The following is a 142,563-nucleotide window of genomic DNA, read 5'->3' as shown; positions in this document are numbered from 1 at the left end:
ATGGAGACTACTAATGTTCATCTCTTAGAATAAAGGCATTTGTAATAAAAGCAGGTGATACATAATGAGGATAGGAGGGAACCCCCTGTCTAAAATCTCTCAGTAACAATTCCACCATCATAGGTTTATCAGGGCCCTCTCAGCAAAATTCTGTTAGATGCTGTAAACATATTTAATAACAATTCTGACAAATAACTCTACATGCTGTATAAACCATAAAAGCTGTCATATGTTTTCTATACAATTACTAGGAACCTTACATGTTAAGATGGTTAACAGTATGTACATAGGTAATACTAACTTATTACATTACCCTACATGTATAATTTGGCTTCAACATTCTCTTATTAAAATAATGCTGTACAATATCTCCATGGTGAAACAGTTGCCATCTTCATAACACTAGCCGTGCCCACTCAAAATAATCACAGCTGGCCTTCTTCAGTGTTAACATGCTTCAGGAAAGAAAGTTGGACAAATCATTGAACAATAACCTGAGTACACCATCATGCCTCCCACCTTGAGACACACAGTTGGCCCATAAATACATGAGGTCACCCACACATCCATAGGAGAGCACCCTGCAACCAGGTATTGAATCCAGGGGGCTCAGATGTCAGTGCAGGTGGGGCTCATCCTCTAAGCACCCAGGTGACCACATCCTTGGCCACCCTTGGACCTTCTGAGCCTGCTGGAGGCAGGTACTAAACTGCAGGTGCTGTCTACAGGCTGTGGTTAGAGGCACAGCCCCCGAGTGGCCTATGAGACTCTGGGTGCTGCAGTGGCCACTGGAACCTCACAAGTCAGCACCCCACACCCATTATGACATCACACTCCGGGAGCCAGGGCTCTAGTCTCTGCACTGTACCCACTGTTTCAGTCCTGGACTATGCTCAGGGAACCTCACACCTTACTATAGAGTTATTTTGTGCCCCATATTTATTTGCTTTTTTACTCATAATGGTAAAGAACCCGAGTTAACATAGGTGTTCATGAACATACTAATGGAGACTTTATTACATATAAGTGTACATATGTATTATATATGTGTGTGTACATATGTATTATATATACACACACACAAATGCTTTTTAGCACTAAAAAATATAATCACAAAATTTGCAGGAATATTGATGGCCTTGGAATATATATTGAGGTCACACAATCTCAGAAAAAATGTATTATTTCCCTCATACGTATAATCTAGACTATAATAAATGTACATATGGGAACAGATTTACATATGAGTATAATATGCCATGTAGAAAAGAGTTTACAGGCTAAATATTAGGAGGTGAGGAAGGATTGACAGCAGGTACTGAACATGGGTTGTTAAAGAGGATGTGAGATAACTGTTCTGTTTCTAACTCTGTTTTTTTGCTGGTGTGTAAGTGCATAAATATATTCAAAAGAGACAGCATGAAATCCAGTGTGAACTCCTCAGCTTTTGTTCTGAATGTCTGTCATAACTGTACAGAAAGAAGTCCATGAGTTATATAGTTTGGGGTTCTTGTTAATTTTGACACGTGATATCTTTTTCCTTGACACATTTTAAATAATAGGACTAAAACGAAAAAAATGAGAAATGCCACTTGAGCGTGTGTGTTTCTACTATACTATTTACTCCTGAGATTATGTGTCTCTGCTATGGTATTCACTTGAGCTTTTCATAAGAGATGCTTTACAGCCGGGCGGTGGTGGCGCACGCCTTTAATCCCAGCACTTGGGAGGCAGAGGCATGGCGGATCTTTGTGAGTTCGAGGCCATCCTGGGCTACCAAGTGAGTTCCAGGAAAGGCGCAAAGCTACACAGAGAAACCCTGTCTCGAAAAACCAAAAAATAAAAAATAAAAAAAATAAAAAAAATAAAAAAATAAAAAAAAAAGAGATGCTTTATACACAGGCTGTACCTTGGAAAAATCACTTCTTATAGAAAGATGTTAATCTATAAAAGATATTTCTATTTGTAAGGAAACATTCCTTTCTTAGGAATAATATGTTAACTGGATGTAGAAAGACTCCAAGCAGGAAAAAAACAATGACTCAAAAACACAGAGTAAATGATGTTTTTCAAAGTGACTTGCTAACCACAAACAGGACCTTTCTACATAGCAACCTTTCCTTGTTATTGACAAGAATGGGATTTATGCCTGAAGCTGAGAAACTTTCCCTGCAATCAACTTTAGAGGTTTCTTAATTTCTGTGTTATCTCTATTGTGTACATGAGATATACATATTTAAAAAACTATTTGTTTTATAAATAAATCAAATATAGAAGTTATGTCTTACAACCAAGTTCATTTGACTGGTATTCTGGTTCCTTAATTTTAATAATGATGAACAGCCAGTAACCAAAGCAGCTGTGATCACTATAGATATAGAAGGGAGGGGAGGTGGGGAGGCCACTGTTTGGCATTCCTCTGTTGTACTCATGGCAAAGCCAAGTGGAAAACACAATGTGAGTCTGGCTGTATCTCATATCTGGGGAGCAATCAAATTCTTTTCCCTTAGTCCTTAGCATCTGAGCCATTTTAGGAGTCCACTCACTTCATCTCTCATGATGCCTTCCTAGTAGGATACTGTCCCTCTGTAAACTTTATGATAGCCACACTCATGTGTTGTAAGTTGAAAACAGTGTTTTTTCTTTCAATATCATCTCCATTGTCATAGAAACAAGGACCTGTACTGTAAAAAGGACAAAAACCACATATACTCACTAGTAGACAGGAAGATTGGATATTGATTGTTATGTACGAAGAACTGGATATACAGTTCTTACCTTACTATTTATACATATCCCAAAAAGGCATCTCATTCTTGAGTTTACTAATTTACCATAAGGTGTTAAAACAGGACAATTAAAACATAACTTTAATGTCTCTGTTGTGTCCAAAATTGTATTTATAATATTCCTAAGTACAAATGAAATTTATTGACAGAGACAAGATTGGAAGGAGAGACCAATTTATATCTCTAATTCTATAGTCTTCTGATGTTATTAAAATACATCCTAAAACATGTACCTCTAAACAAGTTTAAAGTAAACTTAGTTCATTGTTGTGAGATATTTTTGTAGCTAGAGTTTTTCTGCCTTGCCCACAGTCAGGACAAATCTTTGTCACCCGCCAGTCCCACAGCCGCTCAGACCCAACCAAGTAAACACAGAGACTTATATTGCTTACAAACTGTATGGCCGTGGCAGGCTTCTTGCTAACTGTTCTTATAGCTTAAATTAACCATTTCCACAAATCTATACCTTGCCACGTGGCTGGTGGCTTACCTGCGTCTTCACATGCTGCTGGTCATGGCGGCGGCTGCAGTGTCTCTCCGCCTCAGCCTTCTGCTTCCCAGAATTCTCCTCTCTCCTTGTCCCACCTACTTCCTGCCTGGCCACTGGCCAACCAGTGTTTTATTTATTGACCAATCAGAGCAATTTGACATATAGACCGTCCCACAGCATATTTTGTGTTCTGACAAAGCTTGCCTGGGGATCAGAGTGTGGAGCTAGCCACTAGCTAACCATAGAGGCCAGGCAGTTGTGGCATACATCTTTAATCCTAGGACTTGGGAGACTCACACCTTTGATCCAAGCACTTGGGAGGTTCACCCCTTTAATCCCAGCACTTAGGAGGTGGAGATAGAAATATAAAGTGGGTAGAGACAGGATCCTAGCCCTTCCGTTTGGTCTGAGGACCTGGAGAGGTAAGAAGACACTAGTGGCTGCTCCTTTGCTTCTCTGATCTTCCAGTTGTAGCTGTGTGAGTTGCTACACGGTTGTGTGGGTTCACACGGGTCTGTGGAATGAAGACACAGAGGCATCTTAAGAAGGAATCTAGCCTTCATGGCTGCAGGGGGGTCCAGCCGTGAAGGACTGAAGCCCTTTCCCTTCACCTAGGGCATATTTTTTACTCTTTTTACAGTTTAGATAGTTAATTTCCATACCTTCAAAGCAACCTAAAAGGAACTCCCAGAGACCAAATGCCAGGTGCAAAGTACTTGAATTATCAGGTACCTCAGTTTTCCTGGACCAAGTTTTGCATAGGCCTTTGATCCTTGGGGGACTCTCTGATCCTTGACTCTCAGACAAGATTCACATAGGTTGATAAGAGAAACAAAAGGTAAGAGAAACAAAAGGTGTGATTAAACAAAGGGAGGATTAGGGCTGGGTGCTGCTCTCTGGAGCCAAGCCAGGAGCTCAGCAGGATGCCGCCACATTGTTATTACCCCAATATTTGAATCCTGGTATTTATTGATAAGACTAATTAGGATCACACTTCATCTCATTTGATATGAAATATTTTTCAGAATCATTTTTAAGTATTTTTTAAAAGCTGGCTTGGAAAACAAGAGTGCTAGAGGTAAATGTGTTAAATGTACATTACCCTTGCCAGGAAGGACATCCCCAAGCTCAAGTAGCACCATTTCCCTTGGATGGGACACAGATCCTATCAGAGTAAATTGCATACTGGCTACATTACAAGATAAGCATGCACAGGGAAAGAAGACCTGAAGAAAGTCCTGCTGCTCCTGTCTCCCACCATCATGAAAGCCAGATCAGAAGAACCTCCTCCTAATTTATAGGAAAGAGAATTACTCCTCTTGTCTCACATGACACCAGGATGGATTCACTTGCCCAGTGGAGGAGTCTTTACCCACATCCCAAATTTGCCAAACAACAGAGAGGAAAATGCCAATTATTCTGCCTTTAGTGGGATTCTGGAATTTTCAAAGCAGCCTGACTTCCTGTACTTATCCAGGTACAGACTCTGGTTTCGCTCTGGAAGCAGTTCTGCAAACACAGGGTTTGCTAAAACCCAGGAACAGTGCAAAAGACTTCCCTGTGTTCCTGAAACTACTTGCGCAGACCTCTGGGAAATAAAGTCCAAGCCACTGTGATATCACAAGGGAAGCCTATGGAAACCAATCAAAAGCATCACCTAAAAAAAACCATAGATAACAAAGAGACATACAGTCAGATGTGTTCCATGTATAGTACATGACCTCAAACTCTACTGAATAGCCCTAGTGAAAAGGACTGCACTGGACTCCCATAAAAACAAACATACAGACAAACACAATGTAATGTAACAACAAGAGATCAACAGTAATGAAATGGACATGTAATTGTTGTCAAGGTGTCCAAAGCTAGGAACTGGAATTGACAGCCTTTTCAACAAGTATTTGGCGAAACTAGAATCAGACCAAAGACCAACATCTTGGGTGGCAAACACCTAGTCATATAGCTCCAGTTTAGTATGAGAGGTCTCTGATGAAACACAGTTGACTCTAAGGGCTTAGGAAGCTCCACCCATCCTGCTCAGCCAGCAGGACACATACCCTCTCTCCTGGGCCAGCCCCTCTTATTGTTTGATGTCTTCTCAGCAGACCCTGTCCTTGCCCCATACTCCTGTCTCCAGTATCTTGGGCTATATACTAATATGGTTGTATAACAAATCAATATCTTTAGGTTTGAGTGATCTGAAGGATTCTAATGTTTGTAATAACATCTTTCAATCACATTAAACATTTCACATTAATTATAAGCAATGCCTGTTTGCATAAATTCTGTATTAAAAGCATGTGTCTACTATATGTTGTGGAATATGTTTTTGTCACTTGGATTGGCTTAACAAAAAGCTGAATTGCCAATAGCTAGGCAGGATTTTGGGGGCAGAGTGGACACTTGGGAAGGGTGGGGATGTGTAGTCACCAGCCAGCCAGAGGAGCAAGATATGCAGGACAGGGAAATGCCACGAGTCACGTGGCATGTGTAGATAAATAGAAGTGGGTTAATTTATAGGACAAGCCTAAGCTATTGGCCAAGCTTTCATAATTAATAAGAAGTCTCAGTGTGGTTACTTGGGAGCTGGCTGGCAGGACAGAAAATCCACCTCTAACTATACTTCAATAGATCCATTACTAAGCCATAAGGAAAGACATTGCTACAGTATTTCTATGTACACAGTGCTTTAAATGATAGCTGATATGCTACTATGAGGTGTAAACAGTGAGAAATGATTCTGCCAGAGTCATTATATATAGGATTCATTACAATATGAATTTATTCATGGGTAATGAGGATTGTTCATAAGGCTTTGTCACACTATTTATATCTGTAGGGCTTCTAAACCAAACAAACTCTCTGACACTAAGGTACGAAGAAAAATCAGTTCTCTTATCAACTGAGCATGTCAGTTTTCCTTCATGCCTAAATTTCTCATGTTGAGTTTGGAACAATTGTTCCACACATAGCTACTGTCTTCGATTTCACAGGTTTCTCTCTAGTCTGAAAATTTTGGTGTTGATTTGGGGAAAAATAAAAAAATAATTGGTCATATTCTTTACTTCTTTGGGCTTCTCTGCAGTGTGGATGCTCAGGTCTAGAGGCTGGACACATCTACAGGCTTTGGGACATTGTCTCTAGTATGTCATTGGATATTAATAGCAGAGTTACGAAAAAGACTGAAAAGCCTTCCATATTCATTGCTGTCCTAGATTGATTTCTGTTGGGCTGATAATAAATGGCTGGACCAAACACAATGTGGGGGGAATGATCAGTTTATTTCAAATTATGAGTTACTATTCCTCATCCAGGGAAGCCAGGACAGGCAGTGATGCAAAAACCATGGGGAATACTGCTTTTTGACTTGCTTCTTCTGGTTCATGTTCACCACAATTTTATGCAACAAAGGAATTCCTGTACAGGGTAGTGCTGGTTGTCCTGGCTGTCTTCTCTTATATCACTTAGAAACCAAGAAAATACCCTGAACACAAGCTTATAAGCTAATATGATAGAAGCAAATAGCTAACTGAGAGTCCTTCAGATAATGTTGGGTTGTGTGGTACGGACATCTGCAGCTAGCTAACAAAGACATCTGTACCTGCAGAGTCTCTCACCTATATCAACACTTTGTTGCTGATGAAGACTTGAATTACTATCCAAGGCTTAGGGACAGCTTTTGAGTGTGTAGAGTGTTTCTGCAGTATGAACTATCTGCAGATATATACAGTGTGAAGAAAAGGTAGAGAACTTGCTATGTTGATTGCTTTTGTTGGCTTCATCACAATGAATTCTCCAAATCTTATATAGACATGAGGAACAACTAAGTCCTGATCCTGTTCTGCATATGAGTAGGGTTTCTCTCAGGTGAGAATTACTGAGGTTCAATCAGGACCGAATGATAACTGAAACCTTCACTACATCCTTCACATTATAGCTTCGATTTTCAGGATGAAGATTGTTGTGTTATTTAAGATACAAGGAAACACTAAGTGTCAGTCACTCCATTCATGTTTGGACTGTTTGCTGCAGAATGAAATTTACTGATAGTAGAGGGTGTTGACTGAGAGTTAAAGCACTCACCATTCTTCACATGTGCATGGCTTCCCTACTCAATACATTCATTTGTGCTGCATAAAGTTTAAATCATCATCAAAGGCTTTGCCACATTCCACATGCTTGTGGAACTTCTATTCAGAATGAATTATTTGATGTCTTTGAAGGACTACAAACATGTAAACTTTTTATTACATCTGTAGGATTTCTCTCCAGTATGAACTGTCTTGTGTCGAGAAAGGGTATAATGATTAACAAAGGCTTTGCCACATTCCTCACACTTGTGGTTATTCTCTTCAGAATGAATTGTTTTGTGTACCTTAACATATGAAGAGCAGGAAAATCCTTTGCCACACTCTTCACACTTGAATGGTTTCTCTCTAGTATGAACAATCTTGTGCTGAGTAAGGGTATACAGCTTAATGAAGGCTTTCCCACATTCCCCACACTTGTAGGGATTGTCTTCAGAATGAATTATTTGATGTCTTTTAAGATCTGAAGAATAGGAAAAAACTTTGCCACACACCTCACACTTGTAGGGTTTCTCTCCAGTATGAGCTATCTTGTGCTCAGTAAGTACAGACAGCTTAATAAATCCTTTTCCACACAGTTCACACTTGTAGGGTTTCTCTCCAGAATGAACTGTCTTGTGTCTCTTGAGGGTTGTATGTGTGGTAAAGGCTTTGTGGCATTCTTCACACTTATATGGCTTTTCTCCAGTATGAATTTTTTGGTGCTTTTTAAGGTCTAAAGTAGAGTAAAACATTTTGCCACATTCTTCACATTTACACGATTTCTCCCCGGTATGATGTAATTTGTGCACAGTAAGGTATGAGAAAGTACAAAAAGTTTTTCCACATTCTTCACATTTATGTGGTTTCTCAATGGTGTGAGTTCTCTTGTGAACAGAAAGTTCTGGGCGAGTACGAAAGTCCTTACCACATACTTCACATTTGAAAGGTTTCTCTTGACAATGAGTTCTTTTGTGTCTCTTCAGTTTTGAGGTACAGGCAAACATTTTGCCACACTCTTCACACTTGTGGCATTTCTCTCTGGTATGAACTATTTTGTGCTGAACCAGGGAAGAATTACTAGAAAAGGCTTTTCCACAGACTTCACACTTGTACAGTTTCTCTTGACAATGAAGTCTTCTATGTTTCTTCAGTTTTGAAGTAGAGTAAAACATTTTTTTACATTCTTCACACTGATAAGATTTCACTCCAGTATGACTTAATTTGTGCTGGATCAAGGAAAAATTATAAGAAAAAGCTTTCCCGCATTCTTCACACTTGTATGGCTTCTCTCCAGAATGAACGAACTTGTGCTGAGTAAGGGTAGAAAGTGTAGAAAAGGCTCTGCCACATTCGCCACACTTGTAGGGATTGTCTTCAGAGTGAATTCTTTGATGCCTTTTAAGGGCTGAAGAAGAGGAAAAACATTTGCCACACTCCTCACACTTGTAGGGTTTCTCTCCAGTATGAGCTATCTTGTGCTCAGTGAGTACAGACGGCTTAGTGAATCCTTTTCCACACAGTTCACACTTGTAGGGTTTCTCTCCGGTATGAACTGCCTTGTGTTTCCTAAGGCCTGAGTGATTACGAAAGGCTTTGTGACATTCCTCACAGTTATATGGTTTCTCTCCAGTATGAACTCTTTGATGTTCCTGAAGGTGTGGAGAACAGTAAAATCTTTTTCCACAGTTTTCACACTTGTAGGGATTCTCTCCAGAATGAATTCTTTGATGTTGCTTAAGGAATGAAGGATAGCAAAAGGATTTGCCACATTCTTCACACTTGTACTTTTTCTGTCCAGAATGAATTCCTTTATGTTGGTTAAGGATTAAAGCAGAGGAAAATGTTTTCCCACATTCTTCACACTTGTATGGTTTCTCTCCACAATGAACTCTTTGATGTTGCTTCAGGAATGAAGGATCATAGAAAGCTTTGCCACATTCTTCACACTTGTAGGGTTTCTCTCCAGAATGAATTCTTTGATGTTGCTTCAGCATTGATGGATAGTAAAATAATTTGCCACATTCTCCACACTTATAGGTTTTTTCATCAGTATGATTTTTCTGGTGTATAAAAAGTGACGAGCGAGTACTGAAGGTCTTATGGCATTCTTTACACTTATAGGGTTTGTCTCCAGTATGAAGTCTCTGGTGTATAGAAAGTGTTGAGCGAGAACTAAGAGCCTTACCACATTCTTCACATTTGTAGGGTTTCTTCCCTGTATGAATTCTCTGGTGTTGAATAAGGAGTGAATTACAATCAGTGGTCTTGCTATAATTGTTACAATTATTGGGTGTTGTTCCTGTTGAGCAAAAGTTGAGATATGATCAAAAGCTAAGCAATATTCTCTATACTTAGAATGATTACTTTTAAAATGGAGAGATTTACTCAAACATATTTAACCATAAATCAGAAACAATAGTGTATTTTAACACCTATCATCACTGAGCATAATTCACAAAATATAGCAGTATGCAAAAACAAGCTACATTTCTACTAGAATAAGAGTACAACCAAATGAACAAAAATAATGGCATATATTTCAAAGTTAAATAGCAAAGTAAGTTGTAAGGGGATTTTACTAACAGAAATTAACTCACTGAAGTATGGCTGGACATCCATGAAATTACAACATAGCCAAGAAAAAGTTAATTGAGATTCATGAGATTGGACCAACATAGAAACACAAAATTTTTACCCAAATATAGACTTTCATTTTTATATGCTCCATAACAGGTAGACTGTCAATATCAATATCAAATAAAATATCTTGGGGCTTTAGGATGGTATTTTATTTTTTATTTTGTTGACAAGAAACTGTATACCTCAAATATATCAAATTATAAAAGAATTTTCAGGTACACTTATGAATAACAGAAACTATGCTGAAGGCAACACAGTTGTCAACGAATTGTTTCATTTTGTGCTTTTAATGAAAAGAGTTTCTCTGCATAGGCCTGGGTGTCCTGGGTGTCCTGGATCTGGCTCAGTCAACCATGCTAGCCTCAGACTCAGAGATCTTCCTGCCTTTGCCTCACAAGTGCTGTGATTAAGGCATGCACCACCAAGCCCAGTGATAAAATTACATATTTCTATGAACTATTCATTAATTAAATAACCATTGAGCAATGAATGGAGAGAAACAATGAATAAGACATGAAAATAGGAGACTTGTATTTAACCATGAGGTAAAACTTCACAGAAACAGTACTCATAGATACTATTTCTTATAGCATAGACACTCTTTTTATCTTGCACTGTCCTGATGGATGGACAACCCATCCACAGGCAGAACATGTATGACAAATGATTACAGATGATGCACACTTCCAAATAACAATGCAGAATATGAAATTGCAAAAAAAGAAAAAATACATTCTCCTAGAAGTGGATATATATATATATATAATGCATATTAAATCCTTAGTACTGCATGACACAAAAAAATTATAAAGACATTTTCATCATTCATAAATGAGACAAGTTTCATTAAATGAGTGTAAGTGACATGAAAGAAACTTATGTGTGAAGTTATTGTCTCACAATGGCTTCACACCCAGGGATTTTAGAAATGTGTGCAAACTTTCAGAGGTGTAGAAAACAATTTAAAGTCAGTAACTGAAGTGCCCAAAGTGTCTGCATTTTGCATGAGTTTTACCCAATGACTCCCCCAGCTAGCCAATCCTGCTGAGAAAATGCCCTCATGAAGCCTCACCCACAGCTTTTGAAAAATCCACTCTTTTACATCATAAAAGACATTCTTTGAATCAATGGAAATGAAACTTTTGAAGTTCCAGGGTATAGCAGCCTTTGGTATGAGGTAATTATGGGTTTAGCCTTATGACCCAATCATGCCTCATGTTGAGTGGCTAAAATTCTCCCTGGCATGAGCCTGTTCTCCAAAACAGCAAAAAAGACTCTACCTGAACTTCACTGAGTAGCCTTGAACTGTGTCTCCTGTAGATACAACACTTGGAGATACCAGCAAAATTTCTGACAATCAAGAGTTTCAGAACACTCTGGGTCTCCCAGCTGCTTCATTCACTATTACAGTGGTAGTGTCCCACTGAGACCTTCCTAGGCCCCATAAATGTCTCACCAGGGCCAGAGAATCAGAAATTTCCACTGTATTTCCTCACACCAAAACCAACTGATTCTTTCTGGTCCTCCAAGGAGCTAGGTGAAGGTATTTTTCTCTGGTCCAGATTCTGGTAAGTGGAAAAGTATTGATGTTGACTCCTTCCTGGGTCTCCTTCTAAGAGTAAAGATGTTGACGGAAGAACTAACAGATAAAAATTTTTGGTTAAGGGGCTGGAGAGATGGCTCAGTGGTTAAGAGCACTGACTGTTCTTCCAGAGCTCCTAAATTCAATTCCCAGCAACCTCATGGTGACCACAACCACCTGTAATGAGATCTGGTGCCCTCTTCTGGCATGCAGGAACACATGCAGATAGAACACTGTATACATAATAAATAAATATTAAAAAATTTTTTTTTGGTTAAATCCTTGTCTTATATCATTTCTGAAGATGCTGAATTAATAGTTGAATAGTTCATTTAATTCATGCTGTCTCAGCTACTGTCTTAGCCTTACTTTTTGTCCCTTTCCCTGACCTTCATCGTGGAACAGAGAGTCAGGCCACTGTTTGAGCTCACTTTGGCATCCAGGCAACTGGAAGCTACAGGGTTTTTCTGTCCTCTTGCCTATGGTTCATGAGCAGTGCCAACCTCCTTTTGGAGGCTGCACTCATGGGTCTGGAAAACTCCATGTCTGTTCCTCTTCAAACAGCTCATCACCGGCACCTAGCTCCCCACTGTGGTCTTATCAGGAGCGCAGACCTAGTCAACTCCCAGCCCTGTGCTCAGGAAGATCTTCCCTGGGCTAGTGGAGATCTACCCATCTATGAACTATAAGGTCTCAAACAGGGCAGGGTCCCTTTTACTGCAGAACACAAGGTGGCTGTGGGAGCCACTAGACCAGTGACTGCAGTGGGGGAAGAGCAGAGCCCTCGTGCATCAAAGGGGCTGCCCAGGCGTAGGTCCAGGACTCTAGCTTACCATGGGCAAAGAGTGGCAGTCAGTTTTTCTGTGGGGAGAGCACCTTAGCTGCACTGCTTCTGTGGAAGACTGGAGACAGAACATTCTTTCTGTTCTTGGGACTCCTTTGCCCTATGGCTGAGGTCAGCCCTTGTCTCTGCTCCAAGCCGGGATACTTTTGCTTTCATTTCTAGAACTTTCTGAGTTGCTTAGATGTCTAGTTTTATGGCTTTCTGTTTACATGTCTCTAGGCTACTGGTACCAATGTATTTAAAACTTACAGGTTTGACCCCACAAACTAGTATGTCCCTATCCCATAAAATCACTATATTATCCTAAAAATGTAAATCTGTATAAGAGGGAAAATACATAAAGTACTATTCAGGTTGTCTGCCCATATCTACAGATATACAATACATTTATGGGTATATAAATCACTGGCTTCAGTCTAATAGAGAAACAAATGCTTTTTGAATATAGATAATATCTTTTGGAATTGTCATATGTCGTTTTAGCTCAGTGAAAAGCTGGCTCCAGAGATAGAATATGCACCATCCACTTCACACCCAAGGATAATTGTCTCAGAACTTCTTCCAATGCCCGGTCCTGGGTCAGGCTGGCTCCCTGACTCTCTGATAGGCAGAAGGAGAACAACAGGAAAAGACACTTGAGAACAGCTAAGAGGTGAACTGTTTCCAAGAGAGGCTGTTATTTACCTCATGGTAGGAAGATGTGTAGAATTAAAAACAACTAATGGGTACCTCATTGTTAAGAAGGATAAAAGGGACACCCTGTCTAAAACCAATCAATAATAACTCTAAAATCATAATCAGCTAAATTCTGTTAGATGCTGTTAACATGACTTTAATGATGATCATGATAAGTACACATTCTATCTAAATCATAAAGGCTGTTTTATGTTTTCTGTAAGGTTTATCTCTAAACTTTCAAGGCACAATGGTTTAACATTATGTGCACAGGTAATATGAATGAATCACATTACCCTCGCTGTGTATTTTGGATTCAGCCTTCTTTTATTTAACTGATGTTGCACAGTATCGTCTAAGCTGAACAATGACCATCTTCATAACTCTAGCTGTGTTGATAAAAGTAATCACAGCTGGGCTTTTTAAATGCTAATATTCCTTTAAAAACAGGATAGAACCCTCACTTGAGTATCCACTCATTGCTCCCATAAATTCCTAGTTATGGAATTAGAACTCAATTTTATGAAGCTTCAAGGTTTTCTGGAGACACAAGGGTATACAGGCAAGAAAAACTAAAACTGGGTTGGAATTCCACTCTGCAGTCATGGGAAAGAAATGGCCCCCATGAAAATAGCTATTGCCTAACACCTTCCACTCTGGGAAATTTTCTTACATTGTATGGTAAATTTACTTGTTAATGTTATTATGTCTTATTTGAAATTGCTTAATCGAGCTGGGCGGTGGTGGCGCACGCCTTTAAACCCAGCACTCGGGAGGCAGAGGCAAGTGGATCTCTGTGAGTTCAAGGCGAGCCTGGGCTACCAAGTGAGTCCCAGGAAAGGTACAAAGCTACACAGAGAAACCCTGTCTCGAAAAATCAAAAAAAAAAAGAAAAAAAAGAAAAGAAATTGCTTAATCAAGGGGGCTATATACAAAGGTTCAGATGGCTTTTCAAAGGGAGTAAATCATCTCAATTGATTCTTTACAATCAGGTACCAACTGAACTCATGCTCTATACTCCCCTCTTCTGGATTCTTGATTACAAAAAATGCTCTCTCATCCAAGTTTATTCATATCACTAAAGCTCTTACTGAGATGTAACTCTTCTCTCAGGACCAGTGAACCATTTTAAAAAGTTATAAAAGTCGTAAATATGAAGTTATATTTCTAAAAAGGGTTAAATTGTTTTAGATAAGATAAATTATATAAGAAGAGACCAAAACCATAAAAGTTTTAAGAGAAGTCACAGTAGGTCTGAATACATTATATGGGACTTATGCAAGATGATACTTAAAGATAATATACCTGCTTGTTTCTTCACATCCCAAGGACCTTGTCTTTGCTCCAGAAATGTCACCAGGTATGGCTTAGAGACAGTAAGACCTGTTTGGAGGAAAGAGGAACAAGATGGTTTGGGTGTTCTTCCACTAGGAATTGACTTGCAACTTACAGTATGCTGCTTATGAGAAAAGAAATGATATAGTAAATGTTTGCAGGCAATTAGTTCCTGAAATGATTTCTGATAGGTATATTAGAATGTTGAAGAGGATTTACAATCTGCAGATTCTAAGCTTCAGTTAAAAGGGAAAACATTAAAAGTGAATTGTGAAACATTTCCATTAACATGAGTGCTCCATGCCTCATGCCATTGAATTTCCCCCAGTCCCACTAGAGTCAAGGATGCATGCTCCCAACACAGACAGGTTAAACATACAAAGAGAATAACAATGAAATGTTTCTTAGCTACACAGCAACATCCCTAATTTTTCTTAAAATAAAAAATATGAAATTCGCTGTTGAAAAGCACAAATTCCCATGACATACTCTACAAAGTAGGGAAGCTACATGTTGAGGTTGAAATAAGAATTCACTATGGATGAGACCCTTACCCAAGAAATCAAGGTGGCTGTAATTCTCCAATATCACATCCCTGTACAGATCCCACTGAGCAGGCTCCAGGCATTCCCACTCTTCTGGAGTAAAATCAATGGCCACATCCCAGAAGGACAGCATCTCCTGAAATACAGAACAATGAATATTATCATACTTTTCATTAATTAAAACCACTAAAAATTATATAAATACTAAGATGCATTGGGTCGGATAGTTTTCCTGTCAACTTGACATTGGCCATTTGAGAAAAGAGAAGCATAATTGAGAAAAGATCTCCATGTGATGTAACTTTCTTAATTGGTGATGGATATGGAACAACCCAGCCCACTGGGGGTGGTACCACCCTGGACAGGTGGTCCTCAAAGGTATAAAAAAGTAGGCTGAGCAAAGCATGGAGAACAAGCCAGGAAGCAGTGTTCCTCTAGGGCCTCTGCTCCAGTTCCTGCCTCTAGGCTCCTGCTTAGACTTCCCTCAGTGATGGAGTGTTGCCTGAATAATAATCAGCAAGTACAGAAATAGAAATACTTTGGGAATATTTAAAATACACTAGATATTGCTCTGATCTTATGTTCATTTCCCCTTCCCTCTTCTTTGACAGGCACTGATGGATTTGCAATATTCCATGCTTTGAATAGTTGACACCTGTACCTCAGTGTGCTGTAGCTGAGAATTATGATTGCTGGTGCAACTATTTTCTTATTTCAAAATACTCTATGAATCACATTTTTTCTGCTTTTCATATATTATTGAGTAAAGCCCCAACATAATCTGTATTAGTTAGGGTTTTCTATTGCTCTGAAAAGACACCACGACCACAGCAAGTCTTATAAATGAAATATTTAACTGGGTTGGCTCACTTACAGTTTCAGAGGTTCAGTCCATTATCATCAGGACGGGGAGCACGGGAGCATGCAGGCGTGCTGGAGGAATAGCTTAGAATCTTATATTTTGACTCAGAGGTAATCGGAACTCAACTGACTGTCACATTGAGGGAAGCTTGTGCAAAAGAGACCTCAAAGCCCACCTCCACAGTGACACACTTGCTTCAACAAGGTCACACCTCCAAATAGTGCCACTCCCATTGGGGGCCATTTTCTTTCAAACTACCACATAATCTATGATAGCAACAACATTATTTTTCCTTTTTTTTTTTTTACTGCGTGAAAAATACTGGGAATTTATATATTAAAGGGGTATTTGGTGTGAATTTTAAGGGTAAGTTTTGCATAGCCTTTCCATCAGTTTTCAGTTTTCAGTGTGTTCATCTCCCCAAACACTGTATTTCAGGCTTCTGAAGCAAAGCTTCAGAAAGCAGGCTTCTGAACACTAGATGAAGCTTACACATATCCAACTTTTGGAGCAACAGTACAGGGAGCATTGATCACTCTCTTATCACACGGTTCCAGAACATCCATTGTTTGAAAAGTCCCAAAGCCTCGGCTTCCTGATGTCCCTGGCTGATAGCAAACCATTCCATCTCCAACTCCTGTGAGTTACAACTCTGCATGTAGCATATCAATATGATGAAGTAGTACTTTTCAATGCCTGAAATAATTCTCAGTTTTATCCATATTGTCACAAACACCATGAATTTATCCTCTTTTTAAAAAATTGTTTAAAATATAATTACATAATTTCCCCTTTTCTTTCCTTATTCCAGCCCCTCCCATGCTCACGTGTTACTTCTTCTGAAGTACATTGTGTCTCCATCTTTAATTATTACTGTTACATGTGTAGGTACCTACATATGCATTCATAAATAAATATGAACTGCGGATTCTGTTCAGTGCTGTCTGCATGGATGTTTGGATGGCTGACTTCTTGGTGTTGGATAAACAGTGAGAGGACTCATCTATGGGGAAGACTGTAGATAACCCCCCGGCAGGAAATCATGTATATTAGCATTTTCAGGCAGTCACACTGTTGAGGTATCATGAGTGCAACTTCCCTTCACTTTGTAGGAGACACAACCTCACAGCATACACAACTGACTTCTGGTTCATATGATCTAACAGCTCCATCTCCAGAGATATTCCCTGAGCCTTATGTGCAGGAATTATGATGATGACTATGTAGATGTATCCACTGGGGCAGGGTACCACACCATCATTCTACTCTGCACTTTGGTCACTTTGGTTTTCTGTAATGCTTTCTGACTACTGGCGAGAGAGAAGCGGCTGAGAGCTGCACTTATCTACGGTTCTAAGGAAAAGTATTGGGAATGCAGTTAGGTATTATGATGGTTTGGTAAAGTAGTAGTAGGCAGGAACTCCTCGAAGATCCATGACCCAACTAACCATGAGTGGCAGCCATGATTCCAGGCAGGATTTGCCTACTCTTGAGCAGGACTTAAGTCCAATTAGACAGCTACTGTCCACAACAACAGTCACTGTTGCACCCTTCGTGATATCTTGCCATACTGGTCATTGTTGTGGTTCATAGGAACAACAGCTAAATAAAACTGTTTATCACTCCTCTCTCTCCCTTGGAAGCTTGCAAAGCGCTTCCCATCACTATGAAAACTTGGACTCAGGTAGGAGGATTTCAGGTCAGATCCAGTTCCAATCCTGAGTCTTGTGTCTGAAGTGCAATGTGTTTTCAGCATGAGGAGGAGGATGGTTATAGTCAAAAGATTTTTGGTACAGAGGAAAAGTATGCCTTGGAAAGAATGATTACACTGAAATAAACATCTCTTATCTCAAGGGCAGAGTGCAGAGGCACTGTGGAGGAAGATGGATCCCCAAATCACAGTACACTGAAGAAAGTTAGTGAATAGAAAAATCCAGTAATTTCTCAAGAAAAAGCAACTAAACTCTGTTGAAAGTTTCTCTGTAGGTAGTAGAACATGTCCCCACATTTCAAGTAAATGAAAACTACAGATTTCACTCTTCCATACTTAGCATATCACGACAACAGGTCAGCTTGGAGAACTGCAGGAATGCAGGGCAGAGTGAAGATGGAAACACTGTTCTCTCTGAGAACTGGAGCAGGTTCTCAATGGTGAACTGACTGCAAGGACCTCTCCCTAATGCTGCCCAGCACCCGTTATCACTGTTCTGGATGGGGAAGTGTGGCTGTGCTGAGGCCACTGTCCTCACCATGGGCTGCCTGGGGATGCGGGCAGAAGGCCTGCCACCATGGTCCCATTCAGCTGGTTTTCAGGTGATATAATTAAAAGCAAACATTTCAGGGGCAGTTGCAACTGGCAACATTCATTTTCCATGGAGAAAGAAGGCAAACAATATCAGGCCTGAGAAGGACAAACTGTGATTCATTCAAAATTGCTGCAAACTCAAACTAACTACCAGATGGGTCACTATAGACCAACTGTTCCTCCCTGAATGGAGGCTGGTCCTAGATACAAGCCTCCAACAACAGAACAGACAGAGCAGAACTCCTACAAATTCTCCCAAGCCCTCTCAGTGTCCCCAGGGAGATATTTCTCGTACCCTCCAGACAAACCTGACTACCTGGAGACTGTGGGGGAAATCAAAGTTCCTTGTAAAGAGAGGGCTGTGTTGTTGCCCGGCTCCAAATCCCAGTGACCCTCCATTCAGACCTGTCCTGTCTCTCAATTCCAGAACATAGTGCTTTAAAAACTCACCACAAAGAACATGAAGAAGGAACTCACAGGTCTTTGTCCCCAGCTTTTGACTCACAAGAGTATGGCGCACAATAATGTTTGCCTTAAGTTGTCACATCTGGCTACACTACAACTTAACATATGGAAATGACCCATGGAAGACCATATGTAATGCTTTTATTGGAAACATGGAATGTATAATTAGAATATTAGTTTCAAAATATATATTCCATGTTTTGCTTTGTATGTTAGATGTCTAGATGTACCTGTAGATTTTAAAGAGTCAGTTCCTGAGTCTTCTTTTTTTTAGTTTAGCTTTTTTTTTTCTATTGTGAGTGTTCTTAATGAAATAGTAAGTGGAGTGTGTCCAGTCAAAGTCGGGACTCAATTCTCAACTGACTTTAGCACATCTATACACTATGTTTAAATGTTTTCTGATGGGATTGGAGAGATGGCTCAGCAGTTATGAGCACTGGCTGCTCTCCCAGAGGACCCACGTTCAATTTCTAGAACCCACATGGCAGCTCACAATTGTCTATAATTCCAGTTGCAGGGCATCTGACACCCTCACACAGACATATGTGCAGGCAAAACACCAATGCACATGAAATAAAAATAAATAATTTAAAATAAATAAATAAAGTTTTCTGACACAGACTCAGGTAGCATAGGTTGGCCTTGATTTGCTAGAGGATGACCTTGTGCTCCTGCCTCCTCCTCACAAATGCAGAGACAGCAGGGATGTGCCACAGAGTAAGCTGAAGTTTCTTTTCTTTCTAGTCTGTTTACTACAAATTAAATGAATACACACAGGTCTGTACGTCATAAGTAAGCATGCTGCTGCATCGGCATGCTGTACAGAGAAAAAAATCAGTTTTGATGGAAAAGGCAGCATACTTTTTCTGTCTTAAAAACGTAAAACACACTACCATTTTCTTGCAATTTATTAACATTAATGATCAAGTGCCTATTATTTTAATTATAGTCACAAAAGACACAGAAAACACTGGTATTTAAGATGAGGTGGTTTGAAGCCCATGTTTCCTAAGAGTAGACTTCAATGTCCAAAGTCAGTCTCCAGCTCACAAACACCTGGTCTGACTGAAAAGTGAAAAGCACAAAGGACAGGATGAAGAGCGAACACCATGCTAATCACAGGACCCTGGGCGAACCAGAGCTCTTCAGATTCATCTCTTAGTGTTTATGACATAGTATAAGTTCTTGGAGAAACGCTTCCATAAGCACTCTACAGGGACATCGCGGAAGCTGAATGCCACACTCAGTGACGGTTGAGCAGAAATGTCAGAGTACACAGATGCACGGGGGAGGTTGTGAATGGAGAACAATGCACACAGGCTGTCGGGTGTGCAGGGCTGTGGTTCCTCCACAGAGTCTCTCAAGCCCCCCTCCAATCACTAAAAATCCCGAGGCTCAAGTCTGTCCTCACACGGACTCATGTCTCCAGCCTGAAAAGTGTCCACACTTCCAACATCACACGGTCTCTGGCGGAACAGAGTGGGTGTGGGGCGTTTACCCACCACCCCCACAGCTCCCCAGAGTTTTCTTGAGTGCAAGCAGCAGGAAATATTAGGTAGAAAGATTTATTGCAGAGAATCTTGCGGAGATAAACAGAAAAATAAAGGATAGCCTCAAGAGGGCCTGGAACCTTTTTCCAATGGCCCGGACTGTCTCTGCCCCAGGGTTTTTATAGAGACACCAAGGTGTGGAGCAAAAGACCTCCTCCCCCAGCACAGCCAAGTGCAGACCATCTCAGACACCTGCACTCAGGCCTGTGGTCCTGATCATCCTCTATTCGGACCTGCTGGGTAAAGCCACGAGGAACCCGAGAACGGGCTCCTACAAGTGGGTTGTTATTTTCTATTATTTTTCACCCCACACTGTAGGATCAACATTGCTGGGACAGTGCAAAGCTCAGCCTATCCTCTTTATGGCATGGTTCTGCCTCCCTATGGGAGTGTTCCTGTGAGGATTCAGCTCACAGGATTGGACATGGGAGATTCCTTTTCAGAGCGAACCACCCTTAAATCGGCAGTTCATTCCAAAGAAAGTGAGAGAAACATCCAGTACACCACCAGTCTTCCTTGCAGAACTCTGTCCTGGGAACGAACCTAGCCACCTGATGAACTTCAGTCGACTAAAACGAGAATACTGGCCAACCATAAAGAAAGGACCAGATATCCCCTTGCCTAAACAAACTGAGAAATCAAATAACGGCCACGTGTGAATGAGCTCCCAACACCACCTCCAGCCAAAGACTGTCAGAAACCCACCCAGGCAATCCTGGTTCTCGCAAGCTTCTCCACGCCTGAAGTACCAAGCCTGATCTCCTGTCCCCAAAGCACAAGGAAGATAAAGGCAGCAAGATGCCTCCTTACGAAGTGGTCATTCCCAGCATCAGCCCCATCGTCTTCTCCCCAACCCGGACTTGCACCTTGACTGTGGCCCAGGCTAGTTCAGCACAGCACCTCTAAATGGCTTAGACTCCGCCCCCCTCTGCTCCCTTCAAGCCCGACTGCGCCACGCCCTCCCCGCACAGTTCCTCTGGCCTGCCTGGTTGCGCTGCACCCTGGACCAACCTCCATGTCAGAGATGCACCCCGAGAGCGGAGCAGGACTGGATTCTCGCCAGATTTGGAGGAGGATGCACGTGTGCTTACCAAAAGCTGAATGGCGATTTCCAGAGTAGCCCCTTGTTTCGTCAGAGTCTCAGGGACTACATTTCCCAGAGGTCTTGGGAATTCCAGGAACCATGGGAGAGAGATTTCCACTTTTCCACTCTCCTGGGTTTCTGCCCCCAAGTCTGCAGAACCGGTTGGAGAGGGAAAGCCTGAGTCTGCAGCTGGACAGCTGTTTTCAAAGTTCCAGATTCACAACAAAGCCACGTACAGTCCCCTCATCTCATGAGAAGTAGGTCTGAGCCTCATGGAGTTTGTAGGGCCATTTCTGTAAGGGAATCTCTGTTGTTTTAATTCAAAAGCAGAAACTTTATACCTCTAGATCCTGATCCTCACGTCTACACAGTTTTTAAAGTTTTTATCTCTCGTGATAAAAGCTGATGTTTCTATGGCTGTCAGTGTGCCCGTGCCGGCTCCATTCAGGGGTGAGGGCAGGCGCAGTTCTTCTTTTCTTTGCAGTCCATGGCCCATATTAAAATGTTTTTTTTCCCCCATTATATAAGTCATCAAGAAAAAACACATTTAGTTAAACCATTGGTACATGCCCACCAAGTAGTCTCAGGGGCCCAGTAATATTCCTCTTGTCCAGATCGAGTTAACCCACGAGGATGAATAGCAGACATCAGAATAAGGGAAAGTGCCCAGGCTAAATGTTTTCAATATTAGATATGTTACAGTCCCTTGTAAGCCCTCTGACGTTAATTTGGGCTGTCCATAGTCACAGTGAGATTTGTCAGTCAATGGCTGACAGTCCTATTCCTATGTAGTGAAAGGGCTGGAGGCGGGGCATGTCTAGGGGGCGGGGCATGTCTAGGGGCGGGGCATGTCTAGGGGCGGGGCATGTCTAAGCATACCGGACAACTCTGGCCAATTTCTATCTGGGAATGATTGATCCAGCAGTGGACCTTCTTGACAATGGAAAAGAAGCTTGGAGAATCCCTCAGCTTCCTAAACAGTTGGAGACAGGACTTTGGCCCTGTGTGTATTAAGAGGGGAGAGTCGGTTTGGGCCTTGACACAGGTACGAGATCTTTGGTCTGGGGACCTGGATTATAAATCTATCCTCAGAATCCCTTCCTGTGGCAGAGAATATGATTCTCCAAGTTCTCCCTGTTTTCCAAAGGCCAATCCTTTTAACGAATTTCCAGGCCTTTAATTTTTGTGGCCACTCAGTTACATTCTCCCCTCTGGAGGAGGCTTTCTTTCTGCATATACCTATTCATCCGTGTGTTTCCAGGAAGCCTCTGTTTGTCAACCCTCTGGGGAAGATAAAGCTCTTTGGTGCTGAGAACTTAGTCTAGGGTGTCTTAAGCTGATACTAGTCCCGTCAACATCCATACCTAGCATTCCAGGAGGAACAGGTTAAACATCTCTTTCTTTTGAAGGCTGCCTGCATGTTTAACTTTCCTGGCTATTCCAGTGCTTATCTGTATGCACAGGACTTTTTTGCCCTCTACAAAGTAGCTTGAAGATATTCCATCAGAACAACACTTAATACAGGTCGATTATGACAGCCAGGAATGTCTTGCTGACCAATAGTCATAGTACATCGAAGGGAGATCAGGAATACAGGGTCACCCTCAGATACACATTACATTTGTGTTTTGCCTGGGCTGTATGCTTTGTCTCAAAACAGAGAAAGGTTATAATGATTAATGGTACATGGCTTAGTTACTCTTCTGCTTCTGTAAGAAGACATATGACCAAGGCAACTTATAAGAGAAAGCATTTAATTTGGGTCTTGCATACAGTTTTAGGGCATGAGTTCATTATCAGCATGGTGGGAAGCGTGGTGGTAGGCAATCATGGTGCTGGAGAAGTGGATGAGAGCTGTACAGCCCGATCCACAGGCAGCAAGCCACTGGGCCTGGTGAGCTTTTTGAAACCTCAACGCCCACTCCCAGTGACACACCTTCTGTAAAGAGTGCACCGCCTACATCTTTCCAAACAGTTCCTGAACTGGGGGCTAAGCAAGCAGATATATGAACCCAGAGGGTCATTCTCATTCCAACTTGCACACACTACACATATTGAGTTATGTGGAATATTCCTTTACACTGCGTGAATATATGTCCCTGTGATTGGTTTAATAAAGCAGCTGACTGGCCAATAGCTGGACAGGTAGTCGATGACTTGCAAACAAAAAGAGCGTGACAGAAAAGAAGGGAGGAGTCTCAGAATCTCAAGGAAATACAGAGAGAAGGAGATGTACTTGCTGTACTGAAAAAGGTACCAAGCCATGTGGCAGAGTGTAGATAAGAAATATGGGTTAATTTAAAATGTAAGAGTTGGCTAGTAACAAACTTGAGCTATTGGTTGAGCATTTATAATTAATAATAAGTCTCAGCGTGGTTATTTGGGAACTGGCAGGTAGGACAGAAAAGTCGACCTACAGAGTTATCTCAATTTAATTTACTATTTTTATATTGCAATGTTTCTAGTTCAATCTATATAAAGTGTGAATTCCCTCATGGATGCTATGTATTCTTTTTGTATGTAAACGTGCATTATTTACAAGCATGCTGCATGTAGACTGGACTATTAATGATGATTACCTTGGGCAGTGTCCTGAGAGGGGTATGAGGCTCATCTATAGGTTATTTTTAAAAGGATGAAATATTTTGTCAAATTACTAGAAAACAAAAATTACCAGACACCACATAGTTCCCTGGCTACATCTTTTCATTAGTAAGGACGAGTAGGAATACAATAATCATTCTTGGACCTTGCAGGGTTCTAATACCCTTCTGTCAAAACTATCCTGAATTCCTTTTCTGTGGTTGGAATAAAACACCATGACTGAGGCAACTTACTGAGAAAAGCATTTATTTGGTTTAAGGTTCCAGAAAGATAAGAGTCTATCATGGCAGAGAGAGGTGGCAGCAGGATACAGGCATGGGCACCAGGAGAGAAGCTAAGAGCTCATATCTTGGACATTATCGAGGACTACGGGGGTCCAGACCCTCAATAGTCCCCTCCCAGGGTCCAGGAAGAATCTACAACCAGCTGATAATTAATCTTTAATGGGAAGAAATGAATCTATGTACACGAAACTCCTTAGTCCATATACTTTATTATTCTGTGACAGTTACAAGCTTATATTCTGTTCTCATATTTAGGTCATCTTTAGCCTGATTTCTCTCTACACTTGTCTGCGATCCCCTCTATGTTTTATCTTAATTCCTTCATCTAGTTCTGTCCCTTCTAGGTTCTCATCTATCTAGTTCTTTCCCCTATCAGCTCCTCTCCCGTCTCCTTCTCTCTCATCTGGCTCTTCCTCATCTTGTTCTTCCCCATCTGGCTCTTCCTCATCTTCCATCTCGTTCCTCTTGTCCTCTCTTCTAGCCCTTCAATCTAGTTCTTCCCCATCTCAGTTTGTTCCTCTCAAGTTCTTTTTTTTTTTTTTTTTTTTTTTTTTTTGAAATCCTCTCAAGTTCTTACCCATCTAGTTCTTCTATTCTCTTCTCTCTTCTCCTTCCTATGCCCTGGAAGTCCCGGTATATAAAGGGAGGGTCCGAGCTAAATTGTGTAAAGCTATTACTTAACATCCACCTCTCCTAGGCGGTGTCCCCTTGTGGAATTTATCATAAGTCAGGAGACTTGCAGGTGGGCTGTTATCATTGTTAGTCCTCGGAAGTTGGGCGTCCACCTGGGTGGTGTTTCCTGTAGTCCTTGAAAGTGGCTAAGGGAGATAATCTGATTCCAGAGAAAGCCTTTCCTGAGGCTGTTCTCCAAATACCTGGAATGTGTATGTCCAGAGAGTGCTCAGTCTACACTGTTAGTCCTTCTTAGGGGAAAGTCAATTGGGAAAACTATGAAGGCACACATGATTTTCATAACAGAATACAGCTGATATATAACAAGCCAAGTAACACCAAAAACTCCTTGGGATTTGGCTTCCTCTGGAGGAATTCCATGATCCCTCCAGGTAGTGACTTTGCCATAACCAGCTGAGTTCTTATGATATATTCCTGCGGCCTGCAGCAGGACATCACACACAAAGCCGAGACAGTGAACTAGAAATGGTTGAAATCATTAAACTTTCACAGCCCAACCCCAGTGACAAAATTCCCTCAGCAAGGCCACTGTCTTAGGGTTTTGATTACTGTGAAGAGATACCATGACCATGGCAACTCTTATAAAGAAGATTTAATTGAGGTGGTAGCTTATGGTTTCAGAGGTTTAGTCCATTATCATCCTGGTGGGACATTGAGACATGCAGGCAGATGTGTTGCTGGAGAAGGAGCTGAGAATTTTACATCTTGATACACAGGCAACAAGAAAGTGGTCTGAGATACTGGGCGTGGCTTGAGCATATGTGAGACCTCAAAGCCCGCCTCCACAGTCACACACTTCCCCCAAAGAGGTAGTACCCACTTCAACAAAGCTACACCTCCTAATAGTGCCACTCCTTTTGGCGGCCATTTTCTTTCAAACCACCACAGCTACCCAGCCCAAACCTACCCAAACAACACCACTCACTGGGGACCGAATGATAAAAAGATGTGAGCCTTTCGGAGACAAGTTGTAATTAAGGCCATCACATGTGCATCTCTTTGTAGTTACCATAGAGCCTGTTTAATTCATTCTCCCATGCCTAATACTACACAAGTACTGGCGTCTGTGTCGCTAATTATTAAAACTCATGCTCAATCATTGCACTGAAGAAAGAAATAAAGACAATATAATTTCCTTATGGTGATTGAAAATAGCTGTATGATCTTCAGAAACAGCTTCCTCATAAATCAGTGTCCATCATGTGAGCATAAACTCTTCCTTCTGTTAGAGGTTTGCACTTTGGTTTCTGACATGATCTGTACAGGAATAAACATTCCTACTAAGAGAAAGGAGGTCTTCATACTCCACAGTGACAATTTGGCTTATTCCACTGGACTTATTTGATATTCTCATGAAGCTATTTCTGATACCTTTGCATCTACGGATGAATTATTTATTGCGTCCTGGTTTGCAGAAACCGAGGGACGTTCAAGGCGGATACTCTCAACTTTGTAATTATTGTCGCAAGGGGACAATTTCAGGATCAGAAAGGAAATTGAAGAAGACCAATCAAAGCTCTGCATAGGGAATTTCACAATGGATGATGGGCCAGGAGTCATTACACACACAGATGTGCTTGCAGGAGCTGAGTCCCTCCACTTGGAAGAGGAGGGGGGCAGGTATGCAAGAGCTCATAGCACACCTGGCCAGGAAACCTTGCCCGAGCTTAGGAAAAGGTGGGGAGAGGTGAATGAAGTTCCTGTAGAGTCTTCACAATACTAAACTGCTTACACAGATTAATGGATGAAAGTGTGGGCAAGGACTTACAGATCAAAAAGATCCTGAGATAGGGTCTGGGATTTCTTTGCAAGTAAACATCAGACAGCTGGACTTTTAACTTCGTTCAATAATTTAAAGCATCTCTGTGTCCCTGACCTACTCACTTCACTATACGGATTCCAGAGTCTTATCCATGTACATGGAGTACTTATGTGTGTATGGTGCTGGGTATTAAAGCCAAAGCCTCCATTGTAATCAAGGGCTTTCTTTAACCCTAAGATGTGGTGATATTTTAGTTGTGCTGAAATGTGGTATTTTATTTGTATGTTAATAAGTAAAGTTTGCCTGGAGATCAGAGGTCATAGCCAACCATAAACAGAAGTCCGAGCCGGGCGTTGGTGGCGCACGCCTTTAATCCCAGCACTCGGGAGGCAGAGCCAGGCGGATCTCTGTGAGTTCGAGGCCAGCCTGGGCTACCAAGTGAGCTCCAGGAAAGGCGCAAAGCTACGCAGAGAAACCCTGTCTCGAAAAACCAAAAAAAAAAAAAAAAACAGAAGTCCGGTGGTGGTATCACATGCCCTTAATCCAATCACATGGCAGGCAGAGTCTCTGTGTATTCAAGAACACAGCCAAGCATGGTGGCATTCCTTTAATACCCATAACAACCATAGAGACCTGGAGGTCTGTATAGACAGGCAGTGACGAGGAAATGAAGTGGCCGGGTTAAGAGCCAATGAGAAGGCAGAACAGCAAGGCAATAAAGGGGCAGGTTAGACAGAAGGAAGCTGGCTCTCTTGGAAAGCTACGGGCGACGTGGTAAGCTAAGGTAGGTTGGCGGCTATTGCTCTGATCTCTAAGGCTTTCACCCCTGTATTTGGCTCTGTGTTTCTTATTTAATAAGACTGTTTAGAAATTCGTCTACACTAAGATGCTCCCTAACCCTTTTTGTACTTTGAGACATGGTCTCTTCATTTTGCCTAGATTAGCCTTGGATTCGGGGTCCTCCTGTCTTAAGCTCCTGAGCAGCTCCGACAACAGGAGATGCCACATAGGCTGGTTTCAAGACTCATCTTAAAGAGATGGTGGTCATTTACACTTTTTTTTTTTTGCTAAATTATTATTTTTATTTATTTATTTATATTTTTATTAAAGATTTATTTATTTATTATGTATACATTGTTCTGTCTATACATATCCCCACAGGCCAGAAGAGGCACCAGATCTCATTACAGATGGTTGTGAGCACCATGTGGTTGCTGGATTGAACTCAGACTTTGGAAGAGCAAAGTGCTCTTAACTCTGAGCCATCTTCAGTTTGTTTAATATTTATTTATTATGTATACAGTGTTTTATCTGCGTATGTCCCTGCAGGCCAGAAGAGGGCACCAGATACCATTACAGATGGTTGTGAGCCACCGTGTGGTTGCTGGGAATTGAACTCAGGACCTTTGGAAGAACAGTCTGTGCTCTTAACCACTGAGCCATCTCTCCAGCCCGCTAAATTATTTTAAAGTAAAATGGAGTCGATGGAACTTTATACATGGAAGTAAGATTCCATGATAAGTTGACTTTAAGTTTTGAATCACAACATACTGACCAGAAGTAACCAGCAAACTTAATAAACACTACCGTCACAGGCTTGACATCACATTCAAGCATGTCCTGTAGTGAATTCAGCATTTTAAAAGCAGCCTGACTCCCTGTGTCCCTGGGCAGAAGCTGATTCTCTTCTCCCATCCTCAACTACACTAAGAAGAGCAGAAACCCAGAAACTGTACAACCACTCACTGTCTTTGGGATCCCGGCACTCCTTCGCACAGACTCGTGGGAAATGTAGTCGCGCCTACTGTGATGTCACAAGGAGACACGTTGGAAACCGCGCTTCCGGCCTGCACACGTGGATCGTTCCCAGAGTTGGTCAAGATTCGGGTCCTGCTCAGTACTTGGTTTGCATCTCTGACATGGAGGTTGGTGCAGGGTGCAGCGTGACCCCGCCGGCCCTAGGGGCTGCGCACGCGCGCGCGCGGTGGCGGGCGGGTCCGGATCTGAGAGGGAAGGGCTTGTGAATGGGAAGCGGGGAAGAAGCTGACTTGGAGGTGCTGTGCTGACCTCGGCTGGGTCAAGCCCCGCAGGATGCAGGTCAGGGCTGCGCAGAGGGCAGTGGGGTTGGTTCTGAGGGTGACTGCTTTGTTAGCACGAGGCTTCTGGCGGAGCCCACCCCGTGCTTCTGGGATAGGCGAGCTGGCTCCGGGCCCAGGAGTGGAACTGCAGGAAGTCCTGGATTGCTCTTACTGGGTGGGGCTGCCGACATCCCATTGCCTGAGCCTGTGCTGGGAGCTCACTAGGGAAACATGCTGCCTTTACCTAACTACCTCCACACGACAGCTGTCATTTCTCAGGAAATCTAAAGCAAACGGGGGTTCTGGTCCCTCCTGTACTTTATAGCCGCCCTAGGAGTCTTGGTCTGAGTTGACAGAAGTTCATAGGCTAGTTTGTTTGCGGGTACAGAGAGTTCTACAAGGGTGGTTGGTGTATGAATGTTGCTTCCATTTTCTTTGGAATGAATTGTTGGATTTATAAATGGCTGTTTTTTATTAGGAAACCTTCATGATCATCAGTGTGACCTGAATCCTGAGACAAACACTTCCATGTAGGGCAGAATAATTCCCTAAGGGAAAAATTTGAGTTTTGCATCATCCTAACAATTATTCACTCCATAGTGCAGCGCGAAAAGTACTGGAAAATAATAGATCATCCAGTTCCTTCAGAGACTGTATGTTTGAACTCCTTTTCAAAACGGAGAAATGAGTTGGTATGAGAACGGACTTGTGTATAGGGGTTGTTGGAGATAGGTGAGAGGGGGCTGAATGTCTCCAGGAGGAGATAGCCCTCCTGAGAGGCTGCCTGCTTTGTTCTAGAATCACAATCTGTTCTTGAATCACAAGCTGTTCTTTGGTCTTTGCATGTCATCTGCAGTGTCTAAACTCACTTAAGCCCCCTCTGTCACGGAATGTGGCATCCGGGTTCCATGATCTCCCTAAACAGTTACCCAAGTAAGACTTAGCCAGGTATTTATACTGTGCCAGGGAGACAAAAAGATGAATCTGAAGAGCTCTGGCTCGCCCAGGGTCCTGTGATTAGCATGGTGTTCGCTCCTCATCCAGTCCTTTGTGCTTTTCACTTTTCAGTCTAACCAGGTGTTGGTGAGCTGGAAACTGACTTAGGACATTGAAGTCTACTCTTAGGAAACATGGGCTTCCAACCACCTCATCTTAAATACTAGCATGTTCTGTGCAGTATGTGACTATAATTAAAATAGTAGACACTTTCTAGTTAATGCCACTAGCCTGCAGGAAAATAATGGCGCTGTGTTTTGCATTATTTAAAGTGAGAAAAGCACAGTGCCTCAACACTGCTTTCTTACAACGTCGATATGATATGGCAGCATGCTCACTCATAACATAGAGACCTTTCATGTGTGTGTATATATATAATTTAAAATGAACAGACCTATGATTGAGAAGAAAACTTTAATCTGTGCTGCATCCTCTCATGTCTGCTTTTCCAAAGTGGAGTCAGGAAATCAGGGGGTTCAAGGTCATCCGCTGATTCATTGAAGATCCAAAGCAACCCTAGGCTAAATGAGAGTGTGCAAAAACAAAAACAAAGGTGTTTTTTTTTTTGGGGGGGGGTAAATGCTGAAATATCAGAGGAAAGAAGCCACAGCCACTTCTCACCTCACCAACTCCACAAATCCTCTGACTAAATGCCTGAGTCCTCAGCCGAAAGGGCTCTTGAGGCCGGGCGGTGGTGGCACACGCCTTTAATCCCAGCACTCGGGAGGCAGAGCCAGGCGGATCTCTGTGAGTTCAAGGCCAGCCTGGGCTACCAAGTGAGTTCCAGGAAAGGCGCAAAGCTACACCAAGAAACCCTGTCTCGAAAAAAAGGAAAAGTGCTCTTGAGATCCTGTCTCCTCATGGCTTATGCCTTTCTTCGCCCAAGTGTTTCACTTTTTATGTCAACCTTCCTAATGCTGGGATTAATGGTGTGTGTGCTTCCCAAATACTGGTAGCAAAGGCATGAGATCTCAAGTGCTAGGATTAAAGTCTTATGAGCTTCCATAATTCTGGGGTTAAAGGTGTGTGCCACCACTGCCTGACCTCTGTTTAACTCTGTGGTAGTCTCTGTCCTCTGATCTTCAGGCAAGCTTGCTTTCTTTCTTTCTTTCTTTCTTTCTTTCTTTCTTTCTTTCTTTCTTTCTTTCTTTCTTTCTTTCTTTCTCTTTCTTTCTTTCTCTCATTTTTTTCCATTTTATCTTATTTTACAATACCTTTCAGTTCTACATATCAGCCACGGGTTCCCCTGTTCTCCCCCCTCCAACGCTCTCCCCTTACGCCCAGCCTACCCTCCATTCCCACCTCCTCCAGGACAAGTCCTCCCCCGAGGACTGCGATCAACCTGGTAGACTCAGTCCAGGCAGGTCCAGTCCCCTCCTCCCAGACTGAGCCAAGTGTCCCTGCATAAGCTCCAGGTTTCAAACAGCCAACTCATGCAATGAGCACAGGACTTGGTCCCACTGCCTAGTTGCCTCCCAAACTGATCAAGCCAATCAACTGTCTCACCTATTCAGAGGGCCTGATCCAGCTGGCGGCCCCTCAGCCCTTGGTTCATAGTTCATGTGTTTCCATTCATTTGGCTATTTTTTTTTCAATAATTGAGTAAAAGCGAAATTTATTATAAGCCATAGTCGTCCTAGAGACCTCCATGCTATATATATATAGCCTCCATGGTTCTATGGGTTGTGGTCTGATTGTTCTTTATTTTATATCTAGAATCCACTTATGAGTGAGTATATACCATGACTGTCTTTCTGGGTTTGGGTTACCTCACTCAGGATGATTTTTTCTAGTTCCATCCATTTGCCTGCAAATTTCATGCTTTCATTGTTTTTCTCTGCTGAGTAGTACTCCATTGTGTATATGTACCACATTTTTTTTTCATCCATTCTTCCGTTGACGGGCATCTAGGTTGTTTCCAGGTTCTGGCTATTACAAATAGTGCTGCTATGAACATAGCTGAGCATGTATCTTTATGATATGAATCAGCAATCCTTGGGTATATGCCCAAGAGTGGGATGGCTGGGTCTGGAGGTAGTTCGATTCCTAATTTTCTGAGAAACCGCCATACTGATTTCCACAGTGGTTGTACAAGTTTACATTCCCACCAACAGTGGAGGAGTGTTCCCTTTGCTCCACATCCTCTCCAACATTGACTGTCATTGGTGTTTTTGATCTTAGCCATTCTGACAGGTGTAAGGTGGTATCTCAGAGTCGTTTTGATTTGCATTTCTCTGATGATTAAGGATGTTGAACATTTCTTTAAATGTCTTTCAGCCATTTGTAGTTCTTGTTTTGTGAATTCTCTGTTTAGCTCTTTAGCCCATTTTTTAACTGGACTGTTCAGTATTTTGATGTCTAGTTTCTTGAGTTCTTTATATACTGTGGAGATCAATCCTCTGTCAGATGTGGGGTTGGTGAAGATCTTTTCCCATTCTGTTGACTGTCTTTTTGTCTTATTGACTGTGTCTTTTGCCCTGCAAAAGCTTCTCAGTTTCCAGAGGTCCCATTTATTAATTGTTGTGCTCAGGGTCTGTGCTGTTGGTGTTTTATTTAGGAAATGGTCTCCGGTGCCAATACGTTCAAGAGTGCTTCCTACTTTCTTTTCTATTAAGTTTAGTGTAACTGGATTTATGTTCAGGTCTTTGATCCACTTGGACTCAAGTTTTGTGCATGGTGACAGATATGGATCTATTTGTAATCTTTAACATATTGACATCCAGTTATGCCAGCACCATTTGTTGAAGATACTTTCTTTTTTCCATTGTATAGTTTTGGCTCCTTTGTCAAAAACCAGGTGTTCATATGTGTGTGGATTAATGTCAGGGTCTTCAATTCGATTCCATTGGTCCGTATGTCGGTTTTTATACCAGTACCAAGCTGTTTTTATTACTATAGCTCTATAGTAGAGTTTGAGGTCAGGGATGGTGATGCCTCCAAAGGTTGCTTTATCGTATAGGATTCTTTTAGCTATCCTGGGTCTTTTGTTTTTCCATATGAAGTTGAGTATTTTTCTTTCCAAGTCTGTGAAGAATTGTGTTGGGATTTTGATGGGGATTGCATTGAATCTGTAGATTGCTTTTGGTAAGATTGCCATTTTTACTATGTTAATCCTACCTATCCATGAGCATGGGAGATCCTTCCATTTTCTGATATCTTCTTCAATTTCTTTCTTTAGAGATTTAAAGTTCTTATCAAAAAGGTCCTTCACTTGTTTAGTTAGTGTTATCCCAAGGTATTTTATATTATTTGTGGCTATTGTAAAGGGTGATGTTTCTCTGACTTCTTTCTCAGCCCTTTTATCGTTTGTGTATAGGAGGGCTACTGATTTTTTTGAGTTGCTCTTGTATCCTGCCACTTTACTGAAGGAGTTTATCAGCTGTAGGAGTTCCCTGGTAGAGTTTTTGGGGTCACTTATGTATACTATCATATCATCTGCAAATAGTGAAAGTTTGACTTCTTTCTTGCCAATTTGTATCCCTTTGATCTCCTTTTGTTGTCTTTTTTTTTTTTTTTTTTTTTTGGTTTTTCAAGATAGGGTTTCTCTGTGTAGCTTTGAGCCTTTCCTGGAGCTCACTCGGTAGCCCAGGCTGGCCTCAAACTCACAGAGATCCGCCTGGCTCTGCCTCCCGAGTGCTGGGATTAAAGGCGTGCACCACCAATGCCCGGCTCCTTTTATTGTCTTATTGCTCTAGCTAGAACTTCTAGTACTATATTGAATAAATATGGGGAGAGTGGACAGCCTTGTGTTATTCCTGAATTTAGTGGTATCGCTTTGAGTTTCTCTCCATTTAATTTGATGTTTGCTGTTGGCTTGCTATAAATTGCTTTTATTATGTTTAGAAATGTTCCTTGTATTCCTGATCTTTCTAAGACCTTTATCATGAAGGGGTGTTGAATTTTGTCAAAGGCTTTTTCAGCATCTAAGGAGATGATCATGTGGTTTTTTTCTTTCAGTGTGTTTATATGGTGTATTACATTGACTGATTTTCGTATGTTGAACCATCCTTGCATCCCTGGGATGAATCCTACTTGGTCGTGATGGATGATTGTTTTGATGTATTCTTGGATTTGGTTTGCCAATATTTTGTTGAGTATGTTTGCATCAATATTCATGAGGGAGATTGGTCTGTAGTTCTCTTTCTTTGTTGCATCTTTGTGTGGTTTGGGTATCAGGGTAATTGTAGCCTCATAAAAAGAGTTTGGTAGTGTTCCTTCTGTTTCTATTGTGTGGAACACTTTGAAGAGTATTGGTATTAGTTCTTTTTTGAAAGTCTGGTAGAATTCTGCACTGAAACCATCTGGTCCTGGGCTTTTTTTGGTTGGGAGACTTTTGATGACTGTTTCTATTTCTTTAGGAGTTATTGGTCTATTTAAATGGTTTATCTGGTCTTGATTTAATTTTGGTATGTGGTATTTATCCAGAAAATTGTCCATTTCTTCCTGGTTTTCCATTTTTGTGGAGTACAGGTTTTTCTTTTCTTTTTTCTTTTTTTTTTTTTTTTTTTTGCTTTTTGAGACAGGGTTTCTCTGTGTAGTTTTGTGCCTTTCCTGGAGCTCACTTGGTAGCCCAGGCTGGCCTCGAACTCACAGCGATCCGCCTGGCTCTGCCTCCGGAGTGCTGGGATTAAAGGCGTGCGCCACCACCGCCCGGCATGGAGTACAGGTTTTTGAAGTATAATCTGATGATTCTCTGGATTTCCTCATTGTCTGTTGTTATGTCTCCCTTTTCATTTCTGATTTTGTTAATTTGGGTGCTCTCTCTTTGCCTTTTGGTTAATTTGGCTAGGGGTTTGTCTATCTTGTTGATTTTTTTCAAAGAACCAACTCTTTGTTTCATTGATTTTCTTTTTTCTTTTTTGTATTGTTCTCTTGTTTTCTATTTCGTTGATTTCAGCCCTCAATTTGATTATTTATTTCCTGGCGTCTATTTCTCCTGGGTGAGGTTTTTTTTTTTTTTTTTTTTTGTTCTAGAGCTTTCAGTTGTGCTGTTAATTCATTGGTATGGGATTGCTCCATCTTTTTTATTTGTGCATTTAGAGCTATGAATTTTCCTCTTAGCACTGCTTTCATAGTGTCCCATAGGTTTGGGTATGTTGTACTTTCATTTTCATTGAATTCTAGGAAATCTTTAATTTCTTTCTTATTTTTCCCTTGACCCATTGATGTTTTAGGTGGGCATTGTTCAGTTTCCATGAGTTTGTGGGTTTTCTATAATTTTTGTTGTTTTGAGGTCTAACTTTAAGGCATGGAGGTCTGATAAGATACAGGAGGTTATTCCAATTTTTTTTTTTATCTTTTGAGATTTGTTTTGTGGCCAAGCATGTGGTCAATTTTTGAGAAGGTTCCATGAGGTGCTGAGAAGAAGGTATATTCTTTTGTGTTAGGATGGAATGTTCTGTAGATATCTATTAAGTCCATTTTAGTCATAACATCTGTTAGGTCCTTTATTTCTTTGTTAAGTTTCAGTCTGGTAGATCTGACTTTTGGTGAGAGTGGTGTGTTAAAAATCTCCCACTACTAATGTGCGGGGTTTGATGTGCATTTTAAACTTTAGTAGTGTTTCTTTTATGAATGTGGGTGTTTTTGTATTCGGAGCATAAATGTTTAGAATCGAGACTTCATCTTGGTGGATTTTTCCCGTGATAAATATGTAATGTCCATCCTGATCTCTTTTGATTGATTTTAGTTTGAAGTCTATTTTATTAGGTATTAGGATAGCTACACCAGCTTGTTTCTTAGGTCCATTTGCTTGGAAAGCCTTTTCCCAGCCCTTTACTCGGAGGTAGTGTCTGTCTTTGAAGAAAAGGTGTGTTTCTTATATGCAGCAGATCGATGGGTCCTGTTTTCTTATCCATTCTTTTAGCCTGTGTCTTTTTTTTTTTTTTTTTTTTTTTTTTTTTTTTGGTTTTTTTTTGAGACAGGGTTTCTCTGTGTAGCTTTGCGCCTTTCCGGAGCTCACTTGTAGCCCAGGCTGCACTCAAACTTCACACGAGATCCTATTTCCAGAAGAAAGCTCAGAGATGAAGTGAAGAGATTGATGTTGATTTTTTCTAGAGCTAGGAGATGTTTCAGTTTTCATCTGTTCTTCCCTGTGCTAGGGATTAAAAGCAGTTGCCCCATTTCTTCCCCAGCCATGTGTCTATTTTTATAGGTGCTTTTGATATTCCATTTTTCTTCCAATTTTTTTAATTTCCTGTTATTTTCTTCTGTTGCTTCAGGCAGTTTTTATTCCTTTGTGTTTTTCATTAGGAGCGAATGATTGAGGGCTTTATCATCTTCTTAAGTCTATTGCTTTGATTTCTTCAGGAATGTGTTTCTATCTTCTTGTTGGCCTGTATTTTTGGTATTCTCTTCCTTCTCAGTAGAAGCTTAGTCGTAGGAATTCTGGTTGGTGCTATTGGGCAGCAGTGATCTCATTGAAGTTACTTAATTCTGGGTCTGTTATGGTGGCTGGGCAGCGACTTCTTCTGTGTTTCCCAGGTCACATTTTGTTTCATTCGTCAACTCCTCAGGCTGATCTTGTTTCTTCAGACTTCAAACTGTAGGGATCTGAATTCTCTCCCAGGTGGATTTCAGCTGAGCGGCGTAGTCTCACCAACACCTCCAAGTTGTTGGGTTTCGCAGCATCAGCAGCTGGGCCCTGGGTTGTCCTCAGATGGAGTGTTGAGATTCATTCTGGTTCTGTCCCATGGAGATAGCTTCTTCCTTGGGTGTTGGGGTTAGAGGCGTCCCTGTTCCAAGCTTTTGATTAAGAGTTTGTTTTCACTAACTCTTCAGTGGGTAATAGCTCTGTTTCTGGTCTTTATTGCAACTGTGTTTCAGCCGCCTCTGTGCTGTGTCTGCCTGCCTCTGCTAGGCCCGTCTACCTCTGCTAGGCCAGTCTACCTCTGCCGGCTGCCGCCGCGGGCCTACCTGCGTCTGCTTGTCTCCACTGCCGTGCCTGTCTACCTCTCTACCTCTGCGGGCCCCTGTTGGGCCTGTATGTCTCTGCCGGCTGCTGCCGGGCCTGTATCAACAAAGTTTTTTAAAAGCATAATTTATGAATGCACTAACTGCTTTTTATAGTTCTTATCAGCTGAGTTATCACCAGTGAAATGACAGAAAGCCATGTAATTGACAGGGAGTGATTTTCCACACTTTCACATGTTTTCAAGAAGTTCTATTGACTGTATTTGACATGTCATTTAAATTTTTCTCACTAACATTTCTGTAGAAGGACATTTCTGGTCCTGACTGCCTGTTCCCAAATACCCGACAGCTGCTTTCCAAATTACCACACACAGGCTTATATTAATTATAAATGCTCAGCCGATAGCTCAGGCTTATTACTAACTAACTCTTACACTTAAATTAACCATAATTCTTATCTATGTATACCCACATAGCTTGGTACCTTTCCTCAGTGCAGCATTATCATCTTGCTTTTCTGGGTTTGCTGGCGACTCTCTGACCCCACCCTTCCTCTTCTCAGACTTCTAGTCTGGCTTGCCTTGAACTCAGATTCATCTGCCCCTGCCTTCCAAGTGCTGGGACTAAAGGCATGTGTCACCACTGCCTGCTCACAAGAATGATTTTAAGCCGGGGCGGTGGTGGTGCACGCCTTTAATCCCAGCACTCGGGAGGCAGAGCCAGGCGGATCTCTGTGAGTTCGAGGCCAGCCTGGACTACCAAGTGAGTTCCAGGAAAAGGCGCAAAGCTACACAGAGAAACCCTGTCTGGAAAAAAACCAAAAAAAAAAAAAAATGATTTTAAATGATATGAAGTATCAATAGCTAAAAGCCAGATATCCCAGTAGATTCGCCTGTAAACAGAAATGATTACCAAACAGAACTACTCACTATATCAATAAATTTTGTTTAGAAATGTGAAAGCATGGCTGTCTTGGTTAGGATTTCTATTGCTGCAATGAATCATCATGACCAAAGAGCAAGCTGGGGAGGAAAGCGTTTATTAGGCTTACATTGCAGCATTACAGTTCATCCCTGAAGGAAGTCAGGACAGGAACTCAAAGCAGGGCAGGATCCTGGAAGCAGGAACTGATGCAGAGTCCATGGAGGGGTCCTGCTTTCTGGTTTGTTTCCCATGGCTTGTTCAGCCCATCTTCTTATAGAACTCAGGACCACTAGCCCAGGGATGGCACCAACCACCATGGGTTGGGCCCTGCCTCATTGATCACTAAATGAGTAAATGCCTCACAGCTGGATCTCAAGGAGGCATTTCCTCAGCTGAGGCTCCTTCCTCTGATGATTCTAACTTGTGTCAAGTTGACACACAAAACATCCAGTACGGTGACAATGTTTTATACGTTTCCAGAAGAGTCTGTTTTGTAACCAGTTACCTCCGCAGCCCCTTGTTAATTCAGCATCTACACTACCAATGTCAGCATGCCCTAATAAGGTCTAAAAGAAGGCACAAATACAAACTAAAAATATTAGATCAAGGTGTAGCCATTATGGGGATGCAATGAGCTACATTTTCTATGAAAGAGTGTATGTAGAAATTTATGAAATATAAAATAAGATGATGATTTCATAGTAAATTCTGAATATGGAATTGCTGGACATGGTAGCACATGCCTGTAATTCTAGCATGTGGGAGACAGAGGCAAGTGATTTCAAGTCCTATATGGTCTATATAGTGATTTCAAGGCTAGCCAGAGCTACACATGGAAACCACCCTCACAAAGTAGAATATAGAATCTAATGAAACCGGGCAATGAAACAATAGCTACCATGCTTCACTCTCCTCTGATATTCTGTGTAAGTTATGACCCATCTTTTGATAACCATATTTGAGAGGAGATAACATGCTACAAAATAAGTATGACAGAAACTATGCGTGGACTAGTTGAAGCACCCAGCCTGTACCCTAAGTATTTCAAACTAGTAACCAATTTGAACAAATTGCTAGCCCATCAACCTTCCGTCAGTTCTTTTTACATGAATCCAAACATCTATTTACACTTTAAAGTATAGAATCTATAACCAGCTCTCATTATGCTATAGAAATATTACCACAAAATAATTATGAAAGACTTAATAATAAGGAGCAAAGGACAAGACTTTTATCTCTTGCACAATAAGTGAATTAGATAAATTTATTTAGTTAAAGTTAATTATATATTTAGCATAAAAGATTAAGCTAAATATGTGAAACTGGATGAACTTCTTCCAATTTTTAGAGTGAACTCATTTATGTAACATAATAGTGAGGTATAGGTAGATGTCAGGCCTCATGAAGAATGCCTCTACAGATCAGCCCTTTAGTTTAACACTGCTTATCTACCAAGCTCATATGTATGTATGTATGTATAAATATGTTGTTAAGTGCTAACTCCCAAAGAGGCAGTTCTTTAAAACAGGATACAGCCTTATATAGAGAGTAGACAAATAAATATACCTAGTTAACCCCAAATTAACAATCAATAAAGAAAGCATCTGGGCTCAACAAATAAACTCATTTTAATTTCAGTATTCAAGAAGCACCTAAGTAAAGCACCTAAATAGTTTAAACTATATTATTATTATATTTATAGGTGAGATACTGTTAATGAGTTAACAGCATGAATCAAATGCTCATTGATATTTAACAACTTTGTAGAATAAATGTATAATTTCATTTATACATTCAGAGTAATGCTAACTTCACATAGAAAATCATTTAGGTGAAGATTTTAAAAAGTAAACAGAACTTGACAAACAACCTTGCCTATTTACCACAAACAACACCTCTGTCATTATCAACATCCGAGGTGCCATCTACCAGGGGACATATATTAAGTGGCTTTGGAATCCTGACCAAGTTAAGGATGCATGGTCTTGCCGGGAGGTGGTGGTGCACGCCTTTAATCCCAGCACTCAGGAGGCAGAGCCAGGCGGATCTCTGTGAGTTCGAGGCCAGCCTGGACTACCAAGTGAGTTCCAGGAAAGGCACAAAGCTACACAGAGAAACCCTGTCTCGAAAAACCAAAAAAAAAAAAAAAAAAAAAAAAAGAATGCATGGTCTTTAGTTCTGGAATTAACGACCGGTATACATGACGGGAGTTTATCTCTACATCAGTGGAATGACTTCCTCGTGAAGAGACTAAGAGAAGACCCTATGGAGTTTTAACATATTAACCCACCAAGTCCCCACATTCCTAAAAGGACTGACAATCTTAGTGACCCTTCCTGTCACTAAGGTCCTGTGAGACCTGGACGTGAACCTGTGCCCCAAACAGTAGTGCAAGGTGTGTCGACTTTACAATCAGATGCACACCTGGAAAACAGAGGGTAGACTCACATAACCTTTGGCATCATGAGGTTGCTAGGTGCTGATCTCTGTCTCCAGGTTCTCCGAAGGCCTGCTTGCCAGAGGACAAGTTCACTTTGTGGGGAAATTGAAGAGAGAAGATAGTTACGCAGAAGTTGTTGAAATTGATGCGTTTGCAGGACTGAGCATTAAATGAAGTGGGGTGGTTGGAACTAACTGGCACTGTCTCTGCACCTGAGCGCATTACCGAGGTCAGTGCTGGAGTGTATGGACCCACTCCGCTGCGGTTAGAGCGCTCTGCTGAGTGTGCACACTCACCATGGCTCTCTCCTGTGAGGATATATGTAATGTGTGGTGTCTAATACAAGCAGACCACACTAAGTACATATTTTTGTGGACTATTACAGTTAACATTTTAGTATAAAATTATATTCATGTAAGTTTTGAATCATATCTTTCTCTTTAAAGGGATAAATTCATGAGATACCATTTCATTTAAAAGTATCTAATACTACACACCCATGTCAGAAAAAATTTTAGCTCTGATTTCATCTTTAGCAAAATTTAAAATTGTGATTCCAAGCATATTGACTTTCAGTGTTTATATTATTGATTGTGCTGTTGATTTCATTTAATTTCAGAAACTGCTCTCATTTAGAGATGTGGCCATTGAGTTTTCTGCAGAAGAGAGGGAATACCTGGAGCTTGCTCAGTGGAATTTGTACAGGGATGTGATGTTGGAGAATTACAGCAACCTTGTGTTCCTGGGTAAGAATCATTTCCACTGTGAATTCTTATTTCACTGTCAACATGTGACTGCCTCCATTTGTAGAATATCTCATGGAAGCTTGTGCTCTCCAACAGTGCAGCTCATGTGACTGCTTTAAAGAAAAAAAATGGAATGTGATGGAACTGAGAAACATTTTATTGTATTTTTCCTGTGTTTTTAACTTGTTTTTGGAAGTATATGTCCTTCACTGTAGTAGCAATGTTAGAAGCTCAGTGTCATGAGGCACATAGTCCATGTGTTAAAGAAAATGCCCCACCCTCCAGCCTTGATACTTTTCCTTGTAATGAAGGTCAGAATCTGCAGATGGTAAATTACTCCTTAGTGCCCTGTCTTTCAGGAAATGTTTAAAGATAGCATTTCCTGCAATCTTTTATTGTCTCTTTCTTTTGATGCATAATACTGGAGTTCAAATGCTAATTTCCAGGAGAAAATAGCCAAGCATCTAATTCCCTTTTTCAAACAGGTCTTGCTTTCTCTAAGCCATACTTGGTCACATTTCTGGAACAAAGAAAAGAGCCGTGGAGTGTGAAGAGACATGCAAAAGTAGGCGCACATGCAGGTATGTAGAAATGAATGAATCAGAATGCACAATTGTCATCCAAAAATATGAGCGAAAAGCATGGCTTTCCAACGTGCACGGAGAAGTTATGTTTTAGTGGAGAATATTTTATAGTTATTACACTTACCATTAAAGGACATCTCCTGCTAGATGCTTATCATGCCCAGCCTTTCTCTACCACTTCACGCAGTACTGCATGGATTTATGATGATTGCCGAAGTTCTTTACTTTTAACTTAATGTCTGTGTGGTACTTGAAGTGTGTGTATGTTTGCATGTGTTCGGATGTTCCTTAACAGTTCTTCTACCTTATTCCATGGTTGAATTTACAAGCTGGTGACCATGTTCACCTTGCATTTACAAAGGGATCCAAGCCCTAGTCTTCATGCTTGTGTGACAGGCATTTTTAATGCTGAGTCGTCTCCCCAGTCCTAAAGACCATTTTGCATGTTAAGGTCTAGATTATAACATAGCTTTCTACAGCTCAGAAAACTCACACACATTGCTAAATCTATGCGGAATGCCTTTGTAACGCAGTAACACCACAAATATGATTTGCAAATTTCATTTACAAAGTCATTAGTCAAAATAGAGCTCTTTGTGAGTTCTTATAGTTATATATTTATACGTGAGCAATTATGGTTACATATTTATGCCAGTTTCTGTACGTGAGCAGTATAATCAAAAAGAGGTCATCACTTTAAGACGGGAGGCATGGGAGGAATTGGGGAAGGGGACATGACAAGGATTGGAGGGGGAAAATAAAAAGTTTAAAGATTTGAAGGGAGTTGATTTTCTCAAGTAGGTTGCGGAATGGACCACAGGTGGCCATGCTGAGCTGCGGGGGCATTTTGCTGCTCCTGTAATTTATTCTCGCAGTTTTGTTTGCTGCCGTATAGTCAGTGTCAGTGATTTTAAAGTGTGTGCCTTTTGCGGATATGTGGGTATTTGAAAACTGCAAACTCCTAGAGTGGTTTTGGTGAACACCTCTTCCACAGTCTTTCAGCAATTCATGAGCCCAAATTTTCCTTTTTCTTATTTTACAGTTTACAGTTCTATTTTCTGTGTTTTATTTTATTTTTTATTTAGATTGCTTCACATGTAATAATGTACTTAGATGTACTCTATTTATTTTTATAAAAAGCATTATTTGATTTTTTTTTGTTTTTTGTTTTTGTTTTTGTTTTTCAAGACAGGGTTTCTCTGTGTATCTTTGCGCCTTTCCTGGAACTCACTCTGTAGCCCAGGCTGGCCTCAAACTCACAGAGATTCCCCCTGCCACTGCCTCCCGAATGCTGGGATTAAAGGCGTGCGCCACCACCGCCCAGCTTGATATTGTATTCTTTAATGCATTGTATAAAATTGAAAATATCTTTAAACCATGCCTATTGAAAACAAAGTCATATGTTTTCACTTACCAGTAAAAATATTACTCTTGTTTTCATATCATGCTTGTTTCATCAACTCGTTCATGTGTGTGTATGTGTGTGTGTGTGTGTGTGTGTGTGTGTGTGTGTCTTTTCAAGGCAGGGTTTCTCTGTGTTGCTTTGGCTGTCCTGGAACTCACTCAGTAGACAAGGCTGGCCTCGAACTCAAAGATCTGTCTGCCCGCTGAGAACAAAGGCATGATCACCACACCTGACTCTCACTTCATTGTTTATTTAACGGTTGTTGTATCCTGTTAAGTGAGTGTTTCTAGGAATTGTGTTTAAAACATAACATTGTCTTACATATTTCAAGTATGTTGTTTTGTAGTGTTATGTTCTATGTAGCATCTGTATACAGCTTTATAGCTTTGAGAGCTGACACACTAGACACATAAGAAACGTTGTATTGTTGCCAGGGTGTTCAGCTACCCAGTGTGTTACAGTTACCACTTAACTGCCAGTCTCACAAGCTTTTCTACTGTGAGTTTCTATTTAAGACCAGTAACACAGTCAGCTGACCTCATAGAGTGGGTGTATTTCCTTTAGCATAACGCCCTCATTACAGAGGTCATGTCTGGCTCAGCTGTTTAGGTGTAATAGTTTTCCATTATTTGTTTTTTCTTCATCGGCTTCATATTCACAATCCAGTGGTAGTTGAGGTGGTTTTCACTTACCACATTTTTCAAATCATGTTGAAAGATTATAGGTGTTTGAATGCCTATAGTTTCCCATTTGTGTGATTTGAATGATTCCTACTCTTTTTTATGTGATTCTTAATTACATTTAAATGTGTAACTATGAGTGAAAAGTATGCATATTAAAACTAAGCATTTTACATTTAAAGTGTAGTGACATGCTTTTAGTGATACCTCAACGTTTACTCAACAGGATCAAAATCCTATAAATGTAAAGAATGTGGGAAAACCTTTGATTGGAAACCGCTGCTTATAAAACACCAGAGTATTCATACAGGAGGGAAACCCTACATATGTAAAGAATGTGATAAAGGTTTTAACTATTCTTTCAACCTTAAAAAGCACCAAAGAATTCATACTGGAGAGAAACCCTACAAGTGTGAAGTATGTGGTAAAGCTTTTCTCTGTTCTTCATATCTGCGTAAGCATCAAAGAATCCATACTGGAGAGAAACCCTACAAGTGTGAAGATTGTGGCAAAGCTTTTACTAGTGGTTCAGGCCTTGTTGTTCACCGAAGAGTTCATACTGGAGAGAAACCCTATGAATGTGAAGAGTGCGGCAAGGCCTTTACTATTCGCATAGCCCTCTCTAAACATCAAAGAATTCATACTGGAGAGAAACCGTACAAATGTGATGAATGTGGAAAGACTTTTAATGTTCTCTCAACACTTTCTAAACACCAGAGAATTCACACTGGAGAGAAACCCTACAAATGCGAAGAATGCGGCATGGCCTTTAACGTTCGCTGCATACTTTCTAAACACCAGAGGATCCATACTGGAGAGAAACCCTACAAATGTCAAGAGTGTGGCAAAGCCTTTATCTGTTCTTCCAGCCTTCACCAACACCAACGAATACATACTGGAGAGAAACCCTACAAATGTGATGAATGTGGCCAGGCCTTCACTTTGGCTTCATACCTGCGTAAGCATAGGAGAATCCATATTGGTGAGAAACCCTACACATGCAAGGAATGTGGCAAAGCATTTTACTGTTCATTCAGTCTTATTTACCATCAGAGAGTTCATATTGGAGAGAACCCATATAAGTGTGATGAATGTGGAAAAACCTTTAGCATTTATTCATCCTATATGAATCACCAGCGAATTCATAGTGGAGAAAAACCCTACAAATGTAATGAATGTGAGAAATCCTTTAATAACCGTCAAAATCTAACTCGACACCAAAAAGTTCATACTGGAGAGAAAGCCTACAAATGCAAAGAATGTGGCAAAGCTTTCACTTGTACTACAGGCCTTACTCAACATGAGAAAATTCACACTGGGGAGAAACCCTACACATGTGAAGAATGTGGTAAGGCCTTTAACTCTTCTTCAAACCTTAAACATCATTGCAGACTTCATAGTGGAGAGCAGCCCTCCAAATGTGAACAACATGGCAACACTCTTGAAAATTGTTCAGGATTTACTAGACACAACAGACGTCATACTAGAAACAATCCAGTTTAATGCAAACACTGTTGCAAAGCCTTCAATAATGTTTACCTATAACTCAATACAATAAGAATAATTCAAAACGATAGAATTGCAAGGAATTTACTAATAATTCAACCCTTCTTCATCACCATCAATTTAGTACTGGAGAGATCTTGTAAAAGCAAAGAAAGGAGTCTCAACTGTTGAATAATATTTTATACACATGATCAAAAATGCACATATGAGAGAAATCCTACAAATTCAAATAACACAAGAAATCCTTTATTCTTCACAACACAATCAACAGAAGTATTGTTGAGAAACCCTTCCCAATACAATGTGGCTACCTTTAAGTGAAGCCAGATCTTCATTAACTCTGAGTGAATTCACAGACACTACACATAGGAAGATAATTTTCAAATATATAAACTTGAAAAGAGAAAATTTGTTGTAGTAGAAATCACTGTGTAAATAGTGTAACAATCCTTACCCAATCACTTACATATAAAGAAATATATGGATGTTATTGGAGACAAACCCTGTGAATTGTTTTGGCTATGTTGGTTAGTTTATGTTAACTTGACACAAACTAGAGATACCTGGGAAGAAGGAACCTATATTGGAGAATTGCCTGCCAGCCTGTGGGCATGTTTTGGGAGTATTTTCTTGATTAATGATTGATGTTGGAGGGCCTCTTTCCCAGGGGGTGGTGCCACCCCTAAGAATGTGGTCCCTGGATTGTATAAGAATGCAAGCTGAGGGTCTGGAGAGATGACTCAGTGGTTATCATCACTTTGTTCTTGCAGAGGATCCAAGTTCAGTTCCCAGCACATACATGTGGCTCCCAACCATTCATAACTCCAGTTCCAGAGCATCTAACATGTTTTTCTGATTACCACAGGCACCAGGAATGCATCTGGTGCACATCATACATGCAGGCAAAACACGCAAATATATAAAATAAATGAACCTAAAAAATAATTAAGAAAAGAAACAGAGAGAGTAAGGAAGAAAGGAAGGGAGGGAGGGAGGGAGGGAGGGAGGAAGGAAGGAAGGAAGGAAGGAAGGAAGGAAGGAAGGAAGGAAGGAAGGAAGGAAGGAAGAGAAAGTTCAGAGTAGGCCATGGAAAAGCCAGTAAATAGTGTTTATACTATGGTCTGTACTTCAGGTCCGACCTCCAGATTCCTTCTTAAGTTCTTGCCTTGACTTCCCTTGGTGATGTAACCCGTGAGCTTACATCCCTTGGTGATGTAACCCTTTCTTCCCCAAGTTGCTTTTGGTCAGTGTTTTATCACAGCCACAGAAAGTAAACTAGGACAGAGATTAGGATCATGGGATATTCCTGTGATGGACCTGGCCACCTTCCTGGAAAGGATTCCGTAATCCATGGTAGGATTATGGAAACAGTTGGAGCTTTCAGCTGGAAAGGCCATTAAGTACTCAGCTAACTGGGATGTTAAAGGAGCTTGGAAAATAGGACCATCGAGAGAGGTGCAGACAATAGAAATCTAGCTTGTAAAGTTTCAGAGAAAAGCAAAGAGTATAACAACTTGAATTAGGTCTTCAGATTAAATGTTGTTAGTTCTGTTTTTCCACTGTTTTTAGGGCTGTCTGTGTGGTATATTTAATTTATGAATCTGTGATTTCTGTTGAGCTGGGTCTGAAGAAACAGCTTAAAAAAAAAAAAAAAAAAAAAGACCAGAACCACTGAAGTAAAATCTTTGGTTATTGAGTCAATTGATGCTCATTAGCTGGGGCTGTGATTTGTAAGAGACAGGTATCAAGTTAAAATCTTCTGCAAAGTTATTTCCTCAGTATCAGCCTCCAGGATCTGTAGTCTAAATGGGGCCAAGGCTGCATCTCAAGCTGGCATCCAAACTTGCTAATGTGTAAAAGTCTCCCATGTGGTGCTGATTTTGTTGCCCAGAAAACTGCAGGACTTAAGAGGTCATAGAAAGCAGTTGATTCTTGGCACTATGTGAGACCATAGTGAAGAGGCTATTGGTGAAGATGCACCCTCAATTGTAGTTGAAATCCCCAGATTACAAGTCTCATGTAGAAAAACTGAGGCTTGGTGATATGTGGCATCATTGTAGTTCCTGAAAAAGCCAGCAAAGTCCATTGCTGAAGGGGCTGGATTAGTTTTATATTGGAGATTCCAGAATTGGAGATGCCAACACCATGGGATGACCATCAAGGACAGCAGCATATGTAGAGTGGAGTAGGCCTGAGCCTGTGGGACAAGCTTATGTTTCCAGATGCCATAGCAGGATGAATGGGGCTGTATAGCCCTTCAAATCCAGAAGATCATGAGCAAATCCTAGACACTGGACACTGAATATTTACACTGCTGGACTTTGGTTTCATTGTAATTGTATCCTGATTCTTCCCTCTTGACATAAGAAAGCATGAATTTATTTTGAATTTAATAGGAAGGATTTTATTGATTTTACAGTTAAGAGACTTCAGATTTGTAAGGAGACCTTGGACTTTTAAATTGTTTGAATTTGTTTAAAGACTACAAGGCGTTTAAAATTATACTATGTTTTATATTATGATAGTAACATGAGATCTTAGGGATAAACCACAAAGGAAAGGTTATGCTTTAATGGCAATGTGTTAAGTTGACAAAGAATCAATTGTGCTGTTGAGTTTCTTTTTATCATTGTGACATAAACTAGAGCCACCTGAGAAGAGCAGACCTCAACTGAGGAATTGTTTCCATCAGAGTGGACTATAAGTATGTCTTTGGAGCATTTTCTTGATTAATGACTAATTTGGGAAGGTCAAGTCCACTGTGAATGGGACCAACCCTGGGCAGGTGGTCGAGGGCTATATAAGAAAGCAAACTGAGCAAGCCATGGTAAAAGCCAGTAAACAGCATTCCTCCATGGCCTCCACTTCATGTCCTCAGGTTGCTGCCTTGAATTCCTGCCTAGGTTTCCCTCATGATGAAACTGTAGCCTGTCAGTTGAAATAACCCTTTCCTCCCAAGTTGCTTTTGGTCCATGTATTAACACAGCAACCAAAGGTAAACTGGGATATTAGCAAGGCATGAAAATATTGCTTGTATTTTATAAGATATTGTTGTTTGGTATGACTGAAACACTTACTACAGATATCAGAATCATGCAGATGTCTCAAGTCTGAGTGTATCAATTCATTATAAAACCACATTATTACATTGACTCAATTGTGAACTCATGGTTGTAGATCAAGGTGTGAGTTCTCAGCTGTTCCTTTGTTTTGCCATCATGGAATCTAAACCTCTGAAAATGTAAGCCAAATTGAATATTTTTTTAATAAGTTGTCTTGATTTCAATATTTTGATACAGCAACAAAAAAGCAATTAAGACAGAAGTTAGTACCAGAGACTGGGCTATTTATGTGATAGGTCTGACCATGCTGTTTTTGGTAGAAGATTTTGGGACTTTGGACTATGGAGGCCGAACTCAAAACCTTTCAGGGAAGAACAATATTTGTAACTGAGCTACAGAACATTCTTGTGATATTTTGGCAAAGAATGTGGCTGCTTTCTGCCCTTGTCCTAAGAATCTGCCTTAGGCTGAATTGAAAAGTAATGGACTAATTTCTTTGGTGGAGAAGATTTTAAGAGAGCTTAGTAAAACCTATTGGTGTCCAGCTCCGGGATAGCCTTCTCCCAGAGCTCCAGAAGAGATGCTATCAGCGGTGGATTAATCTGAGGGATCCTCTAATAAATCTACTTACACAAAACTCTTTAGTCCATTCACTTTATTCTTCTGAGTCATTCTCTCTATATACCGCTTCTATTCTGCTCTCATGCCTAGCTCCTTTCTTGCCAGATTTCCCTCTACATTTATCTGCTGTACTCCCTAAATGCTATATTAATTCCTTCATCTTAGTTTTGCCCCATCTTGGTCTTTCTCATCTCATTCTTACCTACCTAGTTCTTCCTCATCTGGCTTTTCCTCATCTTCCATCTCATCCTTCTAGTTCATCTAATTTTTACAATAAATGTTGCACTCAAGTCTCTGAGGTTTACAGTTATATACCCATGCAATACCAATGCTCTGGCTAAGGCAAGGTCACCAGGCTTTAATTCCCTCAGGGTCAAAAAGAGGGGCAATAAGATCCACACAAAAGATTAGTAATTGTTAGCTATCATCTGCAACCCAAAAGGGAAGTAACTAATTGGGAAATGAATCAACTAAGGGGTAAATCTGGTAATATCTAAGCAAAGGGTGTTTATGTGTTCAAACTGTATTCTTAGAAGTGTTTAGCTGAAATGTTAAGAACTTTTAAAACCTGTAAGTCACTAGGTCATGAGTGAAAATAAAACTGCCTTCTATTTTTCCTTTGGTCCCCTTATCTGTCCCAGCTGTCACAGCTCATGCCATATTCTGGCAGGGTGGGGGAGTGCACTTGGTGGCTAGGCAGCCTGAGTCACAGCTTGATGTACCTGTGAGTAGAAACCCTTTAGTTCTGAGTTAAAGATAGATCTCAAACTAGAGATAAGACTTTGGAAAGGGGAAGGTTAAGCATAATTAGCACATCCACCAGGACTTCTGGAAAGGGAAACATCTCCATCAACTGCAGTTCTCCGTGGAAAGGCAGGTGGAGTGGGCCGGAATGAGCATTTCATCCTGTGGTGTGGATTCAGGGTCTCTAGGCCTGGGCCTATTGTGTTCCATGTGGAACACACATTAAGCGCTTCTGCATTTGCGGGGTTCCAGTTGCTGTGGTAGATCTGATCGTGTGTTAGAAATGTTTCTTTGGATCTGGGCTCACAGGTTTGGGCTAGTATAGAAGCTTAAAAATCACCATAACACCACAAGCATGGAAAGATCATGTATGAGAGAAGCTTGAGCAGACCCTTACCATCAAATAGTTTGGAACAACCCAGAAGAAGAAAACTTTCTCATTCAATTAAATGTATAATCCCTGTTACTCTTCCTTTGGATTAATGATGTATAAATATTTGCAGGTTGCCCTCCCAACCCAAACTGATGGGATGTGACAGTATACATTTTACCACTATAGTAAGAGTCATTCATTGTGTTCCTTCCTGGTCAATGTCAGAGAAAGTCTGCCAGTGATACCACTGGGTGGCTAGTCTGTAATTTAGACACGATAAAACTTTAGCAGGAATTTCCCATTGGAATTGTGTGTTGTCTCCTTAATAAAATAATTATTTAAAATGTGGTTGGAGTTACAACCTGTAAGCCAGGCTAGTGGGGAGTTTGGAAAAGATACCTTTGTTGGGGAATATTATTTTAAGGGGTGCTATTTTTGTTTTGTTGTATTTGTTTAACTCTGTGAGGCTGTGTTACTGTGCCTGTCTAAAACACCTGATGGTCTAATAGAGAACTGATCGGCCAATAGTAAGGCATGGAAAAGGATTGGCAGGGCTGACGGGCAGAGAGAATATACAGAAGGAAAAATCTGCGAGGAGGGATGAGAGAGAACTAACCTGGGAAGGAGGACATCAGGGGCCAGCCACCCAGCTACATAACCAGCAATGGAGTAAGAGTAAGGTTTACAGAAGAGAATGGGAAAAGCCCAGAGGCAAAAGGGAGATGGAATAATTTAAGGAAAGCTGGCTAGAAACTAAGCCAGGGGGGGGGACGCAATAGCTGGAGCAGGAGGCGGATTCTGTGAGTCGAGAGCCTGGCTACAAGTAGCTCAAAAGCCAAAGCTATGCAGAGAAACCCTGTCTCGAAAAACCAAAAGAAGAAAAAAAAAAGAAACTAAGCCAAGCTAAGACTCGGCACTCATAATTAATAATAAACCTGTATGTGATTTATTTTGCAACTGGGTTGTGCGCGCCCCCCCCCCCCAAAGACTAAAAAACAAACAACAACATACCCTAGAGGCTGACTTTATTGTACCCTTGCTTCAGTTATAAACTGGTTTTCCATTCACAGGAGATATAATAGCAAATTTATTTGATGGTATGACAACTTACAACTTGGAGTACTTCAATGGTTATTTTTTAAAGCGTCTCGACAAAACAATAGAGGCTGCTCTAAAGGAAATGTTGTTTTCCAGTTTCTTGTTTACATGCAATGGGTATTGACAGAGGCAATGAGCTGGCACATTTTTAAACAAAACTTGAGTAGGACTTTTGATCTGAGACCCAAAGCAGCAATCCAGCAAATAATATTGAGCATGTCTTGTATAACTTTGCACAGGTAAGTTCATTTAGTGGTCTCAAAGCTGTAATCTGGACACTGGGGTAAAGGAGACAGAGATGTTAGTGAACTGCTGTTCATCACATTGTCTTCCAAGTGTTAGATGAGTCTAATCTCAGGTCCCCAGGGTCCAGAGGCCCTTCTGTGTGCCAGGCACAGTTCTGAAAGATAACAAGATGACAGTAAATAAGACAGGCTGTATCTCTGGGACTCACTCTATGCCAAGGATGAGAGAAAAGGAACACAGTTAAAAATAGTACTTTTGTGATAAAAGAACATTGCATTTAATTTGTGACTAGGAATGCTTACACTGATTAACTGTGTTGTCCAAAAACAAAGCCATTATTTGCATCTGATAATTGAGTTAATTAAAATCTCCTTTCAAGGCATATACTAAGGAAGAAGACCTGTTTCATTTTCTCCTCAGAATTCCCATTTGCTACATAAATTTAGCCCTGAGTTCCAATGCCAAAACTAATTTAATTCATTTGCTCAATTACTAATTAAGAAGAAAGAACTTAATGTATTAGCTATCTGCTGCTTTGGGATAATGACCAGCTGAACTGATGGATTTCTGTATAATGATCTATTGCTATGGTGACTAGCTGCCCAGTGAGCGGAAAAATGTATTTCATTTTTATTGCACTAATAATGCACAGCTGGTAGCAGATGTGAATACCAAGGTTCTTTTTCCTTTGCAGTAATTGGGTCCATGGGACAAACACTAAATATGCCTCTTGGATATATTAGTGGGACATCAAATACAGACTCCTCCAATAATTCCAATTCAACCTAATGCAGTTTGCAAAAAGCATCTTAGCCATGGAGATCAGTATAGTCAGTGTTCACATAGAATCTCTATCCCTTGTCAAAGATAATCATCATCACTGGAGCTGGTTACTGTTTTATGCAGGTATAATTTCTGCCTCATACCTGCACATAAAAACAAATGTTTCCTTTAGTTGTGAGGAAAGTAAAAGAAGAAATTAAAAGAAGGCAGTGACATATATATATGAAGAATTTTTAAAAATTCCTATCGTGTGAGGAGTGTGTTGGTGCATGCTTGCCTCTGTGAGTGTGGTTGTGTATATGTATGCATGCGGGAGGTGCTTAGAGGAAATGTTCTTTATTGGTTCTGTCTTTGGGAAGTGCCTTTTGACTTCTGTAACTGATAAATGTATGAACATGACTACTCCATGGAATGGCTAAGGGGAAGGTTTTTATTGTAGATATGAGAGAGAGAACAGGAAGAGTCCAGAGCAGAGAGAGAAGTAGACTGAATATGGCCAGCAGACTGTACCTTGCCATGAAGAAAGAGGAAGAAGAGAGAGAGAGAGAGAGAGAGAGAGAGAGAGAGAGAAGAATGAGGAGGAAGAGGAGGAGGAGGAGGAGGATGAGACCCACACAAAGAGAGGCCAAAGCATGGTGATAGGGAGTTTAGGGGAGAGAAGGTGACAGAAAAGCTAGGATGTGGACTTGGAAATATGTAACAAGTACTTGTGATACTGAGGGAGCCTGGAGGCCAGCATGAACTTTGACATGTTACTAGACACCACAGGTAACCATTTGTCCCTCTGCCAGTGATAAGGGAAATGACTCCTTTTGGTAGAGGGAACCAGCTTACTAATTTGACCTGTTGGGCGTAGGAGTTGGGGAATTTACACAGAACAACCTTTTCCATTTTGTCCCATTGGTTTTTCAGTATATGTTGCTTTAAGTGACACTTGAATTAGTCCCTGCAGAATTGTACTCCTATCCCTTTCATCGAAATTAAAATGGTATTCCATATGTGCCATTCTAGGACTGTGATTTATGGGAGCACACATCAGTCTTACTTGTTTTATTTTTCTGAAATACAATTTCCTAATCTGTAGACTGGAAATACACACACATCTCACACACACACACACACACACACACACACACACACACACACTTATGTGCATATATATCATCCTGAGTTGCTGACTTGATCAAATTTAGTATGGATATTAATATGTACTAATACAACAAGCGAAGCTTAAACTGTTAACCAGAATGTTAAATGATACTTTATGTGAGCTATGAGTAGTTTTCTTTCACATTATAGCAAACATTCTGGACTTTGATAATTTTTAAAAACATCTCAAGAGTGATTTTTCTTCACAATGCTTTTGCACAATATTCAAGATGAGAGATAAATTACAAACATACAACGTCACAACATATGTCTGAAATGCAGTCGCCAGTTGAAGTTTTCTGAAGTGTGAAGTAGAAATTATGAAAACTGCCCTATCTGCACCAGCCTTGTTGACAAAACTGTCAGAGCAGATGCTGTGGCTCTGGCAAAGCCTTCTCCTTTCCCTGGGAAGCTTAGTTCCCCATAAACATCAGCTTCTCTTAAAGTTCTTTACCTCAGAAGTGCTAAAGCAGTTTAAAAGATTTTATACACCTAAGAACCTTATTTTTTTTCCTACATACTTTGATTGAAGAACTGAATACCACCTTTTCCGAATGAAAAATTGAAATGACTAAGATAATGTCATCTTGTTCTGATTCCATTTTGTGTTTGCTTAGACAGTGTGTGTGTGGTGTGTACTCATGCACAAATGTTAACAAGAAAGGAGGACTTATGATCTAGAATTTCAAAGTAATTGTGGATTGATGGTGTGTATTAGCATGATCCTGTATTTCAATATGCCATCATTTAATTATTTAATATCACAAATCATATATGCTGACCTATATCAGCTCTTAAGTTTATTAAAGTAGTCGCACATCAATCTGACTGTACAGCACAGCCTTTTATATGTTTCAAATTCTTGCTCATCATGAGATAAATTGATCAAGTTTTAAGCTCAACACTTTATAGCTGTGGCATCTGAATCAGCGCCCGCAAACAACTTTTACTGAATACCAGCATGACAGAGTTTCAGTGCCTAGACGCTTGAGAGGCCAGGGTCCCAGAAACTCAACAGCCACCAAAGCTACCCCATGCCAGAGGCTTTGGGCTTCTGGCCCCGTGAATTCGAAGAATAAAGCTCGTGGACCACAGAAGGTATGTTTTTAGAAGCACTTTGTTATAGGATGCTTGAGAAAGAAGGCCCAGCCCCTGTACAGCAGGAGGGGACCCAGGGAGGGGGCTCCCTCCCATTGGGCTTCGGAGTTAATATGGCTATCCTGACTGGAGGAAGGGACGCGGTAGAAATGAACTCTGTGGGTCGAAAGAAAGGTTTACCAGGAAACTACCAGGCTATCTTGGGGGTGAGGGGACGGCAGAAAAGCAAGCGGATTTTGTGTGATAGGCGGATGGGGTCTCAGAGCTGATACAGTCTATGGGTAGTTGACTTTTAGAAGAGAATTATGGGGTGTAGTGGTTTTCCTGGTAAACGAAAACCAGCCCTACTGAGATTCCCTAGGAATGCTGAGTTTCGGTTTCTGTTTATTCAGATTCCTTCTGTTTTGGACGTTGTCGCCAACACTGCCGTTTGGTGGGTTGGATTTGGACCTAACCAAGGCTGTACTAGGCTCCTGCTGTGGAGAGCAGCGCTAAAGTGGAGTCTGAGCTCGACTCAGAGCCTAGAGGGACAGTTTTCAATGGAGAGGAGCCAGAGGAGGATAGGAGAGAACGTCAGGTCTTGGCACGACCTGTAAGATGCACTATGTCCCTAGTTGGTGCTGAGTTAGTGAGTTCTTTCCCTGACCAAGCCCTCGGGGTTCATTAACACAGAGACTGCAGAGATTCATCTCCCTCAGAGACTAGAAGGTTGATTGGGCCCATCTTTCCGGAATATTTGCATCTCAAAGGTGTGTAACCATAGTTAGGTTTGTAACAAGGGCAGTCTGTGGAGTAGAGGCTCTGAAACAGGTTTGCATCTCAAGGGGGCAGAGAAAGCTTCAGCTGCATTACCCTCTCCTTCTCACCCCTCCCCTAAAAACTACCTTCTAAAACTTTCGTACTTAAATTGCTAAGTATGTATTGAATCTGCCACTTCTGTAGGCGTTCACAAGTATACACTAAGTTGTTTCTGGAAACACATAAATTTAAGAGCAGTGAGTAGTGCTAGCTGCTCTGCTGTGTCAGCCAAGAAGGGAATCTTAAGAATGAAGGGGGCAGGAAATCACAGCATATACGCAATCCACAGGTAGAGAGTTAAAGGAACCACACGGTCATTTCAGCTCTGTACTTAATAGACAAGTTGTTGCGGCGTCTCAATCCACTGGGAGAAATCAGAGACTTCGACGCAATTCCAATGCAAATCCAATGAATGTTTTCTTACTGCTAGCAGAAGGCAGGCAGCCTTAGCCCCTATCCAGCATGCCATGCGGAAGGGGAATTAAGGTGAGGTTTTAGGGCAGACATCAGAAAGGCGTGCATTACAACTATCCATGGAATCCCAGCTCCACTGGGTATTTTTTTTTTTTTTTTTTTTCTGAACTGAGGGAAATGAATCTTTTACATCCCTGGTTGGTGGTCCAGATGTTATTTGATGCTCCCTAGATTACTTCTGATAGTTACTAGATAACATTGCTCATTAATTACTTCTTGTAGTTACTAGATAGCATTGTTCATTATGTTATTCTTCAAATATGTGTTCCTTTTGGTATGTGTAAGATGCAGTGAAGCACCACCATACATGGCATTGTCTGTCCTTACTCTAGGCTTTGTTGGCACTTGCTTGAATTTTACTTTGGCTTTGAATGGTAAGAAGACCTTTGCAATTCCATCTGCAGGACCCTGCAAGCTTGAACTTATATTGACTGGTTAAGAATTTAACTGAGCTGTAAAAATGTGTATTGCAAGCACAAGGTCTGGATTTGATCCCCAGCACCAAAGTTAAGTAATAAAGAGTAAAGACTGCTTAAGCCAAAAAATAGGACTTTTGCATTGTATTTCTAAAGAAGGATAGTTGTAGAAGAACAAAGGGAAATAGGTATTCTACAGCATCCTACAAGTCTAATCTGTTCTTAGTACATGAATTTTTAAATTTAATTACCCCAGCTGGTCACTGGGCGTCCTTCACAAAATTTTACTATATTCAGCTATCTATTTCATATCAAAGACAGCAAACTGGAGGATTACTCTTCTCTTTTTTCTTCCATTTCTCATTAGAATTTTAGTTGAAATCCATTTTCCACGGGAGCTGGGTAGCACGTGGAAAGAATACTGAGCAGAGGATACAGTGGAAAGTGTTTAGAAGTGTGTCCAGAGATCAAAATGCATGATGAGAGTCTGAAGATCAAAATTTAACAATTGTTGGGTAATTATTGGAATATTTCCAAAGTTCTCTACCTATGTCTGTGTGTCCAGTAACATGTGATGAGCCTTTTCTCACTTTCTTGTGCTTTTGAATTGGGCACTTATGTGTGGATGACTTTTGAAGATTGCCTGTTCACTTATGAGTGAACCAGATGCCTACTGTTGTGATTAAAATGCCAAGTCACACTTGTGAGATGCTAGCTCATACCTAGAGAAAAACTACTGATGGACATATCTTTATCTTTTCAATGTTCTTTTTCTCTGTTTACTTTTCTCATTTCATTTTCTCTTTCTAACATTTTAAGTAGGAAAATTTACATTACTAACATGAGGCCTTTTTTTCTTTTTAATATAATATATTGCCTCAGTCTGCGCTGCTGTAACAACATATCTGAGGCTGGAACTTATGAATGTAGGCACTCATTTCTTCCAGTCTGGGAAGATGGTCATCAAGATAGCAGCAGACTTTGTGTCTGGTGTGAGCTGCCCTCTGCTTCCAAGATGATAACCTGTTTCTATGTGTCTTCACATGGCAGAATAAAACAAGGAGCAAAAGATTCAGTGTGGGTATTTGTGGAAAGTAGGAACCCAGCCTTTCAAAATGTAATTGTATTTACTCTGCCTAACTGTTTAAGGTTAGGACAGTTGTCTGCCATCATCTGCCAGGGTAACAGATGATGCGGCTCCGGGATTATATTTGGGGACCCAAGGGAAGCACTGAACATTTAGACCAATGGGCTTTTCAAGGCAAAACTACATCCCACTATCTTGCTTAGCAGCTGCAGGGGAGGTTTGCACAAGTAAGCAGTTTAACAGAAGCTCAGGTAAGCAACCTGGAACATCTTGACCTCAGATTCCTAGAATAGAGTTGGGTCATTTTCCATGGGATTCCTCACCAAGAAGATCAAATTCTAGTCAAACCTAAAATGGCCTCAGCAAGAATACAAGATGGGGGAATCTCTGTACTGCCTTGCCCTGTCACAACACTATACTAGGATCTGGATTTTCCGAACTATTGTTACCATTCTTAGCTGATGTCCTCCTCTATAGCTGCTCCACTTCTAATAACTTTTCCTGTCTGCAGGTCAAGTCCACAGGAGGATAATCACGTTGAGATGATACTAACTCAGGATTCAGATCTAAGTAGGCTATCATTTTATTGATTACTCAGGAAAAAAAAAAAAACCTGTGGTTTATCGTTGTCACTACTAGTCAACAATGAGGTTCTACTCAAAGGATAAGAGAGACATGTAGAAAGGTGATGGGCACCTACATTAAATTCCCTAACATAGCCATCTCCATGACTACTGTGCCTTCCTCTGCCCAGGGCTTACTGCCTTCTGAGTGAGTGACTCACATCTCATTGGGAACAGTTAGTCTGCAAAGGACACAATGTCTGAGCAGCTGGCGCACTCCAGGATGTTGTACAGTTAGTGGGATGATTTAATTATATAATCACAGCCTCAAATGTGGTAACTATAGGCAGCGTTATCCTAGGAAAAGAACTCACTTGCTTCCCTTGCGTCTCTTGTTTTATTATGTCATGATGAAATTAAACGGTTCCTCGGAAAGTGATCTTGAGACTCCCACACCTTCATTAAGTTTGTCCTATTCAAGGTTTATATATCCCTGGGATGTCTTTAGGTTACAGGAAGTAGTAATTATTGTTATTTAACTTCTTAATGATGTTCTCTTTCTCTTGGGAGCTCGGAAGCTTCCTGTCCTTAAGCAGCTCAGTTAATGGAGTTTGCCTTTGGAGATTAACATTATTGTAAGGAAGGGTTCGATCACCTTGGCAGCAGTTACCTGCCAGCTTTCACATTAAGGATGGTAATGCAGAGCTCTTGGAAGAAGCCAGGATTTGTGAGAGGCATTCAAGCAGTCTGCACAAAGCTGCCTGAGCTCCTTCCCTCCCAGCTGCCTGTCGCCTTGCATGCCCATCAAACCTTCCCTTTCCTTCCTTAGTTACTTGACGAAGGTCTCTAGAGTTGGACAAGGACACAGGTGAATTAGGTCCAACTTTATCTTCTTTTCACTTTGCCTTTTTGCAGTTCTTCCTGTCCCTGAGATTTCCGCTGACCTCTGCCCCTGTGGTTTCTGCTGACCTCTCTGTCTGACCTCCCTAAAACCCTGAGGTCTCCGCTGATCTCCCTGTCCCTGAGGTTTCCACTGATCTCTGTCCCTGAGGTTTCTGCTGACCTCTGTGGATTGTATTCCTTGCCTGAAGGGTTATCCTTACCACTGCATGAAGCATTAGACTGTGTATAAGTAATGACGGATTGAGAGATGGCAGGTTAGGTGAGGGTGAATTGGTAAATAGCTCGTTTTCATATAGAAAAAAAATAACCACAGTAATGATGGCCAGGACCATCCTGAAGCTCAGGCTCTGTCTCTGTCTCTGTGTCTCTCTCCCTCTCCTGTTTCTTTCTTCCCCCTTTCTCCTTTTTCTCTACCTCACTGTTCTCCTCCTCTGTCCCTTTATCTTCAGTCTCCATCCCCATGTGAGCAGACATTGGATGAGCTAGAAGTCAAATGAGAAAAAACGAAACAAGACACTGGCTTCCAGCCACATGCTGAGGCACAGTGACCTAAAGTGGCTCAGGAGACAGGAGCAGCACAGCTAGAAACAGGCTCCGATGCCACCTCCCGCTGCCTCCTCCTATTGTCCCCTTTTGCTCTGCACAAGTCCCTTGCCACAATCAATCTGATTTTGATCACACACATGTCTAACTATGGATAGGCATTAGATGGTAAAAAGAGGATGCTTCCTAAAAGTTAAGTTTGAGGATGCAATTTGCTTCATTGCACATGTACCTGAAACCAGTCTAAACTGGATTGGCTCTCCTCCCCTCATACCTGGATATGCTGGAAATATGTCTGAATATGTCCAAGTTTGATGGTCATCAGGGAAAGGAAAACATAATTCATTGTTTGGAGTGTAGGGGCTTCTGCTCCATGCAATTGGGGACACTAGGTTGTTAAAAGGTTGCTAGGTGCATTGCTCAGAGTGGCGTGTGCATGCACAGCACACAATTAAAGTAACTGGACACCTTGCATTTGTCCAGCCACTTGAGGGTGCTATCTGAATTTTCTCCCAGAAAATTTAGGTCACTTCTAAGTAAGCATCTCTTCATCTCCAAGCCAAAGGGAAACTGTCCATCTCTTCATGCCAAAGCCCAGAAGCCAGCCTCCCCAGGCCCGTCCACCATATCTCCAATAGTGACTGATCAATCATTTTGTGCCGTAATGTTGATATGGCTCAGGAGTGAAAAGATCAAAATAAATTGTATTGGTAGAGCTGAAAAGACAGCTCAGCAACTATGAGCGTGTACTGCTCTATTGAGGACTCTACTTTAATTCCATGGACTCACGACTGCCTGTAACTTCAGTTCCATGAGATCCGACACCCTCTTCTGACTCTGTGGGTACTGTACTCATATGCACAAACCCACACAGAGACACACTTATATATACAAGTTTTGGTAATTAAAATATCAAGCCATGTGTGGTGGCTCACACCTTTAATCCCAGCACTTGGGAGGCAGAAGCAGGCAGATGTCTTGAGTTCAAGGCCAGCCTGATCTACAGAGTGAGATCCAGGACAACCAGAGCTACAGAGAAACCTTGTCTCAAGAAAAAAAAAAATGTAAATAAACAAATAAATAATTAAGTAGATTGCACTGAATAATTGTATTAATATCAGCATCAGCAGATGTCACAGCATTCCAGGGATTAGGACTGCCTGTCTTTAAGTGTTCTAAACACCCTGAGGTCACTTCTGGTTTGTAAATGGCCAGTGACACTCATCTGCCTTTGTGACCATTTTGGATATTCCTTTCTATTTACTCTGTCTATAGATAATTATTAAATTGAACTTGCCAAGATCTTGGCCAGCAGCACGGGGATCCTTAACCCTTTGTCTTACCCCAGAACACTCCTTTCTGGGACAATCCTGACTCTACATCGTCTAGATTTTCATTGCTATGCTCCAATGGGATTTTATTTTTACATAAATAAAAACCACCCTGAATGGCAGTTAGACGAAGAAAACACGGTGAAGGGTCACAGTTTTCCTCTGGAAGGTAAAAGTAGTGTGGTAAGCTGGAATGCTGAAACAGCACGAGGATTCTCAGCCATGCAGAGACCTGTAGACAGGTCTCCAAAGGCCTCTTGTCAGCCAGCATTGAAATCGAAGCTGCATCTAAGAAAGAGGAAACAATACTGACAACTGGAATGTTTGCCTTCCAGATGGGAAGCCAACGGCTCGGCCCTTGCCGAGATCCACCTTGCAGGGGAGCAACCGAGCTGTAGGGGGTTGTGGCTGCTCGCTGTCCTTCAGGGATTTACCTGGTGGGTACTGGTGGAGCAGGCAAGGAGTTGCGATGGTCTGGGAACCACTGAAGGGAGGTAGAGGGAACGGGCTTCAAAAAGCCAGTTTATGCGTCTGGGATAAGTCCTGGTCTCACGGCCAGGGGCCCCACAAACAGATCAAGCCACACAACTGTCACCCACATTCAGAGGGCCTAGTTTGGTTCCATGCAGGTTCCCCAGCCATTAGTCCAGAGTCTGTGAGCTCCCACTAGCTTGGGTCAGCTGTCTCTGTGGTTTTCCCCATCATGATCTTGATTCTCTTCCCCCCCTCCTCCTTGCTCATATGATCCCTCTTCCCTCTGGGATTGAGATGGCCAAGTTGTGGGAGGGACAGAGAGGAAGAGTAATGAAAGAGATATCTCTATAAAGGGAGCCATTATGGGTAATGAGAAACCTGGTGCTAGGAAAATTTCCAGGAATCCACAAGGATGACCCCAGCTGAGTCTCCGAGGAACAGTGGAGAGGGTGCCTGAACTGGCCTTCCCCTGTAATCAGATTAGTGACTACCCTAATTGTCATCAACTTACATTCAGTAACTGATGGAAGCAGATGCAGTGATCCACAGCCAAGCACTGGGCTGAGCTCCTAGAGATCAGTTGAAACTTCAGTTTCTTAATAAAATGTAAGGCTTGATAAAATGAAGACATTGCTTTCAGTCAGTCAGGTATATCTTAGATCATTGATTCCATGGCTTGAGAACAGTATTTCATTCTCATATTTACAACTTTCAGTGATGGAACTGCTCATATGTTCTTGAAAATTCTGATTACCTACACGTGGAAACTAGAACATTTACTTTTTGAAAAGTCTGATCTCATAGACACACCTCCATTTTGGTATTAGGTGATTGTCATGTATTTATGATAGGGAATAAAATTATCCATGATCTCTCATGATGAGACATATTTTAATTACTGAAAATGGGGATTAACAGGTGTACAAAATTACTCTCAGTGTTTTCCTTTTTATGTTTCATTTCTTGGCTAAGGGGTCTACTCTTTATTTCTGCTCTTGCCTCATCTTGAAATACAGAGACTAACTTCCCACAGGACATTGAGAAGTCATCTATGTAATTCTGCTTCTCTGTTTAGACTGGCCAGACACAGGATACACACCCTAAGAATCAAAATTACAAAGAGAACACTCTTGGGTTCTCATGGAGGACGAATGGAAGGAGGCAGTCCAACAGGAAATAGGAAGTCTCTGGGAAGATGCCAAAGAAATGAACAGGATGGGGGGGGAAATGAATAGCTATGTAATTTGTTGTCCCTCAGATTTCCTCGGAAAGGAGTGTGACTTTAAAGCACAGAGCTCTCATATATGGAGGTACCTATTATACCCCTCCCTCCAGGAGAATAGTGGCTGGACCATGGTGGTGTCAGAATGTTTAAATTCATTCAGATTTGCTCCAACACTTGTGATAAGCAGCTAAATCCATCAGAAATGAACGTATGGGCTGGGAATATAGCAATTTAAGATAATTTCCCCATGGAATCTTCAGACATGTGTGTTTCATTTGGCATAGTGACAGAGGTCAGGAAATTAGTAAAGGGCCACTGCGGGTATTTCAAGAGAAGGGGGATAGAATGAAGTGATTTAAAGGGTTAAAGGGTGATGATGGTACAGGAAAGGTTTAGTGGGGAGACCAAGGGTAAAGTAGGGCAGAGGAGAGAGTATGGAGAGGAATAACTAACACTAAAGATGCTTAAAATCTCTAGATACTATAGAAGCTTCCTAAATATATACTAACACATCTATAAAAGAGTTAAAGTATAGTTATGCTACATTTTATGTCCCATTCTATAGAGACAACAATGTCCCTATTAGATACCACAAGATGGCAAATAAAAAGCCGAGTGCCAGGAATGGGCTACTTCCTTTTGGGTTGTTAGCAAGTGAAGTTCCATAAACCTTCAAATACTTAAGATTATTGCCAATGCTCTTAGTTACCATCCAGATCTTGACAGTAAGACTATATTGTTGAAGACACTATATATTTGAGTCATATAACATGGAGAAACCCAGCTAGTTCTCACCTGAAAGTGTCATCTCCACTGGCTAGCTTTTATAGTGCTATAAGCTGCTGTGCACAGTACTGGAGAAGTAAAGAAATCATTGATCTTACCCAGTGGTTAGTCTTTAAGTTGCAACAATGACCCAGCCTGTAAGACCTGATCATTAGTGCAATAGAGGCATCACTGTTGTGAGAAGAATCAAGAACTCTGATTGGATTCAGGGACTTCCCTACGAGTTAAAACACATACCTAGCACTTTCAGGACCAAGAACCTATGACTAGATAGGTCATAGGCTCTCAAGGAGAACCTACTACCTATTCTTCTAAATGGACATAGTATTAACTCCTAATGACTTATCCTTATACCCACATATTAGTGTATTGGTCAACTCTCATCAGTGAGGCTTAATTTTGCAGTAGATAGAGATTAGCACAGGGATCTACAAATGATCAAGGTGCAAAGAATAAGAGACTGTGGAATACTCAGCACTAACCAGGACATCTATATCATTCCCATTCCACCTGTGTTTCGGGATCACGCGGGAAGAAGGAGGGCAAGATTGTGAAGGAGTGAATGGTGGATGACTCCAAGGAAACTGTTTTTCTGACACAGAAGGGCAGCAACACCTGTGCATTCACAGCAGCTGAGACATGATACACAAGACCTTCACAAACTCAGGCCAGACCGAACCCCAGCATGGAGGGGAGCGCAGAGTGCCACCCCCAGCCATGGAGATATTGGCAGTGGCTGGGAAAGGATGACTCAGTTTTCATTACGGGGGCCGCCCTGGTAGGTAAACCACTGTCCAGTGAAGATCACACATCCCAGAGCATATAAGCAGCATAAACTTTATGAGTTAAAAAGCAAAAAACAACAAACAAAACGTGAGGGCATAATGTTGGGTAGGCTGGGAAGTGGAGGAATATGGGAGGAGCTGAGGGCGGGGTGAATATGATCAAAGTGCATTGTATGACATTCTCAAAGAACAAAAATTGAGGGAAGATGTTAATGGTGAACAATAGTTTCAAGCCAGAAAACTGATTTGCATTTAGTTGCATGAATTTCAGCCTTTAGAACACAAGAAATTTTCTAAGTCCTCTCTGTTAGAAGAGTGTTCTCTTTCTTTCCCTAACTTAAGCAAGACAGCAATGTTGGCCACATTTTAAAACTCTGATCAACCCTTCAGGTCATTTCAATGACAGAGAAGGTGTGTTACTTATACATTGTCACTTTTTCTGAGGGTTTTAAAAGTAAACTAATGGAAGATTATTCATCCTCAGGAGTTCTTGATAAATAAATATACACACATGTACATGGAGCTAACTTTACATCTCCAAAGAAAACCTAATGGTACTCTGTACTTGATCCCACACAAGGTCCTTCTTAGACAGGAAATAGTTATCAGATCCTTTAGGGAACAAATTCAAGGAGAGTTTTGAATTCTAGCATTGCTTTTTACGTCCACTTTGATGATGAAAGTGCCAAAGACTAATGAAAGCTTTGAGTCTAGAGTATAGCTTAGGGATAGAAAGGATCAGGGCTGATACTGAGACAGTCTTCCATCAAAGTTTTTTCTCCCCTGCATTTAGTCAGGCACGGAGTCCCACTTGAACAGAATCAGATTCAGAGTCGAGCCGGCTTTCTAGTGCTACTCAGAAATAAACTGCTTGATGGTAGAATGGTACAAATTCACACAATTACATGGTTGCAAAACCTTTTGCAAATGACTTTTCAATGACAGCTTTTTTGTCTACAATTTCTGTGTACTCCCGAGCAATTTCCCTGAGCTGTGCGTGACTGCTCTGATCTTGGGAAGTTTATTCCAAGGTCATTGGACTCTTCCACATCCTTCCCAGTGAAGGAGAAACTTTTCTCTCTGTTTTCCCCAATCCCCAAAACACTAAAACCTAGAGACTCCTCTTTGGGAGCATAACAATGCTTTTCTATTTGGATCAGGGAATATTACTGTGCATTCCTATTTGCTATATCACTAAGGACAGAAAATACTAACTACACAACTAGCAACATTTCTAAATTACAGTCTTTGTCCTTCAGAGCCTGAGCCATCTATATCAGCATCACCTATGATGATCATAAAATATTCCCATCCCATGCCCACCCAGCCTTATCCCTGTGCTAATTGATAGAGGGAAGGTGAGTGTGGTGGCTTATTAAAAAAAAAAAAAACTCACTGCTCACTCTCTCTTGTGTTTTTTCCACCCTATTTCCAAGGAGATGAGTGCCTGAGAAACTGACTCAATTTTATTAAATATACTCACTAATAGGAGGACAGCAAACTTACACGATCTCACACTCCCGAATCAACGATCTAGCATTTTTTCTCTTTCTTAAAAGGTTTGTTTTGTTTAATGTGTATGAGTGTTTTGCCTGTATGTCTATGTTTGCACCACATCTGTGCTTGGTACCTGAAGAAGAGAGTGTAGGATCACCTGGAACTAGCACTACAGATGGTTCTGAGATGTCATGTGAGCCCTGGGAACTGACTCCAGGTCCTCTGCAAGAGTAGCAGGTGCTCTTAACCATTGAGCCATCTCTCCAGCCCCATATTTTTTCCTTCTTATATATTTTTTTCACAATAAAATCTATTATCAATGAACTTAAAATGTAGAGTGCATACTCAAATCAGAATTCATTATTTAATTTCTACATTTAAAGAAAATTAAGAGTGAATCTGTAAACTGTACAAATCATTTCTGTCAGCTGGGCCTGGAAGCAATATTCTGAACATACAAGCCCCAGAATCAATCCACTAAGGATGCTTTGGTATCTAACCACAGTGCCTGTGTATAAAGAAAATTATAACCAAAATCTGCATGAGCCATGTGCATCTGCAATGCAAATTGTTATTATATGATTTTTTATTTTTGTCACATGACTGACTGTTGCTATGGGATGTTCCGTATGTTAAATGTGTTGCTCTGATTGGTTAATAAATAAAACACTGATTAGCCAGTAGCAGGGCAGGAAGTATAGTACAAGGAGAGAGAATTCTGGGAAGTAGAAGGCTGAGGCAGAAAGACCCTGCCAGCTGCTGCTATGAAAAGTGAGATGTCAGGTACCAGTAAGCCATGAGCCATGTGGCAAGGTATAGTTTTATAGAAATGGGTTAATTTAAGATGTAAGAACTGGATAGCTGGAAGCCTGAGCCATTCGGCCAAACAGTTTAAATAATATAAGCATCTGTGTGTTTATTTTATAAGTGGGCTGTGAGACTACTGGGGCTTGGTGGGAGCTGGAGAGAAGCTCTCCAGCTACAGATTGTTCAACTTTAATTCCAAGTTTCCTTTTACAGAAACAAAAACCAAAACAAGTATTCAGATGTTGATTATATTCACAGAAAAATGCCTCAAAGAATTGATGAGGCACGTTTAGTGCCCATGTTTTCTCCTGTTCACTACTGGTCCTATTATCTCCCATACTGTGCTGGTAAAGCAGAGAGCAGGTGTTACAAACACACAGAGGACTTGTTGACGCACAGAGGCCCATCATCCCAAAGTCCAGACAGTTTGTGCCTGTGACTAGCTCTCAAATAATCCTGACTGTGCTATTGCAGTTCACCCTTTTAGAATCACCGATACAAGGTCATCTGCTGTGGAATAATCCTTCTGTACACTAGACGAATATACGTTGCTATGATTAGTTTCATAAAAAAGCTGACTGGAAAATAGCTGAATAAGTTAGGTGGGAAAGCCAAACTGAGAATGATAGGATGAAGGAGGGTGGAGTCAGAGAGTCACCAGCCAGCCACTGAGGAAGCAGAATGTGCAGAAAATGAGGTACCAAGCCATGAGCCACATGGCAGCATATAGATGAATAGAAATGGGTTAATTCAAAATGTAAGAGTTAACTCATAGCAAGCCTGAGCTATTGGCTGAGCATTTATAATTAATATAAACCTCAGTGTGTTTGCTTGAAAGCAGATGTAGGATGGAAAACTCTGCCTACAGTCCTTGTCCTACTTCACTTCCAATTATCAGCTTCATACAGCCTAAGGTCACCTGAGGAAGGTCTCAGAGGAGGGACTGCCCAGACCAGGTTGATCTGTGGGTTAATTGTTTTCATTGTTTTATTGATGTAAAAGGGCCCTGCCCATTGTGGGAGGTGTCATTCCCCAAATGGGTAGTCCTGGGATGTAGAAGACATGCTAGCAAACAGCATTCCTCCTGCTTGAGCTCCTGCCTTGGCTTCCTTCAGTGATGGACTGTGGCCTGTAGGCTGACATAAGCACTTTCTTCCCCTAATTGCTTTTGGTCAGAGTGTTTTTATCATAGTGACAGAAAGGAAAGTAGATGATTATTTCATTCTCTCTTGGTCAGACCTCACCCTGTAGGGGTGAACGAAATGAATGCCCTGTGAAGTACACAGTGCTAGATTCTAGATCTCAAGAATTGTATTCCCAGCTCTGCCATTAATTTTCTTAGTGTGTCCAGGAAAGAGCTAAGTGTGTGTGTGTGTGTGTGTGTGTGTGTGTGTGTGTGTGTGTGTGTATAACTTCATCTCTCATCTAAATGCTTGCCTGTTTGAGAAAAGAGATTGCTGCCATGTATTTCAGATCTACAAAATTAGGTTGAAGCACTCAGCAATTAATGCCTTCTGGTGTTATATTGATCACGACTCAGCTTTTTATTGATCCAACAATGTATTAATTATTTATAGAAAATTCTCCACTTGAGAGTTCTGATTCAATCATGGATTTGTCATGATTCTCACAGTAAGTGTCCCTCATCACCACAGCTGTTGATAGCTGGACTGTGTGAATATCCTCCCCAGGGCTGCTCTGTGAATGGACTTCTTTGATTAAAGACAGAGATGAGAGTGTGTGTTTGGGGCTTAATTAACCTGCACATGTATACAGCTTTCCTTGACCTCCATATGTATACAGTGTTCCTTAACCTGCACATGCATACAGCTTTCCTTAACCTCCATCTGTATACAGTGTTCCTTAACCTGCACATGCATACAGCTTTCCTTAACCTCCATCTGTATACAGCTTTCCTTAACCTGCACATGCATACAGCTTTCCTTAACCTCCGTCTGTATACAGCTTTCCTTAACCTGCACATGCATGCATACAGCTTTCCTTAACCTGCATCTCTATACAGCTTTCCTTAACCTGCATCTGTATACAGCTTTCCTTAACCTGCACATGCATACAGCTTTCCTTAACCTGCACATGCATACAGCTTTCCTTAACCTGCATCTCTATACAGCTTTCCTTAACTTGCACATGCATACAGCTTTCCTTAACTTGCACATGCATACAGCTTTCCTTAAGCTGCACATGCATACAGCTTTCCTTAACCTGCACATGCATACAGCTTTCCTTAAACTGCATCTGTATACAGCTTTCCTTAACCTGCATCTGTATACAGCTTTCCTTAACCTCCATCTGTATACAGCTTTCCTTAACCTACATCTCTATACAGCTTTTCTTAACCTCCATCTGTATACAGCTTTCTTGCTTCCCGCTTCCCTTCCCACCTGAATGCCTGGTTTTGCTCAGGTTTTCCTGGAAGGAGACTCACATATAATGTGCTTTAGGTTATAGTAGTTTCTCAATGAGCTTAATCATGATTCTACTCACCATGTTGCATTTAGGGGTCCACTCTGGGGTTGCTGATGTATTGAGTCACTGTGTTGGAAGGAACTTTTGCTGTGGCTCTTATGGTGTGGTGGAGAACAGGCAACATGGGGAGGCAAGGGTCTGTCTGACCACTCACTGGGTTTGCTTTACTAGGTTTTATTTCTTAGGATCTGACTTCTACTGGACAGTTTGCTTTCAGTGTTCCCAAGCATAATTTACCAGCTTACATCATTTTCAGGTTTTTTTTGAAACACTCCTAAGGACACTCCTTAGGACAGCTAACCTTAAGAGCACATTCCTTCTGAGAAAATGTTCAGGAGGGCAGAGCTGGAGATATCGGCCTGGTAACCTGTTAGGCCCCACCATGCATCGCTGCAATTGGCTAATGGCACAATTGCATGCTTTTGGTGGTTGCTATTTTCTAAAGAGACATAAGGGCTTACATTTTAATAGTTTATATAGTTCCCCATTTTTATGATCCTCCCAGGGCTGTTGCAAACTCCCGCAGTGTCGTTAAAATTACATCTCAGCCCACTGTTTTCTACACCATTACTTCTCCTGGGGATTCCAGCATCCTAACAGTGAATTCTCACACTATCTTCTAAGCACCTTTTAAACCTATATAAAGAATTTAAAGTCATCGACTGACTGTGCAGACTCTTTGCTCAGAGCTGGCAGAGACCTGCTCACACAAACACCTGTGAAGTTTACTACATTTTAAAGTTGGTATCCAGGGAGAGAACAGAAGCCTGAAGTCAGTCTGTATTGACTTTTGATGGAATGGGTAGGGAATAAGGTGCTTTGTGGTGGGCACAGTAAATCTGGGTGTATTTGCCATTTTCATTACTCCACGTGGAAATACTGTTCAAATAAGAATTTCCTACACAGCCTCATTTACTTTGAAGTAGATGACTTTCACCTTTAAAATATGACCTTTTAAAGTGTACTTTTACCTGAACAATCCTGTATTTGCCTCTTTTTAGTCTGTATGGTACAAGACCATTTTTGCATCCAGAAATCATTTTTGTAGATATCTTCCTAGGGTATGTACACGTACACATAGGGATACATGAATAACAGAGTGAACAAGTCCCTTTGTAGCATGAATCTTAAAGGTTCTTATTAATAAAATCAAACCTGAGGCCAGTTATTGGGGTCCATGCTGGTAGATCAGAGAGACAGAACAAGCCACAGCTATCTCACCTTGCCTGTTCCCCAGCTGGTCCTGTTTCCTCAGACTGGAAGCCTCTGAGTCCTCATCCAGAATGAATCTCAGCTGAACTGTGTTGCTCCAAAGCCTGAAAGCTTAACCAGCCACATGCTTAACCAGCCCAATGCTTAACCAGCCAAATGCCTCTAGTTTCTGGTCCTCATGCCTTATATATCTTTCTGTTTTCTACCACCACTCCCTGGGATTAAAGGCTGCCTTTCTGGGATTAAAGGTGTGTGTCACCATGCTTGGCTATTTCCAATGTGGCCTTGAACTCACAGAGATCCAGAGGGATTTCTATCTCTGGAATGCTAGGATTAAAGGTGTGAGTGCCACCATTTTCTAGCCTTTGTATCTAGTGGCTGTCTGTTCTCTGACCCCAGATAAATTTATTAGAGTACACAATATTTTGGGGAACACAATACCACCACATCCCTTCTTTGGTCTGTGGGTTCTACTATACTTTAGTTTACTTAAGTGATCCTTTGCTGTCGTTTACATGAGTCCCTGCAGAGGATACCACCACACACAGACTCATCATTGGATGCGTGCACAAGAATCTGTACAGTTCTCTTGAAACTAAAACTACAAGTTCAAAGTGATAGAAGACCTGTCAGCCTTCTAAAGCCATTCTTTGGCAACAGAAACTTCTGCTATTCCTCTGTCTCTCCCTGTGTCTGTATGTCTGTCTTTTCTCTTCCCCACCCCTTCTCTCTTTCTTGTTCTCTTTCTTCCCCTCTCCCTCTTCTCCATTATAACTATGTAGCTCTTTCAGAAGACTCACTTGTTCACAGCCTCTACTGTTTTCCTTGAAAAATAAGGGAAAGGAGTTGATCTCGTGTAGATGATGGATAGTTCTGAAGTTTAAACTGCTTTTCTTTATATCATAATGCTCCTGCCCATATTTAATTTAATTATGTGTTAAATAAGACCTGTATATTGTAAGTTGCATCCCCTAAATAATAATGAAGGTTTTCAGTGAGTATATATGTGTGTATATATATATATATATATATATATATATATATATCAACTAATTACTTAAATTAGAGAATCGATAGCCTTACCAAAGTTATACAAAGTCATACATTATACATTACACACACACACACACACATTTACATTATGTCAAGATTTATTGATTCTTACATCCCTACCCAGGTTAGTATGTCATGTTTCCTTAGGTTTGCCCTGGATGTTCCATTGATTGTGATGAACTTGACAATTTTGGTATCACACAGAATAGTGTCACTGCCCTAAACATCTCCAACTCAAGACCCATGAAACCTTCCTACATCATCCTCAATTATTGACAAGTATCAATATTTTGCCACCTCTGTAGTTCTGCCTGTTTTAGAATATTGCATAGATAGAATCATAGTAACCAGATTTTCACACTGGCTCCTCCCATGTCACAATATTAATGTAGATCAACATTAACACCTTGTGGTTCAACCATATTGCTGAATAATATCCTAACTTATGAAAGTACCACAGTATGTTTATCTGTTCATTTCTTGAAAGGTTACTTAGTTGCTTCCAGTTTGGGATGATTATGAAAATAACCACATGCTATGTAATGGCTGTCTGAGATACCTAAGTGCCAATCCCTAGAACCTGTGAATCCCTCTTACACGGAGAATTACACTTCACAGATATTGTTCAGGATCTTAAGGCCAGGATATTGTTCTGTATTATTCAAGAAGGCCCTAAATGTAAGTTTCCTTATAAGAGACTCAGAAAGAGAGATGGACCACGGAATGGACTGGGAAGTAGAGATTGGAGTAACATTGGCTCCCATCCATCCAAGACTTGGAAATAATTGTCTCTGTCTATAGAACAGCTGGAATGGTGATGGAGACTGCATTGCTTCTACATATGCAGCCAGGACATAGTTCAGCACAACCAGACCAAGTCTTCCTAGTCACAGTGTGTACCATACAGGGTTTCTCTTCTATAATAGCTCTGACTATCCTGGAACTTGCTTTGTAGACCAGGCTGGCCTCGAACTCACAGAGATCCCCTACCTCTGTATCTGCTTTGGAGTGGGACTCCCAGTCTCTTCGTTCACTTCGTAAATTCCTCTGCACAAGAAGGTAGAGGTAACTTTTCTGATGTGTGCCAGGTCAGTTCTCTCCCTTTCCTTGGGGGTTTGCTGCCCAGCCAGAGCACTGACTCTTTGCTCAGATCCCTTTCTATAGAACACAGGCTGGAGGAGTCTGTTCCACCCATGCCAAGGTAGGCATACTTCCGGAACTTAAGAGTGCCTCTGGTCATCTCTGCTGTCAGAGCTGATGTTTCTCCTGCATGGCCCGCAGCGTCCACAGAGAGCCCCCGTGGAGTGGTAGCTCACAGTTTATTTACTCCGTCTCCAGGCTGACATGGCCCCTGTCATATGTGTCAGGAACAGCAGCAAGACCCCTGGTGCGGTGTGATCACAGAGCCTCAGCAGGTGATTTGCTCTGTAGAGCCCCCCTGCTTTCTAACTCCTGCTGTCTTCTTTTCGGACTGTAATTAATCTAAAAAGAGCCAGCCCCTTGTCGTCCAGTTTTGATCAGTTATAGAATTACTAGAAACACTGAATGAATTATCCCAATGGTCCTTAGAGCATCAGAGAAGAGGGCATTAAGGTGAATGTTATTATGTGAGAAAGCATGAGAGTTCCGGCCAATATGGCACTGCTTTGATTTTACATTCTATGTAAATGTAAGTGACTTATAAGACCCCAGATGGCACCTGGCATGAGGAATGAGAGGGTATTGTACTGCTGGCTTAAAACAAGATTGTGTGCTTTTGTATTGTTTTATTGTTTTCTTTTACAACAGGCACAAGAAAGAACTGAATTTTGAGTAGGGAGGGGCTTTAGTAATCAAGGGATCTACTGCGTTGTATTTCCTGAAGGTATTTTGAGATAATTTTCTGTGGCCTTACCGGCATCCAGCTGTGCTCCAGCTGAGAATGAATGAATGAATACCTTTGGAGCCCAAACTGGGAGCAGGGCAGGGTCTCCCTGCTGGATAGTGGATTTGGTGTGGTGAGCAATCAGTACACAAGTGTGGAACTGAATTTGTTTCCTCGGAGGTGGAAAGATCATTTCAAGAAATTGCCGTCCATTTCCTACTTGCTCCTGTTCTCTTGGCCCTTTTAGCTTTGTATTTTCACTTTCTGGACTCTAAAATGAGTCAATATGTAACAAGTTCTCCACCTACTGGTATTGGTGGTTACAACACCATAGCCACCCTGGTCACGCACAGCCCACCTGTTGTCTAAGAAGCATCAGAATTTGGGTAATTTCAAACAGAGCCTCCGCAGTAGTTTCCCAGCTGGTCTTCCATCAGGACCCGGGGGAAGCACAGTGTGAATGTGAAGTTTTCCTGCAGCAAACACTATGCAGGGCTGCTCTGGGCATTTGGAAAGCTCCAAACTACAGGGCACTTAGAGCTGCCCTGGGTCTCAGAGGTGCACTTCTCACATGATCCATAGGATCCCCAGACCTCTAGAGACTTTTGAGCTGTGATGTGGCCCCAGGCCCTGATTGTTTAGTCAAAGTGACCTTTTTACATTATGGGAGTTTTTTTCTTTGAAATGAGCACTGCCTCCCACTGTTTCCCAGAGGGCAAATTCTTTACTCAATGCCTCAGTGTAACCTAAAGGAGATGTGGTGATGGCTAAAGAAACTGCATTTCATTGGTAGGTGTCCATCTTGATTCCAAATAACCACTTGTCCCTGACTCAAGCTCCAGGAGACAGTGCGTGGAGAAGAGGAAGAGGAGAAGAGAGAAGGCGGAATATGGCGCTCCGCTTTAAAACCGCTGGGGGCGTGGCAGGTCAGTCACTACTCACGCATGTGCGTAGATCAATGGTCACGTTGCACGCTTAGTAGCATGTAAGTCACGGATTCTGGTCATGCGAGATGCTTGGCGGAACTTGCTAGTCGGAGGTGTCCGGCCTGACTGGAATTGGTAGGCGAAGTGTCCGCTGTAATGTGACCGTTGGGGGGCGGAGGCGTGTTGTGAACCTTCATTCCCGACTCTTTTATTTTTTAAAAAAAGAAAAAATTGTGGTTGACTGGGTACGGGGGCGACGTTTCTCTCAAAGACTGCTTCCAGCTGAATAGTGGGTGTTGGTTGGCTCTTGGCATTTTAAGTTTTAATTACTATGCCTAAGAGATCCATGAAACAAAAATGCCTCCAATCTGCAAGCCCCTTGGCCAAGGACAGATAGCTCTTGAAATGCTGGAGGCCATTGCATATGGGAGATAACAAGCCACATGTTTTCATTCCCCTAAACAAGTTTGTTTGACCCATCTGCACTGGATGTGCTTGATCACATGTGGGTGAGAGGTTCACAGGCAAGAAATGCATCAGGAAGTACACTTGCCCCTGATTGGATGGAGGCTGGAGGTACATCAGGATGTATGCTTCCCCATGATTGGAACTGATGGAAAATGCAATGAATTATGGTTTTTCCTTCTTAAGCCCTAGCAAAACTTGATTCTGGACCATTTCCCAGGAACCTGGATATACACATAGTCAGAACCCATCCACATACATAGTATTTAATTAAAGCTTGCTTCAAATTTGGCTTTAAATTGTGGTAGTGGTCTTATTCTTGATCAGTGGGATTAACACAGGAAAATAAGTTCCCAGTAACACCAACTCAGTGACGCCCACCAGAAATGTGCAACTCTGACCATTGACTTGTTAAGGCATTACTAATCACTTCTTTTACTTCAGTAACTTGCTTATGCAGACATTCAAGGACTATTTCGAAGTCACCTTGACAGTGTAGTCAGAGCAGAATAGCTCTTGGGCTGCTTGTGCAGATAGTTGAGGTCTTCTTCTGTCTTTGACCTTTAAAAACCCTTCCCACATCTGTCTTGGCTCAGCAGTCTCTAGTTTGGATTGGAGACTGCTGCCCTGATAGCAGAATTAATCAGTTTGGCTAATCACAATCTGAACTGAGTCTGTGGTTCTTTTCCCCGGTGGTCGTGAACTCCATAACAGTGTCTTCTTTGCCTTCAGGATACTCACATTATGTAAGAGTGTAAGTGGAAGAGTGGAAGATCTGAGTTCCTGGGGGCTAGCCCAGTGACTACATCTTCTTTTTATAAAAACAACAAATAACAACAAAAGCATCCATAATGGAGAGTAAGGAGCTGGAAAATGGCTCAGCAGCCCTACGGAGTATGTGGAGGACTGAGACTCACAACATCCTGTGACTCTAGCTTCTGGGATATCCTATGCCTCTGGGCTCTGTAGGGGGCCCAAAACAGCTTGATCACATGGTTGCCATGACAGGCTTAGGGGTCCAGACACAGCTGCCATGACAGGCTTCCTGACAGGCACCACCTGGTATTTGCAGCAAAAGCCATAAACTGACACCACCCAGGGATGGGCCAGCATCTAAAGGAAAGTACCTGGCATTCCACACATTCCAACCATTAGACAAGGTTAAATAAGATCACCAGATGTCCCTGAGCCCAGCATGCACATATTTGCCTTTCACCAAGATGCCCCTCTACAAATGTTAGCCAATCAGTGTATTGAGCCCTGGAAATCCCCTCACTCCCAACCTCTACTATGATTAAAAAAAAAAAAAAAAAAAAAAAAAAAACAAACAAAAACCCTACCCCACCTGGGCTCAGGGCTCTCTGCTCTCACTGCTGCATCAGACAGACCTGGAGAATCCAAGCTCAAGCTTGAAATAAAGGCTCTTTGCTTTTACATTGGGATTCCATCTCCATGGTGGTCTTTTGGTGGTCCCCGAGATAAAAGCATAACATCCTCCATGGGCACCTACCTCACATTCACATGTTCACATTCAGACACTGACATACACACATAATTTAAAAATCATAAAAACAAATCTCTGTGTTGAAAAGGAGACTATTAAACAGAGCTGCAGGTTTTAGCTGTGTTGAACATCACTGGAGAAAAACCAGCATTTTGATTTTCTTTAATTTAAAAATATATACATGCAGTTCAGTAGTAGAGCTTTAGTCCAGCACACTCAAAGCCCTGGGCTTCTGTTGCCAACAATCTTGTCTGTGAAAGAAACACACTCTGCATCAAAGAGTATCCTGACCCTTGGCACACTATTCAGTGAAGGAAATGACCTGTACAGTAACATGCTGTTCCTTAAGATGTATGGTGTCAGAACACAGTCCATGAATGAAGCTGTGTGAGATTTCTGACAGCTTGTGAGACAAGTCCAAGTAAACAAGACAAGAGTCTTGTAACCTCTGCTCCTCCACTGTTCATGGAATGCACTTTTATGCTTCTCCCAGCTGTAAATGGGTTTTGGTCATTTACATAATGGGATTCAATGAATTATAAATACTTGTCATTATTTAGAGGAATTGGTTACAAATTAATAGTGGTTAAGGTAAGGAAAACTACTGTTAGTCTCCAATGTTTCACATTGGTACATGTTTTTATATTTTGATGCAAATTCAGAATTATTTTTGTATAGGTATATATATGCGCGCACGAGTGCGCGCCCACACACATACACACACACACACATATATCATATATGCTTCTGCTCTTGTTTAAAGTGTACCTATGCAGTGTTCTGAACTGCTGGTACAAACCATAAGAAGGACTTTGATGAAAATTGGCATGTTGTCTGGAAAGAAAAAGAAAAATCAGGAGACTGGATTAAAAAAAAAAAGGAAAAAAAGAATTTGTCTATGTCTGGCTGAACCAGAGGAGCAAAGATAGAAAAGGCCTGACCTGAGGATATATAGAAAGTTGTAGAAGGCCAGACAGGATATGAACTATACTGAATTTGAAGGGAAACTATAAACTATGTTGGAGATTTAACCATATTAGATTAATTTTAGTTGGTTTTCTTCATTTTAAAAAAAAAAACTGGTGATTCTTCACTACAGAATTTTTATGCTAAAAATGAAATCATGCTCTTTAAAAGGAGAGAAGAGGACTAAGGTTCAAAACCATCATGTCATTATTATACATCATGAACACCCTAGAGATGACCACGAGTCTGAGTTCATATGCAAAAGCAAAGAGCCTTTATTGCAAGCTCAAGCTTGGACTCTGTCCATTTCAACAGAGTGATTGGTTCAGGGGGATCCCTGAGCCCAGTTGAGGCAGGGTTTTTAAGGAGTAAAGAATGGAGGCAGGTAGGGGAATTCTGGATTCAGTTGGTGGTTGAACTCCTGATTGGGCAGGAGTGGGGCAACAGAAGTCTTGTCAAACACGGGTTCTTAGTGGTGTTGCTGCACGGAAATTGGCAATTTATATATAACTTACATAAGCAATCCTTAATGCTCTGGAGCATCTAATACTGGTTTGTCTCAATTCTGATTGGTCCCTGCAGGGTACAGTTTGTGGTTTTCCTGTTTATTGCATGGTGTGGCCTAGTCCCAGGATTGTTAGTCTGCAGCCTGTCATGGCTGCACCAATGTGCCTCTTCAGTCATAACCCTTCGAGTTACAGGGTTCTATATGTTTGGTCTTCTATAAAATGACAAGGTTAAAGCTCTTAGCTACCCAGAATTTCATGAAAAAGTCCAAACCTGTTTCTTAAAAACTGTCAATATCACATCTATGGTCTGTAAATGAAAACTGCAATCTAACTGCTCCTATAATATCTATAATAGGGAAAAATGCTTATAAAGTAAGAAAGACACAACAAAACCTGACAGGTCCATTTGACTAACATATCTATAGGATAAAGCAAAAACCTGTTGTTGTTACCAAACTTAGATACATTTTCAAGATTAAGCCTTGGTTTGTTTAGCTTAGATATAGTTCATAGATAATGGTCCTCAAACCCATCAAAGAGCTGATGAATATGGCATTTAAATTATTTAATAAAAACTTACTATGACAGACAGAAACCCCCAGCTTCTAGCAATCGCTCCCAAGGTCCCCACAGAAGATATGAAAAAACACAATGATACCACCTGGATTGTTGATAACACTGATCACTGGGCAATGTGTCCCAACCCAACACCTTTTGCCAGGCCCCAACACAGATTGTGAACAAGTGAGACACTAACAAAATAAGGCCAGTCTTCCCCAGGTTTCTCCTCCACAGGGAAAGCTCTCACCTTATGGGCTTGGCAACCAAAGACTGTCCTGATACCTCTGCTTCCAATGCCACGAAGAGCACAGGAGACTGGGATGGTAGTCTGGGTAATGGGTAATCTCTGTCATTTTTTAAAAAAAATAGATTTGGAAGCTGTTTGGTCTGCACTTAGAATGTATCCTTCTCAGATCTCTGATGGTATTGAAGACTAGGCTAGCTATAACTTTGTCAGGTTAGCAGCACCAGACAATCAGATTCTTCCACAAGGCTGCTGCTAACTTATTAGTTCATTGATTAATTAAAGCTAGTAGGTCTCTTGATAAGAGAAGGCAAACAGGATTGCCTTACAGGCTTCATATTAAGGAATAAACAGGTTTCAAACATAACTTAAAGTGGTTGTTCTCAATAATAACTACTTATATCTTTGATAAATGATTAAATTAAAAAAGGGTTAAAAGCTATGTAAATTTTCAAGGTCTTAAAACGATTTAAAACATGGAAAATGCTTCAGATTATGATATTGTTATATTAAGATTTCTAAAGTTCAGAATTTGACGTTAGTAGAATTCTGACAAGCTAATAGAACAACGACTGCTGACTGTTTGAGTCACAAGCTCAATATTTTAGATTTCTTTTGGTTGTCTTCTAAATATAGACATAGATGCTTTTCATTGGGCTAAAAACATTTCAGTTTAATGTATACCTGGCTCTCTGGACAGAATATAATGTACAATGTCCATGCTTTTAAGCCCAAATCTATAGCTGTTGCTAGGACTCAAGGATGTGAGTCTACTGTTGTTTTACAGATACCTGTTATCTGCTTTTTCTATAATATGGATTTCAGTCCAGATTGATAAGGCTAATATATCTGAAACTTTTATGTTTTTTCATGAAGTGGATATTCATGTAAACCTCAGAAAATCAACAAAGTCATAAAACTTGGATCTATATATCACAGCTCAAAAGGATTCCAGATAAATACAGCCTAAATTTCCCTACGTGCCTATTCATGAGGATGTCATCTCACTCTCTCCTGGTCTTGGGACTTCTCCCCTTCTTCAATTACTGAGACTATGGGTCTAAATGTTCCAAATAAGTTCATAAATTTTAACTTCTGTTCCGAGCTTGTATCTGTCTTGACAGGTTTCCACTTGGCTGACAGACACATCTAAACATAACTGCTGATGACAACCTGCTCCAAATGACTGTGTTCCCTGGACTTGCTGAAAGCTAATAGGGACCAATCCAGCCAATATAAATGCTGTCTCTTCAACTGGTCAATGAACCAGATGCTTCTAAATTCCCTCCTTGACTTTGACTAACATACTTGCTTTCCAAGGCCCTGACAACAATGTCCTAATGTCAGCAGGAAGTAATTACAGAAGTGAATATATCACCCCTTCTCCCCTTCCCCCACCTTGGAATGTTAGATCAAAAAGGAATTTTTTTTTTTAATAGGAAACCTGAGATAGAATAATAACTGGTCCCCACTATCATTTTCAGATTCCTTCTAGATAAGGACCTCTGTCAGCCATCACAGGGCTTTATCCCTTCTGCTTCTGCTATTGGCTTTTTTTTTTTTTTTTTGGAGCTGAGGATCAAACCCAGGGCCTTGCGCTTGCTAGGCAAGCGCTCTACCACTGAGCTAAATTTCCAACCCTGCTGTTGGCTCTTATGTCATTGATGCCTTGACTAAACTGATGATGCTAGAATCTCAGTATCAGCCCCTGAACCAAACCCCTGACATACAAACTTGCAGATGGCAACAAATGAATCAGGGAAGGCTCACTTTGCAGTTGGTAATAGGAAATGATCTCTGAAACAGCCTCTGCCTGGCTACTCCCCACCTCTGTAATCTCACTCAGAATCCAATGGGAGCCAGCTTCCTGTTCCCACCAGATGATGCCTGGTGGGCATAAGCCTCTGGCTTGACTCCCTAGGTTGATGTTCAGGTTTTAGGTCAGAACAAAAGTCTCTTGCATCCTGGTCCAATTAGTCCCCAGAATAGTCTACTACCCTGATGATATATATATATTTAGCAATTAGAAACATCACCAAGACAGTAAAAAACGAAAAATCCTCACAACCTTTGTATCCACTCTCCTAGGAGCCGGCTTCACTGGGGCCACAGGTACTGGAACTTCAGCCTTGGTACTACAAGAGCAGAACTACAGGGCCCTGAAAATGACAACAGATGCAAATGTCATTGTCCTGGAGAAAAACCTGTTGCACACACAGAGAAACCACTCTCCTCTTTAACCAAAATAGTTCTCCTAAATAGAAGGAGCCTGAGCAGGGACTTAGGAGAAGAACACTGCTTTTATATTAACCACTCTGGGTTATCAGGAACTCAATAGCCCTGCTTAGGAAGAGGCTACATGATTGACAATTGGAAAGACAACAAAATGAAGAAGGGTTTGAACCTCTATTTTACTGGTCGCCTTGTCAGCCTTAGTTGAAACCTCAATCATCTTACTGTTAACTTTTACCTAGGAACCATGTACAATTAATGCTTTAATCAGGTTTATTAAGGAATAGATCTCTACAGTCCAATTAATGGGTTCAAACAGCAATACAAGCCCATGAACCAAAGAGAAACATCTCCACGATTTGAGACGATGCACTACTCAAGGGGGGGGGGGGATGAGAATAAGAAGCAGACACCCTAACAGGCAGCTCAGTCTTCTGTAAGAGATCAGGCCGCAATTTCAGTTTCTGAAAGAGCCACAAACAAAGGACTATCAATCTTCAACACAACCCCCCACACCCCCCCGCCACACACACACATGCTCCCCACCCCCGACCCTACCCCTGCCCCCAACAGCAAAGACAAGGAGGCCTAGTCAGGCCTGAGCCACAGTCAGCAGAAACCAAATAAGGACAAAGCCTGGGATTTGTCCAGGCTTGCCCCAAAATGGAAAACTGTAACCCTAACAAGTCCCTAACTAGCCCTGGCCAATTAGAGCATACTAATATGATTGCCACTTGCTTAAGCCAATTGTCGATAAAATGACCTAACTGCCCTAAGAACTTCCCTTCAACTGTGCTTAAAAGGAGCCTGCCAGCTTCTTTCAGGGTCATCATTTTGCCTTTGTGTGGAATGGACGGCCCAAGCATGCTGGCATAAATAACCTTTTTGCTAATTGCATTCGTGGATGGTGGTCTTTTGTGGGACTTCTCCAGAACACTAACAGGCACAAATCCAGGAACTGAAGAAATCACCTAATGAGTTCCCGGAATTTTCTTCCCTCAGACTTCTGGGAAATGTAGTCTTAGGAGCTGTGACATCACGGGGCGGGGGGCATCCAGGAAATACGCACTTGGCTTTTGGTGTCAATACACGTGAGTCTTCCTTAAAGTTAGAAGAGAGTCCTGCCTGCTCTACATTCCTGCTACGTCTCTGACATGGAGGTTGGTCCGGGGTGCAGCGCAGCCTGAGGCACTGTGCGGGGTGCGGGGGTCGGTCTTGGAGGGAGCAGACCTGGGCTGGGTAGGAGGGCGGAAGAAGCTGCCTTGGAGGTGTTGTGCTGAACTGGCTGGGACACCTGAGGTTGCAGGTCAGGGCTGGGGAGAGGGCGATAGGGACTGTACACTGTGTGACGCTTTCTTTAGGACGTTGCGTGCACCCAGAGTCTGCCTTGGGCTTTTAGAACAGGAGAGCTGCTTGGTAGCGTGGAATAGATGATAGTGTCAAGTCCAGGATTGCAGACTAATGATGCTCAGCTGCCTGCCTGCTCCTGAGGGGGAGCTGGGAGCTCAGTGAGCAGCTTTGGTGGGGAAGCATGCTTCTCTAGCTGAGCGGTTCTCACATGGACGCTGTCAGATTTCTCAGAATCTGTAGAGCAAACGGGGTCTGGTCCTTACTGTACTCTGTAGACGGCCTAGTGTAACGGTCTTGAGGTCTTGATTGTGGTCATTTTATCTGACAGGTAAAGAATTAAGAGAGTCAAAATCCAAGGTGGAATAGGTCTCATGTAGGAAATTCTAGAGCACAGCAGACAGATCAGCCAGAATCAACTGCTACAGAAAACGGCTGAGAGAACACACATACATCCCCCACACAAAGGGACCCTCTGCAGGAAGAAGGGGAACTGGAGAAGCTGACTCTAGGCCTCACCTGGAGATCTGGGTTTTCTTAGCTTTTGAAAGATCTTCCATCCATAATGTAGGATAAACTAACTATCAAAACGACAGGATGTCTGCTTGACCAACAATGATTGTGTCAACATGTCTTGATCTGGCCTTGAGCTAGTTCATAAACAGAGTCCCTGGAACAGGTGAAAAACTCTCATGGCCTTGGGTTCCAGTGCCAGGCTTTTGTGTCAGGTCAGCAGGGTGAGGAAGAACTCACAGACCTGTGTGTATTCATGTGATTTACAGTAGACAGACTTTTTTGGTGATCAGATACTGGTTTGCATTTACTCTGTGAGGAAGAATTCTCAATGTCTTGCTTAAATATTCCTGCTTGTAGTGATTGTTCATTCTTTTTGGACATTAATCTGTGTTTGTTACTGTCATGACCTGATGCTGATTTCTTCTGGTTTCACTGATTTCTTCCAGTTTGCTCCTTTCATATCTAATCTGAGACTCCATTATTTCTTCATTTCCATTCTGCAGTTCTTGACTGATGTGGATGCTATGGTTACATTTCTGGGTCTTTTTTTTCTGCAGCTGCAGCTGGGATGCCTTCCCCTGACCTTACACCAGAAGTTCCACTGTGTGCAGATGCTTCTTACACTGAGCCAGAACAAAACCACTTCCTCCCTGTCCTTCACCTGGACACTGCCATGTCCAACCAGTAAAGCAAAGTGCTCATGTTGGTTCCTGCTCTTCACAGGTCCAGTCCAGGTCCCCTTGTTGAGCAGTCTGTCTCTTTCCTCCCAGGCTTCTTTCATTGTATTCTAAATGTCATTTTTCCAAAGCAGATACTATTCTTTGTCTTCCATATTTGTTCATGCTTTAGTCCACTTGTTCAGTCATAAAATTGTATAGCTTGGTGGCTTTAAGCAAACATTAGTGATTATTTCATGGCACAGTTGTGTGAGTGAAGCCCTGGGACAAAGATCCAGGAGTTGCTGATTCATGATGTGTGTGCTGTGTATTGAAAGCACTGTGTTATGTAATCGGTAAATGGGCGATTTTCCAATGGAGGGCCACTATGTGTTAGTTCCTGACCGGAAATACAGTTCTTCTTTGCCCATCATTTTGACTTCCCACCAATGTCCGGCTAGTCTTCAGTTTAGTCTGACTCTCTGAAAAGATATCTCTGAGGGATATTGACAGGAGATGCAAGAGTTCTTTACATCTACTCTGTCCATTCTGTTGTTCTAGGCTTGCCTCTAGGACAGTCCACCATTCAATTGGAGTACAGATTTCCACCTCACAATGACAGTAAGAATGTGTAACAATTTTAAACGGATGACAGTGTGCCCCTCTTAAGCTATGCATTAGAATTTCTTCATTATAGAAATGAATTTTGCCAGTCTGAAATGCTTGCTGTTAATTTTATTGGGTAAAATCCCTCCTAAATGATACCTTGTTTACAGGCACACTGCCCTCCACCCACAGCTTCTCACCGAAGACTGGCCCAGGACAGCAGACACTTCCCCATGTAGAATGGTGCTATGCTGTGCTGGGCAATGTGGGGAGTGGTCCTTACCGCTGACTCTGCTTTGGGGGCTCCTCAAGTTCTCTCAGGGGTTAATGTTTCCTGGGCTCTGGCCCTGCTCCACTCTCGTAATTCCCCCATTCTTGGTGACCCCCTAGTTCTGCAGCCTCACCTTTCCTAATGCTGTGACCCTTTAATAAGTTCCTCTTATTGTGGTGACCCCAAACCATAAAATTATTTTCCTTGCTGCTTCATAACTGTAATTTTGCTAAGGTTATTTACTGTAATGTAAATACTTTGGAGATGAAGGTTTGTCAAAGGAGTCATGACCCCCATGTTGAGAACCAGTGCCCTAGTTAAAACAGAGTGGGATCTGATTTTCTTTTATTTACTTCTAAAAGTAGCAACATTCTATACTAGCTACAACGAAGCTTCCAAAATAATTCAATTTCTTTTCCCTTGAGAAGGTGCTGGGTGTTCTTTTCACCAAATTGCTTCATTCTGCCTGTTTCTCGAATATCTGCAGGCCTCCTCATTGCTGCTCAACTCTGCACTTTCTTTTTAAAAAAATTTCTATTGTCATTCCTTATGGAGGCTACATTTCAGTTGTCCCTAAAGTCTTGTGATGATAAGGTACTCTCTCCTCCCGATGGTGAAAATATAATGCTCTTGAGACACAAGAGCCAGGGGATTGGAGCTGGATCTGACCTGAATGTCTTCTGCCTAAAGGTGAGTTTGCTTAGTGCTGGAAGGTGCTTTGTAAGTTCCAAGGGTTAAAAGCAACAAATGGTCCTGCCGAGGTGTTATGTCCATGAACCACAACAATGACCCATATGGCATGATATCAGTAAAGGTGCCTCTCAGGTCTTGGCATTAGCAGCAGCTGTCAATGGGACTTAGAGGGGACAGGAGACCTACAGAATGCTTGGAACTGCCTCTGGTAACTTCATAGGTCTTAAATCATAGAGGAGAACATACTAAGGCCACTAAACCATCATAATTCTTAACTGCACTCCAAGTACTTCTCCTTATACCTACACTGAGTGTAGTTGTCACTGCTCATTAAAGGCGCTTCTTTCTGCAGCACAGAGAATATTCCAGAAAACTAAAACTTACAAAGTGCACAGGACTATTGTCTGTGGTGCTGTGACCCAAAAGATACCTTACACCACAATTCCTGCACATGAGGCTCAGGGAATATCTCTGCAGAGGGGGCATATTGATTATGAGAGCCAGGGGTCCAGGAAGTCTGCTGTGAGGTTGTGCCTTCTAGAAAGGGAAGGGAAGCTGCATCCATGATACCCCAACAACATGGCTGCCTGAACAAGGACTGATCAATGACAGTGGCACAAGATCCCCTGCAGGGGGCAGTCTGCTGGGTAAGCATCCAAGTGTAGGCACCTGAGAACTGCAAAGAGAGGGAGAATTAGTCTTCCCAGGAAGGAAAGCACTCACTATTCATCCAGTAACAAGTGGTCAGTGCTCAAAACGTACACAAGGGAACACTAAACAGAATCAGCCTTTCATGTTTATATAGTTATGTATATATTTACATATACATATTTATTGCTGTGTTTGTGTGTGTGTGTGTGTGTGTGTGTGTGTGTAACATAATAATTACAGAAGAATACACTATGTGTTTAGATGGACTATAGGAGGACATGAGAGAAGTTGCAATGAGGAGTTAGAGGGGAAATGACATACTTATATTTTAATTCTCTGAATTATATGTCACTCTTGCCAATTGTGACAATGTTGGTGAAACTGTAAAAGTTATTTTAGGCAGTAGAGATAACACATGATCTCCTCAATATGTTAAATGTAATGAATTAAAACTAATGTAAGACAGAGATATGTTAAACATAAAGAATCATAGCTAACAGAAGTTGGAGATATAACGGTATTTTCCATTGACCAGAGTGACCTCAGGAAGCCAATACTTGGGACTTCCTTGTTATGGAAAATTAGTGTAACTATGTAAAGAGGTTTTGCATTTGTTTATGTTGTTGTATATCAATTTAACTGTGTAAAGATGTGTTGCATTTGTTTACGTTGTCTGCCTAAGGCACCTGATTCATCTAATAAAAAGCTAAATGTCCCATAACTAGCCAGGAGGTACAGGTGGGAATTCAGTGCAAAGAAAGCAAGAGGAGGAATCTGGGAGACAGAGACAGAGGGAGATGCCAAGGGCCAGACAGACAGACAGGAAGGAAGCAGGAAAGCAGGACGTACAGAATGAAAGAAAAGTAAAAGCAACAAGGCAAACTGATGAATAGAAACAGATTAAGTTAAGTTATAAAAGCTAGTGGGACAAGCATAAACTAAAGGCCAAGCTTTCCTAATTAATAAGAAGTCTCCATGTAATTACTTGGGAGCTGGCTTGTGTCCTAAAGAAAAATGCCAACTACACTTCCTGAACAGTGAATGCTCTGGGACAGTGTGAAAGGAGAGAGAAGCCTCCAGTGTTGTGTCCCGAATGCTGGGTGTCTGTAAGCATTATGGGGTACATTCAGAAGCCTGAAAGATAGTATTTGAGGAGGTGACCATACCATAACTAGGAAGAGGATCCAAAGTTTAACCATGAAGTTATTATGGAATACCTCATTATTACATAAAATACTGTTATTTCCTGTATTGATAAAAAGGAAAAATAATGTGTGACTATTCTCTTAGGTCATTCTGGACTTTACTCAATAAAATATGAAAACTATAAATTCTAAAATTAGCAAATTTTGATATAAGGAAATAACATCAGCAATTATATTTCTCAGCTTCAGCACATTTATACACAGGTTTTATATGTGCAGAACATGCTTTAGGAATACCGCAAACACCTGAATCAATGCCTGACAGAGAAAAGACAGCAAGGGAAAATGACAAAAAGATCCGGTGATGTCTATTCTATGTTAAATCTCAACAGCGTTGTTAGTCCTGTACTTGCCTGTTTTCTCACATGATCAGATACATAAATGACATTCAGTCTGTGAGTTCTGCCCCTGCCTGCTCCTTCTCACGTCCCTTGTCACCATCATTTGCACCATCAGTGAATCTGTAGAAATCCTGAAACCCAGATGACAGCCCGAGCTGCTGCATCAGACTCTGTATGTTCATTTCACTTCACATTCATGATTGTGCATATCAACTGTTGAGAAATTCCTTCTCCCCTACTGTGACTTCCTCCTGTGAGAAGTGTGTGTATGTGTGGTGTATAGTAGCATAGGGCACTAACTGCATATTCTGTGGATGTGTTCATTTTACATTCTATCTGTCTTAATTGGATCATGTCCAACTGAGCTTATTGAATCTTTTACCTTGACTTTCCTTGAAGATGGGTCCAGTGTAAGATCATGTGACCACTTGAAACTTGTCTGAGAAATATTACTCACCTATGTAAGAAACATTTCCAGCTCTCTTTCATCCTGGGAAAAATTTAGATTTGTGTCCACAGGCACATGATGCCTGTGTTAGGGTTTTTATTGCTGTGATGAAGACCATGATGAAATACATCTTGGAGAAGAAAGGGTTTATTTAGACTACAACTTCAGGTCACAGTCCATCACTGAGGGAAGTCAAGGCAGGAACCTGAGGCAAGAACTGGAGCAGAGACCACAGAAGAACACTGCTTACTGACTTGTCCTGCCTGCTTTCCTATCCACATAGAAAAGCATCCCCAGGGTGGGCACCACCCATAACGGGCTGTGCTGTCTCATATCAATCACTAAGAAAATACACTCTGGGCTTGGCTACAGGGCAGTCCTAGGGAGGCATTTTCTCAATTATGCTTCTCTCTTCTCAAATGACCCTAACTAGTGTCAAGAAGACAGGAGAACTCTTCAGGCCAAATCATCTAGGTGTTAATATTATTAATGGTTTTAATTACATTAAAATGTGGTGTCATTCATTGATCTTTATTTTAGGAAATGCTGTCCTTCTGGGATGTGGCCATTGAGTTCTCTGCAGAAGAGAGGGAATGCCTGGAGCCTGCTCAGTGGAATTTGTACAGGGATGTGATGTTGGAGAATTACAGCAACCTTGATTTCCTTGGTGAGGCTCTCATCCATAGTGAATTCTTATTTCACCATCAACATGTAGCTTCCTCACTTTGTATGGTATCTCATGGAGCATTTCAACAGCCATTTTCATATCCTTTGTTTTCAGAAAAATTAGGGAGATGGCTGTATTAAAAATCATTTCTGGGCAGGTGAGATGGCTCAGTTGTTAAGAGCAATGGTGGATCTTCTAGAGGACTGGGTTTAATTCCCAGTACCTATATGGCAGCTCACAATTCTCTGTAATCCCAAGATCTGACACCCTAATGTTGTGTGATATTTTGCTTGTTTTCTGACACAGCTTGCTTGGAGTCTGAGGGCGGAGCTAACACCTAGCTGACCATAGAGGTTTGGAGGACTGTAGAGAGGGACAGGAAGTGGTAAGGTGGGGCTGAGACAGGATCTCGGCTCTTTTGGATGGAGGAATGGAAGAGGTAGGAAGTCAGTGGTGGCTGCTCCCCTGCTTCTCTGATCTTTCAGGTTCTTTCCCCAATATCTGACTCCCAGTTTTTTATTGAAAAAGATTAAATTAATACATCATCCTCACACAGACATACATGCAGGCAAAACAACAATGCACATGAAAAATAAAAATAAATTATGAAAAAAGGATCATTTCACTGTTTTTCTTTTTGTGTTTAGCCTTTCTGTGTTAAAAGTACATTTCCTTCACTCTAGTGGGACTGTTAGAAATTCAATGGCATGAGACATGGAGTACTCTTGTTAATTACAGTGTTTCACAATTCAGTTTTAATGTTTTTCCTTTAAATGAAACTCAGCATCTGGATATTGTAAATTCCTTTATGTAGTGTAGTAATTCTGTCAGAAAACATTTAAGAAACTGATTGTCTGCAATCATTTATTTCATAATCTCTTTCCTTATAAGCCATGTACTGGAAGGTGCATGTCAGTTCCAAGTAAAAGAATACATAAACAATCTTGTTCCTTCTTTTCTGCAAACAGGTCTTGCTGAGTCTAAGCCACACCTGGTGACACTTCTGGAGCAAAGACAAGACTCTTCAGATGTGACGAGACAAACAGCAGCCAACATGCAGCCAGGTGTGTAGGAATGAGGGGTTTGGGGCCAGGGTTGAGGTCCAGATATGTAGATGTAATTCTCAATGGTTTTACTAAATAAGAAACACAGAGCCAAATGCAGAGTTAAAAGCCCCAGAGATCAGAGAGCAGTAGCCCAAAGCTGTGACCACCTTCTTACCACCCGATGCCACTGCTGTCCTTCCCCTGAGAAAGAGACCTAATTCCTGTGTGTCTGTCATTTTATCCTTGAACACTGTCGTGTGATTGGGATTAAGGGTGTGTGCTACCACTGACAGACTTCTGCTATGGCTTGCTATTAGCTCTGACCCCCAGGCACTTTTATTTATTAACATACAAATAAAATCACATTTTAGCACAAATAAAATATCACCATACAAATATCCCACAGAAAGGCAGGCTTTCCATTACCCTGGAACATGACACTGTGGGAATCATTCTTTAGGTCTCTCCTTCATGTCTTTATTGTCGAAGCTCATCTCTCAGAAGTTTATGATGGTTTAAGTCTCTTGAGCTTTGTATTTCCCCAACAGTGAGCTGTGCTTCCATTTACAGCATCTTCTAGGATTTTTCTTTTTGTTGAAAAGTCTCTCTTGTAGTTTAAGACTCAGGGAAAGAGAATTCAGTGCTGGTCAGACTGAGTGTCATTTATTTGCAGACATTTCAGGCAAACTCATAACAGGAAGCTCTCTACACCAAAGTGAGCATGATTGGGTTTATTAAGCCAAACCCACAATTCCATCACTGAGAGCCAGGCAGGGACAGAAGGCTCAACAGTCCTGTTGATTAGAACAATTTGGATAAAACTCAGACAACCTGGATTCATTTGCACAGCCCATTCCCTAGTGATCTTAGGGAAGAGTCAAAGCATTAACTTATTGTAGAAGGGGTTGTATTGGGCCTTTGGGTACACTGATTAAACAGAGGCTGTTTTGGTTTTTTCAACACTTTTACCACCAGTTGGTTCAGCAGGACCCACTATCAGCCCTACGAAGGGGAGGACAGAATGAGCTACAGGGCCTTATACTGTTGACTCAGAGATGCTCTCCAAGCCAGTTATGGGTACAGTGATTGTGTGCCTCTCTTTCATTCCAGTTAGTCTATCTATTTAGGCCTTTCACTTGCTATAAGGATCTGTGGTTTTGTAGGTTTTGTTTTGTTTTTCAAGTTAATATTTTTATTATATATTAGGTCTAACTGCTATTGGCATATATTTCCCAACACAACTTGTTAAAGAATTTATACACTTTATAAAAGTATAAACTTGATGATCCCAGATATGTCAGAGCTAGTAAAATGTTTTGTTTCAGATCTTGTCAGTGTAGACACTGTGGCTATCCCTATAGGAAGCATTATAGCTAATATTACCAGTAGTCCAATGGTAGGAAGAGATCTTGTGGTCCCTTCTTCTCAAGGTCCCCTGTTGATTCTCAGTCTTCCTCCAAGTATATAATTTCACTGGCATCAGATTTATAATAGGAGCAGGGCTGAGGAGTGTAGGTAGAGTTTTTTGCCGAGACCACAATCAGCTCTGTCCCACCAGCTACTCCCAAACAACCACTGAGAGACTTAATATTTATAAATGCTCAGCTAATAGCTCAAGCTTATTATTAACTAGCTCTTACATTTTAAATCAGTCCATATGTCTTATTTACATTCTGCCACATGGCAATATCTTTTCTTTGTATGGAATGTTTATCTCTTTCTCCTCTGTATCCTGGTGACTCCTCTGACTCTGTTCTTTTTGTACCCAACATTCTTTCTGCCCTGAAAATTCTACCTAGCATCAGCCAATCAGCTTTTTATTAACAATGAGAGCAACACATCTTCACAATTTATAGAAGGATTATTCCATACCATTTTTCTCCTTTTTGTCTTATTAAGAAGGATGGTTTTGCCAGGTGGTGGTGGTGTATGTCTTTAATCTCAGCACTTAGGAGACAGAAGCAGGCGTATCTTTGTGAGTTTGAGGCAGCCTGGTCTACAGAGGGAGTTCCTGGACAGCCAGGGCTATTACACAGAGAAACCCTGTCTTGAGAAAAAAAAAAAAAAAAAAAAAAAGGAAGATTTTAAGTTTAACATAGTAAAGCTATGTATAACAAAACAGTTCTCAAGTAAGAATTACATATCCAGTTCATTTGTATTTGACAAATTTAGAGATAATATTTTATTATCTATTCCATCTTTGTGAATCGAAAAAAAAAATTTATTTCTAATTTACCTTTTATTATAACTAAGGAAATCTTTAACTCTAATTATTCATTCTTTAACTCAATCAAAGACCTCAGAAAGGTGAAATGTTACCTAATGACAGGGACATCTGGCTGCCTGGACAGTCACGGAAAATTTTATTGTAATATTGGGACATCCATCCTTGGCCTACAAGCCTAGAATATCTAACAGACAATTTTGAGAAGCAGGGAATTTTGAAGGACTGTCCTACTTTGTCTTGGCAAAGTTTGGCAGTCACTTTCTTTTACATCTTGCTGGTCCAGATTGGACAGCATACTGTCACCACTGAGGCAAAGGCAGTTCCTTTGTCCAAATGGCTAGCTTTTGCCATAAAGAAAGTAAAAACTGCCAGGCGGTGGTGGCGCACACCTTTAATCCGAGCTCTTGGAAGGCAGAGCCAGGCAGATCTCTGTGACTTTGAGGCCAGCCTGGTCTACAGAGCAAGATCCAGGACAGGCACCAAAACAACACAGAGAAACCCTGTCTCAAAAAAACCAAAAAGAAAAAGAAAAGAAAGTAAACTCGATATGGAGTTTCTTCAATGCCCACCATCTTTGAAGTAAATTGGTGCTGCCAGGAGCAGACGTGTCTCACTGTCAAGAAAAGCTTTATGTTATTAAAACATTTTAAATGCCATATTCTATAGGTCTGTGAAGTTTTTGAAGACCATCTATCTATCTAAATAAATCTATTTATGACTTTTAAAACATACCTAGCATGACTATGAGTTTGATTATTATAAATGGCTACCAACCTTTATTTTTAATCATACATTACATTTTAAAATGAGCGGCATTGTTGCTTGAAATTCTAAAATGGTCTTTTTAATAAAAAACTCAGAATCAGAGAGACAAAGGAACAAGCCACTGCCATGTCTCACCTCCCCAACCCCACGGATCCTCTGTTGAGTGCCTCTGAGTCCTCATTTGAAAAGCTCTCAGCGAAAAGGGCGTCATCCAAAAAGCATCAAGTTCCTGTCTACTAACACCTTATATACCTTTCTTTCTCCATCCAGCCCTCACTTCCTTCCCAGTGCTGGGATTAATGGCATGTGTGCTTCCCAAATACTGTTAGCAAAGGTGTGTGATCTCGAGTGCTGGGGTTAAAGATGTATGCCACCACTGCCTGGCCTCTATGTTTAATCTAGTGGCTTGTTCTGTTCTTTGATCTTAAGGCAAATTTTATTAGGGTACACAATGTATCACCACACTGCATAAACACAATATGCCAAACGAGTAGAAACATACACACAGTATAAAAAAAAATTAACTTTTAATTTGTATCAATAAACCAAAATCCATACCAGTGTAAACTATCTTGAGATTAATTATTGCCTTTTGGCTTAAAGTGGATTCAATAATCTACCCTTTTATCCCATCATTTCTGTATCATATCCCCCTTTTTCCTTTAGAAAGAGATCTTTGAATTTAACTCTTTTGTTTAGCCTTTTTTCTTTATTTTACTAAGAACAATAAAAACTTGTAACTAATCTCCCTTAAATGATAATAAACATCTGTAACCCATATGTTGGGAATGTGAGTGTCATTCTTTGGATTACTTCCTGTTCTCTATGGGCACTGGTATCTTTGTGGGAACCTTGAGTAAATCAGGATAATTGGTAGGTCTTGACTAGTGTAGTCTGTGAGGCTGGATCATCTCAGCCAACAGCCTTGAAACTGTTTAGGACACACAATTCTGAAAAAATTGCAACAGAGGTGCTCTGAGATGTTGGATTATGTAGGCCATCCATTTTTATTGCTGTCTGGTCCCCTTCTGAAAATGCATAAACTTTTAAACGTAACATACATATCTGTGTTAATACAAGTAGAGTGTATGTGGTATACACAAGTCAGCCAAAGATGAGTTTTTGTTTTATGTTTGAGCATGTAAAATATACATCACATGTTTTGTAGTTTTTCTATCTTTATTTCTTTATGTTTGTAGCCAGGAAATTTCCTGGTTTTTTTGTTTTTTGTTTTTTTTTTTTTTTTTTTTTTTTCAGTCAAGGCATTTTTAAAATATACAGGTTGGTTTAATTCAGCAGTTTTCATAGTCCAATGTGTCTTATTAGTTGTTGTTCCTTCATTAGCAATCAGAAAATACAAAGACAACACAACATACAGATTTAGACACTCTGTGTATTTCCCCTCTTTATGTGGCTTTTTTCTTTTATATTACTTTACTTTCTTTCCAAGGGCTTTTACTTTATTATTTTAAACATAGTTATATATTTTTTATGACTGTCTCTACCCTTTTACTTTTCTTTCCCAAATCTTTGTACATTCTTAAACACACTGAAACTGGTTTAGAGATTTTTTTTCCCCTGTCTGCATCTGTCTTTTCTGAGCATCTGCAACCTTTTCTGTCTGCATGAGCAAAACATCAAAGCTGCCACACAGTGTGCTTGCAGAGCTCAGGTGGCTCAAATCTGTAGGCAGCTGCCAGGAGACTCATCTCTTCCCACATGAGGGACACAAGACTAGGAAGCTGCATTCGGCTCCATTTTTGTGTTCAGTATTTTTTTAAAGCTTTCTCAGGTCTTATGTGATTGTGGTACACCAACTTGGAATGCCATTTGTAGGCAGAGTTTCCCTGTCCCAGCAGCTGCTCCAAAATAACCAAAGTGGAGACTTAATTATAAATGCTCAGCAAAAAGTAGCTCATTATTAGCTGGCTCCTACATTTTAAATAAACCCATATTTGTATCTTCTTTCTACAGGATACATTCATCTTGTTTCTCTCTCTATCTACTGGCAACTCTTCTCTCTCCACTCTTCTTTTTCCCAGCATTCTCTTTGCCTAAAAAAATCCTGCCTACCCATCAGCCAATTATTAACAGTGAGAGTAATACATATTCCTATTGTACAAAAAGATTATTCCACAGCAGAGGAGCTGGTCCCAGATGTCTCTGGAAAGTAACTCAGAGTGACTGCTTTGGGTGAACTTTACAGTAAACCTCACCTCCTCCTCAGGCTGTAGTGCTTTCTTTACCTGATGTCGTGGGTCCACACATCGCATATGCAACTTAGTTTAAATGAGTGCCCATAGTTCATCCTGCTGTCCTGACCCAACATGTGGCAGAGCCTCTGACATATATTATCTACCACTTTGCTGAGGATTCCTTACACAATCAGGCATTGACATCTCAGCTCTGGGGTTAGCTTTGTTAAGAGGAGGAAATTCAAAGCCAGGGGTCAGGGCATGGCCATTTGAACTGGCGTGTAGTTCTCATACCAGTTGGGTGTCAAGCATAGGTATAAGGTTCCCTTGGTATCCTCAACTATCAGTTCAGGAGACATGGAGTGCTAAGAAATTGCAATGAGTGTTTTCATTGCTTGGCACATTTGGAATGTGGTGCAGGATCTAAGATCCTCCTCAAGGTGATAGAATCCACTCCCTCTTGTGGAACATGAGAAGTGATTCATCTTCTCTACAGATAAGGAATAGGATTTCCTGGTCTGGTTTGCAGGTCAGAGGGAGACAGGAACAGCAGACACTGACAAGTCCTATTCCCCATGCAGCCTTATCCTGTGTTGAAACTAGAATGCCATTAATTCAGCAGGTCTGTGTGCAATGTGAGAGTAAGGATGATAATCTATTTTCTTGTGTCCTGCCCTACAAGTGTAGTATAGATTTAATTCTTTTTACTTAAGCATTCAATTTCAATAACCAGATTTCTATGTTTTTTTTTTGTTTTTGTTTTTAAAGACAGGGTTTGACTATAGCCTTGGCTTTCCTTGAGATAGCTTTTTAGACCAGGCTGGCACTGAACTCAAAATGATCTTTCTGCCTCTGCTCTTGAGTGCTGGGATTAAAAGTATGAGTCGCCACTTCTGGCCCAATAACCAGTTACTTTAAGTACATCTGATTTTAATGTTATTCTATAGTAAGGAAAAAAGAAGTTGAACTTAAATTTGTTTCAGTTACCTGCTTTAGGCTTAACTTTGATGACATGTACAGAGGACTGGATAATGGAAGGTAGGAAATTTTCTCTCCCTCTAATATTGTGTCTGTAAATGAATTATATTTGTATTTAGCATGAATGTGAACACACCTCTGGGCACACTAAATATATTCCACCATTGATTAGGTGACTCATCATTAGCTATTCTGTCTTAGTTACCTTTGTTGTAACAGCTTACAATTAAATAGTGACTCTCATCAGTAAGAGTTGATAAATGAAGTAATTTATATCTCTTAAAAATTTCACACTCTAAAATTATGATTGTTGAATTGAAATTCTTTTATACCAAAACAAAATTTAAACATAAATATATTCATGGAGGAACTGGGCACTTCAGTCTCTTGAACCCTTTATAGTGTACTGTATAAAATCTAAATCAATCCTGCAGACCTTCTACGCTAAGTAGCTTGTTTCATCATAATACCATAAGGGAGATCTCGGTGTGAGGGATGAGCAGGTTGAAGAGGAATAGACACGGAGTTCCCAGACCCACTAACACAGCCTCAGAGAGGACGTTGGCACTGCCCATGGAGGACAGGCAGGAGGACAGAGGAACCCCACAGCGTCCAGTAGCCTTGAATCCACAGTGAGCTCAGAGAGTGGCTGACTCTCTGTTCCACAAGGAGGGTCAGGAAAGGTGACAAAGTGTAAGGTCCAGAACAACATCAGAGAGAGCACAGATGGAGTGGACGATACAGTCACTCCTTCAGCATCCACAGAAATGACATAAGATGTGGATTCAATTAGAAATGTATCTATTACCTCTTTTTTTTTTTTTTTTTTTTTTTTTTTTTTTGGTTTTTCGAGACAGGGTTTCTCTGTGTAGCTTTGCGCCTTTCCTGGGACTCACTTGGTAGTCCAGGCTGGCCTCGAACTCACAGAGATCCGCCTGGCTCTGCCTCCCGAGTGCTGGGATTAAAGGCGTGCGCCACCACCGCCCGGCTTTATCTATTACCTCTTTAGTAAACATCTTTACTCTTAGACAAAGACCCAGGGAAGGACTCCCTGTCAGGTTTTTTATCAGAATCTGGACCAGACAAAAATACCCACACCTACCCCATTGGAGGACCAGAAGGACAGTGCTGGGTTTTGTGTCAGGAAATGCAGTGGTCATTCCGGCACTCTCCAACCCGAGTTTAATTGGCTTTATAAAGCCAATTCCACAGTTACATCATACCACAGCCAGATCAGGGGCCCCAAATCCAAAACTTTTACCTTCATTGATTCACACAATTTGTTTCTTGTTGTAAAACAGTGGATCTTCCAGACCTGCCCATGAGGCTGCCTGAGTACATTTTCTCAGCAGGATTGTCCAGTTGGGGGAGCAGTTGGGTAAAACTTAGGCAAAATAAGAGTCACTTTGAACAGTTCAGGAACAGACTCTGTACTATTTTCTACACATCTGAAAATTGCACACATTTCTAAATACCTAGGTGTGAAACCATTGTATGAAACTAACTTCATACATGAGTTCTTTCATGTCACTTAGACACATGTTGAAGAAAGTGACCCCATCAGAGTTTTTTGTCTTTGATGAAGATATCTTCTAAATATTTTCTTTATCACACACTCGGCAATAAGGGTTTAAAATGCATGCCCTTTGTGGATATATATTCAAAGATTAAAACTGTCCGTAACTAGGAGTATACATTTCATACCTCACCACTAAGCTTTCAAAATTTTGTGGTTTCAAAGTGTTTTTCTTTACTTTGCGATTTGATATTCTTTGGTATTATTTCAGAGGTGTGTATAACCTACAATCATTTGTTATACATTCCCTATATATTTTGGTGGATTGATGCAACACATTGATAAAGTACATAAGGACAGTGTAAGATATCAGAATATCTACAAGCTCTGCTCTGTGAATTGTTACTTCATAGGTAAACACAGGTTTCCTGTTTTCATGCCTCGTTCCTTGTCTCTCTATTTAGTGCTCAATAGCAGTTTACTCTTGTAAGTAAAGAAATTTTAGAAATACATAATTTTATTGCCTAGGCATGGTGGCCTACTCCATTAATCCCATTAATCCCAGCACTTGAGAGACAGAGGTAGGTGGATTTCTGAGTTTGAGGCCAGCCTGGTCTAGATATTGAGTTCCAGGACAGCAAGGTCTACATAGAGAAACATTGTCTTGAAAAAACAAAAACAATCAAAAAAGGAAATCAGTCATTTTGTCATCTATTCACTGACAAATATGTTGCCACAGCAAAATTTGTGTAATGCACAGGTGAACCTGAAGTTTTCTTTTTTATCATGACTTGATATGTTTCAAGTTATCAACATATATACTCCAGGTATATATGTTCTTGTCATCCAAATAAAACAAAATACTGTCCTGAATTTTTGAGCTTTGATAAATTTATCTACTTCTTGTGCAGCATACCTTTTGTACCTTCCAAAATAAAACTCTATATGGAGGATAAAAATCTTGTATTTAGATGATAGCTCAAATTCACAAAATCACAATTAACTTTCTCTTTCCAGGCTCGGTTACTTTATAATTTCATGGGTGTCTGGCCATATAACGTCTCTGTTGTTTAATGGGCTTATTTCTCTTAGTAAAATGCCCTTACAACTTACTTAGTTATTAAACTTTGAATAATATGCCATTATTTCTATATTCTATCCTGTTGTGCCCTTTGTCTAGTAGAAGTAGAGATCATTGCTACCTACAATATTTTAGCATTTATGCTTAGTGCCTATAGGTTTTGAAATGTTCTATGTTGGGGAATATTATTTTAAAGTGTGTTACTTTTGTTTATGTTGCATTTGTTTAACTCATGAAGCTGTGTTATTGTGCCTATCTGAAATACTTGATGGTCTAATAAAGAGCTGAACATCCAATGACGAGACAGGAGAAAAAATAGGTGAGGCTGGCAGGCAGAAGGAATTAATAGAAGGAGATCTAGGAGTGAGAGAAGGAAGTGGAGGGTAGGGGCCAGCCACTCAGTCACCAAGCCAGCCACAGAGTAAGAGTAAAAGTGAGATAGGATAATCTAGGTTGAGAAAAACTGGCAAGAAACAAGCCAAGCTAAGGCTAGACATTTATAAGTCAGAATAAGCCTCTGTGTTTGATTGATTTGGGAGCTGGGTTTTGGGTCCCAAAAGAAAATAAACAAATAAACAACAATAGTACTGTACTTTCTCATTCATGCTACAATATGTAGGAGTAAAAATTTCCTTTTAAAAAGATTAGCATTGTAAGTATGAAGAATATTTCCTAGTTTTGTTCATATCTCAACTTTTCCTCAACAGGAACAACAACCGATGATTATAACATTTACAACAAGGCCATTGATTGTAACTCACTGCATATTCAACACCAGAGAATTCATACAAAAGAGAAACCCTACAAGTGTAAAGAATGTGGTAAGGCCCTTAGTTCTCATAAAACACTTTCCATACACCAGAGACTTCATACTGGAGAAAAACCCTATAAGTGTAAAGAATGCCATAAGGCCTTCAGTACTCGCTCGTCACTTTTTATACACCAGAAAAACCATACTGATGAAAAAACTTACAAGTGTGAAGAATGTGGCAAATTATTTTACTATCCTTCAATGCTGAAGCAACATCAAAGAATTCATTCTGGAGAAAAACCCTACAAGTGTGAAGAGTGTGGCAGAGCTTTTTATGAACCATCATTCCTTCAGGTGCATCAGCGAATTCATACAGCAGAGAAGAAACACTACAAGTGTGAAGAATGTGGCAAATGTTTTTCCTCACTTTTGTACCTTAAACAACATCAAGCAGTTCACTCCAAAGACAGTCCCTACAAGTGTGAAGAGTGTGGCAAGAGTTTTTCCCATTCTGCAAAGCTTCAGGAACATCATACAATTCATAGTGCAGAGAGACCATACAGGTGTGAAGAATGTCACAAAGCCTTTCGTTATCACTCTGGCCTTGAGAACCACAAGGCAGTTCATACTGGAGAGAAACTTTACAAGTGTAAACTGAGTGGAAAAGAAGTTACTAAGACTGCTTTCCTCATTGAGGACAAGGCAGCTCATCTTGCAGAGAAAGCCTACAAGTGTGAAGAGTGTGGCAAGTGCTTTTGCTCATCTTCATCGCTTAAACGACATCAAACAATCCATTCTGAAGACAATCCCTGCAAATGTGAAGAGTGTGGCAAAAGGTTTTCCTCCTTTGCACACCTTCAAGAGCATCAGACAGTTCACACTGGAGAGAAAGCCTACAAGTGTAAAGAGTGTGGCAAATGTTTTTGCTCATCTTCATCCCTTATACGACATCAACCAATCCATTCTGAAGACAATCCCTACAAGTGTGCAGAGTGTGGTAAAATGTTGTCCTGTTTTACAAACCTTCAAGAACATCAGACAATTCATACTGGAGAGAAATCATACAAGTGTGAAAAATGTGGCAAATGTTTTTATTTATCTTCATCCCTTCGGCGCCATCAAACAATTCACTCTGAAGACAATCCCTACAAGTGTGAAGAGTGTGGCAGATGTTTTTATTCATCTTTATCCCTTAGAGGACATCAGACAATTCATTCTGAAGACAATCCTTATACCTGTGTAGAATGTGGCAAACGGTTTTCCTATTCTAGGAGTTTTCGGGAACATCAAACAATTCACACTGGAGAGAAACCCTACAAGTGTGAAGAATGTCACAAAGCCTTTCATTATCTCTCATCCCTTAGGAAACACAAGAAAGTTCATACTGGGCAGAAACTCTTCAAATGTGAAGACTGTGACAGATGTTTTTCCTCTTCTTCAACCCTTAGACGACATAAAAAAAAGACCAAAATTCATTCTGAAGGCAATTCTTAAAAGTGTGGGGAATGTGGCATAGACTTTGTTAATCATTATAGATCCTTACTCAACACATGATAATTCATATGGGAGAGAAATCCTACAAATGTCTTAAAAAGTTTATTTCTTCAACTCTTAAAACACATCAAAAGATTCATTCTGACTACAAACTCCATAAGTGTGTGAAGTGTGGTAAAGTCTTTGCTAAGAATTCAGGTCTTATCTGCTCTAATGTATCCATAGAAGAGAATATTAAGTTAATTATTTTGGAATGTCAACACAAACATCTAACTATCAAGAGCACTAAGCACGTCATCGGAGAAGAGTAGAGACTTCTCTTTGCTGTAACCAACAAACTTGCCTTGATTAATGGGTCTTTTTCTTCTGTAACTATAAATGTTCCATGAAACCTTTACCATGTCCTAACTTTGGCCACTTGGTGCCTGGAATCTGAGATCTGGGCTGTGTCATAGTTACTCTTGTTTTTCCCAGTGGAGTCATCCAAGCTCCTGTAATATCTCCCCTAGGTGTGTAAGAATCTCTGTCTCTCTGAGCTAGCAGGTTGTCATGCAGTATCTGGCTCCTGAATCCTTATTGGTAAAATAAAAGGATAGAGAGTTAGTTAAAAGTACATGCAGGCTTTTCTGGTCTAAGGCAGCAGCTGCAGAGACGCAGTCATCAGCTGAGGCAGAGATGGCATCAGGTGCAGCTGCTGTGCCTCATAAAAAACAGCAGTGCCCATAGAGCAATAATGACAGGGAAGTTATGAGAGGAACCAATCTCTTTCTGATTGGATTTGAAGCTCATTCCACAAACGGAAGCTAATGTGACATTAAATTGGTGATACACTTTTGCCTGGGTGATATGTGCTAGTGAGAATTTACTGCTGTTATTCTAATAAGTGGATACTAACTACATCAACCCAAGTTCTCATCTTTCTACCAACAGAGTGAGGCACCTCTCAACACCCACCAGAAAATTTAATTGTGTTGTCGATGGAGAATAATACGCAGACACAAATTGGTTCAAGTGTAGAGAACATTAGGCTGTGCAGGGCCCTAATCTAAAAGTGACACCTGTGTCACACATTGTAAAAGAGGTCCCTTACGAACATCTAAAGCCAAAAGTCATGGGTTTCCGAGAGAGAAGAGGCAGAAAGAATGTCAGAGCCAGATGTAGTAGGTGTCTCCACTAAGATAGTAGAAGTGTTGAAACATCTGTAGAACAGTGAAACATTGCTAGAAATGTCACTACCATTTCATGCATGAACACACTGTGGCACCAGGTGGTGGTGCACGCCTTTAATCCCAGCACTTGGGAGGCAGAGGCAGGTGGATTTTTATGAGTTCCAAGCTAGCCTGGTGTACAGAGCAAGTTCCAGAATAGGATCCAAAACGACACAGAAAAACCCTGTCTCCAAAACAAGACAACAACAACAACAAAACCCATACTGTGGCTATTACTACCCAGACAACACTTACACAAACTAAGCGGGCCACAGAACAAGCACGGTTGCACTAGGGCCTCACTGTGTCTCTCCCTATGCGGAGGAGCTCTTGGCAATTGATGCCTCCTGAGGGAGAGAGTCAACCTGAGAGGCTTCCAGGTTCCAGTCAAACTGTCCTACACCCCTACACATGGAGGGAGCACTAAGTGGGATGAAGGAAATAACAAAGAAAAAGCCCACCAAATAGGGAGAGTAAAGTGTTTTTAAGGGTGAGAAGCAATAGGTGAAGGAATGTGGAGATTTGAATAAAACATTTATATACATATATTAAATTCTCCCAAAATAAATATTTTAATGCTTGTTGGCTTTAGACATATCCAAACTGACCTGTTTTAACAATGATTATAGCACAAGAATCTGGCTGTCATAAAGCTTACAGAGGGACAGCAGCCTACTGGGAAGGCATCGTGAAGGATCAAGTGAGTGACTCCCAGAAGGGATCAGATGTGAGGACTCAGGAGCCCTGCACCACTGTAACCTCAGGGCAGAGACAGGGACAATTTTGTAGAGATGAGATTCAACAGACTCACCACATACTGTCCACTTGGCTTTGCCATGAGTACATAGAGTAATGAGGAACAGTGGTTTTATCTCCCTCCTACCTTTTTAGTGATCACAGCTGTTGTTGTTCCTTTTTACCCATCATTGCTAAAGTTAGGAAAGGAGTGTAACAGTCAAATGTAGAAAGTTACCAGACAACACGTCACATATCTCTGTCATTGAGTTTTGTTAACGTGATACGCACAATAAAAAAAAAAAAAAAAAAGAAAACAGAAAAATGAACAAACCTCTAGATTACGTGGCAATGAAAGTGTCTATGATTCTGGCCTTAATCTCCATCAGAGTTAATAACAAAGAAAGGCTGATATGTGGGAAGGTTTCTTTTTTAAAAAATGTCTAAGATGTGGTCAGCAATACACCTTGAACAAAGGTTGGGTGTGCTATGTGTATGTGAGTCAATGTTTCCTTCCTGCTTGGGTTTGTAGCTAGTTAGTAATTTTTTCAGAATATAAGAAAATTTCCTTATGAATGGAAATGACCTTAATGGATGTATATTTGTTCTACAAGAGAATGATTTTTTAGAGCTACAGTCTGTAGGGAAAGCTGCTCAAGGGACCAGCTCATGTGAGAAATATAACAAAGACACACTCAGGAGTAAATAACATAGCAAAGGCTCACACTGTCAAGAGTAGACAGTATAGCAGAGACAGATACTTTCAGGACTAAATAGTACAGCACAGACTCATATCTCAGCTGGCATTTCTCATTTAAATCTTTATTTTTAAACTTTATTAATTTGAAAGTAAAGAATAATTTATATGTGAAAATTATCAAGAGCTGAAAACTACAGTTTTGTGGAATATTATTTTAACTAGGCAAAGGTGTGTTACATTTGTTTATGCTATGGAACATTACTTTAACTCTGTAAAGTTGTGTTACATTTGTTTCTGCTTCCTTTATTAACAATGTAAAGATGTGTTGCATTTGTTTCATCTTGCCTACCAAGGCACCTGATTGCTCTAATAAAATGCTGAATGGCCAATAGCTAGGCAGGATAGTGATATGTGCAGCTCACAGGCAGAGAGAATAAATAGGAAGAGAAATCTAGGGTGGAGGAAATGTAGAAGAGAATGAGGGATAGAAGGACATGCCAGGCCAGAAGCCAAGTAGCCACCAGACTGTCACAGAGACAGCAGGAAAATAAGATATACAGAAAAAAAAAGAAGGATAAAGAGCCCCAAGGCAAAAATATAGATAAAGAGAAACAAGTTAAGCTATAGGAGCTAGCAAGAAACAAGCCTGAGCTAAGGCTGAGCATTCATAATGAATAAATCTCCGTGCATGATTTGGGAGCTGGTTGGTGGCCCAAGAGACAGCCTATTACACTACAGAGGTCATGAACTTCTGTGCAGTTAGAAGAGACATTCAGTTAGAAGGGACATTCAGAACAGACTCTGAGGCATTCACATTGGATTTGACACTGTCTGCACTGAATATATTTTATGCACTTATACACCATGAAAACTAAAATCCGTGGCAGAGTTGGAACCTAAAAATCAGTTCTTATGTCCTCTTTCACAACCCATGTTCATTACCTGATTTAAATCTTTCTCATCTCCTAATATTTAACCTCTATTCTCTTTTCTACTTTACATAGTATACGCACATACACATTTCTTCACATATGTAGATATATTACTGTCTATACTAACCATATGGGAACATGCAGTATATTTCTTTATATGACTGGTTGATCTCAACTGATCCATGTTCAACATTCATCCATTTTTCTGTAAAATTTTGTCATCACTGAGGTGAGTACACATTCTTTCTCTTCTCCATGGGAAAATCACAGAAACAAGTGTCTTTTTAATTGCCATGAGACGATACATTAATAATTCATGGCTCATTGTTTCATTGTGCAAATGTCCTCTGCTGGAGAGCATAGTATCAGGTGGGCAAGCCTTTTCTTCAATCAGTAACAGTTTACATATTTATCCACAATAGGAGGTAGATAAAGCTAACTGGGAATGTCTTGGGATCCTGCATTTTCAAAATCCACCCCCAGCAACACATCCCTTATGACAAGGCCACACCTCCTAATCCTTCCCAAACAGTTCCTACCAACTGGTGCCCAAGCCTTCCATTGTATGAGCCTATAGGTGCCATTCTCATTCTAAGACCACAGTGACTTTAAATTTATAGACACACCTGGGGTTGTGAACAACAAAAACCAAAGCCCAGAGAACATAGTTAAAATTGTAGTAGAGCCCTACAAAAACTGAATTTTTTAACTTAGATTAACAGGTGAGACTTTCAAGGGACTTAAGGAAAGGTGACAAATACTGAGATGGATTATGGAGTTCTTTAAAAGTAAATGTCAGAGAGTTGAACTTTAACTTTCTTCAGTGATTATACTATCTCTGTGTCCCTGAGGAATCTCCTACACTGTAGGGATTCCAATGTTCACAGGAAAACTGTTTTACAAGCTGTGGAGTCAGATGCATGTCTGGAACATGAAGTGTCAGTACAGAGCAACATGGATTATTTATATGTAGAACTGCATATTAAGACAAAGCCTAACTTGTACTCAAACTGCTTTGCCATGTGTGTTTTATTCATTTATATTGTTGGTGGGTTTTTTTTTCAGTTTTTTGTTGTTGTTATAGTTTCTGTTTTTTCTTTTCTTTTGTATTTTTTGTTTTGTTTTGTTTTTCCCTTTTTACTTATACAGAAGGTCTCTAAATTTTCCAGTCCAGGTTTGGATTGGGTCCGTTTGTCAGAAGCTCTCAGCACTTAGAAGCACATTCAGGCACACCAAGGTGTGGCAACATTCCTGGGAGGCTATACCTGGCTTGGTTCCGGGGAGTAGCACTTAGCCCTAATCCATCTTCTGTTTAGCAGACACTCAAAATTTATTTCTCTTGTTTCCCAATGTGAATCTTGTCTCAGAGTCTCCCAAGGATAAAAAGCCTATGTAAAACTTGGTTCATGCAACCCAGAAAACAGTGGTACCTGATGAATCGAGAAATTTGCACTTGGCACTGTATTTTTGGAACCTTCTTTCAGGTTGTTTTGAACATATGGAAATCAAATGGCTAAAGTGTAAATATGGAGAAAAATAAAAATGACCTGGGTGAAGGGAAAGGGCTTCAGTCCTTAGAGTCTGGATCCATTTGTGTAGCTGAAGTTTTCCTGGTCCTGCCTCACCCATGGCCAGGACAAATCACTCTCACCCACCAGTACCACAGCCTCTCAGATCCAAGTAAACACAGAGAGACTTATATTACTTATAAACTGTATGGCCGTGGCAGGCTTCTTGCTATCTAGTTCTTATATCTTAAATTAACCCATTTCTATTAATCTATACCTTGCCACGTGGCTTGTGGCTTACCAATATCTTCACATGCTGTTTCTCATGGCGGCAGCTGGAAGCATATCCTGACTCAGCCTTCCACCTCCCAGAATTGTCCTCCCTTCTTATCCCGCCTACACTATACTTCCTGCCTGGCTACTGGCCAATCAGCATTTTATTTATCAATCAATCAGAGCAACACATTCACAGCATCCCAAGCACACCTGCAACAGCAGAAGGCTAGATTCATTCTTCAGGTGCCTCTGAGTCTTCGTTCAATGGACATCCATGACCCACACATCTGTGCTATGACAATTGGCCTCCAACATGTGGCTTGAAGGACAAGGAAGTACCCTCAGGGTAAGGGGACTCTAGGATTGGCAGGGTCATGGGGGATTTAAACACCCCATCTCAGGAGCAACAAAATACACAGTTGCTAAAATGTTTGTCAAAAAAAAAATCGGTAATTGCACAATTTTTAAACATAGGAATAGAGTGGCTCCTGAGACAGGAAATAAATCAAGGAAAAAGACCTTTCTCAATAGAGAAAAGGGAAAGAAAAAATAAAAAAGGAAATCTTCACAACAAAAAAAAAAAGGAAGGAAAGGAAAGTGAAAGGAAATTTCTGTATGCAAAAGGGAGAAATTTTTAATCAAGAAAAAAAGGATTTTCCCAGTGAAAAGGGGGAAAATGTGGAAACTAGGGCTGAAGATTAAGAGGCCTTGTAAAAGAAACATAAAGGAAAGAAAAAGCCTCTTCGGAGTGTTGTGCCTGTGTCTTGGAACCCCCAGAGACCACCAAGGATCCAGTTTCTGATGCAAACACACAAGGGTCTTTTTATTATCAGATTTGAACCTGGGTCTTTAACCTATGCTCTCATGCAATGAATACAGGAAAATTCAGAGGCCACAGGCCCAGGAGTAGAGAGTTTTTATAGGGAAAACCACAAGCCGGAAATTGGCAAATTGGGATTGGGTAGAAGGGGTATGGGGCAAGGTGAATTTTTGAAACTACTGGTCCAGACTTTGGGAACGAAACCACATTTGAAACCATTGGATTAGACTTTTGGTGGGGAACCAAACCTTGCTGAGCAGGATTATCTGGGTTGCTCGGCAGGATTATCTAGATATCTTCAAAGGCCATAAATCTCAGACAGGATGTCTGCAAGAGTGCCTGGATCTTGTTAAATTTTACTTCCCTGGATCTGTTCTAGTTGCCATGGCACATTCCTGAGATTCTTCCTGGAACTGAGTACAGCAGGTGGTCTGAGATGAAGGCCCTTTCCCTAAGTGGGTCTGTAAAAGTCAAGTCCAGATCTTCATACCCAGTAGACATGGTAGAAGAAAAGGCTCTTTCTGATATAAGAAATTGAGGATAGAAAACTGAGTTCTTTCTGCCCGTCAGCTCTTTCACAGACCTGCCTGCCAGCCCAGAGTGGCAGCGTCTGAATAACAAGGAATCAACAGGTGGGGCCTCACTGCTGCTGCCTGGACAAGCACAGCCCAGAGCTTAGAGTTTTCTTCACTTGGGTTTAAATGTCTTTTATTTTTTTCCCTCAGAGCAGGAACAACTCAATATTAAATATCCCTTCATGAGTAATGTTTTTAGTTTTTTCCTAATGGTGGGAATTGTTATGTCCATATGGTGGGGACCCCCAAAAGACCACTACAAAGACTGAATCCTATCTGTAAAAGCAAAGAGCCTTTATTTCAAGCTTGGAGTGTGGAGGGGCCCCAAACAGCTTGATCACACAGCAGCCATGACAGGCTTAGGGGCCTAGACACAGCTTCTGTGACAGGCTTACTGGCAGGCAACACCCAGATCCAGGAAAAGCCTGAGGCTGACACTACCCAGGGATCCACATAGGGGTGAGGAAGTACCTGACATCCCAGACATTCCAACCTAATGATAAGGTGGCCAGATGTCCTTGAGTCTAGCACACACCTATTTTTTGTTTTACAGATACTCCTAGACAATTGTCAGCCAATCAGAGTCCTGGACCCTGGAAATCTCACCCGAACCTCTGCTAAGATAAAAATCCCATCCTGCCTGGGCTCAGGGCTCTCTGCTCTCACTGCTGTGTTGGACAGACAGAAGGACCAAGCTCTGAAGCTTGAAATAAAGGATCTTTGCTTTTACATGTGGGATTCGGTACCTGTGGTGGTCTTTGGGGGGTCCCTGTGATCTGGGCATAACAGGAGCTTGGTCTCTCTGTCTGTCCAATACAGTGGTGAGAGCAGAGAGGCCTGAGCCCGAGCAGGGTGGGTTTTTTTTTTTTTTTTTTTTTTTTATCATAGTAGAGGTTGGGGTGAGGGGATTTCCAGGGTTCAGGACCCTGACTGGTTGACTTTTGTCTAAGGTATGGAATGTCAGGTATTTCCCCTTAGCTGCCGGCCCTCCCTGGGTGGGGTCAGCTTATGAACTTTTCTGGATTCGGGTGTTGCCTGCCAGTAAGCCTGTCACAGAAGCTGTGTCTGGACCTCCAAGCCTGTCAGGGCAGTTGTGTGGTCAAGCTGCCCTGTTAACTGCCCACCCCCCAGAATAAATCATTAGCAGTCCCTTCATAGGAGAAAAAGGAAGTTTAAATGGGCCCGACATCTGGTGAAGAAGGGTTGCAGTTGAGAAATGGAATGATATGTCCATGCTGTTTGAATTTCCAGAGGTATCAATCATCCATGGTATGGAGGATGTTCTCTTCTTTTGATTGTCTAATAATTGTTTAGATGAATGTTCGAATTTCATGGTAGATAAACTGAAGGAACAGGATTCACAATTTTCAACTATATATTGAGTATGCTCTTGTCTGCTTATCATTACTGAGAATTTGGCTCTGCTCTTTAAGTTGCTTTTTAGAAATTTTTGGTAAAATTTTTAAAAATGTTAACACCTGAAACAGATTGGGTTGTTAGCTTATTAATGAGGTTGCTATGATAAAAACTCATAGAAAATAATCTCTCATGAATAAAGAGCTTAGAAGATCATTTTTCCACTAAATAAAATACAGATAAAGTGTGATCCACACTGTTAATAATTGGCAGCTTGCAATAATGTGTTACTTGGGATCTATAAAAAAAGGATACTTTTTTTTAAGATTTTATAAAAATACTCCAGAGTATTGCCTAAAGTAAGCTCTTAAAATCCTATAGAGATTGTTTTTTATTACTTTTATAGATGGCATATGTAAAAAGAACCATGGAAATAGAAGCTGGTGATAGAAATGCTCAAATATTATTGCTTCCATATCTTAAAGGCAAAGTGGTGCCTATATGTAGAACTGGAGGCTTTGGAAGTACAGGAAAAAAAGGTGTTTTAGCAAACAGTTATCAATGATGTATGGTATAAATGAAAAGTAAAACTAAATGGGCTTGCGATTGAAGGATTATTGGATTCTGGTACTGATATATCTATAATTTCACAAGAATCTTGGGCTCCCAATGGCCTTTACAAGAAGTCTCCACTCAATTTGTAGGCATTCCAAACTTATCTCAAGTAAAACAAGGGTGTAGAGTTGATTAAATATATTGGACCAGAAGGACAAGAAGGGACATCAAAGCCTTATGTGGTTGATATGGCCATGAATTTTATGGGGGAGAGATGTTACAACAATGAGGAGCCCAAATTAATATTCCTACAATTTCAGAAACAGTTCATAAAATGAAGTTAAAAATGGAGTATATTCTTGCACCGGGTGGTGGTGGCACACACCTTTAATCCAGCACTCAGGAGGCAGAGGCAGGCAGATCTATGTGAGTTTGAGACCAGCCTGGTCTATAGAGTGAGATCCAGGACAGGCACCAAAACTATGCAGAGAAACCCTGTCTCGAAAAACCAAAAAAAAAAAAAAAAAGTATATTCCTGGGAAAGGTATTGAAAAGAATTATAAGAGAAAGTCACAGGCTATGCAGGTTGTACAAAAGCAAGATTGGACAGGAATTGGATATCCAAATTAGAGTGGGGGCCACTGCCAGGAGTCCTCCTGCTTAGTCCTTAAAATGGCTAAGAAGCCTGTATGTGTAAAGCAGTGGCCCTTAACTAAAGAAAAATTACAGGCATTTAAACAATTAGTAAAACAATAAATAAAAACAATTTCTAAGCACATAGAGAAAACTACTAGTCCTTGGAATTCTCCTGTGTTTATAATAAAAAAGAAATCTGGAAAATGGAGACTGTTGTCTGATTTGAGAGCTATTAATAAGATAATTCAACCTATGGGAACTCTGAAGCCTGGAATCCTTTTACCTTCTTTAGTATTTAAAGATTGGCCTACGATAGTGATTGATTCACAGGGTTGCTTCTTTATTATTCCCTTACAAAAACAGGACAGAAATAAGTTTGCTTTTACAATGATTACTAATAATAATGCTCAACCAGTAAGAAGATATCACTGAATGTCCTCCCACAGAGAATGCTAAATAGCTCAACTTCATGTCAATATTTTGTAAATCAACCACTGCAAATGGTATGTAAACAATTTCCTTAGTCTATTATTTATCATTATATGGTTGATTATTGCCTGCTTCTGCTATAGATACCTTAGAAAAAATGTTTAATATAATAAAGAAATTTTTACCCTATTGAGGATTACAGATTTCTCCTGGAAAAAAATACAAAGAGGAGATTCTCTTAATTATTTAGAATTTAAATTGAGTAAACAGAGAATTCAGCCACAAAAAGTACAGATTAGGAGAGATCATTTGCACACTCTTAATGATTTTCAAAATTTATTGTGTGATATTAACTGGTTGTGGCCTACAATTGGATTGTCTACCCCAGAATTGAGTAATTTGTTTCAAATCTTGCAAAGTGACTCAGATTTACTCAGATTTATACAGTTCAATACAGTTAACATCTGAAGTTGAAAGGGAATTAGCCCAGGTAGAATGAAAATTACAAAATGACTATATGGATACATTAAACCTCACAAACGTGTATTTTAGTAATTTTACCTTCAAATCATTCTCCTACTGGACTCATTATGCAGAAAGAAGATTATATTTTGGAATGGATTTTCTTAGCTCACAGAGTAAAAAATTAAAAAAACTATATAGAAAACATTTCTGAACTAATCATAAAGGGAAGATTAAGACTTCATCAATTGTCAGGTATGAATCCAGCTGAGACTGTGGCACCCTATTCCAGTGCTGAAATTAGACAATTATGGGAGATTAATGATGATTGGCAAAGAGCTTGTAGTAATTTCTTAGGAGAAATTAACAACAAATGTCCAAAAAGAAAGTGAATTCAGTTTATAAAAAGAACTGAATGGATTTTTCCCCACATTGTGAAAAGGACACCTGTAGTCAGAAGATTTCCTGTGTCCCACCCAGCCTATGGTCAGGACAAATCTCTCTTACCCAAGACCCATAGCCACTTACAAAATAATCACTCAGAGGTTTATATTAATTATGAACTAGATGGCCTAAGGTTCAAGCTTCTTGCTAGCTAACTCTTTATAACTTAACCCATTTCTATTAATCTGTAAGTGGCCATGTGGCTGTGGCATTACCGGTGTGCTGGCATCTTGCTGCTCGTTGGGTGGCAGCTGGGATCTGTCTCACTCTGCCCTTCTCTCTGTCTCTCTACTTGGATTTCCCTCCTGGCTGTAAGCTTTCTTGACATAGGCCCAAACAGCTTTATTTACTCACCAATGGGAACAGCATATATTCACAGAAAGACATCTCACAGCAGGCACCTACTTCTGGGGCTCTTACATTCTATACTGATACAAGTTAAAAATGATAACACTTCAGCTTACATTTCTAATAAAATGAAACAATTTTTTTGCACATTAGAACATAAAACACATTACTAGGATACCATACAATCCTACAGGACAAGCAATTATTGAAAAATTGATTCACATTTTAAAAGAGATGCTTGTTAAACAGAAGGGGGATATGAAGACCCACAGGGATAGATTGCATAATGCTTTACCAAGCTGCTACTGGATTCTGGAGAAAAAACACTAAATTCAGTCAGGCCATCTATTGTAAATCTTTTAACATCAAAATAGTCCAGGGAAAGTGTTAAGTTGAGGCCAAGATTATGCTTATATTTCCACAGGAGATAGAAAAATTGTGGATCCAATCAAAATTGATAAAAATCTAGCATGTACAAGAGACATCTCCAAGATGACCAGGACCCTGTGGCTTTGCATGGTTGTGTAAAGCACGCAGCACAACCATGTGGGTAGAATAGCCACATGGGCCTGTGTGCACAGGTATGGCCCAGCCTTTATAGGCTGGCGCCATGATTCCTGGTCCCGTCTTTACTCATGTGTCCTTTCCACAGGCCTGTGCACCTCTGCCTCTTTACCTTATCTTAATAAAACTCTTGTTAGTGGATTCTGTTGTGTTTCGCGACATTTCCTCACAGGATAAGAGCACCGCAAATAACCAACACTCATGACAACTGAGGTCCTGTTCAACCAATGAAGGAGGGTAAAATGATTGACAATCACAATGTTGGAGTACAGGGAAATCCTATTTGCATGGGAAATGGAATTCAGGGCCTAACTATAACCTCTCAAATATGGCTATCCATAGTCAATATTATCCAAGATTATCGTAGTAAGTCTTATATGCTTCATGAATCTGGTTTTAAAGGACAGGAGAATAATGCAACTAGTTCCATAAATCTACCATTATGGAAAATGAGAGTTACCAACAAGGAATATGACTGGGTCCATTGGCCGCAATGTAAGAGTAAGAAACTTCAAGTGCTAATTAATCTCCCAAGGAGCCTTCATTGACTGGAGACCTTATGGCTTCCCTCAAGGAAAAGATTCTCACCTGAGTTAAGATGGAAATGGTATCATATAATCAGAACTATGGATATCAGTGCTTCTGTTAATGAACCTATTTGGTGGTGTGGAGTTAGAATGGCAAGTCTTCCTGCAATTTTGGCGATTCAGTTCAGACTAACTTATAGAACTTGTCAAGTGCCTTCCACCCTCTTAAGGCATGGGAAGGAAAATTAAACATTAACAATGATAAGTACACTCTGTCTTTTAGACTAAATCAAAGCCACCCTTCTATGGCATGTGTACCATTACCTTACTTGCTTCTGAAAGAGTCTGTACAACGGCACCCAAATAATTACAACATCACTTTTGAACACTGTACCCTTCATACCTGTTTTAATTCTTGTATGTTTTTATATCTGACCTTTGAGAGTTTATATATTCTTAGAGCAAGGCCAGCAATCTGGATACCAGTGAAATTGTCAAGGCCATGGCAAGACTACCCTGTGATGATCCTGGTACAAAAGCTCACTGAATGAATATTAAAAATAACACATCCAGTGGTTGAACTGGTTGTTGCAGTTATTATGGGAATCATTGCAACAGCAACAGCTGAAGTAACACTTCATAAAGAAATCCAAACTGCTGACTTCATCAGACACTGGTATAGACATTCAGAAGAATTTTGGACTGAACAAAATAAGACTGATATTGAGATAGTAAATGAATTAACTGAGTTAAGGCAAGCTGTTGTATTCTTAGGGGATCAGTTCAAAATTTTGAAGGAGCAGATAAAATTAAAATGTGATTGGAATGTTTTCTTGTTATTGTATCAGACCCTTATGATTTAATGAAAGCAAGTATGATTGGGATAAGGTTAAGATGCATTTGATGGGTCACCCTAATTCTCAAATGGTTTATGGTTTACAGAACGAAATTAAAGAAACTTTTGCAAAACAGTTACCTGATATGACAAAAATGGATATTATAGGAAGTTTTGCAGATACCATTGTAAGGATTCTGTCCTTAATTACATCACCAGCCTGTGATGCCATCCCAGCCTAAAAAGCAGTGGGCCCTCTGTGCATCCCTTTCTCCTCTTCTCTTTCCTCTCCTTCTCCTCTCCCTCTCTCTCCCAATAAAACTCTAAAAAGGTAACCATGGCTCTTGACTCTTCCCATCATGGATACATCCAGCACTCTCCTCCGTCAGCATGGTAGCCACGGGTACCAGCTAGCCGCCAGTGTTGCCACGTAACCAACATTGGTGCCGTTCAAACTCGGATACATCACCAAGACCTGCTGTGACTGCTACCACTTGCTGCCTCCTCCACCATCCAGCAAGACCGCCGAGACCGTGAGCATACACGCATCCCTCGCTGGTGGACCCCCTACACAGCTACGACTACTGATACCGCCATGATTTTTTTTTTTTTTTTTTTTTTTGCTTGCAATAGAGATTTTTTATTTTTTGCTACTGGGTGTGCCAAGCTAGCTGAATGCTAGGTTTCAAGGATTTTTTTGTGTCTGTTTCCCATCTCTCCCTAGGAGGGCCGGGATTATAGATATGCACTATTATACTCAGTTCTTGTGCTGGTTCTGGGGGTTTAAATTCAGGTCCTTGTGCTTACACAGCAAATGCTTTCCCGCTGGGCCATCTCCCTGATCCCTTCAGCCTTTTAAAGGCATTCATCTCTTTTATAGCTGCCATGTTCTTTAACACAGTGAGTCTGCCGTTCTCACGGCTGTAGTCTGAGCTATATTCTTTGTGATGGACACCCCAGGGGTTGTTCTTGGGCTGTGCTGGCAACGGCATTAACATTTTTGCTCCTGTCAAGGGGGTAAATACTGTCTAGGGTCCAACGGTGGACCAACTGCAGCACAGCTGCAGCCCTTACCATCCCTTGATGAAGAGGATCTGTGACTTGAGCTGATTCTTAGATCTCTCTCCACTCTCAGGGATGCCCAAGATTGAGTCTGGTCCTGGCTTTTTATTTTATTGTTTTTTTATTTTTCTCTCGACTACAGCCATGGCACAAAGGGGCAGATACATTTACCACCTATGTTGGAGGATAGGGGCAGGTACCAATAACTCGCTGAATAACAGCTTTGTGGGAACTTCTGCCAGCAAATGGGCAAAAGCCATAGAACAAAGGGGCAGGTACTGGTAAATCTAGCCACATAACATTTTCGTGGTACCAGTAAATCTGGCCACATAACAAAGTTGCAAGAACTTCTACCAGCGAATGGACAAATAAGAAAGTTACTTTATCTCCAAGCTTTCTGCTAAAGCCCTAAACCCTTCTTCCTCCCCACTTCTGCGTCTGCCACATGCAGTCTTTTCTGTCTGACTTCCGCTGGCAGTGGGCGGGCTCAAATGGGCAGGCTTGGGCAGTTTCTATGACTCTCTCACCCTAATTTACCTTAACTCTACCCACTCATTCTCAAACTGCCTTGAAAAGCACAGATGGGTCTGGAAGTGGCTAAGATCCATACAAATAAGTTTACAGTATTTAGGATGGCTCCTAAGCCAAAAATCAGCTTATAGCTTCAGACAAGTCTTCCAAAAGGATCAGTTTATAGTCTGCCTCCTGGCAGATCTAAAATCTGTCCTTAAGCCACCAATCATCAGGAAAAAACAAATCAGGACATGGAGTAAAATCCATCTCTTGTTCCCCACACCTCCCCAACTAAAACTTAAGCATCTGGAGAGCAAGGCTCCTGACCCCACAGGCAAGAGAGTCATCTGTGGCATTTAAGGTGTGCCAGGGAAGAGATAAATGCCCCCCAAAAAAATTGCCAAGTGCTGGCACTTGCTGACTCCCAAAAGCTGTTGGGTCCCTGTTTTAAGTGAGGAAAAGGCCACAGGCTAGCAAATGCCCTGCCAGGCCATCGACAGCCTTGTTAAAAGTGGCACCTAGAAAGACACTGTCTGCCCCCAGGCACCAAGATGCATGGGTACATCAAGCTAAGTATTGGGATCTATGGGGGTCCAGCCCCTCAATAGTCCCCTTCTAGGGTCCGGGAAGAATCTACAACCAGATGATAATTAATCTTTGTTGAGAAGATGTTGAGAAGAAATGAATCTATGTACACAAAACTCCTTAGTCCATACACTTTATTATTCTGTGATAGTTCTGTCTCTACACAGCTTCTATTCTGCTCTCATGTCTAGCTCCTCTCTTGCCTGATTTCTATATATTTATCTACTGTCCCTCTAGGTTCTATCTTAATTCCTTCATCTAGTTCTGTCCCTTCTGGGTTCTCATCTATCTAGTTCTTTCCCCTATCAGCTCCTCTCCTGTCTCCTTCTCTCTCATCTGGCTCTTCCTCACCTTGTTCTTCTCCATCTGGCTCTTCCTCATCTTCCATCTCATTCCTCTAGTCCTCTCTTTCCAGAGAAAGCCTTTCCTGAGGCTGTTCTCCAAATACCTGGAATGTGTATGTCCAGAGAGTGATCAGTCCACACTGTTAGCCCTTCCAAGGGAAAAGTCAATTCAGAAAACTATGAAGGCACACATGATTTTCATAACAGAAGACTGCTGATATATAACAAACCAAGTAACACCAAAAACTCCTTTGGATTTGGCTTCTTCTGGAGGAATTCCCTGATCCCTCCAGGTAGTGACTTTGCCATAACCAGCTGAGTTCTTATGATATTCCTGCAGCCTGTAGCAGCTAAGACCTCCAGCAGACCTAGGCTTGGCTACAGACATGACAGGGAACCCAGAATGCAGCAGGGGAGTGATCCATTTCTTTCCTTCTGGACACCAGAGCCACTGACTTAGTCCTGGGAGTTTGGGGATATCACCTCTCCTTTATTGTCGGGTACAGAGGACAGCCTTACTACCTCACCAGATTTAATTACACCTTTAGAGTTACTGCCTGTGTTTCTCACGTGCATACAGACAGGACCCTGATCTTTCCCTTGTCCCTAATTCCAAAATAATAATAATAATAACAATAATAATAATAATAATAGTAATAATAAATTATCATGCACCACAAGCTTTTCTCTTCCCAGTTCCCTGTTCTAACTCATTTTTCAGCCAATGATACAGGACCACCACAGAAGCAGAGTTCAGAGATCATCAAGTAAAAAACTGTAACAGCTAAAATGTATTTACACCCCCAGACCAAAAAACATCTGGGCGCTATAAAAAAAAGACTTTAATGTAAACATCTATTACTGTGAGATATTTTTAACAATTGATCACCTGTGTCCTGATGCCAAACTAGTAACGGAAACAGGTGTTTTAAAATAATCTGTCTCTGATACAGCTTAACATGTTTCAAAATCCATCTGGACAGGCCCGATCTACCAACATAAAATAATAATGATTCTTTTCTCTCTAAGCTTTTTCCTGTGTCACCGGCATCTTGTCAAACAGAAAGTTCCAGCCACAGCCAAGAGGGATACATGTCTCCAGAGCAAACAGATGACAGACAGCATCCCACAATGCCTGTCTACCTCAGAAGACTCCACTTCCCCATTCCTCCAAGAACCAACCAATGTCCAAAGGTCAGCTGGAAGCATTTTTTTTTTTTTAAAAAAAAGATTTATTTATTTATTTATTATGTATATAGAAGAGGGCACCAGATCTCATTACAGATGGTTGTGAGCACATGTGGGTGTGGATTGAACTCAGAACCTCTGGAAGAGCAGTCAGTGCTCTTAACCTCTGAGCCATCTCGCCAGCCCTGGAAGCAGTTTTTGAGAGGAACGACGGCCCTATTCCCATCTGTCTGCTTTTCTTATAATAAGCGAAAGTCTGGGGTGTAAGGATTCTGTCCTTAATTATGTCACCAGCCTGCGACACCATCCCAGCCTAAAAAGCGAGAGGGCCCCCTGTGCATTCCTTTCCCCTCTTCTCTTTCCACTCTCTCCTTCCGTCTGTCCTCTCTCTCTCTCTCTCTCTCTCTCTCTCTCTCTCTCTCTCCCCTTTTCCAATAAAGCTCTAAAAAGGTAACCATGACTTGTGATTCTTCCAATCAGCACTCTCCTCCCCCGGCATGGCCACCACCCACGGCAGCCAGCCACAAGCTGTGCCGTTTAACCAACACCATAGCCTCATACACTCCTATGAATCACTTTAATAGGTTTCTTATCCTAGCAGGTCTTGCTCTTGTTCTAGTGTGGGGGTGCCCAAAAGAGACTGACCACACAACTACTATGACAGGCTTAGAGACCCAGACACAGCTTCTGTACCAGGCTTACTGGCAGGTAACACCCATATCCGGAAAAGCCATGAGATGACCCCACCCTGGGAGGGACTGCATCGGAGAAGAAATAACTGATGTTCCAAACATTCCTCATACCTCTATACAAATGTCAGCCAATCAGCATCCTAAACCCTGGAAATGCCCTGATCCTAACCTCTGCTATGATAAAAACCCTACCCTGCCTGGGATCGGGCTCTCTGCTCTCACCACTGCATCAGACAGAAAGTCCAAGCTCTCTGAACTTGAAAATAAAGACTCTTCACTTTTACATATGGGATTCAATCTCTGTGGTGGTCTTTTGAGGGTCCTGGTGATGTGGGCATTAACACTAGCCGTAGTAATTATATTGGCTTTAAAATGTGTTTTGGTCTACATATGTGAAATTGTAAGACCAATAGATAAAAAGAAAGGCTGTGTTTATGATGAGGCTATGTAACGTTCAAGATAATTAATTTTTGTATAGAGGAAAGAGATCTATAGCAAAATTCCCAGTGTGCCACGCCAGGCCCTGCTTTTGAGAGTAGCACCTGGTCCTAATTCATCTTCTGTTTTGCAGATAACCTTTTTATCTCTTGTTGCCCTATGTGAATCTTGTCTCAGAGTCTCCCAAGGATACAAAGCCTATGCAAAACTTGGTTGAGGAAACAGGGAAAACTGTGGTACCTTATGAATTGAAAAATTTGCACTTGGCATTGTATTTTTGGAAGCTTCTTTCAGGTTGCTTTGAACATATGTAAATCAACTGGCTAAAGTGTAAGTATAGAGAAAAGTAAAAATGCCTTGGGCAAAGGGAAAGGGCTTCAGTCCTTAGAGGCTGGATCACCCTGCAGCCAGAAAAAGGCTAGATTCATTCTTAAGGTGCCCTGTGTCTTCATTCAATGGACATTTGTGAATCCATACACCTGAGCCTCTACCCAAGGCTGGATTCAAAATCATCTTTAAAGATACTTTTCATTTCCATGTTAGTGTATTATGCATGTTTTGCTTACTTGTCTGAACTGCCAGCTTGCAAATAAAGACAGGGAGAGTTCCTTTTATTTTATTTTATTAACATTTTTTTCATTTATTTTACATACCAACCACAGTTTACTGTTGTGGATATCACTCTGTATAAATAAACACTGATTGGCCGGTAGCCAGACAGGAAGTATAGGCGGGACTAACAAAGAGGAGAATTGAGGAAACAGGAAGGCAGAGGAGGAGACTGCCTAGAGCCGCCTCCAGGACAAGCAAGGTATAACTTACCAATAAGCCACAAGCCATGTGGCAAAGTATAGATTATTAGAAATGGGATAAACATAAGAGTAAGGGCTAGACAATGATAGGCCTGAGCTAATGACCAAACAGTTTAAATAATGTAAGTGTCTGTGTGTTTATTTTATAAGTGGGCTCTGGGATTGGCGGGACTTGGTTGGACCCGGAGAGAAAAGCTCTCCAACTACAGTTACCCTCCCCCCTATCCTCCCATCTCCCCCCACACATTCCCCTCTTTCCCCCTCCCCAGACTCCTCCTCTGACTCCATTCAGAAAGAAGCAGGCTTCCTACGAGCTTGAACAAAGCATGACACATCAAGTTGAGGTAGGGCCGAGCTCCTCTCCCTGCAGAAAGACTGGGCAAGGTAATCCAGCATGGGGAACAGGTTCAGGGAGATTTCTTAGTGATTATGTACACTTGCCCTTTAGCTTAGGCTTTTCCTCTTATGACTTAATTTAACCTGCCTTCATTAATCTACGATCTGCTCCATGCCTTTCTTTAAATGTCTCCACTATTCTGTATGCCTGACTTGGTCTTCATGTAGCTGGTGTCTCCCTGCAGCGGGATTCATCTCTTCTGCTCCATCCCATGAATCCTGCCTGTCCTCTCCTGCCTATCTATTGGCCACTCAGCTCTATTAAACCAATCAGAAGGTGCCTTGGCAAAGACAGATCTTCACAGGGTACAAAAAGATTATCCCTGCATAGTATTGCTTTATCATTTTACAGTACAACTGAGTCAACGTAATTCTTATGGCTGTAGTAAGATTAAAATCAGAACACATGGACCAAAAATGATCTGTAAGCCCAATATTTCTGTGTGTTGTGGATCTGGAAGTGAACACCAGCCTGACTTCCCATGGCTGTTTGAAACCAAAACAGAAGCCACATTGTTGTTAAGAGACCACATTTTTATACACTGTTATTAAGTATCCATATCTTACAAGAATGAGTTTCTGTTTCCTAAGCCTAATGTACCCTTTGAAACATGTATGGTGATATTTTATCTGTGTCCCCAATAAAGTTTATCTGAGGATTAAAGGAAAAAGCCAGGCACTATATTAAGTAGAAGTCAGGCAATGGTAGCATAAGCCTTTAATCCTATCACTTCGGAGGCAGCTGTCTGGATCTTTGTGAGTTTAAGCCCACTCTGGGAACAGAGCCAGTCATGGTGAAACACTCCTTAAATTCCAACACTACTTAACCATGAAGGTCTGGAGGTCTATACAGACAGACAGGAAGTGACAGAGCTAGGCAGGAAGAGGAAGTGATGTAGCTGGGCATAGAGGAAATGAGATGGCAGAACAGAAAGGCATGTAGGTGTGGGTATACAGGAAGTAGCTCTCTTTGGAAGCTGAAGGTCTGTAAGGTGAGATTGGCTTTCGCTTGTCCTATACCTCTAATCTTTCGGAATTTACCCCAATATCTGGCACCAGGTTTTATTAATAAGATCATTTAGCAATTTGTCTTACAACATGTTTCAACTATTCTGAACTTGTGGTCCCATGATGTTTGCCCATCGTTTGCCTTACAAAAATAACCTGTGAAATGATTGTACTTTTGCCTTATGAACATGTTTTTCTAGATACCTTGATGTTTCCCCTCCCACGTGATTTCTTTTTGAACTTCAGCTGTTTTTTATTTTATCCTTTCTAACGGCCAACATATCTCGACATCTGTTTTCTGTTAACCATAACCCCCACCAAGGGAACTGAAAAGGCTATGGGGGGGGGGGCGGTGCTGCTCTCTGAAATACCGACTTTGGTAGAGAAAGCCAACGGCCAGTTCCTGGTGCTCCTGTAAAACGAAGCTTGCTTTAATCAGACATTCGTGCAATTGGCTTTTCTCAGGTCAAACAGCTGTCCACCGGGTTGTGTTTCTTCCTCCCAAACTCTTCTGCAGGTAGCCAAACTAATCCAGAAAGACTAAACGTCATCTAAGTAGGAGAACAGGAATTCCTTTGCTCAGACTTCTGGGAAATGTAGTCCGTGCGACTGTGACATCACAGGGAGCCGACCAAGAAATCCCCTTCCGGCGTCTAGCACTCGCAGGTACAGCTTCCTCAAAGTTTGGCGAGAGTCCTGCGCTACACAACGAGTCTCAGACATGGAGGTTAGTCCAGGGTGCAGCGCGGCCTGACGCACTGTGCGGGGTGCGGGGGTCGGACTTGGAGGGAGCGGACCTGGGTGGGAGGGCGGAAGAAGCTGCCTTGGAGGTGCTGTGCTGAACTGGCTGGGTCACCTGAGGTTGCAGGTCAGGGCTGGGGAGAGGGTGATAGGAACGGAGCCCTGAGTAATGATTTCCTTAGGACGCCGCTTGCCACCCGAGTCTGCCTCGGGCTTCTGGGACAGGAGAGCTGCCTGGTAGCGCGGAGTAGATGATAGTGCAAAGTCCAGGATTGCAAACTAATGATGGTCAGCTGCCTGCCTGCTCCTGAGGTGGAGCTGGGAGCTCAGTGAGCAGCTTTGGTGGGGAAGCATGCTTCTCTAGCTGAGCGGTTCTCACGCTGTCAGATTTCTCAGAATCTGTAGAGCAATCAGAATTTCGGGTTTTTCCTGTACTCTGTAGCTGGCCTAGTGTAACGGTATTGAGGTCTTGATTGTGTTCATCTTATCTGCCAAAGAATTAAGGAAGAGCCGGGCGGTGGTGGTGCACGCCTTTAATCCCAGCACTTGGGAGGCAGAGCCGGCCAGATCTCTGAGTTCGAGGTCAGCCTGGGCTACAGAGTGAGATCCAGGAAAGGAGCAAAGCTACACAGAGAAACCCTGTCTCCGAAGGAAAAAAGAAAAATTAAGGAAGGAAGAAAATCTGAGTCCCAATAACTCACCAATGGGAAATTCTGGAACACAGCAGACAGATCTACCAGAATCAGCTGCTATAGAAAAGCTTTGACTAGGGTGAGAGAACACACATTCTGCAGACATATGGAGGGAAAGACCCAGTGCACAGCAGACTGGGGACTAGAGAAGCTGAACCCAGGTTCACCTTGAGGGCTGGGTTTTCTTAACTCTTTGAAAGGTCCTCCATCCTTAATTTAATTTAATCTGAGTATTTGTAAGAAAGTGCTGATGTCTGCTTGTCCCAAAATGGTTGTGTCAACATGTATTCATTGAAATTATTGAATTGTCTAATAGTAGGGCACCTAGACACAGGTGAAAAACTCTCATGGCCTTGTGTTCCAGTGCCAGGCTTTTGTGTCAGGTCAGCAGGGTGAGGAAGAACTCACAGACTGTGTGTATTCATGTGATTTAAAGTAAACAGACCTGTGATAGAAAAGAAACTTCAGTCTACTCTATTGCACATCCCTGTTATCTCTTGTGGTGATATTGTGTTTCCCAAAATATTGTACACCCTAATAAACAGAACAGCCATTAGATATACACAGAGGCCAGAAAATGTTAGCCCTCACGCCTTTAATCTTAGAATTCCAGAGGATCTCTGTAAGTTCATGGCCACACTGGAAACAGCCAGGCATGGTGACACACGCCTTTAATCCCAGGAAGTGATTGCAGAAAGCAGAAAGGCGTGAGGACCAGGAACTAGAGCTGGTTAAGCTTTTCAGCTTTTAGCAGCAGTTCAGCTGAGATCCATTTGGATGAGGACACAGAGATTTCCAGTCTGAGGAAGCAGGATCAGCTGAGGAATTTGCAAGGTGAGGTAGCTGTGGCTTGTTCTGTCACTCTGATCTTCCAGCGTTCACCCCAATACCTGGCTTCAGGTTTGATTTTATTAATAAGACCTGTTAAGATACGTGTTACAGTCTGCATTTGTGTGTGTGTGTGTGGGGGGGGGCAGGACCTCTGGTCCTCCTCTGCTTCATATCAAATTCAAGGATGCCTAGGATACCTGAATCTGTGACAGAAAACACTTGATCATACTTTATAGACATACTTTCTGTTGTTAATTTCATGTTTTTTACTTGTGGTTAACTTCTGTTGCCCATTCCATGTGTAATGTAAACTTTTTTCACTATCATGCTTTTGTTGTAGGTATTACATTTTTGTGATTACATACTTGTTTTCCTTTATTCTGTGAGGAAAAAATTCCTCTTTGCCTGTCTTGAATATTCATCACTATATGCAGTGATTGTTCATTCTTTTTGGATATAAATCTGTGTTATTTACTTAATGACCTGATGAGGCTTTCTCCTGGTTTCACTGATTTCTTCCAGGTTGCTCCTTTCATATCTGAGACTCCATTATTTCTTCATTTCCATTCTGTAGTTCTTGACTGATGTGGCTGCTGTGGTTACATTCCTGGGTCTTTTTCTGCGCTGGGATACCTTCCTCTGTCCTTACTTCAGAGATTCCACTGTGTGCAGATGCTTCTTACAGTGAGCCAGAACAAAACCACTTCTCCCTGTCCTTCACATGGGCACTGCCATGTCCAACCAGTAAAGCAAAGTGCTCATGCTGGTTCCTGCTCTTCACAGGTCCAGTCCAGGTCCCCTTGTTGAGCAGTCCTGTCTCTTTCCTCCCAGGCTTCTTTCATTGTATTCTAATGTCACCTAATGTCAATGTGAGGGAAGGAGTTCCTTGTGTTTACAACTCATGCATGAACCTTGCCATGTAAGACATCTGGGAAACTCTGGAGGGGAGGTGTGCTGGGTGGTGCCATTCATTTCGTGTTGATCGATCTATATGACTATGTCAGAGGCCATGGAGAGACATTGCAAGGTTTGAGCAGGGGTCAAAGACATGCAAAGGACTAAACCTGAGCTGCCCAGATTTTCACCACATTGTCGTTTACCCGTTATTAAAGTGCCTGCCATAGTGTCCTCCATAGTCATTATCAAATGCAGCAACATATGTTGAATTGACAGGTGTGTGTGGTTGCAAGGCCAAGTCTTTCAAAATCTGCATCCCATTGTTCTTTTTGCAGCATCTATATGAATTTAATTGGATTTATGAAGATGCATGTCCCAAATTGTTATTGGATATACTACACATATTGTTGCTTGAAGAAGACTCAGAAACAATATATTGACAATTAAAATCTACAAATATAGCTAGACATCTAATATACAGAGCAAAACATGTGATACATTATGAAACTAAAGTTGTATAATTCATGTTACCAAAGCCAATACTATATTTTGTCTGTTACATTTTTTTCATGGTTTAACCAACTTTCTGTGTCATAAAATTGCATAACTTGGTGGCTTGAAGCCAAAATTAGTCATTATTTCATGGCACAGTTGTGTGGGAAAAAGATCTAGGAGTTGCTTCTTCATGATGTGTGTGCTGTGTATTTAAAGCACTGTGTTATGTATTCTGTAGATTGGTGATTTTGAATGGAGAGCCATTTTTTTTTTCAGTTCCTGATCAGTAATCCAGTCTTCTCTTTGCATGTCATTTTGACTTCCCACCAATGATCTGCTAGTCTTCAGTTTTATCTGACTCTCTGAAAAGATATTTCTAAGGGACACCAACAGAAGATTCAGGAGTTCTTATTACATCTACCCTGTCCATTTTATTGTCCTAGGCTCGCTTCTAGAAGCAGCCACCATTCAAGTGGAGTTCTATATCTACCTCCTAATTATAGGAAGAATGTGTAACAATTTTTAATGAATGACAATGTGCCCCTCAGACCAGACATAATTTGCACGTTTTCTCCATTTAAAGTGAACTTTGCCAGTATCAAAGGCCCCTGAAAAATTTACTGTTAATTTTATTGGGTAAAATCTTTACTAAATGATATCCAGTTCACAGGCTCACTGCCCTCCACCCACAGCTTCTCACCGGAGACTGGCCCCAGGACAGCAGACACTTCCCCATGTAGAATGGTGCTATGCTGTGCTGGGCAATGTGGGGAGTGGTCCTTACAGCTGACTCTGCTTTGGGGACTGCTCAGGTTCTCTCAGGGGTTCAAGATTCCATCTTCATCTTCTCTGGGCTCTGGCCCTCCTCCACTGTGGTCATTTTTCCCTCTTCTTGGTGACCCCCTAGTTCTGCCGTCTCCCCTTTCCTAATGCTGGGACCTTTAGTGCAGCTCCTCATACTGTGGTGACCCCAACCTAAAATTATTTCCCCTGCTGCTTCATAACTGCAAGTTTGCAAAGGTTATTTACTGTAATGTAAATACTTTTGGCATGATGGTTTGCCAAAGAGGTCATGACCCACATTTTGAGAACCAGTGCTCTAGTTAAAAACAGTGGGATCTGTTTTTCTTTCTCTTTCTCTTTTTTTTCTCTTTTCTTTCTCTTTTTTTTGAGACTAGGTTTCTCTGTGTAGTTTTGGTGTCTGTCCTGGAACTTGCTCTGTAGTCCAGGCTGTCCTTGAACTCACAGAGATCTGCCTGGCTCTGCCTCCCAGTGCTGGGATTAAAGGCGTGTGCCACCACCGCCTGGTGGGATCTGTTCTTCCTTTGCTTACTTCTAAAGATGGTAACATTCTATACTAGCTACAAAGAAGCTTTCAGAATAATTCAATTTCTTTTCTCTTGAGAATGTGCTGGGTGTTCTGTCTACCAAATTGTTGCATTCTGCCTTTTTCTTGAATATCTGCAGGCCTCCTCATTGCTGCTCAACTCTGCATTTATTTAAAAAAAATTCTATTGTCATTCTTTATGGAGGATATTTTTTAGTTTTCCCAAAAGTGTTGTGATAAGGTACTTTCTCCTCCCTATGGTGAAAACACCATGCCCTGGAGACACAAGAGTCGGGTTTGAGGCTGGATCTGACCTGAAGGTCTCCTTCCTAAGGGTGAGTTTGCTCAGTGGTGGAAGGTGCTTTGGACAGCCCAAGGGAGAGAAGCAGTAACTAATCCTATGTAACTGTTACGCCTGTGAACCACAACAATGACCAGTGTGGCATGATATCCCTAAAGGTGCCACAGCGCCTCTCACATCTTGGCCTTAGCAGCAGCTGTCAAAGGGACTTAGAGGGGACAGGAGACCTACAGAATGCTTGGAGCTGCCTCTGATGACTTGTTAGGTCTTAAATCATAGAGGAGAACATACTAATGCCACTAAACCCTCATAATCCCTAACTGCACTCCAAGCCCTTCTCCTTAGACCTACACTGAGTGTAGTTGTCACTGCTCATCAAAGGCGCTTCTTTCTGCATGCAGCACAGAGAACATTCCAGAAAACTAAAACTTACAAAGTGCACAGAACTATTGTCTGTGGTGCTGTGACCCAAAAGATACCCTACACCACAATCCCTGCACATAAAGCTCAGGGAATATCTCTGCAGAGGGGGCATATTGATTATGAGAGCCAGAGGTCCAGGAAGTCCGCTGTGAGGTTGTGCCTTCTAGAAAGGGAAGGGAAGCTGTACCCATGATGCCCCAACAACATGGCTGCCTGAACAAGGGCTGATCAATGACAGTGGCACAAGATCTCCTGCAGGGGGCAGTCTGCTGGGTAAGCATCCAAGTGTAGGCACCTGAGAATTGCAAAGAGAGGGAGAATTAGTCTTGCCAGGACAAGAGTGCTCACTGTTCATCCAGTAACAAGTGGGTGGTCCTCAAACATACACAAAAATCGGCCATTGGTATTTAAGAAGTTATGTATATCTTTACATATATGTATACTTATGTGCTGTGTGTGTGTGTGTACCAATAATAATTACAGAAGTGTACACTATGTGTTTGAGATGAACTATATGAGGACATGAGAGAAGTTGCAGTGAAGATATAGAAGGGGAAATGACATATTTTATTCAATAATTTTTCAGAGGGAATTTACACTCTTGCCAGTTGTGACAATGTTAGTGAAACTGTAAGTTATTTTAGGCAGTAAAGGTAAATAACATACGATCTCATCAATATGGTAAATGTAATGAATTGAAACTCATGTAAGATAAAGATATTAAACATAAAGAATTATAACAGAGGTTGGAGATATAACGGTATTTTCCCTTGACTAGTGACCTCAGGAAGCTATCACTTTGGGAATTCCTTGTTGTGGAAAATTAGTTTAACGATGTAAAGATGTGTTGCATTTGCTTGTGAAATATTTAACTATGTAAAGATGTGTTGCATTTGTTTATGTTGTGGAATATTGGTTTAACTATGTAAAGATGTGTTGCATTTGTTTACCTTGTTTACCTTGCCTGCCTACAGCACTTGATTCGTCTAATTAAAAGCTAAATGTCCAATAGCTAGGCAGGAGGTATAGGTGTAGCATGAATCTTAAAAGTTCTTTTTAATAAAAACAAACCTGGACTAGGTATTGGGGTGAACACTGGAAGATCAGAGAAACACAACAAGCCACAACTACCTTTCCTTGCCAATTCCTCAGCTGATCCTGTTTCCTCAGACTGGAAGTGTCTGAGTCCTCATCCAAATGGATTTGAGCTGAACTGCTTCTCAAAAGCCTGAAAGCTTAACCAGCTCTAGTTCCTGGTCCTCATGCCTTAAATACTTTTCTTTTTTCTGCCATCACTTCCTGGGATTAAGGGCGTGAGTAACCATGCCTGGCTGTTTAAACTGGCTTTAAACTCACAGAGATCCGGATGGATCTCTGCCTCCCAAGTGATAGGATTAAAGGTGTGTATGCCACCATTTTCTGGCCTCTATGTCTATCTAGTGGCTGTTTTGTCTTCTGACCTCAGATAAGTTTATTAGGATGGACAATATATTGGGGGACACAATATATCACCACATATAGGTGGGACTTTCAGGCAAAGAAAGTAAGAGGAGGAATGTGGGAGACAGAGACAGAGGCAGATGTCAAGGGCCAACCGGCCAGACATGAGGAAGCAGGAAAGCAGGACATACAGAATGAAAGAAAAGTAAAAGCAACAAGGCGAAACAGATGAATAGAAACAGGGAAAATGAAGTTATAAGAGCGAGTGGAACAAGCATAAGCTAAAGGCCAAGCTTTCATAATTAATAAGAAGTCTTCATGTCATTAAAAGAAAAATGCCAACTACGCTTCCTGAAGAATGAATGTTCAGGGGTAGTGTGATAGGAGGGAGAAGCCCCCAGTACTGTTGTTATGAATGCCCCATGTGTGTAAGCATCATGCAGGGTACTATCAGAAGCCTGGAAGATAGTGTTTGAGGAGGTGACCATGATAACTAGGAAGAAGATCCAAAGCTTAACCATGAAGTTATTGATGGTTATGATAAACGGCACTGGTGGCTCTGGTGGCGGCGCTGGTGACCGGCGGAAAAGTCACGGGACACGACTACCAGAGTTATAAAGAGCTTTATTAGAAAGAAAAAGGGGATAAGAGGGAGGAGAGCCAGGCCTGGAGTGAAAGGAAGATGGCGGGAACAGAGAGAGAGTGCACAGAGGGAGAACAGAGAGAAAGAGTATGGGGGTCTGCACCCGGCTTTTTAAGGTGGGAATTGCGGGACCATGGGGCGGGTACATAGTCGCCAATGCCTGCTGATGATATAAGATGTAAGACAAAGGACCCCGAGCTGCGCATGTACAGAATCCTAACAGTTATTACAAAATACCTTATTATTACATAAAATACTGATATTTCCTGTATTGATAAAAAGGAAAAATAATGTGTGACCATTCCCATAGGTCATTCGGGGACTTTACTCAATAAAATATGAAAAACATAAATTATAAAATTAGAAACATTTGAAATACAAAAATCGCATCAGCAATTATATTGCTCAGCCTTAGCACACTGATGCCCAGGTTTTATATCTGCACAATATACTTTAGGAATAATGTAAACACCTCAGTTAATATCTGTCAGAGAAAAGATAGAAAGGGAAAATGGCAAAAAATCAAATGATGTGTATTCTAAATTCTCACTTTTGTTAGTCCTGTACTTGCCTGTTTCCTCACATGATCAGATACGTAAATGACATTCAGTCTGTGAGTTCTGCCCCTGCCTGCTCCTTCTCACGTCCCTTGTCACCATCATTTGCATCATCAGTGAATCTGTAGAAATCCTGAAACCCACATGATGGCCCAAGCTGCTGCATCAGACTCTGTATTTTTATTTCATTTCACATTCATGACTGTATCTTGTATAATATTTGAATGACCAGCCTTAATATTATACATCCCAGGGGCTCAGGCGAGAAACTATGAATGGCGAGAGCTATTTTTGTAAAATAGAACTCAGCACACTGAGCTCTTTAGTCCATTCATTTTAATCTCTTCTGGGATAACATCCTATTTACCAGCTTCAGTTCTGTTCTCGTGCCTAGCTCCTTTCTTGCCTGATTTCTCTCTGTATTTATCTATTGCTCCCTCTAACTTCATCTTAATTCTCTCTTCTTAATTCTGTCTTATCTAGATCCTTTTCATCTGATACTTACCCAGCTAGTACTTCCCCATCTGACTCTTCCTCATCTTCCATCTCATTCACACATTCTCTCTGGTCAAAATCCTCCTTATTCCTCTCCATTCTCCATCTATAAGTTCTACCCAAGTCTCTCAGGAGTCCAGTTAGAAACCCAAGCAATAGCAATCCCCTGGTCGAGCAAGGTCACCAGGCTTGAATTCTATGGGGTCTTAAAGGTAGATAAGAATTTTCCTCAGGCAGTGACCATCAGGCTTTCTTTTATGACCTAAAAATGGGAGTGGTGAAAGAGGAGGTCGGCTGAGTGCTAATGACCACTTAGTGTATGAAAAAAGGGGACCTTTGTGCTCAGTCTACATTCCTAGAAGTGGTTAGGTAAGAAGTTAGGGCTCTATTAGTAAGGTTGTATAGAAAGGATGGTCTCACCCTAAATTGCACAAGAAATAAAGCTATCTGTCTGACCTAAGAGACAGATGTTGTTTTGTATGGCCTTGGATGCTTGATAGGCATTTTAGATAAATACACTGGTAGGAGTTCTTGGAAGCATGCAAAACAATCATTTTAGCAACCAGCTAATATATATATATTATATATATACAAAAGCTAAAATATCACCAAAACTCCTTAAGCCAAGGCTTGACCTTTGGAGAAGTCCTTGGCTTTTCCAAATAGTAGCTTTTGTGATAGTAGCTGAATTCCATTATGTTTTCCTGTAGCTTGCAGCAACTGGGCATATTAACTGTTGAGGAATTCCTTCTCCCTGACCATGACTTTCTCCTGTGAGATATGTGTGTATGTGTGATGTATAGTAGCATATGGTACTAAATGCATGTTCTGTGGATGCATTTATTTTTGCATTTTATCTGTCTTTAATGAATTATGTCCAACTGGTCTTATAGGAGCTCTTACCTTGTGTTTCCCTGAAGATAGGTGCAGTGTAAGATCATGTGACCACTTCAGACTTGTCTGAGGAATATTACTCACCTTTGTAAGAAACATTTCCAGCTCTCTTTCATCCTGGGAAAAACCTACATTTTTGACCACTGACCCATGATGCCTGTGTTAGGGTTTCTATTGCTGTGATGAAAGACATCTTGGAGAAGAAAGGGTTTATTTTAGCCTACAACTGCAGTTTACAGTCTATCACTGAGGGAAGTCAACGCAGGAACTGTAGGGAAAAAAATGGAGCAGAGGCCACAGAAGAACACTGTTTACTGACTTGTCCTGCCTGCTTTCCTATCTCATACAGAAAAGCATGCCTAGAGTGGGCACCACCCATAACGGGCTATGCTATGTCATTTCATTCAGTAATTAGTAAAATGCCACCTAGGATTAGCTACAGGAAGTCTCAGGTAGGCATTGTCTCTATTATGTTTCTCTGTTATCAAATGACCCTAGCTAGTGTCAAGTTGACAGGAGAATTCTCCAGCCCAATGCATCTTGGTATTTATATTCTTAGTGGTTTTAATTAAAAGTGTGATATCATTCATTGATCTTTATTTCAGGAAATGCTGTCCTTCTGGGATGTGGCTATTGATTTCTCTCCAGAAGAGAGGGAATGCCTGGAGCCTGCTCAGTGGAATTTGTACAGGGATGTGATGTTGGAGAATTACAGCAACCTTGTTTTTCTTGGTGAGTATATTATCTATAGCAAATTCTTATTTCACCATCAACATGTAGCTTCCTCACTTTGTACGGTATCTCATGGGAGCATTTCAACAGCCATTTTCATATCCTCCATTTTCAGAAAAATTAGGGAGACTGCTGTATTAAAAATAATTTTGGGGCTGGTGAGATTGTTCAGTTGTTAAGTGCACTGAATGCTTCTCTAGAGGACCAGAATTCATTTCCCAGCACCCATATGCAGCTCACAACTGTCTGTGATCCTACGACCTGTCGCCCTCATGCTGTGTGATATTTTTTTTGTGTGTGTTCTGACAAATACAGCTTGTTTTAGTCATAGGGCAGAGCTAGCCACTGTCTGACCATAGAGGTTTGGAGGACAGGAAGTGGTAAGGCGGAACTGAGACAGGATCTCAGCCCTTTTGGATGGAGGAATGGAAGAGACAGCAAGTCACTGGTGGCTGCTCCCAGGCTTCTCTGACCTTTCAGGTTCTTTCCCTGATATCTGACTCTCAATTTTTTATTGATAAAGTTAATTAGATTAAAGCTTCATCCTCACACAGACATACATGCAGGCAAAACACCAATGCGTCTGATAAAGAAAAATAAATTGTGAAAAAAAAAATCATTTCACTGTTGTTCTCTTTTTGTGTTTTACTTTTCATGTTGTATGTATATTTCCTTCACTCTAGTGGGACTGTTAGAAATTCAGTGGCATGAAACTTGGAGTACACTTATTAAAGTGTTTTATAATTCAGTTTTAATGTTATTTCTTTAAATGAAACTCATAATCTGAATGTTGTAAATTCCTTTATGTAGTGTAGTGATCCTATCAGAAAACGTTCAAGGAACTGATTGTCTGCAATCATTTATTACATCATCTCTTTCCTTATAAGCCATGTACTGGAAGTGACATGTCAATTCCAAGTAAGAGAACACATAAACAATCTTCTCCCCTTTTCCTACAAACAGGTCTTGCTATGTCTAAGCCATACCTAGTGACATTTTTGGAGCAAAGACAAGAGCCTTCATATGTGAAGAGACAAGAAGCAGCCAATGTGCATCCAGGTCTGTAGGAATGAGGGGTTTGGGAGCAGAACTGAGGTCCAAATATTTAACAGAAAGGCAGGCTTTCCCATGTGTCTTGAAACATGATACTATGGTAATCATTCTTTGGGTTTCTCCTTCATGTCTTTCTTATCAAAGCACATCATTCATTTGTTTATGATGGTTGAGTCTCTTAAGCTTTGTATTTCCCCATCAGACAGCTGTGTTTGTATTTACAGTGCCTTCCAGGGTTTTTGTTGCTGTTGAGTCTGTATTATAGTGTAAGTCTCAGGCAATAAGAACTGAGTGCTGCTGACACTGAGAGTGATTTTTTTTTCCCCAGAGGTGAGAGTAGACTCATGCCAAAAAGATCTCTATACCAAAGTGAGCATGATAGGATTTATTAAGCCAAACACACAATTCCATCACTGAGAGGCAGGCAGAGACAGAAACAGCAACACTTTCAGTTCTACTGATTAGAACTCTTTTGGGGAGGGGAGCAGTTAGATAAAACTCATACAAACCAGAGACACTTTGGACAGTTCATTCAGCACTGTTCTTACTTATTGTAGAAGGGGTTGTATGGGGCCATTATGTGCACTGATTTACCAAGGATGTTTGGTATTTTCAACCCATTTACCACCAGTCCGTTCAGCAGGGCCTGACCATCAGACAGGATGAGTTACTTAAACTGTTGACTCAAGCATGCCCATCAAACTAGTTTGTATACATTGATTTTGTGCCTTACTTTTATGGCAATTACTAGATTTAGATTTCAGTGTGTTGTAAGGCTCCTTGGTTTTTGGGTTTGTTTTCTATTCTTTTTTTCAGATAAACATATTTATCATATATTAGGTCTAACTGTTATCTTTTTAGAGAAATTAGAAACATTTACATATAAACCTGGTAATCCTAGATACATAAGAGCTAGTAAAATGTTTTGTTTCACATCCAGTCAGGGTAGCCACTGTGGCTAGCCCTACAGGAAGCATTATGGTTAACATTACCATGAGTCCAATGAGCTCTTGGGTTCTCTTCTCAAGGTCTCTTGCTGATTCTCAAACTTCTTCTAAGTGTATATTTTCATTGGCTTCCAGATTTGTAATAGGATCCGGACTGTGGAGTGTAGGCGATATTTTTTAATGGACCATGATCAGCTGTGTCCCTCCAACCACTCTCAAATAACCACTCAGACACTTATCATTAATTATAAATGTTCAGCTAATGGCTTAGGCTTATTACTAACTAGCTCATATTTTTTATTAACCCATATTTTGTATTTACACTCTGCCATGTGATGGTACTTTTATTCGCCATATGGCATGTTTATTTCCTTCTCCTCTGCCCTTACTCTTCCCAGAATTCTCTCTGCCTCAAAAATTCTTACTAGCCATGGGTCAATCAGCTTTTTATTAACAATAAAAACAACACATTCTCACAGTATGCAGAAAGATTATTCCACATTATTTCTTCCTTTTTGTCTAATTGAAAAGGGATGTTTTAATTTCACAAAATAAAACTAAGTATAACAAAAATGTTTATGTGAAGCAGGATATTCTGAAAGGCTGTCCTACCATTTCTTGGGAAAGTTAGGCAGTTCTTTTTTTGTGTCTGTCCTGCTTGTCCCTTTTGGGCAGCATATACTCAGCAGTTGAGGCAAGGGCACTTTCTTTCCCAGTGTCTAACTTTTCCCACAAGGAAAGGAAACTCCATATAGAGTTTTCCCAATGCCCACCATCTCCTCTGAAGTAGATTGGTCATGCCAGGACCACAAATGTCTCATTGTTATTAAAAAAAAAAAAAAAAAAAAAGAATTTATGTTATTAAAACATCTTAAATGCCAATTCTGTAGATGTATGAAATGTTTGAAGATGACCTGTCTTATCTAAAATATCTCTCTTTGACTTTGAAAACATACCTAACTTTATATTTTTGGTTGTGAGCCTAGCCTTTAACGGCTGAGCCATCTCTCCAGCCCCATACCTAACTTAACACAAGTTTGATTATAATTGGTGACTAATTAATAACTTTGCATTTCTTCATTATCCTAAATAGTTTATAATAATAACTTTCAAGGACTAATAATTTGCCTTATATTGTGAAATGAGTTGCATAAGTACAATGCCTTGAATGAGAGTAGAATTGTATGTACAGTATGTTCTAATAAAAATAACTCAGATTTATATCAATATATAAAAACTCAAACCAATGTAAAGTTTTTATAACTAGTAGTTGTTCTTTTTTGTTGAAAAGCAGATTTAACAATCTATCTTTTTATCCTATCATGTCTATACCCCCTCTTTTTTTTCAGAGTAGATTCATTAATCTATACTTTTATGCTATCATTTCCATATTTCCTTTTTTTTTCTGTTCAAAACAAGATCCTTGAATTGAATCTTCTTTGTTCAGTTCTTTTCCTAATCATTACCAATAACAACTTGTAAACAACCACCCTAAATGATGACAAATATCCATAATCCGTTGAATGACCAAAAATGACACATATCACCTCTTGGGAATATGGTTCTTAAATTTACTTCCTGCTGTCGGTGGGCAATGGAATCTTTAGGGTACCCTATTTAGGGTATCCTAAATCCTGTTTTGTATCCTAAATAATTAGTAGAATGTTGCCTTTGAATTTTTTCAGGAGCAATTTTCTTTCATTCCTCAAACAATCTAAAGTATCTATATTTGAGTCAGCCAGTAAAATGTAATTCACATAATGGAAACCTATAGATTGATGAAGTTGCTTATGTATCATTTCCAATGGCTGTTATACAAAATGTTGGCACAGAGTGGGGCAATTTAACAGTCGATATGGGAAAAGCTTTCATTGATATCTCTTAACAGGCTGAAAATTATTATAAATGGAAAACAGGAAGGAAAATTTTTTCTCTGTGCTTTTTTTTTTAAAGGTATAGTGAAGAAACAGTCTTTTAAGTCAATAAGTATAAGAGGTCCTACTTTGGGTAATAGAGAAGACAAAGAAATTCCAGGCTGTAGAGAGCCAGTTGGCTGAATCACCTTATTTATAGCTCTTATATCTGTTATTTCCCCATTTTTCTTTTTATTTATTTTTGATTTTTTTTTTTTTGAGACAGAGTTTCTTTGTGTAGCTTTTGGAGTTTGTCCTGGAGCTCACTCTGTAGACCAGGCTGGCCTTAAACTCTATAGATTTATTTTTAATAACAGACATAAGAGAATTCCAATTCCAATTCTTGCCTGGTTGATTCTTCAGTATGCTGATCACTTAGTTGCTTCTATACCAGTTGTTCTAAGGCCTGTAATTTTTCTGATGTTAAAGGCCATTGCTCAATCCATACAGGTTTGCTGATTATCCATCTTAAAGGTAGGGCTTTGAAAGATCAGAAGATGTTGTGCCCTGTTCTTGAACAACCTCAATGGTCAGTGACTGTTCTTTATAATAACCTTTTATATTATTTACAGAAATATAGGATAGTTTTGGTTTGTTTTTGAGATTTGAGGGATGTTAATCTGAATATATCATTGATGTCACAAATCACATCCCCATAAATTCATTGCTATGCTAGTCACATATGGCTTTTATATTCTTCTCTGTCTTTCTGTCCTTACACATTTGACCCATCTTGCACTCTGTTTTACTTGAGATAATGATCTATTTCCTAAAAGCTGAACATGTATCTCCTGAATAGGCTAATTTGGATGCCAAGATTCTGGTGCAATTATTATTACATCCGCACCTGTGTCTACAAGACCTTCAATGACAATGTCATTTATTCACATTTTTAACTTTGGCCCCTGTTCACTTATACAAGTTTGCCAAAATATTTACTCTACTGTTTCTCTGGAATTTTTTGTTTTATCTTCTAAAGCTATTATATCATCCAGAGCAGTATGGTTTTTTTTGTTTTGTTTTGTTTTGTTTACAATAGTCATTAAGTTCTTCAATTGCTGTAGTAATGTGTTCCCCCATGGTCACAGGAAATGACCGAACCAAATTTGGTACAGGGCAAATGACTCTTGATGTCAAAGAGTTATTTTGTCTGTTCCTTGTCGATCTACATTCTTTAGTTGAATGCTGACCTTTGCCACACCTTGTGCATACTCCAGAAGGGAGGGGCATTCTGTTTGGATTATTCTTAGCAATGTTGTGAGCACAATCCTTTGTTAGGTGACCTTGTTTACCACAATTGAAACACGTAACATTTTGATGTTTCTTCAAACTTCTGGAAACTACCTCTCCTATCCAAGCATCATCATAGTTATGAGATTCAGTATTGACTGTATCTCAAATCCATTCCTCTGTGGGTGCTGATCTTGCCTTTAGTGGCCTAATTACCCTTCTGTATTGTGAATTAACATTTTCAAAAGGTAGAGATTCAATTATTATTAGTCTGGCTTCTCAATCATTGGTATCATTCTATTCATTGCTGAAGTCAATGTTTGTTAAAAAAATCATTGAAGGTTTCTTTTGGGCCCTGTATAACTGTAGGAAATAAGTCAATTTTCTTTCCTACTTCTTCAGTTCTGTCCTAAGCATTCAAGGGTGCTGTGTGAGTGCAAAGCCACCCTGGATGAATCACATGAGATTGACTGAGTCTAGGAGAGAAACAGAGACAGGCATTGGTCGCATACACCTTTAATCTGTTTCTCGGGAGTCACAGGCCTTTGATCCCAGCACTAAGAAGGAAAGATATGGCTGGGTGGAGAAAGTTGTAAAAGTCTTAAAGAGACAGGAACTAAAACTTGTTTGGCTGAAGCCTTTTCACTGAAGCTTTTCGGCTGGAGAGCTTTTGGCTGAGGACTCAGACATTCAGTCACAGGATTCGTGGAGTTGTTGAGGTGAGACGTGGCTGTGGCTTGTTCCTTTGTCTCTCTCATCTTTGAGCATTTACCCCAATATCAGGCTCCAGGTTTTTATTATAATACCATTTAAGAATTGAACAACACTTACCAATTTTTCTCTTCGCCCCTGCCTTATTACTTCTTGTTTCCTTGCAAGTGCTGGAATTAAAGGTGTGTGTCACCACTGTCTGGCTTTTATGGTTAACTAGTGGCTAGTCTCCTTTCTGATCTCCAGGCAAGCTTTATTTGTTAGAGCACAAACAAGCTACCACCACAAAGGGTAGTTTCTTTGCCCTAAGGGCTGGCTTTTGCCATAAAGAAAACAAGCTCCATAAAGAGTTTCTTCATTGCCTATCATTTTCTTTGAAGTAAATTGGTGCTACCAGGAGCAGATATGTTTTTCTGTATTTTTAATTACACATTACATTTTTAAATGAGCTGTCTCAACACAATATACAAAATGAGTAGAAATATACATACAGTATTAAAAATTAACTTTAAATTTGATTCAATAAACTAAAATGCATACCAATGTAAAATACTTTGAGATTAATGGTTGTCTTTTGGCTTAAAGTAGATTCAATAATCTACCCTTTTATCCCATCATTTATATCATATCTCCCTTTTTCCTTTAGAAAGAGATCTTTGAATTTAATTCTTTTGTTCAGCCTTTAAAAGAAATGACCAATACATACTTGTAACCAATCCCCCTTAAATAATAATAAGCATCCATAACTCATATTTTGGGAATGTGGGTGTTGTTTTGTGGACTACTTCCTCTTTTTTGTGGGCATTGCTATTTTGGGGGAAACCTTGAGAACACCAGGATAATTGTTGGGTCTTGTCTGGAGTAGTCTGTGATATTTAAACTAGAATGTATTTTGCATACCAGTTGGGTGGGAGGCATAGGTATAAGAATCCCCTCGGTATCCTCAACTATCAGAAGTAGATAGATCTCTTAAGTTTTAGGCCAGCCTAGTCTAGATAGTGAGTTCCAGGACAGGAAGGTCTACACAGAAAAGCCTTATCTTGAAAAAGCAAAAATAAACAAACAAGGAAATCAGTAACGTCATCTATTCACTGATAAATATCTTGTCTCCGGTAAAATTTGTGTAATGTACAGATGAGCCTGAAGTTTTTTTTAAATCAGGACTTGATATGTTTCAGGTTTATATTTTTTTGTCAATGAAATAAACATAAAATACTGTCCTGAATTTATGAGCTATAAATGCAATATTTTCGTGAACCATCTACTTCTTGTGCAGCATATCTTTTATTCCTTCTAAAATAAAACTCCATGTGGAGAAAAATGTTGTATTTAGATGATACAAATTCACACAGTCACAATTAACTTTCTCCTTTCCTGGCTTGGTTCATTTATAATTTCATGGGTTTCCATTCCAGCCATGGAACATCACTACTGTTTAGTGGTTTTATTTCTGTTACTAAAATTTCCTTACACTTTACTTAGCTATTAAACTTTGAATAATATGCCATTATATCTATGTTTTATTTGGTTTTGCCCTTATTCTAGTAGAAGTATAGATTATTTCTACCTCCAATATTTTATCATTTATGCTTAGTGACTATAGGTTTTGAAATGTACTGTAGTTTCTCACTGATGTTTCAATATATATAAGTAAATGGTTTCTTTAAAAAGACAAACATTAAATATGAAGAATATTTCCTAGCCTCTGATGATATCTCAACTTTTGCTCAACAGGAATAACCACCAATGATTATAACATTTACAAGACCATTGATTTTAACTCACTGTATATTCAACGCCAGAGAATTCATAAAAGGGAGAAACTCTACAAGTGTGAAGAATGTGGTAAAGGCCTTAGTTCTCATAAAACACTCTCCATACACAAGAGACTTCATACTGGAGAAAAATCCTACATGTGTATAGAATGTCATAAGACCTTTAATACTCGTGAATCACTTTTTATACACCAGAAAAATCATACTGATGAAAAATCCTACAAGTGTGAGGAATGTGGCAAATTATTTTACTATCCTTCAATGCTGAAGCAACATCAAAGAATTCATTCTGGAGAGAAACCCTACAAGTGTGAAGAATGTGGCAAGTCCTTTTATACTCCTTCAGTGCTGAAACAACATCAACGAATTCATACTGGAGAGAAACCATACAAGTGTATAGAATGTGGCAAAGCTTTTTATGAATCATCAATCCTTCAGGTACATAAGCGAATTCATACTGCAGAGAAACCCTACCAGTGTGAAAAATGTGGCAAGTGTTTTTGTTCATCTTCATACCTTAGACAACATCAAATAATCCATTTTGAACAAAAACCCTACAAGTGTGAAGAGTGTGGCAAGTGTTTTTGTTCATCTTCATCCCTTAGACGACATCAAACAATCCATTCTGAAGATAGTGCATACAAGTGTGAAGAGTGTGGCAAACGGTTTTCCTACTTTTCACATCTTCAAGCACATCAGAGAGTCCACACTGGAGAGAAACCATACAAGTGTGAGGAGTGTGGTAAATGTTTCTCCTCGTGTTCATCTCTTAGAAAACATCAACCAATCCATTCTGAAGGGAATCACTACAAGTGTGAAGAGTGTGGTAAGTGCTTTTCCTTATCTTCATCTCTTAGACGACATCAAACAATTCACTGGGAAGACAATCCCTACAAGTGTGAAGTGTGTGGCAGACGTTTTTGCTCATCTTCATCCCTTAGAGGACATCAAACAATCCATTCTGAAGACAATCCTTATATGTGTATACACTGTGGCAAACGGTTTTCCTGTTCTAGGCGTCTTCAAGAACATCAAACAGTTCATACTGGAGAGAAACTATACAAGTGTGAAGTATGTCACAAAGCCTTTTGTTATCGATCAGGCCTTAGGAGACACAAGAGAGTTCATACTGGAGACAAACCCTAAAAGTCTGAAGAGTGTGATGATGCTTTTCCTTATTTTTAACTTTTAGACGACATTAAAAAAAATTCATTCTGAAGACAATCCCTAAAAGTATGGGGAATGTGCCAAAGACTTTGCTAATTTTTATATCCTTACTCAACACATGATATAGTTCATACAGGAGAGAAATCCTACAAATGTTTTTAGGAAGTTTACTTCTTCAATCCTTAAAACACATCAAATAATTCATTCTGACTACAAATTCTATGAATGTGTGAAGTGTGGCAAAGTCTTTGCTGATAATTCAGGTTTTATCCACATCTAATGAATCCATAGTGGAGAATATTAAGTTAATTATGTTGGAATGTCCACACGAACACCTAACTTCCAAGAGCACGAATGCTAAGAATTAATGCGAGCCACAGGAATATGAAAATAGAAGTCTAGCTGTATATAATAAGTTGTACCTTGACGAGGCCAAGGGTCAGTCAAGTGGGAAAGCCAGTCAGCAAGGTCTATTGGTGTTATGTGGCTTAATACTCAGTTGTGTCTTGCTATGAATTCTTTGTGCTCATAATTCTCCTAAAGTGTGTGTGTGTGTGTGTGTGTGTGTGTGTGTGTGTGTGTGTGTGTGTCTCCTTTTCAAAGCACCTGAATAGTCAAGTAGACAGAACCTTCTGCCTCTGAGTGCCAGGCCCCCTCTTTTGTTTTGGGTATCTGCCATTTGCAAATACCCTCCTTGAGGTACTTCCTAAGATAAAGTCAACCCCAAACAAAGTCTTAAAAGACAAGCAAGCAACAGACAGCTACCAGATCATCTGTTAGCTATCAGTACTCTTCTCCCCACCTCACCCCATCAGGAAACTGGTGACAGAGGAAAAAGATGACAGTTTTAACTTTTAGTGACCTACAGACTTTGCCTACCCTATTACCTGTAAGTCTATAGTTGATAGATTTATAATGCCTTCGCCTTACCACAATAAGGATATATTTCTAGCACTTAAATTCCTTTTCTGATTTATCCCAACTGCTAACTGACTCCACTCTTATCTCTCCCCTTTTGGGTTGCAAATAAAATTGCCAGGAATCCTCTAGTGAGGACACCTACAATCTTACGCTGTATACAAAATATAAGGTGTTACTGTCTAGGATCAGATATAGACCAGTCCTGAGGGAAGGGAAGGAAGGAAGGAAGGACAGACTGAAGGATGGAGGATTGAGGGATTGAAGATGGGAGAGAGCTATGATTGGAGAGAACTAGGAATGGAGGGAATGAAGAATTGAGGGAACTAGGAAGTGAAGATTGAAGGGTTGAAGAATTGAGGAACTGAAGATTAGAGGGAATTAAGAATTGAGGGAACAAGAAGGGAACTAAGGAAATAGAGATCTGAGAGAGTTGAACTGGTGACTGCATGATGGTAACTGAGGAATAAATGAATTGAACTAAAGAGCTCCAAGCAACTGGATTTATTCCCACGCCATTGGAAGTGTCTTTCCTGGACCCTGGATTTGTATAAATTTAAGGCTGGACCTTGAATATTATAGAACAAAGAATGTCATTAGAGAAGAGACTTCTCTTTGTTGTAACCCCCAACAGTTTGATCAAGCAATATGTTTGATTAATAAGTCCCTTTCTTCTGCAACTATAAGTATTCCATGAAACCTTTACCATGTCATAACTTTGTCCATTGAGTGCCTGGAATCTGAGATTTGGGCTGTGTCATAGTTACTGTTTTTCTCAGTGGAGTCATCCAAGCTCCTGTAATATCTCCCCTAGGTGTGTAAGAATCTCTGTCTCTCTAGCAGTATCTAGCTCCTGAATCCTTATTGGTAAAATAAAAGGATAGAGAGTTAGTTAAAACTACAGGAAGGCTCTTCCAGTCTTAGGCCTCAGCAGCAAGACATCAGCTGCAGAGACGCAGTCATCAGCTGAGGCAGAGATGTCATCAGGTGCAGCTGCTGTGCCTCATATAAAAAACAACAGTGCCCATAGAGCAATGATGATGGGGAAGTTATGAAGGAACCAATTATTTTCTGATTGGATTTAAAGCTTATCCACAAACAGTTACTGGTGTGATGTTAATTTGTTGATATACTTTTGCTTGGCTAGGTGATAAGCCCTAGGGAGAATTTAATGCTGTTATTCTAATAAGTGGATACTAACTAAATGAACCCGTTATCTTTACACGTACAGAGTCAATCACCTTTCAACACCCACCAGACAATATTATATGGTGTGATAGATGAAGTGTGGGAGCCCAAAACGCACTCAGTTTCCCAGTTTTAATCTGAAGTCTATTCTTAGTCAATAGAGTTCAAGCTTGCCTGCTCCAGGGTTGTGAGAATGTCCTGATTAGCCCAAGGAAGGCACTCACTATCTACCTGGATGCAGACTGCTGATGCCAGTCAGAGGTACATCGAGATAGAAAATGAAACTGCCTGCTCCTTGACACAAGGCAGGACAGATAGTGGTTGAATGCCTGTGCTGTGCATTGTTCTACCTCTGTCCTTCAAGACTGTATAAGCTGGCTGTGAAATAAACAAGGGACTGTCGGGCATTGACTGGCAATCTTCTCGACTCTGTTCTGTCGTCTTCATTGTCTCTACAGTTTGCATGCCCTCACCCAGATACCCAGCTGATTGTCGGCAGGATCCAAAAATAAAGAATAAAAGGAGATGCAAATTGGTCGAAGTGTAGAGAATATCAGCCTGTGGAGGTCCCTGATCTAAAAGTGACAGCTGTGTCACACATTGGCTTCACATACATCTAAAGCCAAAAGTCATTGGTTCCTAAGGGAAAAGCAGCAGAAAGAATGTCAGAGCCTGATATGGTCGATGTCTGCAGTGAGACAGTAGAAATGAGAAACCTTTTAGAACCCTGAAACATTGATAGGAATGTCAGCACCATTTCATGCATGAACACACTGGGGCTGTTATTACATGGACAACACTTCCACAGGCTAAACCCCACCATACAATAAGCATGGTTGCATAAGGGTCTCACTATGTCTCTCACCTTGTGGAGAAGATACTGGCAATTGATGGCTCCTGAGGGAGACAGTCAATCTGAGAGGCTTCTGGGTTGAAGTCAGTTGTCCCCTACACCTGGAGGGAGCACTAAGTGGAATGAAGAAATAACAAAGAAAAAGCCCACAAAGGTGGAAGAGCAATGTTCTTTTCTAAGGGTAAGAAGCAATAGGTGAAGGAATGTGGAGATTTGAATAAAACATTCAATATACATGTATTAAATTCTCCCAAACTAATATAATTTTAAACCTTGTTGGTTTTGGATATGTCCAAACTGACCTGTTTTAACAATGATTACAGCACAAGAATCTGGCTGTCATAAAATTTACAGAGGGTCAGCTTCCTACTGGGATGGCATCATAAGGGATCAAGTGAGTTAACTCCCGGAAAGGCTCAGATGCTGAGGACTAAGGAGCCCTGTATCAGTGTAACCTCAGGAGGAGACAGGGATGGCTTTAGAGCGATGAAATTCACCCAGACTTACCTTTTTTTTTTTTTTTTTCCCAAAAGCAAGTTTTTAATTATGAAAAAGCAATGTGATCTAGAAACTGACACACTGGTATCTTTCTAATAAAATGACACAGTAGATTTCCTAAATAATTTACAAAGAGCAGAAACTGGTCTTGAAGTGTTCCCCTCCTTGCACACCCCAGTTGCCCACACTGAGCTGATAAGTAGACCCCAAGAGCTCAGGCTTGCAGTCTACAAATATCTCCTCTCTTTCTATGGGACCCTGTGAGATCAGGGTTAAAAATGGTCCCCAAGAATCTCTGCACTGGGAATAAAGGGGGTGGTTTCATGGGATGACTCCTGCAGGGCCTTGATCCGAGTTACAAGGTTCAGAAATGTCTAGTATCTTCAGGTACATTCCTAATACGTGTGGGCCTCCGTGAGGCTGGAGAACAGGGTGCTATATGAGTCCTCCTGGAGAGCATGGGCAGTTCCCATCACCTCTTCAAGGTCTTCCTAAATCACTCTTGGGCTGTGGCCAGTGGTTATCAGTGGGACCAGATATGGCTGAAATAGAAGGCTTCTGGATCCCCCTGTTAGACAAGTCCTTGTTAGCAGTGTCATGGAGACACCTGTCCAGGTCACACAGGCACTCTGCCTTAGGTTGGTGAGTGCCCCCCAGGCATTACCCATCTCTGAATACTCATTATCATACAGGCTCAATCATGT

General features: G+C 40.8%; 4 protein-coding genes and 1 long non-coding RNA gene across 9 annotated transcripts; 3 read left to right on the top strand and 2 right to left on the bottom strand.

The window, feature by feature from the left end:
- Positions 1–5,168: 5,168 nt before the first annotated feature.
- LOC114685534 (zinc finger protein 58-like) lies at positions 5,169–21,307 on the bottom strand. Of its 2 annotated transcripts, none has more exons than XM_028860167.2 (4): positions 21,244–21,307; positions 14,980–15,106; positions 14,396–14,473; positions 5,169–9,648 (listed from the first exon to the last, which is right to left on the bottom strand). In XM_028860167.2, exons 2-4 carry the CDS (start codon positions 15,101–15,103, stop codon positions 7,505–7,507), a joined length of 2,346 nt encoding a protein of 781 aa, XP_028716000.1. In that variant the 5' UTR covers positions 15,104–15,106; positions 21,244–21,307; the 3' UTR covers positions 5,169–7,504. The 2 variants fall into 2 exon arrangements, with proteins under 2 accessions (XP_028716000.1, XP_028715999.1); XM_028860166.2 differs by having other exon boundaries at positions 21,164–21,244.
- Positions 21,308–28,356: 7,049 nt separating this feature from the next.
- On the top strand, positions 28,357–45,515 carry LOC114685548 (zinc finger protein 93-like). Of its 3 annotated transcripts, XM_037209364.1 has the most exons (5): positions 28,357–28,504; positions 39,986–40,158; positions 40,549–40,675; positions 41,161–41,256; positions 43,571–45,515. In XM_037209364.1, the coding sequence occupies exons 3-5, from the start codon at positions 40,642–40,644 to the stop codon at positions 44,845–44,847; spliced, it is 1,407 nt and encodes a 468-aa protein (XP_037065259.1). In that variant the 5' UTR covers positions 28,357–28,504; positions 39,986–40,158; positions 40,549–40,641; the 3' UTR covers positions 44,848–45,515. The 3 variants fall into 3 exon arrangements, with proteins under 3 accessions (XP_037065259.1, XP_028716016.1, XP_037065258.1); XM_028860183.2 differs by lacking the exon at positions 39,986–40,158; XM_037209363.1 differs by lacking the exons at positions 28,357–28,504; positions 39,986–40,158 and adding an exon at positions 28,577–28,676.
- A 5,073-nt stretch (positions 45,516–50,588) lies between these two features.
- On the bottom strand, positions 50,589–80,790 carry LOC119088706. 2 transcript variants are annotated; one of them, XR_005092400.1, is made up of 3 exons: positions 80,618–80,790; positions 79,573–79,663; positions 50,589–51,148 (listed from the first exon to the last, which is right to left on the bottom strand). It is a non-coding gene; the product is annotated as an uncharacterized LOC119088706 (long non-coding RNA). The 2 variants fall into 2 exon arrangements; XR_005092399.1 differs by lacking the exon at positions 80,618–80,790 and adding an exon at positions 80,295–80,430.
- A 1,492-nt stretch (positions 80,791–82,282) lies between these two features.
- Positions 82,283–100,523, top strand: LOC114685529 (zinc finger protein 58-like). Its single transcript, XM_028860155.2, has 4 exons — positions 82,283–83,822; positions 87,011–87,137; positions 88,106–88,201; positions 97,653–100,523. Exons 1-4 carry the CDS (start codon positions 83,682–83,684, stop codon positions 99,188–99,190), a joined length of 1,902 nt encoding a protein of 633 aa, XP_028715988.2. The 5' UTR covers positions 82,283–83,681; the 3' UTR covers positions 99,191–100,523.
- Positions 100,524–119,083: 18,560 nt separating this feature from the next.
- Positions 119,084–140,940, top strand: LOC119088704 (zinc finger protein 728-like). Its single transcript, XM_037209365.1, has 5 exons — positions 119,084–119,122; positions 119,656–119,865; positions 129,480–129,606; positions 130,570–130,665; positions 137,195–140,940. Exons 2-5 carry the CDS (start codon positions 119,860–119,862, stop codon positions 138,379–138,381), a joined length of 1,416 nt encoding a protein of 471 aa, XP_037065260.1. The 5' UTR covers positions 119,084–119,122; positions 119,656–119,859; the 3' UTR covers positions 138,382–140,940.
- The last annotated feature ends 1,623 nt before the right edge of the window (positions 140,941–142,563 follow it).

Source organism: Peromyscus leucopus, chromosome 11 (assembly GCF_004664715.2).
Source record: "Peromyscus leucopus breed LL Stock chromosome 11, UCI_PerLeu_2.1, whole genome shotgun sequence".
Lineage (NCBI taxonomy): Eukaryota > Metazoa > Chordata > Mammalia > Rodentia > Cricetidae > Peromyscus > Peromyscus leucopus.
This window is presented reverse-complemented; position numbering and strand designations above follow the sequence as displayed.

What these genes read in the sequence shown, in the direction of transcription:
- LOC114685534 (XM_028860166.2), bottom strand. An exon ending in CAGCCACCTTGATTTCTTGG is followed by an intron (nt 14,474 to 14,979) that starts GTAAGGGTCTCA and finishes TCCTCCAAACAG; the next exon opens with GTCTTACTGTCTCTAAGCCA. An exon ending in GGATGTGAAGAAACAAGCAG is followed by an intron (nt 9,649 to 14,395) that starts GTATATTATCTT and finishes TTTGCTCAACAG; the next exon opens with GAACAACACCCAATAATTGT.
- LOC114685548 (XM_028860183.2), top strand. An exon ending in CAGCAACCTTGTGTTCCTGG is followed by an intron (nt 40,676 to 41,160) that starts GTAAGAATCATT and finishes TTTTTCAAACAG; the next exon opens with GTCTTGCTTTCTCTAAGCCA. An exon ending in AAAAGTAGGCGCACATGCAG is followed by an intron (nt 41,257 to 43,570) that starts GTATGTAGAAAT and finishes TTTACTCAACAG; the next exon opens with GATCAAAATCCTATAAATGT.
- LOC114685529 (XM_028860155.2), top strand. Translation starts at nt 83,682, where the DNA reads ATGGAGGCTACATTTCAGTTGTCCCTAAAGTCTTGTGATGATAAGGTA. An exon ending in TGAATGTCTTCTGCCTAAAG is followed by an intron (nt 83,823 to 87,010) that starts GTGAGTTTGCTT and finishes TCTTTATTTTAG; the next exon opens with GAAATGCTGTCCTTCTGGGA. An exon ending in CAGCAACCTTGATTTCCTTG is followed by an intron (nt 87,138 to 88,105) that starts GTGAGGCTCTCA and finishes TTCTGCAAACAG; the next exon opens with GTCTTGCTGAGTCTAAGCCA.
- LOC119088704 (XM_037209365.1), top strand. An exon ending in CAGCAACCTTGTTTTTCTTG is followed by an intron (nt 129,607 to 130,569) that starts GTGAGTATATTA and finishes TCCTACAAACAG; the next exon opens with GTCTTGCTATGTCTAAGCCA. An exon ending in AGCAGCCAATGTGCATCCAG is followed by an intron (nt 130,666 to 137,194) that starts GTCTGTAGGAAT and finishes TTTGCTCAACAG; the next exon opens with GAATAACCACCAATGATTAT.